This window comes from Schistocerca piceifrons, chromosome 2, assembly GCF_021461385.2.
Source record: "Schistocerca piceifrons isolate TAMUIC-IGC-003096 chromosome 2, iqSchPice1.1, whole genome shotgun sequence".
Classification (NCBI taxonomy): domain Eukaryota; kingdom Metazoa; phylum Arthropoda; class Insecta; order Orthoptera; family Acrididae; genus Schistocerca; species Schistocerca piceifrons.
In genome coordinates this window covers 297,730,173-297,874,351 of record NC_060139.1, presented here as the reverse complement: position 1 = coordinate 297,874,351, position 144,179 = coordinate 297,730,173, and the positions used below count along the sequence as shown (strand labels likewise).

The 144,179-nt window shown below is 40.5% G+C and overlaps 1 protein-coding gene across 1 annotated transcript; it reads right to left on the bottom strand.

Moving 5' to 3' along the window:
* Positions 1 to 35,295: 35,295 nt before the first annotated feature.
* LOC124776271 (ankyrin-3-like) lies at positions 35,296 to 91,101 on the bottom strand. Its single transcript, XM_047251171.1, has 6 exons — positions 91,014 to 91,101; positions 83,181 to 83,347; positions 76,336 to 76,843; positions 63,806 to 63,922; positions 57,630 to 57,746; positions 35,296 to 35,867 (listed from the first exon to the last, which is right to left on the bottom strand). Exons 2-6 carry the CDS (start codon positions 83,266 to 83,268, stop codon positions 35,381 to 35,383), a joined length of 1,317 nt encoding a protein of 438 aa, XP_047107127.1. The 5' UTR covers positions 83,269 to 83,347; positions 91,014 to 91,101; the 3' UTR covers positions 35,296 to 35,380.
* Between the last annotated feature and the right edge of the window lie 53,078 nt (positions 91,102 to 144,179).

The window sequence follows — 144,179 nt, the reverse complement described above, 5'->3', positions numbered from 1 at the left end:
CACATAAACAATCTTCATATTATCAATCACTCCTTCTGCTGCAGCGTTATGGTAATTATTTCATAGTGGCTAACCTCTTTTCCCAGAATCTCTTTATATAGGCACATAATAGATAGGTATATTTCGACATACTTTTCCTCAAGTCTCTGCCTGGTGAATGCAGTTCTCTTACAAATATGGTAAAATGTTTACCCCACATTCAACATTGTCTGGGTTGTTAACGTTTTAGGAAATGTATTCATCACAAAAATAGTAGTATCTACAAATACTAGGGTGGTCAGACAGAAAAATATCAATATTAATGAAAATTTTCTTATCCTACAAACAGATAATTACATAAAAATGGCGTTACTTTGAAATACTTCAAGCCAGATTGCAAATTGAAATAATGAAATATAGGAATGAAAAATTTGCTGTACCTTTATGAAAAATGTAATTGTCTTGGCTTCTTCAATAAATAATATAGGAAATTCACCTACCCATGTTTTAAAATACTGATCAAATATATTTAACATATTTTTTCATCTAGCAAATTTCGACTAATGATTTAATATTGCAATGTGATTGCTGGTGTGGTAGAAACAATTGATACAGGATAAACTGAATTGTCACTTATCTTTCAATGTTTTGCTGGTGTCTCCAGAAATATGTATCTGGCTGTGTTGGAAGCAAACTTTAATATCACTGCTACATGATTAAATAATTACAGAAAGAAAAAAGCTATGAAATTTTATTCATCATCATAGCTGAATAATCAGTTATATAATTGAATGAAAATAGTACAACTATACAAATGACATAAAAATTTGTTTGTGAGTATCAAGAAAACAATAAAAAAATGCAAATCTAGAAATGAAAACAATGTATTGTACGCTGTTAACAACAAATGGAATAAATGTTAATTAATTTATATAACTGAAATAAGAAAAATTTGTCTTTAACTTTACTTCAAAGTATTTCACTCATGACTCTCAGTTTAAACATGACAATGCTTACATAATTCATATTAATACCTCGTAATATTACTATAAATGATGACTCATGCATCAACATGACTTGTGTTTTAGAAATGACGTGAATCATTTAATCAAAAAATGCTAGTATTATATTCCTATTTGAAATGAATGTATAGTTTGAAACATGAAAAAACCTAAAGTTTTGTCTTATTGTAGATATATTGAATAAATCAAAACATTTTTTTACACTATTTCTTATGTAACACTTTTTGTGAGAAGGGTATATGAAGTTACATTTTGTCAAAACAGAAAACGTTTGTTAGTTTGTTTCTACAGTTAGTGTTCACCTTCCAACTCTTGGTCTTTTCCTTTAGATCACATGTCCTATGTTTAGATGTGTTATTAAGCAATATAATAAAAACTTTAATAAAACTCATGGTGAAAGCCTTAAATGTTTAACTTTATATAAATGATTTATCTCTAAATACATGATTTATCTGCATTTGGAATTGATTGTAATAAACCATCTGCTTTAGTTCCTGAAGTAATTACAAAAATTAGCAAATTTTATTTTTCCACAAATCTAATAAATTATTTTCTACACAAATGGAGTCACCACCGATAGTGCCAAGGCCTTAGGACTATGCCTGAAAAAAAATCAAAATTTTGCAAATTTTGTAATACTGATAAGTCAACTGATAATTTTACATTACAGAAATACACAAAAGATGGTTACAGAAGGATGTGCTGACCTTGTGCGAATAAATATCATGTAAAAAATTACAATAAAACTTGAATTCCATGTGTATGTGGAAAAAATATTGCTACATTTTATTATAAAGAACATTTACAGCTGATTCCGACTGAAGAACATTCGGAAATACTACTGTCAAGGGAAAACGTTGAAAACCATGAAACTGACTCCTCTACAAATAAATGTAAAGGTTATCAAGAGATTAAAGATTTAAGTTGTTTTTATATAAATCTGTCACATGAAGATAAACATAACAATAAATGTTAGAAGTGTACTTATGAATATATGACGAATAAGAAAGTAAAATAACCTTGTTCTTCACTTTAAATAACACTTCAATAAGAAAGTAGAAGTGTTAAAATTTAGAAATCTAATTTTTTTTCAAAGCTAATACTTTTAATTCCTATAATTAGAAGGGCCAAATGGAGGGATTCACTTTGTGAGAGAAATAATTTAAGAGGGTATAGTCTATTAAAGAATGCTGAAGTAATTGTATTTTGTGGTAGACATCATACACAGAAAATGGATTCCATCCTACAGGCCAAATTTTGGAAAAAAATTATCTTATTATAACTTTGATAATGATGATGAAATTTTGGAAACTGAAGTGGATAAACCATTGAAAAAGATATTTCCATTATCTACCAATGTGTTTGAGAAACAGGAAACTAAAGATAAGCCAATGGGAAAATATTTCCATTTTCTAGTGATGTGTTGGCAAAACATAAAACTAGAATAAATGAAGAAAAACTATTCCCCTTTTACACTAATTTATTAGAGAAACCAAGGAAAACGGTTGGAGATTATGTAGTTGATACTGAATTTGTAAACAGATTACAAACAATAAATTTTGAAAATAACATAAACTCAGTGGAACCTTGTCATTTCTCAACTGCAGTAAAACCCAAAATAATAAAGATTTCAAAAGATAACCTAAGAATACATTGTGGATTTAAGATGAGTTTAAGACTTTGTTATGAGTATCAAATGCAAATGAATCGAAAAATTATGGAATATGGTTTCCAAACATAAAGCTTACGATCACAAATGAAAGAGAATTCATTTAAAACATTTAAACTTGGTAAACAAAATATTGTATCAGTAATGGGTGATTTTCAAGCACATGGATCTGGATGGGCATTACACAGAATTAGGGTTTTAACAAGTATATTCTATTGAGATGATCATCTTACACCATATTACCAGATGAAATAAATGATATAAAAACATGTGTTAATATGAAAACTGAAGATCAAAAGTGTTTTCTATGGGCTATAAAATCCGCATTATATCCAGTAGATTACAATTCATAAAGACTAACGAAATATAGCAATCCTATTCTTTACCTTGATCAGAAATTTCAAAATTTTGAAGTTCCTGTAGTGGTTGGCCATATTCCAAAAATTGAGAATAGAATTAATCTATCTATCAATGTCTATTCATTTGATAAAAAATATCAAATGTATCTATTAAAAATTACCTAAAGGAAGACAGAGAGAAACATGTGAATCTTCTTTATTTCAAGGAAGGTAGTAATTCACAGTATTATTACAATCAAATATTTATCTACGCTTGTTTTGTCAAATTACTAAACACAAAGAACCAAAATTTATTTGTGATATGTGTTTGCTTCACTTTACTAGTATGGCAAAACTCTGTGATCACACACCAAGTTGTTTGACGAACAAACGATTAAAAGTATAAATGCCAGACGAAGGGTCATATGTTAATTTTAAAAATTATCAACAGACACAGAAAGCTTCATTTATTATTTATGGTGATTGGGAAAGTTACACTGTTGAAGATGGATACCTGTCAACCAAATCCTGAAAACTCATATACAATGAATTATCAAAAACATGACCCAAGTGTGTTCTGTTATAATATCAAGTAAGTTAATGGACATTATAAAGATCCTGTTGTTTACAGAGAACCAAATTGTAATAAGAAATTTCCTGAATGCATAAAAAAGAGGTTGAAGAAATAGGAAGAATTTATACTAAAACTGAAGAAATGAGATCATTAACTCCTGAAGAACAACCAAGAAACAATAAATATGTAGTTTGTACACTGTGTTGATGTCATTATACAAGAAATAATGAGAAGGTTCAACATCAAGATAATTTAACTGGAAAATATAAGAATCCACTATGTAATAATTGTAATTTAAAGTAAATACATCTGAGCTTTGTACCAGTTTATTTACATAATATGATTCTCATTTGATTCTGAAAGAACATGGGTACTATAAGAAAGGAATAGATTTAATACCCAACAATGTGGACAAATATATTAGTTTTTGTAAAAAGACAAAATCTTCAGATGAGATTTATTGACACATTTAAATTTAAGTTTTCTTCACTGGACATGCTTTCATCGAATTTGAAGAGAGATCAAATGAAATATATTAAGAAGTTTTTCAAAGCAGAATTATTCCATTTAGTGATAAAGAAGGTGTATATACATATTATTACATCTATTCTTGTAAGAAGTTTTAAGAGACACAATTACCATCAAAAGAAGAATTCTACAACAAACTAAATGACTATCTAATAAGTGATGAACATTACAAACATGCAAAACTGGTTTGGAAGGAATTCAGTATTAACATTCATGGTGAACATCATGACATGTAAAAACGTATGTACTATTGTTAGCTGATGTTTTGAAAATTTTTAGAAAAACTCGGTATGCAAGCTTATGATGTAGATCCTTCTTGGCATTTTACTGCACCTGGTTTGTCTTGGGATGCAATGCTGAAAATGACCAAACAACCACTTCATTTCTTACATGTTGTAATGGTTGAAAAGGGAATAAGAGTAGGAATATCACAATGTTGCAAGAGATATGAAAAAGCAAATAACAAATAGTGGAGTGACTATTATGTGAATATGCTATCAAATTATTAGCTTATTTAGAAACAAATAATTTATATGGTCATGCTATGACTCAATAATTACTGTGTGGTGGATCTGAATGGGATGAAATAGATTCTTTTGATTCTACCAAAATAAGTGAAATGTCGGATACTGCTAAAAATGGATATATTTTTGAAGTAGATTTAGAATACCCAAAAGAATTACATGATTTGCATAAAGATTTACCACTTGCAGAAGGAACTAAAATTGTGCCCAACACTAAAAATAGAAGGTTGATGACTGCTCTGCTTGACAAGTGTAATAATGTAGTTCATTATAGAAACCTCAAACAGTACTTGTCTCTTGGAATGAAACTCACAAAAATACATAGGGTCTCAAAATTTAAGCAATCTGATTGCTTGAAGAAATATATAGATTTGAATACACAAATAAAAACTAAAGCCAAAAATGATTTTGAAAAAGATTTCTACAAACTTATGAACAATTCTATATTTGGTACAGTGATAGAAAATATAAGAAACATAGTAGAAATAAAATTACCTTCACTTGGAGAAAAATGTGATAAACTTATAGCAAAACCAAACTTTAAATAAAGAAGCAGTTTTAATGAAAATCTTGTGGTCATTAATGTGAACAAGGAAAAAATCATATTTAATAAGCACATCTATGTTGGAATGAGTATACATGATTTATCCAAATAACTGATATATGATTTTCACTATAGAATAACGAAACCGAAATATGGAGATAATATTGATTTGTGCTATCAAGATATAGACAGTTATATCTACAATCGACATACTAAAGATTTTTATGAAGACATAAAATCCATGATTGATTACTTTGATACAAGAGATTATCCAGAAGATAATATTTATGCTATTCCAAAAGTAAACAATAAAGTTTCAGGAAAAGTGAAAAAGAAATTCAATGGAGGAATTCTGCAGTTTAAGAGCAGAAATGTACCCCTTTAAATTTGGTGATAAAATAGAGAAATTTCTAAGAGAGTTAAGAAATGTGTTGTTAAAAACAGAATAATATTTGGAGATTACAAGGATTGTTTGTTTAATAATAGAAACACTATAGAAGAATCAATTTAATTCGAAGTGAAAGACCTGAAATTTACACAGTTGAAGAAAACAAGAAAGGATTCAGCCCTCATGATAATAAAAGATATGTTTTAAAAAATAAAATGGATACACCACCATATGGACATTACAGATCATAAAAAATCTAAATAAAACTTTTTCTGTATGAGTGGAAACTCTAATCAGGAAGCTCAACAATATAAATTCCCAAAAGAGGTTACAAATCTAAGTGAGCTAGAGGTAAGCGTTTTATATAGTGTTTCTGGATGTGAATATTTAAATACTATAAGTGTAGAAGAAGCTTGTATAGAGCTTAATAATGATTTTAAAATTTTTTTACCACATACATATTCTAAAATAATTACTGACATGGATGTAAAATATTTTCAAGATGGATAGATGAAATTCAGATGTAGGGAGATGAAGAAACTTAATCTTAAAGATAGTGAATCTCATGAACTGGAATTCATCATGTGAAATTTTTTCCTATTATATTTTATATTCTTTAAATGGATAATACTAAACAGCTAAAGCGGTGTGGTTTGTGTGTAGAGGAAAAGAATGGTAATGAATAAGATAAGCATCAAAATGATGGATATTGTTGGATTTGCTAAGAATGTAGTAAGTGCCTTAATAGGACGGAAATTAGATGTGAATGGAGAAGAACTGTAAATAAATCTCATCTCAAAAACGTAAAAATTTGTCAGTTCATAAAATCTTATAGCTGCTGAATAAGAAAGATTTAGGAAAATTTTAAGTAAGTTTATTTATTTTCTTATGTGCACCTTTTATAAAAAGCAGTAAGTTTGATTTTTCTTATGTGCACCTCTGTAAAAAAAAATGTTTTAAATGAAAATGTCGTTAGTTAGACCTGAAAATTTGGAGTGTAGTAGGAGCAAAAGGGGGATTGTGCATAACAGGCTCACTTTTTGACTCACCCAGATGGTGATGCCACTGTTGCTCCTACTTTGGGGAGACTTATATGCCAGAGAAAAAGTGATAAAAATAGAACTAAGAGTAACACAGAGGTGCGAGTTAGCACTCACAAACAGAAAAATATGTAAAACTAAATTATCTCGACGTGTCACAAAAATACATAATAGCTTAAAAGTTATTTTCGTCTTCAAAATGGTAAATTTATGGGAGTTAAAACGCTAATATCTCAGCAATGCTTTGACCGATTAATATGAACCAAGTGTCTACGGATGCAAGTAGTAGAGCTGCATTGAGCAAACATAGCTGATTTACCAGGACCTATGAGGGGACGGAATATTGGATTCGACTGAGAGAAACTGTATTTTTGTTAATCTCTGGGCCGCTCAATTAATCTGAGAGTAGCAAATGTATATATATTTTCGTGCCATATCACTTGGGGCTCGAGCCAAACTATTCAAACTTCCTTGTGTAGGGCCCAGTACTGTTATAATATGAGGTTTCTCGTCCAGGATTATCTGAACTGAACAGGCTCGGTAGGCAGTGAAGGACTGCATTTGGAAGTGTAAATGATTGGAAGAAATGCGTTGCCGAACGCCGAGCAGTATTCGTAGTCCGACGTTGAATCTCTCGCCCAGCAAATAGTCCTAAGCTACTGGAAAAAATCGAAAGTGACTCCAGCATATACGTTGGGGTTAATAAACAAAAGTACAGACCAATATCCCTCCAGACTTTTTGTGCATGTTTTACATTTGAAAATTTTGAATTTCCTTGAAACAAGGAACCTTATGTCCACAAATCAGCACGGATTTAGAAATGATTGCTGGTGAAACGTTCAGCATGCCCTTTTATCCCCACATATCCCGCGAGATCTGGACGAACAGTAAGAGGCAGACCTTAAACTCTAAGGTTTCTGGAGAGCATCTGATATTGTGGTCCACTGCTGACTGTTAATGGTAGTCTGAACATATGGAATAGGTTGCTATTGTAACATCACAATAGGTGTCGTTACATGATTAAAAATTAGTGCCAAAACAAATCTTCATACTATCTGATATACAAAAATCAAAATTAAGTCGACGTTTTATGCAACTAACAACTCTTAGCCCCAACAACCACATGCCTGTAGAAACAATATGGGTCGACATATTTCTTTCTTTTTTCATTCTTATGTGCACGTCCTGTGTCATTTCCGTTTTTCACCCTTCCTGAAAGTGTGTGGTCAAGTGTGATTGATTTGAATGTAGTAGCAGATGAACCAGAGAAGTGGTGGGTTTCTTAACCTTATACCAACCTTAACGGTGTCAGTGGAAGGCAGAGAGCAGGAACAGGAGGGTTTGGCCAAAGATTTGTAGCGCAAAACGTTTTCCTGGCAAGGTAGGTCATGGGCCTTCCCGATCATCTTTGGCGGTTTGGAGAGAGCTCCGCGCGACGGTTACAGAGTGAGTTGTTCTGAAGACAGGTAAGTGACCAGAAATTCCCTCAGAGCGTCTGTGTCGAACAAGGGACAAAAGGTATTTAAATATGTTATTAGTTAGTTAAGCTCAACAATCTCTTCTCGTAGCATTTTTGCAATGACCATTAGGTACTGGTTATAATTTTTGCTTCAGTTAAGCGGTTGCCTTCTTATTTTTATTTGTGGTGAACATTTTAAATTATAAAAGAAACTGTTTCGAGTGTGTATTTGGCAAGATGAGTCGATTTGTTTTCAAGCACTTCACGTAAAGATATGCCGCCACCAAATCCTGCTCGATGCCAGCCACGAGGTGCATACAATTCTTCTTACTAAAAATGCTGACGAGATTATGCTTGCCGTGTGGATTTAGTGCATGTGAATGTCTGTGTTTCAAAATTGAAACGTGACTACATGGTCCCAAGATCTGCCCACCCCACAGGACTCTGCAGATTAAGGCCAACGTGGCTTGTAATTCTCGAATGAGAAAGACATAGGATCGTTTATATAAATGTATCATGAATGTTTTGTACATCTGTTACATATAAAAAGATTATTGTTAACATGCGAAAGGTTTGTCAAAATAAAGATGTTTTCACTTGAAGCTAACTTCCGTTATCGTTAATTTATTTCTCGACATGTCGGAAAAGAGTGTTATATTAGTAGCATTTGATGAATATGCTCCGCAAATCTAAAGTTCTTGGCACAAGATTAGTTCATAGCACGTGGTTTTCTCTGACTGCCCCAAAGAATAGCACTGCATGGTTCGTTGCGACCTTAATAAATTCAATCAGTAAGGGGATTGGTCTGAAAATGAAGGTGGGCCTAAACCTTAATCAAATAACGGGCAAAATAATCAGAGAAGGTTACGTCGCCAAAGAAAATCAAGAATGTGCTCAAGATATTCTATCAAAGCAAGCTGAAGCAAAATGAAATAATAAAAAAAGAAGTTCCTGCTTGCGAAAGTAACCAACCCTACATAGCCTGCCAAGAGCAAAAGTAACAGGCAAGAAATTGAATTACACCACATATGTGAGAGGCCCGGAAAATTCATCGAAAATACTGTTTGGGATGGGAATTGTTCATCAGAGACGAAAGTATTTTTAGGGGTACTACAGAGGAGAGTAACAGGACCGCTGTTGTCGTTTACATATGTATATGGGCTGACAGACAAGGCAGGCAGCAGTCTGCATCTCGCGGCTGATGGTGCTGTAATCCACTGGGAAGTGTCGTCGTTGGATGACTGTGGGAGCAGTCACGGTGGGCGAGACGGAATTCCTGCCTGCTACGATCAATGGTCACATATTCTCGATGTAGAAGAATGATATTTAATGCAGAAGGAGAGGAAGAAATCCAGTGTGCACTCCGTGTGCATTCCGGGTGGAGTCATTCCTGATGCGGAAAGGGTTCTTCTGGATTGCCATGAAGAGCACAGGGTGCAGCCCGCTGCAGGTGGTGGCACATGTCGGCACTAATGACGTGTGTCACTTTGGACCTGAGGAAATTCTCTCTGGACTCCAGCGGTTATCTGATTTGGTGAAGGCTGCCGGTCTTGCTTACGAGATGAAGGCAGAGCTCACCATCTGCAGCATCGTTGACAGAACCGACTGCAGACCTTTGGTGCATAGCCGGGTGGAGGGTCTGAATCAGAGGCTCAGACGGTTTTGCGACCGTGTTGGCTGCAGATTCCTTGACTTGCGCCATAGGATGGTGGGGTTTCGGGTTCCGCTGAATAGCTCAGGAGTTCACTACACTCAGCTGGTGGCTACACGGGTAGCAGAGGCTGTGTGGCGTGGACTGGGCGGTTTTTTAGGTTAAGAGGCCTCGGGAAAGTACGGGGTGGGCTGCAATCTCAAAGGGTACATGACAAATACAGGACGTACTTGGATCAAGGAACAGTCGAAATTGTAGTTCTAAATTGTTGTAGTTGTGCTGGGAAAGTCCCTGAGCTTCTAGCGCTAATAGAAATCACAGAAGCTGAATTCGTTATAGGTACAGTAAGCTGGCTAAATCCTGAAATAAGTTCTGCAGCATTTTTTACGAAGTCTCAGACGGTGTTCAGGAAAGATAGATTTGGCAGAATTGGTGGTGGAGTGTTTGTGTCTGTCAGTAGTGGTTTATCTTGTAGTGAAGTCGAAGTAGATACTCCGTGCGAATTGGTATGGGTGGAGGTTATACATAAGAGCCGAACTAAGTTAACAATTGGCTCCTTCTACCGACCCCCAGACTCCGATGATATAGTTGCTGAACAGTCCAGAGAAAATTTGAGTCTCGTAACAAATAAATACCCCACTCATACGGTTATAGTTGGTGGGGACTTCAACCTTCCCTCGGTATGTTGGCAAAAATACTTATTCAAAACCGGTGGTAGGCAGAAAACATCTTCCGATATTGTCCTAAATGCTTTCTCCGAAAACTGTTTCGAGCAGTTAGTCCACGAACCCACGCGAATTGTAAATGGTTGCGAAAACACACTTGACCTCTTAGCCACAAACACCGAGCGAGGTGGCGCAGTGGTTAGACACTGGACTCGCATTCGGGAGGACGACGGTTCAATCCCGCGTTCGGCCATCCTGATTTAGGTTGTCGGTGATTTCCCTAAAAAGCTCCAGGCAAATGCCAGGATGGTTCTTTGAAAGGGCACGGCTGACTTCCTTCCCCGTCCTTCCCGAATCCAATGAGACCGATGACCTCGCTGTCTGGTCTCCTTCCCCAAACAACCCCCCCACCCCCTCTTAGCCTCAAACAATCCAGAGCTAATAGAGAGCATCATGACTGATACAGGGATTAGTGATCACAAGGTCGTTGTAGCTAGGCTCAATACCGTTTCTTCCAAATCCACCAGAAACAAACGCAAATAATTTAATTTAAAAAAACTGATAAAGGTCACTAGAAAACCTCCTAAGAGACAATCTCCATTCCTTCCGAATTGACTATGCAAATGTAGACGCGATGTTGCTCAAATTCAAAGATATAGTAGCAACAGCAATTGAGAGAGTCATTCCTCATAAATTGGTAAGAGATGGAACTGATCCCCCATGGTACACAAAACAGGTCCGAACGCTGTTGCAGAGGCAACGGAAAAAGCATGCGAAGTTCAGAAGAACGCGAAATCCCCAAGATTGGCTAAAATTTACAGATGCGCGAAGTTTGGCACGGACTTCAATGCGAGATGCCTTTAATTGGTTCCACAACGAAACATTGTCTCGAAATTTGGCAGAAAATCCTAAAAAGTTCTGGTAGTATGTAAAGTACACAAGCGGCAAGACGCAGTCAATACCTTCGCTGCGCAGTGCCGATGGTACTGTTACCGACGACTGTGCCGCTAAAGCGGAGTTGTTGAACACAGTTTCCCAACATTCCTTCACCAGGGAGACGAATGGAATATTCCAGAATTTGAAAGACGAACAGCTGCTAGCATGAGTTTCTTAGAAGTAGATACCTTAGGGGTTGCAAAACAACTCAAATAACTTGATACGGGCAAGTCTTCAGGTCCAGATTGTATACCGATTAGGTTCCTTTCAGATTACGCTGATACAATAACTCCCTACTTAACAATCATATACAAAAGCTCTCTCACCGATAGATCTGTACCTACAGATTTGAAAATTGTGCAGGTCGCACCAGTGTTTAAGAAGGGTAGTAGGAGTAATCCATCAAGCTATAGACATATATCATTGACGTCGGTTTGCAGTAGGGTTTTGGAGCATATACTGTATTGAAACATTATGAATCACCTCGAAGGGAACGATCTATTGATACGTAATCAGCATGGTTTCAGAAAACATCGTTCTTGTGCAACGCAGCTAGCTCTTTATTCGCACGAAGTAATGGCCGCTATCGACAGGGGGTCTCAAGTTGATTCGTGATTTCCTGTCAGGAAGGTCGCAGTTCGTAGTAATAGACGGCAAATCATCGAGTAAAACTGAAGTGATATCAGGTGTTCACCAGGGAAGCGTCCTGGGACCTCTGCTGTTCCTGATCTATATAAATGACCTGGGTGACAATCTCAGCAGTTCTCTTAGGTTGTTCGCAGATGATGCTGTAATTTACCGTCTAGTAAGGTCATCCGAAGACCAGTATCAGTTGCAAAGCGATTTAGAAAAGATTGCTGTATGGTGTGGCAGGTGGCAGTTGACGCTAAATAACGAAAAGTGTTAGGTGATCCACATGAGTTCCAAAAGAAATCCGTTGGAATTCGATTACTCGATTAATAGTACAATTCCCAAGGCTGTCAATTCAACTAAGTAGCTGGGTGTAAAAATTACGATCAACTTCAGTTGGAAGGACCACATAGATAATACTGTGGGGAAGGCGAGCCACAGGTTGCGTTTCATTGGCAGGACACTTTGAAGATGCAACAAGTCCATTAAAGAGACAGTTTACACTACACTCGTTCGTCCTCTGTTAGAATATTGCTGCTTGGTGTGGGATCATTACCAAGTGGGATTGCAGGGGGACATCGAAAGGGTGCAAAAAAGGGCAGCTCGTTTTGTATTATCACGTAAGAGGGGAGAGCATGTGGCAGATATGATACGCGAGTTGGGATGGAAGTCATTAAAGCAAAGCCGTTTTTCGTCACGGCGAGATCTATTTACAAAATTTCAGTTACCAACTTTCTCTTCCGAATCCGAAAATATTTTGTTGAGCCCAACCTACATAGGTAGGAATGATCATCAAAATAAAACAAGAGAAATCAGAGCTCGAACAGAAAGGTTTAGGTGTTCGTTTTTCCCGCGCTTTTCGGGAGTGGAATGGTAGAGAGATAGTATGATTGTGGTTCGATGAACCCTCTGCCAAGCACTTAAATGCGAATTGCAGAGTAATCATGTAGATGTAGATGTGGAAGTGTAGGTAAAACTATCCTGTGAAATTAAAATATAATATTAGTTATACGCTGCCTCACACAGTCACATCGTTTATACATCTGCGTATAAAGCTGTAAAGCGACATGAAATGGAGTGAAGACCGGTTGTTGGGGAGACGAATAGTTAACGTGGTTCTACTGAGAGACTTTTGGAACGTGTAGCTTACCTATCAAGGAGTTCGCGTGTGCAACACTAGTACGACTCTTTCCTGGGTACTACGGGTAGTCCAGCAGCAGTCAGTAGCAATTGCAGGAAATGCAACAAGTTACTAGATGACAGGCAATAAACTGATTTAGCGAGAAGATATCTTCTGCTATGACAAGACTGTAAACGATAATGTAACGTGCGTCCTTAGCCCCCAATAGGAATAATAACAGAGAATGACCCAGGTTCATGTTGTTAATTACAGTTCTGTCATTTATTCCTGATATTTCTGTTTAATCATTTCATGTGATGCTGCCGCTAACTGATGGGTGATGTTCCTACAAGCTACACCCTTTGCTGCCATCGTAGGGGTCATGTGATGTTCCGACACACACTCCCTCGCCTGGAACAAGAGAATGCTTCACGCATGACGAATCCAGATGGTGCCAAGAACAGCAACTACAACAGCAACTTAATTTTCTTAGTCAAGCTATCCAACGAAATTCCTTTGTAAAACCAACTATATCGCCACAAAAAGCTAATGAAATAACATAACATATCTAGAATTTTATATGTCTCCACATGCAACATGATTAATAAAATTGTGAATCTAGAAGACAGTTCATCAAGTTATTTACAAAGTATAATAAATATGTAATCCGAGTTTTAATGCAAACCACAAACGTTCTTCTGTTAACGATAGATTTGTATTCAAATCTTTTCAATACATTGTGTGTAAAATAAGTGTATTGAAACCTTTTGAATGTACATAACAGCTATTCAATGTATCTAAAGCAAAAAGCAAATACTTGATTTAATTAAAGTATTTTTGCCGGGTTTTCCTTGAAAGCAGACCAAGTGGTAAGGCATAGTTAAAGTTGATCCACGATGCATGAGAAATACGACCTTAAGGACTGTAAAAACATGCTGAGATAGATAGACAGTGCAATGCAATATGGACGATAATACGGAAATAAACCAACATTTATGAGAGGGAACATTCTGTGATATTTATTAAACGATGTATATTGTGAAATCCAATGTGCATGAAATTGTGTCCAAATAAGTAAAACTATGACCATACGCCTCTTTCAGCTAACAACAACCAAAGTTTCTAGGTAATTAAAAGAAAATAATTGACTTGTCGCTATATCAAAGGAAATGAAATAAATAACATAACGTAAGAGATCAGTGACTGATGGTGGAATGGCGGCAGCCCTGTTTGTTTCATTGCCCCACTGGGGGCAATGTCATTAATACGAGCTGTATTTAATTTTATCAGAGCCTTGCATGGAAGCTAGAAGTGCTACATATGAATGGCTTAAAAAAATATAAGAGCCATTAAGGTAGCTTTAACTTCCCACTTCTGCACTTCTATAACAGCTCACCCATGAGACCCACTAATTTAAAAGGCACTTGCATTTACTACTACAGAAATAAAAGCTATGGGTGTGTTAACGTTATATGAGCGTACAGCGTTCTCATTACATTCCTTCAGTTACAATGTCAAAGAAAGAATTTAAATGCCCAGTACCCGTCAGATTTTTCAATTTGTAGTCTGCTGCATTTTTCTGTTCCTCTCAGGAAAGGCAATTCCAAGAGACAATCCATGATCCAATTAACCATGGAAGAGGAACCAACGTACAGCCTTATATTTCATTTAGAGATTACCTTTAAAAAAACTTACGAATAAACTATTTTCCCTGTTTGCCGTGTGTCACCACATGGGCCAGGAAATTATAATATCAGTCATTTTGCCTGCTAAATACGTATGCACGCTGTAGAGGACAGTTCCACAATCAAAGGGCAAGCGACTGTCCTGAATCTCTGGCTGCTCATCCGACCTCTTTGATAGGGCTGCTGGCAGAAAGAGGGTGACTTCTTATGCTGGCAGTCTTCAGCCTCCATTGCTGATGAGTTTTTAGCCAAAAATTAAGCAGTGACTGGTTTCGAACCTGAGACGTTTGACTATAATTTTAGACGCTACCCCTGGACGACAGGTCCCCATCAATACTAGGCTACAGCACGCTGAAGGTAATAATGTGTCTTGCAATGGTGGGTAGCAAAATGAATCATCGATGGTTGAAGCAGGGAGGATATTAATTGCAGACAGACTATAGCAAGGAAACGTTAGTGTAAAAGAGGAATTTGCTTACTTCCAACACAAATTTAAGTGCTAGTAGGTCTTTTGTGAAACTATTTGGAGTGTAGCTCTGTATGAAAATAAATCGAGGCAATAAGCACTTCAGAAAAGAAGAGTAGTTTTTGACTTGTGGAGCCTTAGAAAAATACTGAAAATTCGATGAGTATAGAACGAATAACTAATGAGGAGATACTTAAACGAATTACGGGAAAAATTATGGCATTGTAATTACTCAACTGTGAAGGTTTGCCGAAAAAGGAAATTGTTTTTGTATGAATAATAGAGAACATTAAGCACAAGACGACGTATTCCGGCACATGTGGCAGCAGACAGACCCAAACGCCCTATACAGAGGCCGCAGACCGACAAGCAGCAGCAGAGCTGCGTCCCGTCATCACCTCGGTTGATCAACAGCCGGCAGCAGTAATTGTCTGAGTGAGAACTATATTCAGTTACGCTTTTGCACTAAAATGGACGTTAATCCCCTCTGAGTGTGCCTCTGGACTATGATTAATGGCTTTCTTTTTCAATAGACCTTATGTTCTTATATCTGTTTGGAACTTCCATTACGACCTGAAACTGAAACTCGGGACTCCATTAGACCAATGGAAAATGACTTCTTTCGTGACTTGTGGTCTGGCGTATCATAGTTAGACGTTACTGTGTGTTCATTATTCCTAATGGAGCTATAGGCCGCTGCAGCCCTTCGTTATAAAAACTGAACCTAGCAAGTGCTTCTAGTGGACTTCGTCTATGTCGTACATGTCGTGTTGCGACAATGAAAAAAGACCCACGGCTTTGAGAAAGGACGAAAAATCCAGTAATACAAATCTGGAGGGCACCGTGGGTCCCCCCCCCCACCCCCCCCCCCGCAAACAGTTTTATCTGATGCAATTCAGTTAATTCCTAGAGCTTTTAAAGTGCCTGAAGATAAACTTACAGTATTGGTAGAAAAGTATGACTTGGCACTCAAAGTAAATACGCTGTTACAGAAGTGGTTTAAAACTAAGATCCTGGGAGCAACAAGAAGTGAGCTACTCCTGCAAGAGAAGACCTCCACTCGGGAAAATGTGACGGGAATTCATTTTGGTAACTACGAGTCATAAAAGATTATGGATTAGCAAGCATATATATGATTCTCTAGCGGCGGAAGTATGGCCAAATTAGCAAGACGCGTTGACACATTTAAACTTTAATTTCGAGAATCCGTCTAGGTAACAATGAGGGAGTCAGACATTCCAGAGCACCGAGCCCTAATTGCGAAGATGGCATGAGCAGAACCGACGCTGGGAATCGAAGCTGACAGTACTATAACAGCTGTGTGAGTAAGAGGAAGGGACATAACGCCAGCTCAGGTGGTTGATCTAGCATTAACAAAAGAAACCTCAGTCGCTTCTTGTAGGCAAGAGTTCGGCGAATCCGGCAGCCCGAACGATTACTGTTCTGAATGTGAGACAGGAGGGCATCAAAAGAAGATTTCCACTACGTCAGGAAAATAGACACCATGCAGTTGTAGCGAAGCAGAAAGAACGTACTCCATCTTCTGTCACCGACGAGAATGACAATAAACACTATATAGAGGCCATCACAGGTAAATTTGAAGCACGCGGATGGCTGTGTGCGGTCGATAATATCTTGAGTGGCATTCAGGGCCAAGTAATAAGGCGAGATCCGAAATATGTTGTTTCTGTAAGGTGCTGGGACATTTAGTCCGACGGTATAATGCCAATACTAGGCTAACATATATGAAGATGCAGAAACCGTGAAACGAAAGAACAGCGTGAGTACGCAGTCGACAAGTGGTGCAAGGATGTACTCAGTAGACTGCAAGGGAACACAAGTTTCGTATTAAACGGTGCCGCTCAGGTTGGCGTAAGAAAGAAACCAGTACTGGAGAGTACAAAGGGCCATTACACCAAGTAGAGAGGAACACTTAGAGGGATCACTGTAGATGTAATGCAGACTTGTGGAGCTGCCATGTTAACGCTGAGGATAGACGACGATGTACGTGTTACACTTGTTTCTCATTGTGAAAGACGAGTTAGATCCCCCATACAAAATATTATTAGCGAAAGATTTCTGCAAGAGCTGAAGAGTTGTCGTAGATTAAACAACAAAGACATTACAGATCAAGGGCACAGAAATACAGTTACAGATAGAATAGCAGCTGATCTGTAAAATCCTGCAGACAGGGTAGATACGGTAAGACAGGTCCAGTGGCTCATAGAATGGACATTGTTCAGTCACGTGCAACGGGTCGTGAGCGCAAATGCAACGCCAAAACAACCAGTAGGAATCATGGTAGGATTGGAAATGTACCAAGAAGAGAAGAGAGATCTTCAAAGAGAGGAACCAGAAGAAATAAGTAGCGATATGGTGCCGGATCTACAGGAAATATGTAACAAAGTTGAACAGCAGATGGAAAGCAAAGAGCGTGTGCGACTTTAAACAAATAAAACTATGAGTATATTTACGGGAGATCTGACTTAAAAAGCGTATTGGATTAAAAATTCTAGGTTATAAACCAAGATTCTAACTTCGCAGAATCCCAGAGTCAAAAATATATCTATACCTGAAAAGGTGAGGCTCATTTAAAATTGTTAAACATAATAAATTTTAATCCATATAAGTAACAGCCATCAAAACTCATCTGCCTATACCAAAAAACCATTTAAAATTTACAAATCTAATAAATTTTATACTTTATGAATCATAGTCACCAAACCTCATATGTCTATAATGAAAACACCAAATTCTGATTTATTCAAAAGGTAACAGTCTAACAATTTTTTCTCTTTATAAATAAGATCTGTCAAACCTTCCCTATCCATACCATCAATTAAAATTTAAATTAAAATACTCAAATGTACATTTTAATGATAAATGTTCTACAATATGTACATTAAAATTTCTTTCTATGTAAATACAACCAAGACAAAATGGACAACAAAGTAGAGGTATTTCGACACTTAGAAACTCCTTGTAAAGGAATATACGGATTGAGTTGTAGAGATTTAGAAAATTGTTGTAAAGAATGTGGTTATTCAAATGTAACTAGACAAGATATGATGCAATTTATCAATTATTTTATTAAAAAGGGAATTGGGAAAGGAATGACGATGAGGGAACTAAAATACAAAAATATAAAGGAACTTCATTCAGTTTGTAAAATATAAAATTTAAAGTATTATTCCAAACTTAATAAACAAAAATTAATCGATTGTATTATAGATTCTATCAACAACAATAATAACAAAGGTAATGATGATGAACTGAATAAAAAATCTTTAAAGTATCTTATTAAAATCTCCAGAATGAATAAAATAAAAAATGTTCTAAACTTAGAAAAAGAGAATTAATCGCTCTTGTCAAGAGATATGAAGGTGAAATGAATAATAAGGATAACGATTTAAGTAAAATGTCTTTAAATGCCAACTATGAAATGGGACATGTGATGACAAGAGCGGTAAACCATGGTTTTCATCACAAGGTATGCTACAACAAATTATTTTATGAATGCAACTTTTGCCAATATTAATGTTGAATCCTGAGATAATATGGTGCAAAAATACAAAGAGCATTGGTTTTATAAGGTTTAGCATATTTATCTCTAAAATTTTCTAAAATAGCCACTAAAATTAAAACAGCTGATTTATTATATTATTATGTATATTCCTGTAAACTTTTAATATCGACTTTTTTCCAAACTTCTTTTTCTCATTTATAAACTTCATCAGAAATATTATCCATATCAAGTCTTGAATAAAAACATTGTGTTTTCGGAAATTCAATTTCTCGAGATTTATCTATGGAATCCCTATATTCATAAGGAAACACTGCTTTTTTTCTTGTTTAATGTAATTGTTCATGTTCAAAATACTTTGCTATTTCTCTAAATTGCTCTATTGTAAGATTAGAAGAGAATATATGAATACTTGCTAACATACATTAAACTGTGTATAAAAATCGTAATGTCAATCCATCTTCAGCATTTTACTAAAAGGAATATGTTTTTATTCACTATTTGGAATAACATCAATATCTATGTTATCATTTGCTAATTCCTTGATAAACAAATGAATGTCATAATCTGTTAAATTATGATTATAAACTGGAATATATTTAAGATTTTGGTAGTTAAAATTACTATTTTCATGAGCAGCTCCACGATATTTTTCTGTTAAATGACAATGATCACTTGCTTTCTTTTCACCAAAAGTAAGTTCTTTATCACAAATAAAACAAGTTTCTTAATTTATGAAATTTATTTTAACTTGTTTAGCCATTATCATTGGAATAATATTTCGTCCATATATTTTAGCGATATCTCTAGATTCTTCTTTTAACATTTCAATGAAGTTTTTGCTGAATCCTTGCCAGTATATGTAACAGGATCTCTATAAGATCCATTGGAAAATTTAACATAATAACTGAATGAAACTGTTAAACGTTTACGGTATTTTTTGGTATTTGTTAATATAAGATTTCCCAGGATTTGGTTGACAAGTGTTAATATCTTTAATAAACTTTCGAAATGTTTGTAAACTAAAAATGGCAGCATTAATGAATGATTATAATTTTCAAATTCGGTTTTTTGTCCTTTAACAGACATATCTAATTTTATGTCTTTATGTTCTCTGCAATCATTTTCATATTTGTCTAATTTCTCTTGCGGATGAAATATCTTAAACATAGAACACAAACATAAATTCTTCTATTGTGCTTGCCTGTTTGTGTACTAAGTGATCTACATATTTTTTATCCAACAGTAATATCAATTACTTTCACCTTTAATTAAAAGTAGACTAAGATGTTGTCTTCTTTATTTTGAGTATAGTAAAGAGGATGTACAGTAATTCTGTCTTCTTCTTCATTGCTTTCAAATGCATAAACATTCACTGAAATATTTGATTTCGTTTCAGATTAAGAGTGTCTGTTAAGTGAAATGTTAAATTAATTTTCTCTTTTGCAAAAATTTCATTTAATTCTAATTAAATAATTTTAAAAATATTAACTCTCCCTTAATTTTTGTCACTGAGGTATACTGCAGATTTTATGTCACTCAGAATTTTTTTTATGTTAACTACAGCTTTTGTATCTTTGATTACTGAATTGTTAGTAAATCGATGTAAGAAGAATGATAAATTGGATTATGTCTATTAATACTACTATCTAAAATAAAGACCACTCAGATGTTCTGCTCTGCATTTGCTTCCATTTCAGTTAGTACTTTATTCACTGATTTTTTTGATGGTTATCATCTAATTCAGTGTCCATTATAAAACTTTTTAAGTTCTTGTAATTCATCTTGTCTTTAAATTTATAATAAAATTTCATGTTAACCGTAATTGCTCTTCTTTGAATTGAAATATGTTTAATTTGGTAATTATTTCTTCTTTTAATTTAATTAAACAGCTCTTATGGCTCAACAATACTATCATTGTTGTTAAATACTAACTACATAAAATATAGTCCAACCAGATTTTCTCCTTTGCATTTATTCTATTTCAGTTAACTATCTATTCATTGATTTTTTGACAATAACCTTCTAAATGAGATATTCTTTAAAAAAATTATTGGCTGGTTTAAAATTAAATTCTTGTATAGCATCTTCTATTTTAAAATTACAATATAATTTCATGTTAACTTAAAATATTCTTCTTTGAATTAAATATGCTTCAATTTGGTGGTTATATCTTCTTTAATTTGAATAAAAGTTCTTGTGGCTCAACAATACTATCATTATTGATATTTCCACCCATTATTATTCTTTATGTAAACGCAGAAGCTATCTAGTAATTCATTTAGAAGATTTAAGGAAATCTTTATCATCTACAAAATTGAAATCAGGTAAATTTTTCTGTTAATATTTTTCGTATTTTCCTGATTTTTATCTACTAGAAGCTTTCCAAAATAATTCCCATTATCGTTATTATTAAATTTAACTTCATACCTATTGATGAGTCCGATTAATGTTGTATATTAAGTCTAGAAATTTTTTAATTTTTTCGTTTATAGATTTTATGAAAACCTTTCAAGGATTTTTACATAAATCGTTATCTTTGTTGTTAATTTTACCTGCAGATCTTTCGATAAAAGCGGTTAATTCTCGATTTCTATATTTAGTTATATTTTATTTTTTGATATGACAGACTTTAATGAGATGTTATTCATATTTTTCATTCAATTCATTATCATTGCCTTTGTTATTAATATTGTCACTAGGATTAGCAATATGAGCAATTAATTTCGGTTTTTTATGTTTTGTATAATTATTTAAATATCTTGTTTTCTAATTGAACGAAGTACTTTATATTTTAGATTACTCTTCTTCATTTCTTATTCCATTTCTTTGTTATTAAAATAATCGATAAATTCGATTGAATCTCGTTTAGCTGCTTTTGAATAACGATTCTCTTTAGCATTTAAATCTCTATAACTCAATCCATATTTTCTGGTACTAAGAATTTCTAAGTTTTGAAATAGATCAGCTTAGTTGTTCATTTTGTCTTGGTTGTGTTTATGTAGAAAGAAATTTGAATTTACAAATTTAGAACGTTTATGGTTAGAATGTACCCTTGAGATTTTTAATAAAAATTTCAATTTATTGTATGGATAGGCAAAGTTTGACAGATATTATTTATACACAGAAAAGTATATTAGATAGTTGTATTTTAAACAATTCAGAATTTGGATTTTTCAGTATAGGCAAGTGAGGTTTTAGGCTCTTATTTATAAAGAATAAAATTTATTAGATTTTTTTAATTTTTAATGAAAAAGTGAGTATTTGGTCTTTACAGTATAAGCAGATGAGGTTAGATGGCTCTTATTTATAAAGAATAAAATTTGTTTGATTAATCAATTTTAAATGAGCATTTCGTCTTGTAGATGTACATAAATTTCTTGCTCAGGGATAAATGCTTGAATGATTAAGGTACCTAGCTGTTGGAATAACGGAGAAGTAGCAGTTCACAAGGAGTGCAGATTTACCTCCATCTTTGGTGACTATGGAAAGAAGCGTTTTTATCACGAGTATTTCTAATATCACAGAAGAAGACGTCATACTGGATTGTCCCAAAATGAATGTATGCACATTACCTGTCATGGGACAAGGTGAGGAAAGACACATATGTAGTATAGTTACAGTTGACAAGTTTGCGAATTGGCAGATTAAAGGAATGGCTCAAGTGAACCACTTAAACAAAGAAGGAAGGACGATGATTATTGATCTATGTTACACATCATTGTGTAATTCATCTGCCCATAGGTAGATTAACATACACTGAGATGGTGAAGCATGTGATTAAGTAGAAACATAAGGTTCAAGGAAAAGTGGTAAATGACAAGCTGTACCCATTACCAGAGGCATGAAATAAAGTCCTCCAAAACGAGATAGATGGTATGTTAAAGGGAAGATACCATAGTTCTGAGCCCAAAAGGGTCAAATTTACCCTTACTGATGACTTCAAAGACGATGAGTGTTCCAGGGAAGTGGGAGTGGAGAGTAGTTGTGCATCATTAGACGATAAATGGCTGTTGTTCTGGTGCTGTATTTCTGCTACCCAGTATTGATGAGATCTAGGTGACATAGCAAAGGTAAAATACTTCGTCACTCTATACTGTGCAAGGCGTCTCTATCAGATACTCTCGAATGAGGACAACTTTACAGGTACAAGAGGTTACCGATGGTAATAACAGATAGTGAGCCCCCTTTTCAGAGCTCGATGAACACTATTCCAACTGAACATCAAGACCACATGATTGTCATATATCCAGATGATATGGTCATTTTTGGAGCTACATTACAGCACAGTAATGCCAGAGTTTGAGAACTGTTTCAGAGTCCAGACTGCGCTATTCAAAATTATAAGTTGACAGGTATGAGTTCCTACACAAAGAAGTATCTTGCTTAGTACATCCAATTACGAGAGAAATTAATAAAGATGAGTCCACAGAAGATGAAGGCTGTAAGAGTATGTCAAAGACCCAGTACTATGAAGCAGGTGAAGAGTTTTCTAGGGATCGTGTCACTTCATTGTTGTTTCATCAAGGACTGCAGTTGAATGCTAAACCCCTACATAAATTTCTGAGGAAGGGCAGATAGTAATTGTGGTCGACACAGCAGGAAGCAGTTTTCCTATGATTAAATAGTTAGCCTCATGTTCTTAAAGTACCATGATTTTACGAAGCTGTTTGTTACCATAACAGATGATAACAGAATATCGACTGGTTTCTTACTAAGTCAAGAAGAATTAACACATACCTGACCAGTATCCTTTTAGCCAGAAAGCTGACCTTGGCAAAAGAGACCACAGAATGACTGAATGACAGTTCTTAGCCACAGTTTTGGCAGTGAAACACTGCCAATTTTATGTGTACAGAAGTAAGTTAATCATATGTACTGATCTCAAACCTGTATAGTGGTTAGAGCATATAAGTGATCAGTCATCAAAAGAGGCTTACGAGGAATTTCTAGAAGAGGAAAAACGAGCTATTTTGCTGCAATTTCACGATTCTCCAACATGTGGACAGGAAGGAGTTAGCTGCGCATAAGACGATACACATCATGGAGAGCTATGAAGAAAGATGTATTGGAGTACATTCGACTTTATGACAGTCGTCAGAAAAACCAAATTACGCAGGATAAGGTCAACAGTACCTTAGTGCTAACTGAAGTACATAAACAGGTATTCGCCATTGAGATGTGGAAGTGGATGGTCCACTTCCGATAATGGAGAAAGAGAATGGATAGATTCTAATGCTTCAGGATGCCCACACGAAATTCGTTGTAGGAGGGTCCATAGCCCAACAGGATACTGAAAGAAAACCCTAGTCTTAGTACAGGAAATAATTTGCATTATGGAAAACTGTCACTTTTATTGAGTGACCAAGGAACAAACTACCTAAGTAACATCTAAAGCAGAGTTTGTCATTTACTGAAGATAAAGAAGATTCAGCCTTTCATGTACCATCTGCAAACGAGTGCAGCACTCTAAACAATGCATCGAAAGCTAACAATATATATGTCATTATGGAAGAACAAAGCAGAAACAGTGATAAATGGTTGCATTTTGCCACTTTAGTGTGACATACCACCCTCATCAACTGGCTTACTCGATTCCAATTATTTTTCGGGAGAGTACACCATATTCCTGAGTTGCAACAGCATGATCCTGGCAAAGTCGAATACAACTATGAAGATTCCATAGCAGACATTAAGGATGGGCTGCACCACATGCATCAGATGGTGAGGTGTTTTAGTAAGAAGCGTAAGGAGAAGAAAAACGAAGGATGGGCTGCTCCACATGCATCTGATGCCAAGGAGTTTAGTAAGAAGTGTAAGGAGAAGTAAACCGAATACTATGATCACACTCAAAACCCAAAAGAGTTTAAGGCATGACACAGACTATTATTACGTAACAAATGTATGAGAGGAGGGTGGTCAAAGAGGTCCATGAAGGGGAGCTTCCTGTGTTGTAAGGCCTAATGAATCGAATGTAATGCTGCAATTAACGAATAAGAAGACAAAAGCAGTGCATGCGAATAGATGAAAGGAGTTCTTTTAACTTTCGTCAAGTGACGTTATTCTAAATTAATAAAGAGAAGTAAAAGGCTAAATCCTATTTTGAAATTATTTAAAGGAGGTCTTGCAAATAGGTGAACTAGAGGTGTAGGTGACCAACCCATTGAGATTGGTGTTCTGAGTCAGGTTGACACCCAGTCACTTTGCTGTCCTAGTCTAAATCTGGCATCAGTAATCACAGGAATGATTCCTAGACATATCAAACGAGGGATGCTACATGAAGAGGAGTGTGTGACCATGTGAATGTGAATTGTGAATCAGCTGGTGGTGACATCTCACGAAAAATGCAACCCCTAAATGAAATTATTCATAATCCCACTCTGCACCACCAGATCCAGAGGATCACAAATAAAGGATGGAAAAGATGTGATTATGTGTTGTACATACTTCTGTTTCAGGCCCATACTAATTATTTCAATGGAAAGATTTATGTATGATTGTTCAAATGTTGAAACAAAAGGGAAAATCATGTATTTGTGTATGCATAACTGCACACATAAGTAACTCATATAAGGAAGAAGTGTAAAATTAATGTCTAAGATTTGAGGAGAAATCTTCTCCCTGTGTGGTAGATGTAATGACTGAATCCTGAAATGGTTAACGATTTGCTTCGTCGTTTGTACATTTCTCTACAGATACCTGTATGTGGTTGTTATTTCCTTGTGGCATGCAACTAAATGTAAGGGTTCGTTTAGAGCAATAGAATGTGACCCTTCGATAATTTCAGGACTGTAGTACCAAATGTTATGAGCTGGTGTGGCCATTTGTTCTGGAAACTGATTGGGGAATCCCGTAAGTTTCATCTGCGTTTTACACCTACTGAAGTTATAAACCAGTATTTGTGCTCTACAGCATCTTTATTATAAACACGTGAAGATGCAAACCAGTAAGTCAACCCAGAGACTCATTTCCTTACCTTACCATGTCTTCCTCCTTAGCCAGACATGCGATTCATTTTGTCCATGTTTACAGTCACAAACACCTGAAAAATCTCAGCTTGATCGCATCGCCTTCTCACTATCACATTCCAAGATATGGATGATCTTAAATGCTGTGTCACCCCTCTTCTGAGTAAGTACATTGCGACCCACATCAGTTTACCACAGAACCCTCGTCGTTAATCTGCAGGAGTATTCGGTCTCAGGCTGGCATACCTCTTTGAAACCCAGAAACTGCTTGCTAATATTCACTGTGTATCTAGATCGGGCAGTCAGAGAAATTGTACGATTTCCATTCTTAACATTATCAACAATTCAGTCAGTTAACGTAACACTGTCTGAAGGGAGAATTATTTACTTGATTTATAGGCCAAAGGAGATAATTTTACTTCTTGTACTTTTATTATTTTAATTAGCATGGCAATTACGCCATTCTCCCTAATCAATGGCATACTTTGTCTGGTGAAATATGTGTTACAGTCTTGGGCTCATAGATGAGAATCTATCTTGTGTCGGAAGTGAAACTTCAGTTCTTTCGATGGATGCAGTTTGATGACGAAAAGTTTACAAGACAATGAGTAGACAAAATTGATTAATTTTTTTCATTTATGACAGTGTTACTGCATCTGACTGTTGCTTTAGCTTTTTTTAATGTAGACAAAATGGATCATTGGTACACATTTATTTCGGGTTGAGTTTGCTTGTGCTTGACTGTCTTAAACTTGGTTACATTACATTGATATTATATAACAGTTTTTAAGATAGGCTGTAGCTACTACCTGGTAGTCGGTGGGAAGACATTGCCTGAAAAGTGACACGATTCGCCATAATCTTTCACTACTCATATCATTAAATTGTGAATTTCTATGTATCTGTGTTAGAAAATTTTTTTATGTTACAAGCAGTACTGGTTTTCAGCCCGTTGCAGTGGAGTAGTATTCATGCAGTATATTACATGCTCAGTTCTCTAACTGGATTGCCTACCCAAATTCTCATTCAGCTTTACAGTTTCTGTGCATCATACGTCTGCAGCTACCAGTGGGGGCTATGGGGGGTCTGTTGGTAGTGGCTGTACGGTGTGCTGTGTGATGACCCCTGCAGGTGGTATGCTGATTTGAAGCCAGGCTGAGTGAACTTAACTTAAAATAAATGTATAGAAAATGTAAAGAGAGGGAAATTTCCTGAAGGCCACTGTATTGTGTCAGTGAATATATACTTACCTTCATACATCGTTTTATGTCTTGAAACAGCAGCATTAGAGTTATTTGAGGAATATATTATTGGAAGTTGCTATACAGTTGTTATTAATAGATAATAAACAGGTATTATGATTTTAGATGATAAGCATGTACCACTGTGGGAATACTGCTAGCAATGGCAATTTGAAATGAAATACAGTAGCTATTAATGCAGCAGTACTGAAGACACCTGAGTAAATTCTGTCTGGGATCAGAACTAGTGTCCTGTGAATATTTTCTAATAATGTCACACTGTACTTACAGATAGGAAATCATTGCACCATCAGCACGATGGACACAGAAGTAAATAATCTTATATGTGACATCCAGTTTGAGTCTAGCGACAGAGATTGTGTGACAGTGATCTGGTAATGGTGATATTTATTGTAATTTGTAATAGGAGCAAAAATGCTTCCACCAAGTACTTTTTAATAATCCAATACTGTAGGAAACTGGTGTTTATTAGTACTGCACTATTTTTCGAATATTGTTGCGCTTTCACGAAAAGAAGCATGCCTCTTATTACATACATTAGTTTATATATATCTCCTACTCTTTTGTTGTGATGCCACTAGACTATTTTTTATATATTTATTGTTCCATGGGACCAAATTAAGGAGAAGTCTCCATGGTCATGGAACGAGTCAATACATGAAATCATAACACGATAGGAGAAATAGATAAAATCAAATATAAGAAATATATTCAGGCGACAAATCGTAAGTTTAAATAAAGAAAATCATTAATGGAACACTGGAATTTGCTTCATTTTTCAGCTCTTCCAGAAGTTCCTCGACAGAAGGAGTGAGCCATGAAGAAAATATTCAGTTTAGACTTAAAAGTGCTTGGGCTACTGGTAAGATTTTTGAGTTTTTGTGGTAGTTATTGAAAATGGATACAGCGGAATACTGCACTCCTTTCTGCACAAGAGTCAAAGCACTGCATACCACATGCAGATTTGATTTCTGCCTAGTATTAACTGAGAATAAGTTGCTAACTCTTGGAAATAAGCTAATATTGCTAACAACAAACGACATTAAAGAAAATATATACTGTGAGGGCAACGTCAGAATTCCCAGACTATTGAAGAGGGGTCGACAAGAAGTTCTTGAACTTACACCACATATAGCTCGAACAGCCCAGTTTTGAGCCAAAAATACCCTTTTTGAATCAGAAGAGTTACCCCAAAAAATAATACCATACGACATAAGCGTATGAAAACGTGCAAAGTAGACTACTTTTCGTGCTGAACTGCCACTTATTTCAGATACTGTTCTAATGGTAAACAAAGCAGCATTTAGTTTCTGAACAAGATCCTGAACATGGGCTTTCCACAACAGCTTACTATCTATCCGAACGCCTAGGTACTTGAACTATTCTGTCTCGCTTATTATATGCTCATTCTGGCTGACCAAAATATCGGCTCTTGTTGAATTGTGAGTTAGAAACTGTAAAAACTGAGTCTTACTGTGATTTAGCATAAAGTTATTTTCCACAAGCCACAAACTTAGTTCATGAACTACATTATTTGATACTGTTTCAATATTACACACAAGATCCTTCACTACCAAGCTGGTGTCATCAGCAAACATAAATATTTTAGAATCACCTGTAGTACTAGAAGGCATATCATTTATATAAATGAGAAACAGCAGTGGCCCCAGCATTGACCCTTGGGGAACGACCCACTTAACAGTGCTCCATTGGGACTGAACAACAGTACCACTCTCAATATTTCAGAGAATTACCTTCAGCTTTCTGTTCTTAAAGTAAGAGGCGAACCAATTGTAAACTACTCTCCTTACTCCATAATGGTCCAACTTCTGCAGTAATATTTTGTGGTCAACACAGTCAAAAGCCTTCGTTAAATCAGAGAAAACAACTACCGTTTGCAACCTTTTATTTAATCCGTCCAAAATCTCACAGAGAAAAGAGAATTTAGCATTTTCAGTTATTAAACCATTTCTAAAACCAAATTGTACATTTGACAGCAAATTATGAGAATTTAAATGCTCCAGTAACCACGTATATAGAACCTTCTCGATAACTTTAGCAAACACCGATGGCATAGAAATAGGTCTAAAATTGTCAACATTATCCTTATCTCCCTTTTTGTAAAGGGGCTTCACTACTGAGTACTTTAATTGGTCCGGAAACCGACTACTCCTAAAGGAAAAGTTACAGATATGGCTAAGTACCGGGCTAACATACATAGAACAATACTTCAGTATTCTGCTAGATACCCCGCCATATCCAGGAGAGTTCTTGGTCTGTAGTGATTTAATTATTATCTCAATCTCCCTCTTGTCAGTATCATGGAAGAGCATTTCAGATAACAGTCTTTGAACACTTTTTTCTAAGAGCGCTATAAGATTCCCTGTTGAGACTAGGCTACAGTTTAGTTCACCTGCTATATTCACAAAGTGTACATATATGCGACTTATCAGTAACATGGAAATTCCCACTACATACTGATTCTATATCCTCGACCTGTCTCTGCAGACCAGCCACTTCCTTTACGACTGACCATATGGTTTTAATTTTATCCTGAGACTTAGCTATTCTATATGCATACCACATACTTTTTGCCTTCCTAATAACATTTTTAAGCACCTTAAAATACTGTTTGTAATGGGCTGCTGCATTTATATTTTGACTGTTTCTTACGTTTTGATATAACTACCACTTTGTTCTCCTAGATATTCTTATCCCTCTAGTCAGCCACCCAGGCTCCCTGTTTGTGCTAGTACCCTGTTTTGAACGTTCTAACGGAAAGCAACTTTCAAAAAGCACGAGAAAAGTCTTGAGGAAAGCATTATGTTTATCATCTACTGTGTCAGCACTATAAATATTTTGCCACTTGTTTCTTGATAAGGGTTACAAAGGTCTCTACAGCAACTAGATCAGCTTTCCCAAACAGTTGATAACTACATTTAACATGTGTTGCAGCACAAAAATCTTTTACAGACAAAATTTGTGCATCATGATATGAAAGGCCATTCACCATTTTGCTAACAGAATGCCCTTCTTGTAATCAGGAATGAACAAAAATGTTGTCTATGGTTGTTCTACTGTTCCCTTGCACTCTCGTTGGAAAGAATACGGTTTGCATAAGAGTATATGAATTAAAGAGGTCTATCAGCATCCTTTTCCTTGCACAATCATTTATACAATTAATATTGAAGTCACCCCGTATAACTAACTTTTTGTATTTCCTATAAAATGAACCAAGAACGTCCTCTAGCTTTAGCAAAAATTTTGTGATATCGGAGTGTAGGAATCTATAAATAACAATGGTTAGAAGTTAAGCTCCATTAAATTTTACCACACCTGCACAACATTCAAACACCTTTTCAGTGCAGTACTTTGAAACATCAATTAACACAAATGGGATGGAGTTTTTCACCACACCGCAAAGAGCTCCTAGAAATGCTGCTAGCCAACCTGTATCCTGGTAAAGGAAACCTCTGAATTATCTCCTTATTTAAGAAGTGTTCAGATATACCAACAATTTCAGAGTCAACGTCTATAAGCAGTTTGTAATGTCTCTTGCAGCGGTCTCTCCGCGATATTTTCAGAAATTTTATAAATTATATAACTCAGTACATATCTCGAAATATCTCTTCTTATCTTACCGATTCCTAAACTTTATTATACGATGATTATCAATGCAAAGTAGTTTCAAGCCCTATTATTCCTTGGAACGTCTATTTACTCCATGGAATAGCTTCTCTGCTATCTATGTTTTCTCTTATGAAAAGAATGAAGAATGCTTGCCGATTAGCCGTGAAAGAAGGAGGATGTATATGTATGTATTGTTGACCTATTCGTCATCTTGATGAGATTCTGTATGAGAAGGAATTTAATACATGAACTAAACTAAAGTAAGTGTGTTCGCGTATTATTTAACTGATTATTATTGACAGTGTCTGCTTACTATGGTGTGTTGTACGGGATCAGTGGGGAACATCTGATTTACACTGGACGAACTTGCCGTTTTTGTATGCTCAAGATATCAAGTTACTTCAAATAAATATGCTAACACAGTCTTACCAGCAGATCTCCGGTCTTCCCCATGTGATCACCGAAAGTTAATAATTATTACAAATGTTTTCAGGAGATCGACTGACAATTTTCGTCGCACTGAGACTTCGAAATTGCTTCAATGCCTTATGGAATTTAAGTCAAGCTCAATTTAATCAGGATAGAACAGTATTGAACTGTGTGAATGTGATAAGCCTGTTTGTATATGAAAATTCCCTTATCATACCCATGTTTTTGCTATTCTGATCAGTGAAGCTAAATCAGGCTGGTGTGAGAGAGGTTTTTAAATTTTAGATCCTACAAAAAAAAATATTATAAGTTAACTAACTTTAGCTCTAATACTTTGTATATTTTGATGGAATATACTAATTCCCCCATTACTCGGATACCTAAGCTTTGTCGAAAGTGGTTCCTCTGTTAGAGACACTTCCCTTAAGCAGAAATACCTATCAGCTGACTTCAATCTAAAAAAGGTTCAGCTCTAACACCCACTACTACCGGAATTTTCCCATGAGTGATCCCACCACCCCCACCTATGCTGTCACCTATAAGCTTTGCCAACCTCCCCTTCCCATACCTGTTGAGGTGCAGGCCATGTCTAGTGAAACCCGTCTACATCTACATCTACATCCATACTCCGCAAGCCACCTGACGGTGTGTGGCGGAGGGTACCTTGAGTACCTCTATAAGTTCTCCCTTCTATTCCAGTCTCGTATTGTTCGTGGAAAGAAGGATTGTCGGTATGCTTCTGTGTGGGCTCTAACCTCTCTGATTTTATCCCCATGGTCTCTTCGCGAGATATACGTAGGAGGGAGCAATATACTGCTTGACTCTTCGGTGAAGCTGTGTTCTCGAAACTTTAACAAAAGCCCGTGTCGAGCTACTGAGCGTCTCCCCTGCAGAGTCTTCCACTGGAGTTTATCTATCATCTCCATAACGGTTTCACGATTACTAAATGATCCTGTAACGAAGCGCGCTGCTCTCCGTTGGATCTTCTCTATCTCTTCTACAAACCCAACCTCTGTCGGATCCTACACTGCTGAGCAGTATTCAAGCAGTGGGCGAACAAGCGTACTGTAACCTACTTCCTTTGTTTTCGGATTGCATTTCCTTAGGATTCTTCCAATGAATCTCAGTCTGGCATCTGCTTTACCAACGATCAACTTTATATTATCATTCAATTTTAAATCACTCCTAATGCGTACTGCCAGATAATTTATGGAATTAACTGCCTCCAGTTGCTGACCTGCTATTTTGTAGCCAAATGATAAGGGATCTATCTTTCTATGTATTCGCAGCACATTACACTTGTCTACATTGAGATTCAATTGCCATTCCATGCACCATGCGTCAATTTGCTGCAGATCCTCCGGCATTTCAGTACAGTTTTCCATTGTTACAACCTCTCGATACACCACAGCATCATCTGCAAAACGCCTCAGTGAATTTCCGATGTCATTCACAAGGTCATTTATGTATATTTTGAATAGCAACGGTCCTATGACACTCCCCTGCGGCACACCTGAAATCACTTTTACTTCGGAAGACATCTCTCCACTGAGAATGACATGCAGCGTTCTGTTATCTAGGAACTCTTCAGTCCAATCACACAATTGGTCTGATAGTCCATATGCTCCTACTTTGTTCATTAAACGACTGTGGGGAACTGTACCGAACGCCTTGTGGAAGTCAAGCAGCACGGCATCTACCTGGGAACCCGTGTCTATGGCCCTCTGAGTCTCGTGGACAAATATCGCGAGCTGGGTTTCACACGACCGTCTTTTTCGAAACCCATGCCGATTCCTACAGAGTAGATTTCTAGTCTCCAGATAAGTCATTATACTCGAACATAATACGTGTTCCAAAATGCTACAACTGATCGACGTTAGAGATATAGGTCTATAGCTCTACACATCTGTTCGACGTCCCTTCTTGAAAACGGGGATGATCTGTGTAGTTTTCCAATCCTTTGGAACGCTACGCTCTTCTAGAGACCTACGGTACACCGCTGCAAGAAGGGGGGCAAGTTCCTTCGCGTACTCTGTGTAAAATCGAACTGGTATCCCATCGGACCCAGCGGCCTTTTCTCTTTTGAGTGATTTTTATTGTTTCTCTATCTGTCTGTCCTCTATTTCGATATCTACCATTCTATCATTTGTACCATAATCTAGAGACGGAACTACAGTGCAGTCTTCCTCCGGGAAACAACTTTGGAAAAAGACATTTAGAATTTCGGCCTTTAGTCTGTCATCCTCTGTTTCAGTACCATTTTGGTCACAGAGTGTCTGGACATTTTGTTTTGATCCACCTACCGCTTTGACATAAGACCAAAATTTCTTAGGATTTTCTGCCAAGTCTATACATAGAACTTTACTTTCGAATACATTGAACGCCGCTCGCATAGCTCTCATCACACTACATTTCGCTTCGCGTAATTTTTTTTGTCTGCAAGGCTTTGGCTATGTTTATGATTGCTGTGAAGTTCCCTTTGCTTCTGCAGCAGTTTTCTAACTCGGTTGTTGTACCACGGTGGCTCTTTTCCATCTCTTACGATCTTGCTTGGCACATACTCATCTAACGCATATTGTACGATGTTCTGAACTTTGTCCACTGATCCTCAACACTATCTGTACTTGAGACAAAACTTTTGTGTTGAACCGTCAGGTACTCTGTATTCTGCTTTTTGTCACTTTTGCAAAACCGAAAAATCTTCCTACCTTTTTTAATATCTCTATTTACGGCTGAAATCCTGCTGATAGACTCCACAGACGCCACTGAAATTTGATCCATGCCTTCTGTCATCAGCGCACCACCAAGTCTCTGACGGCTGTATTAAGATGAGGTCGATCGTGACGCTGAATCAGTCCCACGAAATGCACATTCGTGTTGCCAGTCTGAGTGGCTATCTTTCCCAGGTCACCATCTATGTCATAGTCCCCATCCCTATCAATACTGTTACCAGCCCCACCCATAATCACTACGGATCCTCTTCAGTAAAATCCCTACATAACCCCCCAACCCCCCCTATGTTAACACTCACCTGAGCCAATCCTGCATTAGGCTTCACAGTGCTGGTGACTGGGTACTCACTCCCCAACACTTCCTGCAACTGCTGGCCTACACCTCTGCCATGAGAACTACCTAACAGCAGAACCTCCTTCTTTCTCTTCGACTTTGCAACTGCCCTAGCCACCGTAACTGCTGTGGTCTGCTGCATACTTTCTACATATACAGCTACTAGAGATTCCTCTCCACTATACTCTGACAGTTGGTCATATCTATTGCAAACACCAATAGTAAAACTATCTGAAAACCTCCTTCTCCTAGCAGATCTCTTGCCAACATCCATCTCCCATTCCGCAAGCCCCTTCTCCCTCCTCATCCTATCTAGCTCCTCCTGTGCGTTTTTCAACTGCACCTGAAGGGCACAGACCTTACGTTCCTGCTGCTCTATCAACTTACTTTTGCTACATACACTGCAGGTCCAGGAGAGGATCTCACCAGAATGCCCACTGGCTTCCCCACTGCATTCCCCCCAGTGAAAATACTTCGAACAAGTCTCACACCGCAATCCATTACTCACGAACCTACGGCAAATCCCACACTTCTCACTCATGGTAAAATTTAACACTTATTGAAACACGAAAACTACTTTATGTAATTTCCGCTACTACAATAAGAAGATGTTAAAAAACTGACTACAATAATCACAAACTTACTCTGCAAGGGAAATAACTACTATTATTAACAGTATTAATCAACAACAAATGAGAAAATAACAAAAGTCTAAGACAGAACAAAAATCAAACGTCTGATGACTCAGTAACGAAACTGAAAACAGTTCCCAAAACGCTCTTCTGAAATTATTTCACCAGAAAACACCAGGAACACCGGTTGAAGACTACTAAAGTTCCTAAATAAACCACTATACACAAACAATTTATTAGTACTTAGCTTTAGATGCGCCGCTACAGCTGCACTTGGTCATCGCGGACTGTAAACACAGGTAAGAGGTTAAGTTGCTCGATACGAAACACTCACAAATATCAGATCACAACACAAGAAAGGCAGAGGAGAATGAAGAAACCACTAATAAGCCACTTATATAGTAAATATTATTACAAAAACCGTTAAAATATGTGTCTGAAAACCAAAAGTATATAAAAACTTAGAGAGCGATCTCACACGCAATCACGCGCTTATGACGTCACACCACTAGTTACAAGTACTACATAAATATGGGCACAGTATGGGTACAAAGAATGAGTAGAGGGTTAATCTTTTTATATTCTTTATTTTAAAAGTAGCGAAAACTCCTGTGTCGGATGCCTTTTGGTTCCACAAACTTTTGTTTGACCGCTAATCTCGTGTTAGTACGTCTGCCACCTCCTGTTGGTTCCTGGACCTGGCGATGTCCAATGGGGTTAGCCCGGTGTTTTCCCTGGCCCCACTGTCGGCTCCGATGTCGAGCAGTGCTTGCGCCGCCTCGGGCTGGCCTTCGCGTGCCGCCAAGTGCAGTGGCGCCCACCCCCACACATCCCTGGCGTTGGGATCGGCAGAGGAGTCCGCCAGCAACCGCACCACAGCCGCGCTGCCGCCTAAGGCAGCCATGTGCAGAGGCGTGTACTCCTCGTTGTCCCTAGCGCTCACGTCTGCTCCAGCATCGAGAAGAGTCCTCACCGCTTCGGCGTGCCTGTTCCATGCCGCAGTGTGCAGTGCAGTCCTCCCGTAGATGTCCTTTCCGTCTATGTCTGCCCCTGCCACCAGCAGAGCCCTCAGCTCTTCCACTCGCCCGTGCTTGGCTGCTTCGATCAGCTTCATGCATTTGTCATGTCCTGAAAGGCTCCTGCACAAAACAGATAAATCTCACTCTTTACTACAGACACCGACCCACACACCCACCCACCCACCCACTCACTCTTATACACACACACACACACACACACACACACACACACACACACACACGCACACACGCACTGTCTACCTAAATTCCTGTACCTGTAATTTGTCTGAAGGCATACGGAGTAAATACATGCTTCATGAACTTGTCTCGATTTCTGTTCTAAAAGCTGCTCTAAGTCCATCTTTACTTTCTCGAAGACACTACAGACCATGTGCTGATCATGTACATACTGAGAAATGTAACAAACTCGCTGCAAGTACTCAAATAGATAAGACTTACATTTTGGTACTACAACGTGAGTGTTGCAGGTCCTCCGGTGTTAAGATAAAGGCAGGACAGACACCACACATCTCTTCATATTAATTTTAATCGATATTAAACACTTACATTGCGATAAATTTAGGCAACTTTGGTGGTTTGAACATTGTACATCGTTACAGAAATCATCGTATTACAAAGAACGTTACAGCAAAGGAACATTTTTATGATGTACAATGGCTTGTAAATTTCAAAAAAATATATTAAATGCCAAGCAAAATGCTGCAGAAGGGAGGAACAGATGGAAAATTAGAAAAGACACTGAAAATGACATTCAATTTGATTTTTGTATTTAAAGTTTATTTCTAAATCATCCACACAAGCAACACATGTTCCCATAGAGGGTGGCTGATTCATGAAGCCATCCCACACATTGAATCCAACGAGAGGTAGACGACGTTTCTTGATTAAGTTCAAGGCACTCTACACATTCGATTTCCTCAAAATTTATATCATCTGAGGAAATATTGAGTAGGGAAATACCATCATCATCTCCTTCTGAAACTGTGTCTTCAAACTGGCGCTTCTTTGATGCTCTTTTTCCTCTGGGTTTGAGGATTAGATTTTAATAACTGCTACATTTTTTATGCACAGGCTTTTCCTTTCTTCTTTCCTTCAGTGATTTTTCCATCTTAACATCGCTATAAAGTCGTCGCATGTTAGATTCATTGCTGACTGTTTTCTTTTGGATTTATTTCTCTGAGGTAGTGTAGAACATGTGAAATCTGTTCCTGCAAATTCATCGAGTTTCTCCAAGAGGAGTCATTAAATTCTTATTGAAACAGCACTTTCCATGTGCAGCTGATCGAACAGTACGAATTTATGAAATGTTTGCAAGTAAAAGGGTGTCCTGTTAACAAATTTGTTTCAGACGTTAGCGTCGATGGCTGATTTGGAGTTAAATCAATAGAGACAGATTTTGTAGTTGGGAATTCTCTCTCAGTATTATTAATGTCTGAAACAAATGTCATGCTTAGAAATTGCTGCTCTCTCAAGCCGTATTGTTTCAGTAGCTCGAAATCTGGATATGCCAGTCTGAACAGACGCAGAAAGAGTCTATGCTTTGAAGAGCAACTCTCCAAACCGCTGGCTTCTAAGTCTTTGCATGCAATTATTGGCAATCCATGTATGTCAAGTCTCTTTAAAGTATGATTTTAGCGGCTTGAGAAACGATCAGTCTAGTGGCTATAAGAAGTGTGTCATATGGCTAGGCACACGATCTATCGACACTTCGTTTCCAACAGCTAGAACCAAGAAGGTGACAGGATTCGTATGAGAGGCATAACCCTCTAGCAGAAACAGAGCAGGGCCAGGTGGCTTCCTAGAAGGAAATCGTTTTTGAAACAATCCATGAAAATATCAGTGTTGAGATAAGCGGTTCCTCCTCTCATAACAACAACTGATCCTGGAGGCATGTTGTCTTCAGCCTCTAGTTCTTTGTTTGACCCTTTGTAAAAGCTGTGAGGTGGTAAGAAATTTCCTTCAGCATTGCAGCAGGCCTCTCCACCCGAAGCAGAAGTAATAACATGGACATCTCTGCCGCCTTTTGCCGCCACATTCTTCTCACGGACATTGCTTAATTGTAGATCAGTTTTTGTCTACGTTGTAGATACTACCTGTATTATCCAAAAGCCTATTTTCTGTCAACGTTTCTTTCACTAGATCGAAGAAACGATTAGCTTCATTTCTATTCATTCCAATCGCTCTGGCAACAGAAAGTTCTCGCGGTTTCCTGATGCTTAAGTCTGCACTGAGTTCTAAAAGCGAAAGAAGCCAATCCTTCCATGTACTTTTCTTTTCGTGATTGAATTTATTTTTCAATCAAATCTGATCAACAAAACTGAAAGCCGTTTGCTTGAGGTCTGATGGCTTGGGAGCAAAGAGACGTGCTTGGAATTTATTTACATGGGTAACTAATTTCCTTTCTGTATCTTCATCCACGTATGAATATGGTCCACACCCTGTTTTCTTGAAACAGCTTGTAGCAGATCTTCTCCTTAATGTTCATTCTGGAATATTTTTCAGTCGGGCTGCTTTCCATTTTGCATTACCTTACTCTTTGAATGGTTTCATGGCCTCAATCAAATCTTCTGCAGTCCATTTTTCCCTGTCTGTTGTCCTAATGTATTTTCTCGGCATTTTCCTGTAAAACAGAATTGTATGCACTCCTGTTAGGATTGCAAGAATTGCGGCATCTGTCTCACAGTAAGGGCATGTCAACTGTCCAACTGTCCGTTTTCATTGAGACAGATGCCTTGCCGCTATTTTCACCAAACGTGCTAGCGAGAGAAGCCGTTACTAGACCCATATAATCTACCACGTATCTGTGTTGTGTGATGTCCTTAGGTTCGTTAGGTTTAAGTAGTTCTAAGTTCTAGGGGACTGATGACCATAGATGTTAAGTCCCATAGTGCTCAGAACCATTTGAACCATTTCTACCACGTATCTATTGGACGATCTAATTACTAGGCCCTTATCTATTAGTGCATACTATTAAAAAGAAATCGTGAAAAATTTCCTTGACTAACTTTGGTCTCGGAATTCTAATTTCTTAAATTTCTCCTTTATTTTTCATTACTGAAGTACAAAAACTTGCAAATAAATTGATCTCACCAGCGCTTACAACAACAATGAGCGTCGCATGCACAACGATGTCCACCAAGGAACTTCGAGGACGTGCGCCGTCAGTCACCCAAGTCTTTTACTTTAACTGTTCCTTGTTGTTTATAAAAGAAGGCCATTAGGAACAAGTTTATTTCACTATTATCCAAATTGTAATACTCATAAATCCAACAACCACCAATGAATCAAAAACTAACTTCCTGCTTCTCCAAGGAAGCAGCTGATTGATCTGAACGTCATACACTTCATACCCTCAAAATGGATCTTACTGTTATTATAACTGTGTCAAAAGGTTTTTGATCTTTTCTGTGTAATGATGACGCATAAAAATCGAATTCTGAACGCCTGTACAGTGGACAACAGCATGGCTGTCTCTTTGTGTCCCATAGTGCTGTCCTAGGCATGGCCCTATTGAAGGTGTTGCGCCTTTTCCCTTCTCTACAGTTTGCACCGCTTCTCACAGACCAACAGTCGGATTTAAGATTACTAGCGATGTTGCCACTTATTTTAGATCACGCAGAGCACTGAAAAAGGTCAAGGTCACAGACAAAGATTCAAAACAATCCTACAAAGTCGAGTCAGATCCTCAGCTATGGATCTTGGCAATTTGGTTTGGTGCAACCAAGCTGGATGACATAGACAGCTGCCGATGTAAAGGCAAGCAGATGCGAACTGATTAGGTTCAATGATGTTGCAAGACCTTTATCCTACCACTTTATGTCATTATTACTGTGCATTTTCTGTAACCTGCTCTTTAATTAGGAACTACTTGCCTCATCAGTACTTCTACTACAAGAAGCCCTCTGCTCAAGTCGACTGGTGTTCTGGATTGCCGAGTTACCGGATGTCTGTACTCTGTTAGGACAATCATATGCATACTACCGTGCCTCAGTGTTTTTGTCTGTTGGAGCTGAACTCCTTACTCTAAATCTGCAGTTTAAGCTCCTCCAGAAGTCACCTACAGTAGCGGGATATAGCGTTTTGTATTCGAGTGGTCACAGGAGCAGGGAGTAACGTCAGCCTGTAGCAGTGTGCCTGAGCTGCGAACCAAGGACATCCTCTCCTTGCACTCAAGTTAGTTGAAGACGGTGCATCAGACAGTTTGATGTAAGGCGATTCAGGCACTGATTTTGGTGGGTATAATAAACGACTTGTAGACCACAACTAGAATGGTAATTTCATTCTTACAATGAACAGTCAGCTTAACCTTCTTTTTTAACAATTCAATGTTTGTCGAATTCACTTAGTCTACTTCTGCTGTATGCGCTTTTCATTCTTCGAATATCTTTCGTTATTGGTTTTTGGACAATGTGGAAATCCTAGCATGTTTCTGTGGTTCTGTTTCTGCTACACTGCTTCTATGCTGGCATTCATCATTCAGTGGCCTGTTCACAAGTTGTGTTCCACCAACTATTGCATTTCCTTGAACATTGTCTTCAATGCATTAACGCAATACCTTCTTAACTACCTTCTCATGGTCTGTTCTACTTTTTGTTGTATTTTCTTTAATTTCTACAATATTTTTTTGATTTTGGTTATTTTCAGCTTTTCTGTTTCTGGTATTATAATTTTGTTGTGTGTTAACTTGCTGTTTCTTGATACTGGCACCGTGTTTTCTTATAGCAGGTGATGATCAAAATCTAAAAATACTTTCATGTTCCAGAGTTAGAAATTTCTCTTGTAGTTTTTTTTGTCATGACTACATAGTCTATTTGGAATTCTCCCCATTAGGGCGTTTTGCAGGTTGTGGGAGCTCGTCTTGGACCTTGATTCCGTTGTAGTAATATAAAAGTAAATATTTTGACACAAATGTCTGAGATGTTCCCCTTTCTTGATTGTGCGTTAGTGCACTGTGTGAGGGCTTAAGATTTGCTTTTACTCTTTACCTCTATCTTGTTGTGCGTTAACGTCACCTAATATAATTGTAAAATACCTTTCTGTTATTTTGTTTGTTATTTTTGTTATTTCTTCGATGTCTGAAAAAGTCTTTGAATTCTTGTGGTTTCTTTTTATTGGAACACTTTGTCATTACACGTACATTGATGACCGTACAACTTTTGTTTCCATATTTGAAGCCAGTTCTGAAGATCTTGTGTGATATTAAACTGGAATGAAATGTTTTGCCTGTCACTGTTTTGTGTACTGCAATATTGTCGGTACTCCCCTCCGAACAGCGGGTTTTGCTGTGTATTTCATATTGTTTTCCATTTTGAATGGTTTTTGTCTGTGATACTCGTCTCTTGTTTTCTGAGGAATATAATGTGAAATTTTTCTGGCTCGTTCGTAAGCTGCTTAATTTTACCAAGTTCGAAAAATTATTTTCGTTCAATGTGTCACTATAGACTTTGTGAAGATCCTTCGAGAATCTACGACTCTGCACCCTCTGATGTTATTCCAGTTCTCCCAGAAGTACAGCACACTCACTAGGGCCAAGGACAGAGGATATCTTTCCTGTTTATCTATCACATTTGTTTCAAATTGAAGGTGGTTATGGTGATGTCTGTTGGAGATCACAGTTACTTAAGACATCATTTTTGAGACCAAGACATATTTGTCATATCATCACAAGCTTGGTGAACGGACTCTCACCACTAGCTAAGGGATGCCAGGACAGAAATTAATGGGTTTAGGCCTGTCTTAGTATTTGGTCTGCCTTGGGTATTTGATTACCGCATTACCACACACATCTGGGTGGCTTTCCCTTCTCCGTCAAGTGGACAGGGGGGGGGGGGGGGAAATCCCAACGGAGGATACTACTGTCGTAGGCTGTTTTATAAGGTATTAGTACATTGAGATGCAGGTACATAAAAGTAATGCTGGACTTCTAGACCTCGTTTCGAATCACACAAATACAGTGGTCCTCAAACGAGTGTGGCTGGGCACACAAATTAACAATCTGTTCTCTGAAGGAACTGTTTCTGTTTATTCTACTTTCATCGTCAGAGAGTGTAAAAATATTCAGTACAACAGATCCTGCAGCCATACCACCGAGTATCTTCCATCTTCTAAAACTGTGGATGTCTTACAGTTCCCTCAACCTCCAAGTAAAATTGCTTTGCCACCATGTCACCTACAATACATACTGTATTTACTTTTCATTGGTCTGTATTTGTAAGAGAATATATATGCTGTGTGATTGTGATCTTTGAGTGTTTGTTATTTTAGTTAAGACTGCAAGCAATTTACGTTTAAAGCAATTGTTTGCAGCCTCACATGACCTGTGACTTCTTTATGTAAAGTATTTTGTTCGTACCATCAACTGCCTATTGCCCATCAATGATGGAGGTCTTCAATTTGTTCACTCTTCAATTTCTTCACCTTGAACATAATTATTGTTATTAGGACCAAGCTAGTTATTCTTTCTCATTGTTCTACTCTACACCCTTGATTTTTTATTCTCTTTACCAAGTAGCCTTTTGCTTTCTTTTCCAAGTGTTGTCCTGGTAACTTTTGTCTTACTTTGATCTCATCGTCAGATTTTGGACTTATCTCGATTTTCACTGGGGCTTTTGTGCTGTTAGTTCTTATGTTTCTGTGTCTTGTTTCTAAATCCAGAATTCTAATTTGTTTTATGTGCCATTCTCTTCTGAGATTCTGCTAATTTCGATTTCAGTATGTGCTACACAGTTTAAAGTCAGCATGACTGCCCGGATTTCCCAGTTATAGCGAGTGGAATCCTTAACTGCAGCACGCCTGCACAACTAGCTTCTGCTTCCACTGTGACTGATGTCTCCACGAATTATTTCCAAACACTACCTACCACCAGAGGATTTCATATACATCTATCATACAGCACAAAATTACAATCCTCTACACATCATGTACAATCACTAATAGTGATGTCGTCATAGTAATAATGACAATAACTGTGACATTAATTACAATAATGGAAATCTCGTGTGGTTAGATCCTCCTGTCAGGTAAACCGTTCGCGTGGTGCGGGTCTTTCGAGTTGACGCCACTTCGGCGACTTGCGTGTCGATGGGGATGAAAGGCTGACAACACAACACTCAGTCCCTGAGCGGAGAAAATCTCCGACCAAACCGAGAATGGAACACGAGTCATTAGGCATGACTTTCCGCCGCGCGACCACTCAGTTACCAGGGGCGGACACAGTAATGATATAAGAAGAATTCCTTTCTGTATTGCATACGATCAACTTTATATTATCATTCCATTTTAAATCACTCCTAATGCGTACTCCCAGATAATTTATCGAATTAACTGCCTCCAGCTGCTGACCTGCTATTTTGTAGCTAAATGATGAGGGATCTATCTTTCTATGTATTCGCAGCACATTACACTTGTCTACATTGAGATTCAATTGTCATTCCCTGCACCATGCGTCAATTTGCTGCAGATCCTCCTGCATTTCAGTACAGTTTTCCATTGTTACAAGCTCTCGATACACCACAGAATCATCTGCAAAAAGCCTCAGTGAATTTCCGATGTCATTCACAAGGTCATTTATGTATATTTTGAATAGCTACGGTCCTATGACACTCCCCTGCGGCACACCTGAAATCACTTTTACTTCGGAAGACATCTCTCCACTGAAAATGACATGATGCGTTCTGTTATCTAGGAACTCTTCAGTCTGCGACCGAACCACCGAATCTTTCCATCAGTAAATGGGGTATGTTCTCAACTGACTCGGTTGTTTTAACCCCTCCACTGACGGAATGACCCGCTTCCTACTTCCGTATGTATAAAGCCAATACGGACATGTAGCTGTCACACCTTTGCGCTTACTGCTACGTATTTTAACCGTAAATAGCTCAGGCCTAATGGTAAGAGGTAGTAGTGAATTCACGTTATTAATCTTTGGAGACAGCACAGCTGCCACAAGCTCAGCTCACTTTTACTCCACTCCTACCCTCGCCATTGCACCACATTAACTGGGTGCTACATGGACCTTGCTAAATTCACTTGCGTATACATTTTTGACCGTTACTCGCCTGTATTTACCTAATGATTAGTACGCTCCTAACTGGACTATTTCCCAAAGAGCTGTGATGATTGAACGGGTTCGATCCACGGCCTACAGTGCCCTACAGTTCACACGGTAACACTGCCTACCTGACCCACTTAACTTGGTAGTGAGCTTATGTATCCAATCACCACTGCTAGCAGCAGTGGGTAATCCTATCAGCACGACGAGAGCAGCAGACTTACCGTCGAATCCTCCTGAAAATACTTATAACTACGGTCGCCAGCTCTGAAGGAGCAAAAGAATAAATCAGTTTTTTGGCTCGTTTCAAAGTGAAACGGCTTGAGTTGAATTTAAACTTAATTCTGAATATTACTATTTCTGATCATTCTACAAAGCAAATACTCTCTCAATTTCTGTGAGTTGGCTTGGTAATTACCACGAAGACAACTTATGCAACTTAGGTTAACAAAATTCTATCCTTCAACTTATTTAATGATTTTGGATATTACTCTTTGGACAATTGATATAGAATTAGTTAAGTGACTTTACTTGAAAGGTTACTCAGAAAAATTTAAGTAACCATAAATAGGCGACTCATTCTGGTGTGACCATTGCTCTTTTCAACATTCTTATACGCTAAAGTATTCTACACCCAAAAGAATTGTAAATGAAAGAGGCGATGGTGGCCTCAGTCTGATTTCACTATACTATGTTTCAGGTTACTACACTTTACAATGAACAACATGCGTCGTAATTTTACTCATTACTATATTCTGTCTTCTGCACTTGCACAAAAGAAAACTGGTATTCTCCTTTTACATGTATACAAAGTTCGACTTAACAATTGCAAGCAGTCTTGCCTTGGGTAGACGTGTCGGTGCTGGTGGTGAGATGCATGTGGCTAACGCAGCTCTTCACGCCTCATGCCCTCAATGGCGGCTGGAACTACGAGCTGTAGCACTCGTATAAGCTACTGCACGTCCGCCATAAAATCTGGGAGCAGGAACTCTTACAATCAGCCCCAGTGGCATAGAGACGGCTTCGACAACCATTCGTCGCGTTCTACTCCACAAACGGCGACGATATTCGCCTCTTCGCTGTTGCACAATCGCTTTTGCGTGAGCACAGTTACGCACGTCCGGTCACGTCAACACTCCCCAGGCCATTCCATTGTTCAGTCCCTGTGTCTCCAGCTACCTCTAGCTATGCTCGTATCACCAAGAGTGGGGGCGTTCCCCTACCACCTTTTCACCGAAATCATTTAGTATTTAAGAATATTTATATTTAGTACCCTGGAGTTCATACCAGTCATAATAATTTACTACTAGCGCTTTATAACATTAAATCATACAGTAATAACTTATAATTACCAAGAAAAAGAATACATTTGACTCCGAGAGCTTAGTGCATTGCCTGAGAGGCAGCGCTAATTCCCAGTTTCGCCAATAGATGGCATCAGGGTGCACTCCCTGGCAGTCTCACACCAGCGCGCCCGTTTCCGACGCGCGGGCTCCAAATTACTGTCAGCCCACCATCATTTCAGTTCCGTTACACATGCCCCACTTCTTATTGAAGTATCTAACAGTGATAATTCAATAAGAAGTCTCTCCTATAATGGATCTGAAATTTTCGTTAAGCTTTTTACCAAGGGTTTTCCCTTTCTTACTGATACACCTCGGTACTTATATTACTTATTTAAAATTAAACACCAATTCTTTCTATCTTTCCTGCTAAACATTACATAAATGATTTACATATTTTCTTTCCAATTTTCTTACTTCTAAACACAGTACACTTTAAACATCTTTTTTACAAAAATTTTAAATACACTTCTTTTATCTCAGGCAAGTAAAACACACGTTATGCGCCTATTACTTTAGAGCCCGTCCTTTTCACTTTACCTCCTCACTTTTCTACCTCTTCCACAACACTGATTTACACATCTATTAAGGCTCTCTTAGAAGCTCAGTCTTTCCCAGTCTGTTTAGTCTCTACTTAAACTAGAAGTTTCATTAGAATACTGCAACATATTTTAGTGAACATTTACCTTTCACATAGAACAAAAGAAACAAAACTATTTACATATTGGTTTACTTTAATATTTATTTATATATTTATTTTCAATCTGGTAGAATTCGTGGTTCATACCTTTTGAGATCCACTATGTTTCTTACTCCCAGGCGTTTGCCTGTTAATGGGTACTCTAAATAATAAGCATTCACATTGGGTATGGACACTATTTTAAATGGTTCATTATATATATATTTAAATTTGCTGATCTTGTTATTAATTTCACTTGACTTTTCATGTGTTTTTACAAGAACGAGATCACCTATTTTGAATTTAGGATTCCTTACTTTTTCGTCATGACGACGAATTCTCGCATCTGCTTGTTTTCTCATCTTGTCTTTTACTAAGTTCTTTTTACTATCATAATCTAATTCAACTCTATCTGGAAATTCTAGTAGGTCTTCTACTAGACTTTTACTTCTCGTCTTTTTCAGGATTTCTTCTGGAGTAAATCCAGTGCTCTCGTTTGTTAATGAATTCATGATTTCTTCGAATTCACTCACATACATGCCCCACTTCTTGTGGTTGCTATGGCAGTACGTCCTAAATAACCGATCTATCTCACGCATATATCTTTCTGCCGGATTGCTTGATGGGTGATAAGCTGAGATATGTACCACTTCTACCTGATTCTCGGTTATCCCATCCTTCCACATTTTTGAGCAAAACTGAACACCATTATCTGATAGTATTCTCTTTGGCTTCCCTACTTTCACAAAATAATCACACACCATTTTATCATACACAGCTCTGGCAGTAGCTTTTCTCAAGGGATATAGCTTTATATACTTTGAGAAAAGTTCAACTGCTACAAATATGTACACAAAACCCCCCATGGTTTTCGGTAATGGTCCAAAGATATCTACTGCTACTATTTCTAATACTTCATCAGGTTTTATTGATTGCATGGGCCCTTGATTAGATGCATTTGTTACTTTCGCCTTTTGGCATAGATCACAAGATCTAATCCTCTGTGCTACCCTTCGTGCGATGTTGTTAAAGGTAATGCATTCATCTAACTTATCGGTACACTTCCGTGCACCACAATGCCCCTATGCCAAGTGAACATAATCCATCAGCACTTCAGTGTGTTGTTCCGGCCAACATACTCTCCACCTCCCTGGCTTAGTTAATCTATAATTACTTTCTGTTTTATTAACCAGTCAATGCCTAAAATGATCTCGGCACTGAGCTCTGGAACTACTAAAATGCATTCGAAAATAACTTGTTTTTTATCTTAAATTCCATCATCACTTGATGTTTAACAGGTTTACTACATTTCCCTGTCGCCCCTATCACTTTAACACCTGTTACTGGCATCATGACTACTCCTCGTTGCTCTTTGATCATCTCAAAAAATGCGTGCGAAATAGCACTTATTTGAGCACCCGTATCCAACAATACATATAAATCGTACCCACATACATTAATGAGCAGGATTGTTTGCATCCTATTGTCCTCTTTCATACTTTCTTTATCTTCCCATAATAAATCCTTTTCCACCGCCAAGTCTTGCCATATTATTTTTCCGGTTTTTATACTGACCATTCCATCTGGAGGTTTCTTTCTCCTTTTCATCCTAAATTCTTTCACCGCTTTTTCCAATAGTCCTTCGTCTAGGCTCTTTAATGTCACCTCGTTCTCATTCGAATCTGTCATGCCTGAACTCTCGGTTGCGGAATCGGAAACTTCCTCTACTTCTTTTTCTCCCTGGATGCTTTCTGATGATTCTGACGATAATTCCTCCTCCTTAGAAATATGACCTTCTTCGGATTCAAATAATTCTCGCAAATTATAATCCATTTCTCTACTTTCCCTTTGTTGGATAGTGCATTCGCCACTCTTACTTTCATTATTTTCCCCTACTAATGGAATTCCAGTCTCACTCAACTCATTTGCTTCAGTACTACAGGGATCACAACACTCTTTCTCTTGGTTAGATACACTTTCTCTAATTTCTTTAAAAGAATCTTCATCACAGTCATGTACTCTTGCTGTCACTAGGTACACATCATAATCGGTATGGCTCTCTAACACTGTCATATTCGGGTCCAAAATAATCACTTGAGTGGAAGATCTTTCTAATTGTGCTGGCTGGCTTTTGAGCTGATGTACATATTCTGCATACGAGGTAATTTCTGAATCGGCATGCGTCTCTGCACTATGCCCCTTTTTCTTATCCACCCTTTCCTCTTTAATTACTTCTCGATGCGATTCGTCGACTATTCGTACGAACCTTTTACCATAAGTCACATCACTCCTACCTTGCCCCTGCCTCTCTGCACAGTTGCCATCCCTACCGACAAACAACGCCTTCTCTGACTCTTCCTTCATCAATTCGTCACTCTGACCTCGAATTGTACTTATTTCATTCACGTGAGCCTTCACATCCGACCGATATTCTTTTCCTACTTCATTTCCCTTAATAATTCCTCTCTGCTCTCTCTCCTCTGTTTGTATCCCTGCATTATACTTCGCAAAGTTTCGTTTATGTAACTGCTCTTCAGGCGAACGACGCACTATCCTACTATAGTACTGACTACTCCGATCTTCCCTATATTTGGGCCATTTCTTTCTTTCCGCGCGCGTTAGGCCCTTGACCTGCGCGGTATTTAGTTTTCCTGATTTTGATAATGCATCCCGTTTCCCTGATAGTGTCCTCTCCCTCGCTGAGAGTTACCTCCTCGACCTCTTCCTCTCATCATGTTAATTTGCGGTTCATTCCTACCACCTTTTACTATTCCATTCTGATTTCTGAAACCTCGAAACTCTAGTTTCACGCCACCTATCTTCATTCTCGATTTTTTCTAAAAATTCATCGAATGTTCGATGAGTGCCTCCTACATAACGCTTTGAATCGTCAGGTAGCTTTTTCCACAACTCCCACACTATCTCCGATTCTGATCTACGATCTTTAAGATACTCCAAACGCTTGAACCACCCTTCACAGTATTCTTTCATGAGCCCACGCCCATGTTCTGGCATTCTAGCGACAACGAATTCTCTCCACAACCTATCTCTCTGTTGTGTGCTCCAGAATTCCTCAAGGAACTTTTCTTTGAAGTCTGTAAACTTCAAATTGTCGATATCCAAATTCAATCCCCAACGTTTAGCATGACCTGCTAAAGCGTCTATTACTAAATTAATTTTTTCTTTATCCGACATGTCTGTTGGTAAGACACGTTCACAATTTTTTATAAAATCCATTGGATGCCATCCACCTTGTTTCTTTTGAGGATCGTATTTTTCCTCCCTACTCAGTATTTCCGATTTTTGCATTACCAATGGGATACCACTACAGTTAAGAAACGTCTGATTCTGAACTTGCTGACTTAACAATTTTATCTCATTACGCAGTGTATTTTCCTGCTCCTGCACACATGCATCAAAACTCAACATGGTATTGCGCAGTGTTTCAATATCAGCTGCCGTTTCTTTAACAATCTCTTTCTTTACAACTGGTACTATCACCTGTAATTTACTTTCAATTATCGGTTCTAATTTTTCACTAACCAAAGGTTCCACTGATTTCTCTATTCTCTGAATTTCGGTATCAAATCTTTTCTCTATTTCTGTGACTTTTCTCTGAACATTTGTTATTTCAGCCCTAATGCTATTTACTGATTTGTTTACCTCTGTGATACGCTGGCTTTGCGTATTCAAAATATCTAAATTGCCTTTTATTTTACCAGATAGGTTTTCATCCAATTGGGATATATGACTAGCCATTTCTGCTTTCAAACTAGCATTCCCTTCTCGAATTTGTGCCATCATACTATTTAACAAACTTGTTAATTCCATATCCTCTCCCTTGTGACTTGCATCCACAGATACATTGGGTTCACTTTTCACTACCTTTGGTTTCACTTCCCGTTCCTCCTGTTTTGTGGGTGTGGATTCATCTATAAGATTTTCCAACCCTACAACAGTATCTATGGTCCCTAATTCTGGGTCTGACCTTGTAATGTTTTCGTCTTGCTTGTTACTATTCGACTCCATCTTATGCTGCTGTATTTCGTGCCTAATAGAAATGTTTATTAAACCAAGTATTACTTGTTTAACTCCTACTATTGGACTTTCTTTTGCTGCTTTGCAGGTTGTCGTCTTGAACTTACCAACTGTGGTATATTTGTCTACAACAGAATTTTAAATTTAAAATTTTCTTGAAACCACAAGTTTATATAAAACACTTTTATTGCAGCCATTATTCTACAAACTTGGTAAGTCCTGTCACGGTCGCCACATGCGACCAAACCGCCGAATCTTTCCATCAGTAAATGGGGTATGTTCTCAACTGACTCGGTTGTTTTAACCCCTCCACTGACGGAATGACCCGCTTCCTACTTCCGTATGTATAAAGCCAATACGGACTTGTAGCTGTCACGCCTTTGTGCTTACTGCTACGTATTTTAACGGTAAATAGCTCAGCCCTAATGGTAAGAGGTAGTAGTGAATTCACGTTATTAATCTTTGGAGACAGCACAGCTGCCACAAGCTCAGCTCACTTTTACTCCACTCCTACCCTCGCCATTGCACCACATTAACTAGGTGCTACATGGACCTTGCTAAATTCACTTGCGTATACATTTTTGACCGTTACTCGCCTGTATTTACCTAATGATTAGTACGCTCCTAACCGGACTATTTCCCAAAGAGCTGTGATGATTGAACGGGTTCGATCCACGGCCTACAGTGCCCTACAGTTCACACGGTAACACTGCCTACCTGACCCACTTAACTTGGTAGTGAGCTTATGTATCCAATCACCACTGCTAGCAGCAGTGGGTAATCTTATCAGCACGACGAGAGCAGCAGACTTACCGTCGAATCCTCCTGAAAATACTTATAACTACGGTCGCCAGCTCTGAAGGAGCAAAAGAATAAATCAGTTTTTTGGCTCGTTTCAAAGTGAAACGGCTTGAGTTGAATTTAAACTTAATTCTGAATATTACTATTTCTGATCATTCTACAAAGCAAATACTCTCTCAATTTCTGTGAGTTGGCTTGGTAATTACCACGAAGACAACTTATGAAACTTAGGTTAACAAAATTCTATCCTTCAACTTATTTAATGATTTTGGATATTACTCTTTGGACAATTGATATAGAATTAGTTAAGTGACTTTACTTGAAAGGTTACTCAGAAAAATTTAAGTAACCATAAATAGGCGACTCATTCTGGTGTGACCATTGCTCTTTTCAACATTCTTATACGCTAAAGTATTCTACACCCAAAAGAATTGTAAATGAAAGAGGCGATGGTGGCCTCAGTCTGATTTCACTATACTATGTTTCAGGTTACTACACTTTACAATGAACAACATGCGTCGTAATTTTACTCATTACTATATTCTGTCTTCTGCACTTGCACAAAAGAAAACTGGTATTCTCCTTTTACATGTATACAAAGTTCGACTTAACAATTGCAAGCAGTCTTGCCTTGGGTAGACGTGTCGGTGCTGGTGGTGAGATGCATGTGGCTAACGCAGCTCTTCACGCCTCATGCCCTCAATGGCGGCTGGAACTACGAGCTGTAGCACTCGTATAAGCTACTGCACGTCCGCCATAAAATCTGGGAGCAGGAACTCTTACAATCAGCCCCAGTGGCATAGAGATGGCTCGACAACCATTCGTCACGTTCTACTCCACAAACGGCGACGATATTCGCCTCTTCGCTGTTGCACAATCACTTTTGCGTGAGCACAGTTACGCACGTCCGGTCACGTCAACACTCCCCAGGCCATTCCATTGTTCAGCCCCTGTGTCTCCAGCTACCTCTAGCTATGCTCGTATCACCAAGAGTGGGGGCGTTCCCCTACCACCTTTTCACCGAAATCATTTAGTATTTTAGAATATTTATATTTAGTACCCTGGAGTTCATACCAGTCATAATAATTTACTACTAGCGCTTTATAACATTAAATCATACAGTAATAACTTATAATTACCAAGAAAAAGAATACATTTGACTCCGAGAGCTTAGTGCATTGCCTGAGAGGCGGCGCTAATTCCCAGTTTCGCCAATAGATGGCATCAGGGTGCACTCCCTGGCAGTCTCACACCAGCGCGCCCGTTTCCGACGCGCGGGCTCCAAATTACTGTCAGCCCACCATGATTTCAGTTCCGTTACAAGTCCAATCACACAATTGGTCTGATAGTCCATATGCCCCTACTTTGTTCATTAAACGACTGTGGGGAACTGTATCGAACGCCTTGCGGAAGTCAAGCAACACGGCATCTACCTGTGAACCCTTGTCTATGGCCCTCTGAGTCTCGTGGACGAATAGCGCGAGCTGGGTTTCACACGACCGTCTTTTTCGAAACCCATGCTGATTCCAACAGAGTAGATTTCTAGTCTCCAGATAAGTCATTATACTCGAACATAATACGTCTTCCAAAATGCTAAAACTGATCGACGTTAGAGATATAGGTCTATAGCTCTACACATCTGTTCGACGACCCTTCCTGAAAACGGGGATGACCTGTGCCGTTGTCCAATCCTTTGGAACGCTACGCTCTTCTAGAGACCTACGGTACACCGCTGCAAGAAGGGGGGCAAGTTCCTTCGCGTACTCTGCGTAAAATCAAACTGGTATCCCATCAGGTCCAGTGGCCTTCCCTTTTTTGAGCGATTTTAATTGTTTCTCTACCCCTCTGTCGTCTATTTCGATATCTACCATTTTGTTATCTGTGCGACAATCTAGAGAAGGAACTACAGTGCAGTCTTCCTCTGTGAAACAGCTTTGGAAAAAGACATTTAGAATTTCGGCCTTTAGTCTGTCATCCTCTGTTTCAGTACCATTTTGGTCACAGAGTGTCTGGACATTTTGTTTTGATCCACCTACCGCTTTGACATAAGACCATAATTTCTGGCTTCTGCTTCCACTGTGACTGATGTCTCCACGAATTATTTCCAAACTCGGCCTACCACCACCTCCCCCCATGAACCATGGACCTTGCCGTTGGTGGGGAGGCTTGTGTGCCTCAGCGACACAGATAGCTGTACCGTAGGTGCAACCACAACGGAGGGGTATCTGTTGAGAGGCCAGACAAACGTGTGATTCCTGAAAAGGGGCAGCAGTCTTTTCAGTAGTTGGAAGGGCAACAGTCTGGATGATTGACTGATCTGGCCTTGTAACAATAACCAAAAGGGCCTTGCTGTGCTGGTACTTCGAACGGCTGAAAGCAAGAGGAAACTATGGACGTAATTTTTCCCGAGGGCATGCAGCTTTACTGTATGATTAAATGATGATGGTGTCCTCTTGGGTAAAATATTCCGGAGGTAAAATAGTCCCCCATTAGGATCTCCAGGCGGGGACTACTCAAGAAGATGTCGTTATCAGGAGAAAGAAAACTGGCGTTCTACGGATCAGAGCGTGGAATCTCAGATCACTTAATCGGGCAGGTAGGTTAGAAAATTTAAAAAGGATAGGTTAAAGTTAGATATAGTGGGAATCAGTGAAGTTCGGTGGCAGGAGGAACAAGACATCTGGTCAGGTGCCTACAGGGTTATAAACACAAAATCATATAGGGGTAATGCAGGAGTAGGTTTAATAATGAATAGGAAAATAGGAATGCGGGTAAGCTACTACAAACAGCATAGTGAACGCATTATTGTGGCCAAGATAGATACGAAGCCCACACCTACTACAGTAGTACAAGTTTATATGCCAACCAGTTCTGCAGATGACGAAGAAATTGAAGAAATGTATGATGAAATAAAAGAAATTTTTCAGATAGTGAAAGGTGACGAACATTTAATAGTCATAGGTGACTGGAATTCGGTAGTAGGAAAAGGGAGAGAAGGAAACGTAGTAGGTGAATATGGATTGGGGCTAAGAAATGAAAGAGGAAGCCGCCTGGTAGAATTTTGCACAGAGCACAACTTAATCATAGCTAACACTTGGTTTAAGAATCATGAAAGAAGGTTGTATACATGGAAGAACCCTGGAGATACTAAAAGGTATCAGATAGATTATATAATGGTAAGACAGAGATTTAGGAACCAGGTTTTAAATTGTAAGACATTTTCAGGGGCAGACGTGGACTCTGACCACAATCTGTTGGTTATGACCTGTAGATTAAAACTGAAGAAAATGCAAAAAGGTGGGAATTTAAGGAGATGGGACCTGGATAAACTGACTAAACCAGAGGCTGTGCAGAGTTTCAGGGAGAGCGTAAGGGAACAATTGACAGGAATGAAGGAAAGAAATACAGTAGAAGAAGAATGGGTAGCTTTGAGGGATGAAGTAGTGAAGGCAGCAGAGGATCTAGTAGGAAAAAAGACGAGAGCTAGAAGAAATCCTTGGGTAACAGAAGAAATATTGAATTTAATTGATGAAAGGAGAAAATATAAAAATGCAGTAAATGAAGCAGGCAAAAAGAAATACAAACGTCTCAAAAATGAGATCGACAGGAAGTTCAAAATGGCTAAGCAGGTATGGCTAGAGGACAAATGTAAGGATGTAGAGGCTTATCTCACTAGGGGTAAGATAGATACTGCCTACAGGAAAATTAAAGAGACCTTTGGAGATAAGAGAACCACTCGTATGAACATCAAGAGCTCAGATGGAAACACAGTTCTAAGCAAAGAAGGGAAAGCAGAAAGGTGGAAGGAGTATATAGAGGGTCTATACAAGGGCGATGTACTTGAGGACAATATTATGGAAATGGAAGAGGATGTAGATGAAGATGAAATGGGAGGAAAGATACTGCGTCAAGAGTTTGACAGAGCACTGAAAGACCAGAGTCGAAATAAGGCCCCCGGAGTAGACAACATTCCATTGGAACTACTGACGGCCTTGGGAGAGCCAGTCCTGACAAAACTCTACCATCTGGTGAGCAAGATGTGTGAAACTGGCGAAATACCCTCAGACTTCAAGAAGAATATAATAATTCCAATCCCAAAGAAAGCAGGTGTTGACAGATGTGAAAATTACCGAAAAATCAGTTTAATAAGCCACAGCTGCAAAATACTAACACGAATTCTTTACAGACCGATGGAAAAACTAGTAGAAACCGACCTCGGGGAAGATCAGTTTGGATTCCGTAGAAGTACTGGAACACGTGAGGCAATACTGACCTTACGACTTATCTTAGAAGAAAGATTAAGGAAAGGTAAACCTACGTTTCTAGCATTTGTAGACTTAGAGAAAGCTTTTGACAGTGTTGACTGGAATACTCTCTTTCAAATTCTAAAGGTGGCAGGGGTAAAATATAGAGAGCGAAAGGCTATTTATATTTTGTACAGAAACCAGATGGCAGTTATAAGAGTCGAGGGACATGAAAGGGAAGCAGTTGTTGGAAAAGGAGTAAGACAGGGTTGTAGCCTCTCCCCGATGTTATTCAATCACTATATTGAGTAGGCAGTAAAGGAAACAAAAGAAAAATTCGGAGTAGGTATTAAAATCCATGGAGAAGAAATAAAAACTTTGAGGTTCGCGGATGACATTGTAATTCTGTCAGAGACAGCAAAGGACTTGGAAGAGCAGTTGAATGGAATGGATAGCGTCTTGAAAGGAGGATACAAGATGAACATCAACAAAAGCAAAACAAGGATAATAGAATGTAGTCGAATTAAGTCGGATGATGCTGAGGGAATTAGATTAGGAAATGAGACACTTAAAGTAGTAAAGGAGTTTTGCTATTTGAGGAGCAAAATAACTGATGATGGTCGAAGTAGAGAGGATATAAAATGTAGACTGGCAATGGCAAGAAAAGCGTTTCTGAAGAAGAGAAATTTGTTAACATCAAGTATAGATTTAAGTGTCAGGAAGTCATTTCTCAAAGTATTTGTATGTAGTGTAGCCAGTTATGGAAGTGAAACATGAACGATAAATAGTTTAGACAAGAAGAGAATAGAAAATTTCGAAATGTGGTGCTACAGAAGAATACTGAAGATTAGATGGGTAGATCACATAACTAATGAGGAAGTGTAGAATAGGATTGGGGAGAAGAGAAGTTTGTGGCACAACTTGACCAGAAGAAGAGATCGGTTGGTAGGACATGTTCTGAGGCATCAAGGGATCACCAATTTAGTATTGGTGGGCAGTGTGGAGGGTAAAAGTCGTAGAGGGAGACCAAGAGATGAATACACTAAGAAGATTCAAAAGGATGTAGGTTGCAGTAGGTACTGGGAGATGAAGAAGCTTGAACAGGATAGAGTAGCATGGAGAGCTGCATCAAACCAGTCTCAGGACTGAAGACCACAACAACAACAACAACCTACCACCAGAGGATTTCATATACATCTATCATATAGCACTAAACTATAATTCCTTACACATTATGTACAATCACTAATAATGTCGTCATAGTAATAATGACAATAACTGTTACATTAATTACAATAATGGAAATCTCGTGTGGCTAGATCCTCCTTTAGGGTAAACAGTTCGCCTGGTGCGGGTCTTTCGAGTTGACGCAGCTATGGCGACTTGCGTGTCGATGGGGATGAAAGGGTGACAACACAACACACAGTCCCTGAGCGGAGAAAATCTCTGACCAAGCGGAGAATCGAACACGAGTCGTTAGGCATGACTTTCCGCCGCGCTCAGTTACCAGGGGCGGACACAATAATGATATAAGAAGAATTTCTTTCTGTACTGCATGGATGTTTCATAATATAGTGAGTTCTGCGGAAAAGAAATTTAAGTGGTCTGCATCGACTAAGATTATTGGACAGGAGTCAGCAGCTCGTGGTCTTGCGGTAGCGTTCTCGCTTCCCGAGCACGGGGTCCCGGGTTCAATTCCCGGCGGGGTCAGGGATTTTCTCTGCCTCGTGATGACTGGGTGTTTCGTGTTCTCCATCATCATTTCATCATCATTGACTCGTAAGTCACCGAAGTGACGTCAACTAATAAGGACTTGCAATACGGCGGCCGAACTTCCCGCATGGGGCCTCCCGGCCAACAATGCCACACGATCATTTCATTGGGCCGGAGGTAGGAAAGAGGGCTGTAAAACTTCAACGAGTGCGTATAGTGGCAATGGTAATCTCATTTTTGCCTCAGTAAATATGTGGTTATCTGTCTTCTGATGGTGGCGATGTTATTTACTTGATTTAGTAATGCGGGAGGCTGTTCCAAATTCAGGTTCCTGGTGCTAAGCTGGACTCCAAGAAGATGGCTGGCTGATGAAATGGGACAGCAACGATTTTGATCTGTTTGAAACAGGTGTTTCTACCATGCAGTTCAGACAAGCTCGTTGACATTGAAGACAGATACGAGGAACAGTGTTTGTTGGTAAGACAGTACAGAAGACAGAGCATATGGATATCTCTTTGCTTGTCTGCATACAGCCAGTAAATATGTGGATATGATGGTGAAATGTGATCGGAGAGTCAAACGTCATAGATATAACGAACACACCGATTCATAGCTAGTCACAAGTACCATGAGCTTTCTCAGAAAAATCTGGCAGAATAACAGCAATGTAATCAATAATTCGGTCAAGTAGGAAGACCTTTTATGTTTTTGTACGGCATGAAGAGAATGCTTTCTTGCACATTGGAGTCATGTGCTCAGGTCACTTGAGATGTTCATCTGTTATTACGCGTAGACTCTTTGTTGAAGGAGAGAATTTCAGATTTACCACATTTAGGATATTTTGGGCGAATCGGCCAAGAGTGTCCAACCTACACTGCATGGCTTTTGGATGGGTTGAGCTCTAGATCTGCTTATTGATTGTAACACATGGATAGCGGTCCCTTTAGTCATACTGTGAATGTGGAAAGTGACATGTGTACCGGTGGAACTCACCGGTATGGAGAGACATCGCTGACGTCGGCTGGGTCGGCGCCATCGTCATCTAGGAGGGGCGTCTGGTCGTGGTCGTTGGGCCAATGAGCGGTGCTTCCCTCTGTGGAGGCTGGCATGCTGCACAGAGAGGCATCAGGTGATGTGTGAGAATGGCCACTCTCGTTGGAGGCCTGAGTCCTCCCTAACGTATGGGCGTGTGTGTTGTTCTTAGCATAAGTTAGTTTAAGTAGTGGACAAGTCTAGGGACTGATGACCTCAGCAGATTGGTCTCTTAGAAATTCATACACATTTTGACAATTTTGATGTGCAAGGAGGGCGAGGTCAGATGGAAGCCAGGGGCTACTTGCTTCCCAGAGTGCTGCCCATGCACAAACGATTCAGTACACCCTGCTGATGATAGTAGAGCGGCTTTTGACACAAGCGACTTACCATCGACCTAATCGGTTTATGAACTGCTTCTCCTGGGTTTCACCCTCTCGCCCCCCACCAGTAGCTGAGCATATGAAACTACAGCTCCATTTAATTTCAAGTGTGCAGCTGAGGAAGTTTAGCTTATGCTTCTAATATTTCGGCTGTATATCATTCAGCCACCTTCAGAGTGAGCTGAGAGACTGGGCTCAAGTTCCAATTTCTTTTTTGAAATTTCATTCTCCGGCTAGGCAGAGGAGGGCTGGCAGTGGAACAAATGGTTCAAATGGCTCTGAGCACTATGTGACTTAACTTCTGAGGTCATCAGTCGCCTAGAACGTAGAACCAATGAAACCTAACTAACCTAAGGACACCACACACTTCCATGCTGAAGGCAGGATTCGGACCTGCGACCGTCGCGGTCACGCGGTTCCAGACTGAAGCGCCTAGAACAGCATGGCCACCTCGGCGGGCTGCCAGTGGCACAATCCACCGCTCTTCTATCAAGTGATACACTTAATAAAAAGATGGAAATGGGACACATAAAAAGAACCAAAAGGAGGGACATAAAAACATAAAAAAGGGAAACAGTAGGGATTAAAATATACATTTACATGGAGACATTCACTGTGGTACAGTTAAAAAAATCGACATAATGATAAAATAACATAGTTGTCGATTAATCTAACGTGTAAACTAGACTAAAGTCACACACACAGGCTAAAAGTTGGCCACATTATTAAAGCACTCAAGAATGGAGACACTTTAAAATCACTGTAGTAGCTGGAGCACACATGGCAAAGAATAAAAGCTTTCAGGAGGGACCTACCTCGGTAGGGGAAGCCTGAGAGGAGGGGAAAAGAGAGGCGAGGAAGGGGCAGTGGTGGAGGGGGGGGTTCAGAGGGGCTTGGATGAAAACCAAAGGAGGTCAGGGAGCGCACCAAGGGGCAGGATATGGCAGGGTGGGAGAGGGAGAGGGAAGTTAGGAGGAAGCTTAGAGACACAGGAGTGGTGCACTGGAAAGGGTGGGGGGGGGGGCGGTTGAGCAAGAAAAAACTGCTCAGGGGAAGGGAAGAGGAAGGGAGAGAGAGCACTGAGGAGTGGGAGTGGGGAAGGCAGGGTTACAGTTGGTAGTAGGTTCAAATGGTTCAAATGGCTCTGAGCACTATGGGACTTAACAGCTCAGGTCATCAGTCCCCTAGAATTATATAACTCAGTACATATCTCGAAATATCTTTTCTTATCTGACCGATTCCTAAATTTTAATATACGATGATTATGAATGCAAAGTAGTTTCAAGCCCTATTATTCCATGGAGCGTCTATTTACTCCACGGAATAGCTTCTCTGCTATCTATGTTTTCTTTTATGAAAAGAATGAAGAATGCTTGCTGATTAGCCGTGAAAGAAGGAGGATGTATATGTTTGTATTGTTGAGTTGGTCGCCATCTTGATGAAATTCTGTATGAGAAGGAATTTAATACATGAACTAAACTAAAGTAAGTGTGTTCACGTATTATTTAACTGATTATTATTGACAGTGTCTGCTTACTACGCTGTGTTGTATGGGATCAGTGGGGAACGTCTGATTTACACTGGACGAACCTGCCGTTTATGTATGCTCAAGATATCCTGTTACTTCAAATAAATAGGCTAACACGGCCTTACCAGCAGATCTCCGGTCTTCCCCATGTGATCACCGAAAGTTAATAATTATTACAAATGTTTTCAGGAGATCGACTGACAATTTTCGTCGCACTGAAACTTCGAAATTGCTTCACTGCCTTATGGAATTTAAGTTAAGCTCAATTTAATCAGGATAGAACAGTATTGAACTGTGTGAATGTGATAAGCCTCCATTGTGAATGAAAATTCCTTTAACATACTCACGTTTTTACTATCCTGATCAGTGAAGCTAAATCAGGCCGGTGTGAGAGAGGTGTTTAAATTTTAGATCGCACAAAACAAATATTAAAAGTTCACTAATTTTATCTCTAATACTTTGTATATTTTGATGAAATATACTAATTCCCTCATTACACGGATACCTAAGCTTTGTCGAAAGTGGTTCCTCTGTTAGAAAGACTTCTCTTAAGCAGAAATACATATCAGTTGACTTCACTCTAAAATGGTTCAGCTCTAACACCCACTACTACCGGAATTTTCCCATGAGTGATCCCACCCCCCCCCCCCCCCCCCCACCTATGCTGACACCCATAAGCTTTGCCAACCTCCTCTTCCCATACCTGTTGAGGTGCAGGCCATGTCTAGTGAAACCCGTCTACATCTACATCTACATCTACATCCATACTCCGCAAGCCACCTGACGGTGTGTGGCGGAGGGTACCTTGAGTACCTCTATCAGTTCTCCCTTCTATTCCAGTCTCGTATTGTTTGTGGAAAGAAGGTTTGTCGGTATGCTTCTGTGTGGGCTCTAACCTCTCTGATTTTATCCCCATGGTCTCTTCGCGAGATATACGTAGGAGGGAGCAATATACTGCTTGACTCTTCGGTGAAGGTATGTTCTCGAAACTTTAACAAAAGCCCGTGTCGAGCTACTGAGCGTCTCCCCTGCAGAGTCTTCCACTGGAGTTTATCTATCATCTCCATAACGGTTTCGCGATTACTAAATGATTCTGTAACGAAGCGCGCTGCTCTCCATTGGATCTTCTCTATCTCTTCTACCAACCCTATCTGGTACGGATCCTACACTGCTGAGCAGTATTCAAGCAGTGGGCGAACAAGCGTACTGTAACCTACTTCCTTTGTTTTCGGATTGCATTTCCTTAGGATTTCTCCAATGAATCTCAGTCTGGCATCTGCTTTACCAACGATCAACTTTATATTATCATTCAATTTTAAATCACTCCTAATGCGTACTCCCAGATAATTTATGGAATTAACTGCCTCCAGTTGCTGACCTGGTATTTTGTAGCTAAATGATAAGGGATCTATCTTTCTATGTATTCGCAGTACATTACACTTGTCTACATTGAGATTCAATTGCCGTTCCCTGCACCATGCGTCAATTTGCTGCAGATCCTCCTGCATTTCAGTACAATTTTCCAATGTTACAACATCTCGATACACCACAGCATCATCTGCAAAAAGCCTCAGTGAATTTCCGATGTCATCCACAAGGTCATTTATGTATATTGTGAAAAGCAACGGTCCTGTGACACTCCCCTGCGGCACACCTGAAATCACTTTTACTTTGGAAGACTTCTCTCCATTGAGAATGACATGCTGCGTCCTGTTATCTAGGAACTCTTCAGTCCAATCACACAATTGGTCTGATAGTCCATATGCTCCTACTTTGTTCATTAAACGACAGTGGGGAACTGTATCGAACGCCTTGCGGAAGTCAAGCAACACGGCGACTACCTGTGAACCCTTGTCTATGGCCCTCTGAGTCTCGTGGACGAATAGCGCGAGCTGGGTTTCACACGACCGTCTTTTACGAAACCCATGCTGATTCCTACAGAGTAGATTTCTAGTCTCCAGGTAAGTCATTATACTCGAACATAATACGTGTTCCAAAATGCTAAAACTGATCGACGTTAGAGATATAGGTCTATAGCTCTACACATCTGTTCGACGTCCCTTCTTGAAAACGGGGATGACCTGTGCCGTTGTCCAATCCCTTGGAACGCTACGCTCTTCTAGAGACCTACGGTACACCGCTGCAAGAAGGGGGGGCAAGTTCCTTCGCGTACTCTGTGAAAAATCGAATTGGTATCCCATCAGGCCCAGCGGCCTTTTCTCTTTTGAGTGATTTTTATTGTTTCTCTATCTGTCTGTCCTCTATTTCGATATCTACCATTCTATCATCTGTACCACAATCTAGAGACGGAACTACAGTGCAGTCTTCCTCTGTGAAACAGCTTTGGAAAAAGACATTTAGAATTTCGGCCTTTAGTCTGTCATCCTCTGTTTCAGTACCATTTTGGTCACAGAGTGTCTGGACATTTTGTTTTGATCCATCTACCTCTTTGACATAAAACCATAATTTCTGGCTTCTGCTTCCACTGTGACTGATGTCTCCACGAAATATTTCCAAACTCTACCGACCACCAGAGGATTTCATATACATCTATTATACAGCACTTAATTATAATCCTCTACACATTATGTACAATCACTAATAGTGATATCGTCATAGCAATAATGACAATAACAGTTATATTAATTACAATAATGGAAATCTCGCGTGGCTAGTTCCTCCTTTAGGGTAAACTGTTCGCCAGGTGCGCGTCTTTCGAGTTGACGCCACTTCGGCGACTTGCGTGTCGATGGGGATTAAAGGGTGTCAACACAACACTCAGTCCCTGAGCGGAGAAAATCTCCGACCAAGCCAGGAATCGAACACGAGTCGTTAGGCACGACTTTCCGCCGCGCTGACCACTCAGTTACCAGGGGCGGACACAATAATGATATAAGAAGAATTTCTTTCTGTACTGCATGGATGTTTCATAATATAGTGAGTTCTGCGGAAAAGAAATTTAAATGGTCTGCATCGACTAAGATTATTGGACAGGAGTCAGCAGCTCGTGGTCTTGCGGTAGCGTTCTCGCTTCCCGAGCACGGGGTCCCTGGTTCAATTCCCGGCGGGGTCAGGGATTTTCTCTGCCTCGTGATGACTGGGTGTTTCGTGTTCTCCATCATCATTTCATCATCATTGACTCGCAAGTCACCGAAGTGACGTCAACTAATAAGGACTTGCAATACGGCGGCCGAACTTCCCCGCATGGGGCCTCCCGGCCAACAATGCCACACGATCATTTCATTGGGCCGAAGGTAGGAAAGAGGGCTGTAAAACGGCAACGAGTGCGTATAGTGACAATGGTAATCTCATTTTTGCCTCAGTAAATATGTGGTTATCTGTCTTCTGATGGTTGTTGTTGTTGTGGTCTTCAGTCCTGAGACTGGTTTGATGCAGCTCTCCATGCTACTCTATCCTGTGCAAGCTTTTTCATCTCCCAGTACCTACTGCAACCTACATCCTTCTGAATCTGCATAGTGGTCTCTTGGTCTCCCTCTACTTCTGATGGTGGCGGTGTTATTTACTTGATTTAGTAATGCGGGAGGCTGTTCCAAATTCAGGTTCCTGGTGCTAAGCTGGACTCCAAGAAGATGGCTGGCTGATTAAATGGGACAGCAACGATTTTGATCTGTTTGAAACAGGTGTTTCTACCATGCAGTTCAGACAAGCTCGTTGACATTGAAGACAGATACGAGGAACAGTGTTTGTTGGTAAGACAGTACAGAAGACAGAGCATATGGAAATCTCTTTGCTTGTCTGCATACAGCCAGTAAATATGTGGATATGATGGTGAAATGTGATCGGAGAGTCAAACGTCATAGATATAACGAACACACCGATTCATAGCTAGTCACAAGTACCATGAGCTTTCTCAGAAAAATCTGGCAGAATAACAGCAATGTAATCAATAATTCGGTCAAGTATGAAGACCTTTTATGTTTTTGTACGGCATGAAGAGAATGCTTTCTTGCACATTGGAGTCATGTGCTCAGGTCACTTGAGATGTTCATCTGTTATTACGCGTAGACTCTTTGTTCAAGGAGAGAATTTCAGATTTACCACATTTAGGATATTTTGGGCGAATCGGCCAAGAGTGTCCAACCTATACTGCATGGCTTTTGGATGGGTTGAGCTCTAGATCTGCTTATTGATCGTAACACGTGGATAGCGCTCCCTTTAGTCATACTGTAAATGTGGTAAGTGACGTGTGTACCGGCGGAACTCACCGGTATGGAGAGACATCGCTGACGTCGGCTGGGTCGGCGCCATCGTCATCTAGGAGGGGCGTCTGGTCGTGGTCGTTGGGCCAATGAGCGGTGCTTCCCTCTGTGGAGGCTGGCATGCTGCACAGAGAGGCATAAGGTGATGTGAGAGAATGGCCACTCCCGTTTGAGGCCTGAGTCCTCCCTAACGTATGGGCGTGTGTGTTGTTCCTAGCGTAAGTTAGTTTAAGAAGTGGACAAGTCTAGGGACTGATGACCTCAGCAGATTGGTCTCTTAGAAATTCATACATATATTTTAACATTTTTGATGTGCAGGCAGGGCGAGGTCAGATGGCAGCCAGGGCTACTTGCTTCCCAAAGTGCTGCCCATGCACAAACGATGCAGTACACCCTGCTGATGATAGTAGAATGGCTTTTGACACAAGCGACTTACCATCGATCTAATCGGTTTATGCGCTGCTTCTCCTGGGTTCCACGCTCTCGCCCCCCACCAGTAGCTGAACATATGAAATTACAGCTCCAATAAATTTCAAGTGTGCAGCTGAGTAAGTTTAGCTTATGCTTCTAATATTTCGGCTGTATATCATTCAGCCACCTTCAGAGTGAGCTGAGAGACTGGGCTCAAGTTCCAATTTCTTTTTTGTAATTTCATTCTCCGGCTAGGCAGAGGAGGGCTGGCAGTGGAACAAATGGTTCAAATGGCTCTGAGCACTATGCAACTTAACTTCTGAGGTCATCAGTCGCCTAGAACTTAGAACTAATTAAACCTAACTAACCTAAGGACACCACACACATCCATGCCGAAGGCAGGATTCGAACCTGCGATCGTAGCGGTCACGTGGTTCCAAACTGAAGCGCCCAGAACCGCATGGCCACAGGCTGGCAGTGGCACAATCCACCGCTCTTCTATCAAGTGATACACTTAATAAAAAAATGGAAATGGGACACATAAAAAGAACCAAAAGGAGGGACATAAAAACATAAAAAAGGGAAACAGCAGGGATTAAAATATACATTTACATGGAGACATTCACTGTGGTACAGTTAAAAAAATCGACATAGATAAAAAAACATAGTTGAAGAATAAAGCTTTCAGGAGGGACCTTCCTCGGTAGGGGAAGCCTGAGAGGAGGGGAAAAGAGAGGCGAGGAAGGGGGAGTGGCGGAGGGGGGTCAGAGGGGCTAGGATGAAAACCAAAGGAGGTTTTCTTTTTTAATTTCTTCTGCAACAGCGATCTGACCTGTTTTGTGTACCATGGCGGATCAGTACCATCACTTATTAATGTATGTGGTACATATATCTCAACTGCTGTGGATACTATCTCTTTGAAATCATTCCACAACTTCTCTACGCTTACATGATCACATCGGAAGGACTGGGTTCATGAACTAACTGTTCAAAATAATTTTCTGAGAAAGCATTCAGTACAATTTCGGATGAAGTTTCATGCCTACCGCCGGCTTTAAAACTATAATTTTTCCAGCATATCGAGGGTAGATTAAAGTCACCACCGGCTATAACTGTATGAGTGGGGTACCTATTTGAAACGAGAATCAATTTTATTTAACTGTTCAGGTCAAGTATAACCTCTCCCACACTATTTCGCAGGAACTATCTACTTCAGTTTCAACACAATGCAAACTACGTCTGACAGCAATAAATACCACCACCAATTGTATTTAATCTATCCTTTTTGAACACTCTTAGATCGTTAGAAAAAATTTCGGCTGAACTTATTTACGGCTTTAGCCAGCTTTCTGTACCTATAACTTTTGAGATTCAGTGCTTTCTATTAGTCCTTGGAGTTCTGGTTCTTTCCAAACACAGTTACGACGTTTTACAACTACAATACCGATTGTTTCTACAGCCAACTTGCTGTGTTTTACCTGCCCTTTTTAAACGGATGCCCTTTCTATGGTTCCCTGAGGCCGTCTAACCTAACAAACCGACCAGTCCCTTTCACACAGCCCCCACTACCCGTGTAGCCGCTTCCTGTCTGTAGCGAACTCCTCACCTACTAAGAGGAACACTGAAACACTCCGCCCGATGGCGCAAGTCAAGCAGTCTGCAGCCTACATGGCCGCAGAACCGCCTGAACCTCTGATTCAGACCGTCCACTCGGCTCTGCATCGAAGGACCACAGTCGGTTCTATCGACGATGCTGCAGATGGTGAGCTCCGCCTTAACCTCGCAAACAAGACTGGCAGTCTACCGTTTCCGCTAGCCGCCAAAAACCAGAGATAATCTCCTCTGATCGAAAGCGATATACGTCATTGGTACCGATGTGAGCCATCACCTGCAGTTGGCTGCTCCCTGTACTCTTCATGGCATCCGGAAGCAGATTTTCCACTTCCGAAATGACTTCCCCCGGTATGCACACGGAGTGCACACTGGCTTCCTTCCCCTCCTTGGCAACCATGTTTCTAAGGGGCCCCATTACTTGCCTAACGTTGGGGCTCCCAGCTACGAGAGGTTACATTTTATCGTGAAATGGGGTAATAAAAGAATTATGTACCACAGTTTTCGGATGTTTCGTCTACCACGCAAATGAACTACACTAAAGAGTCTAAAACACTGTTACAACGTCTTCATATCGTGTACGATCCTTGCGAGAACGCAGAAGTGGCGCAACACGACGTGGATGTCTGAAGCAGTGCTGGAGGGAACTGACACCACAAATCCTGGAGGGCTGTCCATGAAACCATACATAACCGTAATAGTACGAGGGGTGGAGTCTATTCTGAACAGCACGTTGCAAGGCATCCCAGATAAGCTCAATAATGTTCATGTCTGGGGAGTTTGGTGGCCAGCCGAAATGTTAAAACTCAGAAGAGTATTCCTGGAGAAACTCTGTCAAATTCTGGACGTGTGGAGTGTCGCATTGTTCTTCTGGAATTGCCCACGTCCGCCGGAATGCACAATGGACATGAATGGATGCAGGTGATCAGACAGGATGCTTACGTACGTATCACCTGCCAAGGTGTTATCTCGATGTTTCACGGGTCCCTCATCACGCCAACTGCACACGCCCCACACCCTTATAGAGACTCCACCAGCTTGAACAGTCCCATGCCGACGTGCTGGGTCCATGAATTCATGGGGTTGTCTCCATATCGGTACACCTCCCTCCGCTCGATACAATCTGAAATGAGACTCGTTTGACCAGGTAATATGTTTCCAGTCATCAACAGTCAAATTTCAGTGTTGACGGGCCCAGGGCAGGCATAAAGCTTTGTGTCGTGCATTGTCATCAAGGGTACAGGAGTGGGCCTTCGGCTCCGAAACACCATATCGATGATGTTTCGTTGAATGGTTGGCACGCTGACATTTGTTAATGGCTCAGTACTGAAATCTGTAGCAATTTGGGGAAGGGCTGCACTTCTGTCACGTTGAACGATTATCTTCAGTCGTTGTTAGTGCCGTTCTTGCAGGATCTTTTTCCGGCCGCAGTGATGTTGGAGATTTGATGTTTTACCGAATTCCTGATATTCATTGTACATTCGGGTATGGCCGTACAAGAAAACTCCCACTTCACCGCTATCTGGGAGATGCTATGTCCCATCTCTCATGCGCCGACTATAACACCACGTTCAAATTCACTTAAATCGATATAACCTGTCATTGTAGCAGCACTAACCGATCTAACAAATGCGCCAGACACTTATCGTCCTATAAAGGCGTTGCCGACAGGAGCGCCGTTTTCTGCCTGTTTACATATCTCTGTATTTGAATACACATACCTATACCAATTTCTCTGGCGCTTCAGTTTATGATGCCCATCATGTATACGTGCAACGGGATCATCACCAGATGACTTCGCAAAGTTTACAAAATTGTCAAACTCGTCTGTAAACGTAAGCGTCCGAATCCCGCTTCTAGGGCGGCTAACTGAAGTTATCCTAATACGAGATAGTGTGTCCCAATATGCGATGATGCAGCGTATTAATATACCTATGGGGTCACATATTCGGAATAAGCCATGCTGCGCTAGAAACCTGGACTCGTAGTTATTCTGCGTGGCTTGAACGACAATTCGTTATACACTTTTAAAATCAATTACTCCTTATAATGTCCAGCTCCTAATGGTCTTAGGGTCACTGATCTGCGCCTCTGGCGGTATGAGAATCGAAGTTCTGGTACTTCCCAACAAAGATGAGCTCCTACTTTAGTCAGGATACAGCTGCATCACACTAGCGATGTCTCCCGTAACAGGCACCTTCCCTTCAAATTCAAAATAATTTTAGATAATGATGGTATTCTTTTGTTAAATTAAAAACAATGTCAGGTCAGAACATAATCAGGCCATTTCTCGAACTGAACTCTGTGACTGCATTCTAACATCTGACACCTGTAATTCACACCTGCAGACCTTACACATTATTGAGTTATATTTTTCTTCTAACTTAGAGGAAAACGAAAGGTAGTTTTCGTTGGAAAACCATATTCTATGCTTTCCTTGTCATTTGGAAGGTCGTCGAATTTCTTTTGGATAACTGTACACGTCCAATGAAATATTAATAAATATTTTCTGACACAGTGTGAATGTCTTGTTCAGACCCGTAGCGCTGAACAGTTGAAGTTATTTTTCCCAGCGTGTTTGTAATTTTACTCTGGGATCAAAAATTTTGAGCTCATCACTAAACATCTATTTCCTATTACTCGATATCATGTTAATGATAGTTTCTGCTGCATCTGCTTTCTCGTTCTGTCTGCAACATCCGCAAATAATTTTCTAAATGCAGACAAAACTTTCTCTTCCGTAACTCAATTTGGACCACACTGTTCTCGAAATTGATAGTTCTAGTGCTCCTTAGTAAAAGTGGAAAAGTAATGCTGTTGAGCCGGGCACTTATATTTCAATGGGTAATATGAAAGAAAAGTATATCATTACCAGTTTCACTCATGCCAAAAACTTAATAATTACTCGTTTAGTTACTCTCTCTTATGTTTGAAATAGTACCTTTGTACAAAATAAAATTTTACTCTACGTCTGAATGATCTAAAAATACCTACTCCTCTGAATGATAATATTTTCTCATCCTATAAAGCAAATCCCGCCAAAATAATTTCTCAGTATTCTGTTTAATATTCTGTGAGTTCTGTGACACATTTCTTATTAGCTCTTACAATAATAATCCCCTTATACACAACAAATTATACGCACCAGTGTTTTACTCATCCAAACAAGAGATGCCACCACAGAAACGCAGTTGGCATCTACCACAATGAGGACGTACTGGCAACGTGGCGCAACCGAACGAATGATTATCTGGGTCTTTGGCTGTGAACGTCTCACACAACTTCTTACGAACTGGATCTACTGTAGTGCTGCTGGTTAAACCACTACATACTTCGCGACCGCTGTCGACATCATATCCTCCCGTGGATAATGTTTAATTCGTTTTAATTTCTAATGTTGCTTATACTAGGTCAGGCTGGTCAGATAATATGTTTCTGCTGTAGCCCATTATAGGCAGTAATGGGGCGAAAGGACTGCCAAAATTCGTGACGTGGCTGTACACCCCATGAATGAGTGACGTGGGACTTAGTCAATTGCCGTGCCAAAAGTTTCGTTTTGTCGACTGTAAATACCTGAACAAGTGTCAATCGCTAAGCAGGACCCATACGAGATCTTTTTGGACAACATAGTTTAAATACATAACAGCAACCATCACACAGAACTCGGAATGGCGATTACGATTTTTCTATTTAATGTAGCACTATAATTAGTAGAATGTGTACGTAGCTCGTGTGTCAGGGATGAGGCTGTGGGAGATACAGATGATAAGGGAATAGCAGGTTTTAGTTGGGTGGGGATGAAATTCATAGGAGCAAGGCGTAATAATACATCTGTATGTTGATAATGAGGAGGGAAAGTGTCATAAGATATTGTTATGTCAGTTTTATTATTTATTTCTCGTAAGAACTGTAGAAAAACAAATTAAATTTATCGATATTAGCGTAACAGCAGACATCATCAACTGCAATAAAGAGGCGCTCTCCAACGCCGAGTATTCTGATCTGTTATTGGGATGAGGAGAAGAGGAGTAACCGAAATTGTAGCTTCGATCTTCAGCTGATGGCGAGAATAAACGTCGAGGGGCACATGGAAATTTTCCTGCCACTGTGTTATTGCTTTAAACACAAAAGTTAAGTGCTAAGGCTTATAAAAGTCCGTTTAAGAGTAATAAAATGTTATTAAAGACTACAAGAACACTACATAAATAAAAGTTTGTGAATAGATGAGCTATTTTTCGTTCCTAACGAACGGTATTGGAATGTGTCAGTGTTCACATGTACATGCATAGACAGTCGTATCCATTATGAATATATGCGTGTTCGAGACTGCGCACAGTCCACTTCCCTCGGAATAGGTCTCCTTATACAGGAACTGTTTTAATTGTATTAGTAATTTTCCCTCAGTCTGATGTCAGCATTCGAGAATCATGTGCGTGTACTACTGCACTTAACACGTTGTGACGTCTGTCCATAGCGAAGCTGCGTAAGTACCGACCGTTTCAGAGAACGACGGAATCTGGCAGCATCAGCGGCCTGGAGCAGAAGAGGGCTGCAGCGTTCCAGCACAATTCTCTTTCAGATCTCGGCGATAGCGAAAACTCTAGTACTGCAGGAATGCTTCCAAAACTTGCTAGGTAAACTCTGTCGTGATAAAGGGTACTGAGGGATTCAACAGGCTTCACGGACTTTTTAGTATTACACATTCCATATAGCAAAAGTATTTTAAACCTTAATAATTGATGAGTAGTAAAGAAATATACAAACATTAAAAAGAGACAAAGATTTTGTGATATTTTGAAACAGTTCCAGTAAAACTTCTAAAAGCCTTTATAATTATGGCCCCAGAAACTGAAACATTTACGTGTAAGTATATTTGAATCATAATGGTCGACAAGTACTTCACTGATGTGATGGATATTGAGTATCATATGACTGCAAAGCTGAATGGGTGAGAGAGGAAGATCATTATAGTAAGCAGAGACAATGAAACTTCCTGACGGATCAAAACTGTATGCCGGACCGAGACTCGAACTCGGGACCTTTGCCACACAGGTTTTGCACACAGTTTTAATCCGCCAGGAAGTTTCATATCAGCGCACATTCCGCTGCAGGGTGAAAATCTCATTCTGGAAGCAGAGACAATATTTATACACACATTTACGCCTGACAACTGATCAGATGTTGTTACTACAATGAAATAAATTCCTTTTCATAGTTGTGTTCAGTGAAACTGTAACCATCAGACCGTGATTAGACGATTTCCTTGAGAATGAAAGGGTCAATATGATTGTAATTAATGAGAAAGGGGTTACATTAGAGAAAGGGTATAGTACAGACTCAGGGCTACTTGACCGTACAGAGAAAGAGGTAAACTGCTGTGACTTCTGTCAGTGACCTGAAGATACAGGCTAATGTCTGTAAACTGACATTTCAAAAGCCCCTGTTCCCTTCCACCTAAACTGTAAATAATCCATTTCTCACTATTAGACTTTACTTTCACTTTCATACATGGCTACACTCCAGAGAAATACCTTTAGAAAAGATTCGAGCGCGCACGGAGGCTTTCCGGCAGTCGTTCTTCCCGCGAACCATACGCGACTGTAACAGGAAGGGGAGGTAATGACAGTGGCGCGTAAAGTGCCCTCTGCCACACACCGTTGGGTGGCTTGCGGAGTATAAATGTAGATGTAGATGTAGATCTGTTATGTGTGTTTGTTTATATATGTGTGTGTGTGGGTCGGGTGTGGTTGTTGTTGTTGTTGCTGTTGTTATTGTTGTGGTCTTCCGTCTGATGTCTCGTTTGATACATCTCTCAACACTGTTCCATCGTATGCTAGCCTCATCATCTCCTAGTAACTACCGCAACCTACATTTTTCTGAATCTCCTTACTGTATTCATCTCTTAGTCTCCCTCTACGATTTTTTACTCCCTACACTTCCCTCCAGTACTAAACTGATGATCCATTGAGGTCTCAGAATATGCCCTGTCAATCGATTCCTTCTTTTGGTCAAGGTGCGCCACAAATTTCTTGTCTCCCTAATTCTGTTCAGTACCTCCTTATTAGCTAGGTGCTAGACCCATCTAGTGTTCAACATTCTTGCATCACATTTCAAAAGCCCCTGTTCCCTTTTACCTAAACTGTAAATAATCCATTTCTCACTTTTAGATTTTAGTTTCACTTTCATACATGGCTACACTCCAGAGAAATACTTTTAGAAAAGACTTCCTAACACTTAAATCTGAATTCATAGTTAACAAATTTCTCTTCTTCACAAATGCTTTTCTTGGCATTATCAGCCTAAATTGTACGTCCTTTCTACTTTGGCCATCATCAGTTACTTTTCTGGCCGGACAGCAAAACTCATCCACTACTTCAATTGTCTAGTGATGAATTAGTAATTCAAACAGATAAGATGCGAAGATCCTGGAGTAAGGAACCACTGCAGAGCCCACTTGATGACATTTAGTAACACCACAGAGAAATTCAAATAAGACAGACTGGTGGAGACTGGAGGGTAGCTCTTGCGAGAAGCAAGTGCAACGATTTGCCCAGTGAAACCCCCTCCCTCTGTGTGTTGTAGCAGGTAGTGGACCACAGGGTGGCGCACATACTGTGGCTCAACTGAACAGAAAGGGGAGGGAAGTGTGAAGCAGAGGCTCGGCGTCACGTGGAACTGACCCAGGCTGCCGTATTGTTGTGAAGACTGCATGTGTACTTATGCCACCTTCTTTGCTGGGTGTCATCTACACTTTCTTCAGTTGAGAACAACAGTCTTCTATTTGGAACCTAGTGCACTTCTTAGAGGTTATCCCCAGTTCAGTGCTAGTTGGTGAGAATTTACGAATTCTGTTACGGAAATTGTGGGCATATAAGACAAATGTACCTAGAAAGTGAAAGAGAAATTTGTAACACACCGTAGTAATCATCGGCGTTACTACGTGTAATTTATGAACAGGTCAGGATTTACAGCATGGCAACATAAAAAAATGGATAGCTTTAAATGGGACAAACTTGTTCCTCATCTTTATCTTCGCTTTATGCAGCGCGACGCCATTTACGGGCACGTCACTGTCGGTAGCAGCACAGACAGCAAACAACAACGTAGGCTACTTTTGCATAAACAAGTTAACAGTGATTTAAAAATGGACGTAAACAGTCTCAACCCGAAGGCAAAAACTATTTATTTTCAGGTTTCCGGTTTCGGTCAGTTGTTGAAGATCTTTAGGTCCTCATACTATGATGGCAGGTGGTGTGGTCAATGGAGCGGGTCTTATAACTCCACGAATGTGAAGCACTGTGTTTACTTTTAAATTTTTATCTGTTGGTGGAGACGTAACACCCTCTCCATTGACCACCACTGCCACCTACCATGATGGTATGAGAGTCTGAAGATGATCAGAAACTGACCGAAACCGATTACCACAGAATACCAGGCGTGTTTTTTTAAGTAAGTAGTGCTTTGAAATTAAAAAAAAGACGTGCTAACATATCTCACTAATTTTATTTTTACGTGAAAGCCTGTACCTTAATGTACTTTTATACATAATTTCCGTCAATACTGGGGCACTTGTCATGACATTGCACCAGTTTTTGAACACCCCCCTCGTAGAAGTCTGCCGCCTGACTTGTTAACCACTGCATCACCACCGTTTTGACTTCGTCATCGTCTTGAAGACGCAGATCGCCTAGGTGTTTCTTCAAGTGCAGGAACAGATAGTAGTCACTGGGCCCAAGATCGGGGCTATACGGAGGATGATCTAGAGTTTCCCATCGAAAAGATGTGATGAGATCTTTGGTCTAATGCGCCACATGCGGACGAGCATTGTCTTGCAGCAAAACTATGCCCTTGCTCAACTTGCATGGACTGCTGCTTTGATTCGGGTGTGACGTAGGCCACCCGTGTTTCATCGTGCGTAACAATTTGGCTTAAGAAATCATTACCGTCGTTGTGGTACCGCTCAAAAAAAGTCAATGCTCTGTCTAAACGTTTGGTTTTGTGCACATTCGTCAACATTTTCGGTGCCCAACCTGCGCACAATTTTCGGTAATTCAAGTGCTCGGTCACAATGCCATACAAAACACTACGAGAAACATTAGGAAAGTCATTCCGCAAGGAGGAAATCGTAAAGCGTCTGTTTTCTCTCACCCTATTGTCCACTTTCTGCACCAAACTTTCATTAACGACCGAAGGACGCCCACTCCGTTGTTCATCATCCACATTTGTGCGGTCATCTTTAAATGTTATCACCCACTTTTTTACCATTCCATCACTCCTAATGTTTTCACCGTAAACTGCACAGATTTCACGATGAATATCGATCGTTTTTAGGCCTGTAGCACTAAGAAATCTTATAAGAGCCCGTACTTCTCAGTCGGTGGGACTCACGATTATCGGAGGCATCTTAAACACTCAGTACACAACGTAAACAAGGAAGAATCAGACTGTAATGGCGTCGGTGCGTAGATTAAGGTACAGGCTTTCATGTAAAAATAAAATTATTGAGATATCTTAGCACGTCTTTTTTTAATTTCAAAACGCCACTTACTTAAAAAACACACCTAGTAAACGCTTTTTTTGCGGTCGAGACTGTATGTACTCATTTTGAAGTATTTTTTGGGAGATCACTGTACTCCACGGGAAACGATCTCAAAACATAATTGGTTTACAGTGATCTGAGTTCACCGGCAGACATAACAAATCCTGCACATCCGTGTGACCTGCCTGCAAAGCGTGTGTATTACTGTATCTGCTCTGTATGTGTCCTCGGCATCACATCACTGGGTCCACAGCTGGAAAGCGCCCACAGCTTTTGCTCGGAGGCATGGTGCCAGAACCTAAATAACAGTTTGTGGCACGTATGCAATTTAACAGAACCACTGATGATAAATACAGACGAAACAGGCCGGCCGGCGTGGCCGTGCGGTTCTAGGCGCGTCAGTCTGGAGCCGCGTGACCGCTACGGTCGCAGGTTCGAATCCTGCCTCGGGCATGGATGTGTGTGATGTCCTTAGGGTTGGTTAGGTTTAAGTAGTTCTAAGTTCTAGGGGACTGATGACCACAGATGTTGAGTCCCATAATGCTCAGAGCCATTTTTTGAACAGACGAAACAATTTATGAGCTTATGAAAAACAGGGGCTTTCCAAGATTTTTGTTATCTATTATCTCCTAATAAATACAGTTAAATTGCTAGTTTCAATGAAGCTGTTATGGTTCAAATGGCTCTGAGCACTATGGGACTTAACTTCCGAGGTCATCAGTCCCCTAGACCAACACCGACTCAAAGTAAGGCCTCGGCGCTTGTTCGTGACGTCACGTCAGCTAGGCACGGTGAACTTCAGGACTGTTGCAGGCATACTCATAATGGTGGTGTCTCCCTCTCCGACACAGGAAAATGTGAAACTATTGGCGGTAGTTGACCAACACACATTGTTCTGAGAGATTTCTGCAATCAATTAATTGTGCAATTCATTACACTTCTTAACAAATAGTGTCCTCCTGAACTTAAGTTTACACCTGTTTTAAGGATTGATATACAAAAACGTCTTCATGGTCCAGCAGCAACAGAATTCGTGCTTCTTTACCTTATTTGTAAATCTGAGGAAGTTACGTTTGTACTGGGTTGCTTTTACAAGAAACTGTGAACGTATTGGTGCTCTTCTTTAGGTATCTTGGTTGACTATGGGGTGATGAGCACTGAATGTTAATGAAATGTCTTGCGATTGTACACGTTGGGGGAGGGGGTGGGGGACCGAAGAAGAGGGAAAAGAGAGATACTTGTTTTATCAAATAATTTTTTTTATATTATAAAGTTTCTCCTTTCAGTACGAAGAGGGGAATATTTATCTTTTCTAATGTGCGTGTTTAAAAAAGTTTAAGCTCAGCAGTATTTTCAATGTATGAAGCTATTTTGTTTCCTGTTTAGAATTTCTTTCGTTGAAAACGACTGTAATCTAATGACTGGCAACAGTTGGACATTTACACATGTAAATTAGTTCACATTTCCAGTGACGATGTCAAACAAAAATAAATAAATAAATAAATAAATAAAAGAAACGAGTTCATTGTAAGGGGGTTGGGGTAAGTTTCGATAGCAAAATGGATCAAGTAAATATAGTTACTGGAATGTAAAATTTCCGAAGCTGGCAATGGGGCAAAGCATCTTCTCATATTGATCTACGTTTGTTTCGACAGGATTCAGTAATACAGAATAATGATCTTCATTTGTAGCTTTATGATAGTAAGAAAATCTTTCATCTAAATAAAACTGCAGAATCCAAAACAATACCAAACATTTTGTCCAAAAAATAAGAGATTTATAGTGATAAGCACGCCCAGGCGTTTCTGCCTGCAACAGGCCTGGCGTTCGCCATGCCTAGCTGACGTGACGTCACCAACAAGCACCGAGGTCCTCGTTTGAGTCGGTGTTGCCTAGACTCAGTGGCAAGCGCAGTAGTCTTGGAAATATGCACCCAGGTAGAACTGGGCAGCAGAGATGCTGGTGCTGTGCTTACCTGTTTTCTGCGGTTGGCTCAGACAGCAGTTGACTCACTTTGATGAGGTCTTCTGTGTAAGTGCGCATTACGTCGGCCCAGCCCTGCGAGGCCATCACGTCAAAGATGTGAGCCTTGATGAAGGCGAGGGCAGCGTCCCTGAGGTCAGTACAGGAGTACCTGACAGCAAGGACGGCCGCGGCGGCCGCACTCTCAACAGAGAGTTGCTGGGTAGCCTGCAGGGCGCAATCTGCCGACGAGTCGTACTGGGGAGCCGCACTGGGCACGCGGGGGGCCTGCAGGGTGCGGTGGGCGGCCAGCAGTCTGCGCAGCTCCCGGCCGTCCACGTCCAGGAGGGTGACCCGCGGACTGCCGAGGTCCGGCGCGCCGGGGCGGAGCGCGGAGGCCCCGGCGCCGCCCACCACCAGGCTCGCGCTCGCCGACAGCCGCGACACCATGGAGCCGTCCGCAGCGCCCGGCACCGCCGCCCACTCCCTCACCTCCTGCACTGACTCCACCACGAACGGTTCTGAAACAAGCAGCCACTGATACGACTTCTGCCCTTACGCGGCACTCTCTGTACTTCTAAAAGCCACGGGCAGATCTACACTGAAGAGCCGGAGGAACAGGTACATCTGCCTAATATCGTGTAGGGACCCCGCGAGCACGCAGAGGTGCTGCTACACGACTTGGCATGGGGTCGACTAAAGTCTGAAGTACTGTTGGACGGAGTTGACACCATGAATCCTGCAGGTTCAAATGGTTCAAATGGCTGTGAGCACTATGGGACTTAACTTCTGAGGTCATCAGTCCCCTAGAACTTAGAACTACTTAAACATAACTAACCTAAGGACATCACACACATCCATGCCCAAGGCAGGATTCGAACCAGCGACCGTAGCGGTCATGCGGTTCCCGACTGTAGCGCCTAGAACCGCTCGGCCACCCCTGCCGCCAATCCTGCAGGACTGTCCATAAAACCGTGATAGTACTAGGGGGTGGCTATCTCTTATGAGCAGCACGTTGCAAGGCACCCCAGTTATGCCCAATAATGTTCGTGTCTGGGGAATTTGGTGGCAAGTGAAATTGTTTAAGCTCAGAAGAGAGTTCCTGGAGCCACTCTGTAGCAATTCTGGATGTATGGGGTGTCGTGTTGTCCTGCTAGAATTGCCCAAATCCGTCGGAACGCACAATGCACGCGAATGGATGGAGATGATGAGACAGGGCGCTTACGTACGTGTCACCTGCAAGATTCGTATCTAGGCGTATCAGGGCTCCCATTTGACTTCAACTGCAAACGCCCCACACCATTACAGAGCCTCTACCAGTTTGAACAGTCCCCTGCTGACATGCTGGTTCCCATGGATTTATGAGGTTGTCTCCATACACGTATACCTCCATCCGTTCGATACAATTTGAAACGGGACTCGCTTGACGAGGTAACAAGTTTCCAGTCATAAACAGTCCAATGTCAGTTTTGACGGGCCCAGGCGAAACGTAAAGCTTTCTGTCGTGCAGTAATCAAGGGCACACGAGTCGTACTTCAGCTGCGAAAGCCCATATCGGTGATGTTTGCACGTTGACACTTGCCGATGGCCCGGAATTGAAATTCCCATCAATTTGCGGAGGGGTTGCACCTCTGTCACATGGAAAGATTCTCTTCAGTAGTCGTTAGTCCCGTTCATGCGATATCTTTTTCCGGCCGCAGTGATGTTGGAGATCCTGGCATTCACTTTACACCTGGTACGGAGAAATCCCCACTTCATGACTACCTCGAAGATGCTGTATCCGATGGCTCATGCTCCGACCTTAGCACCACATTCAGACTCTAAATCTATATAACCTGGCATTGTAGCAGCAGTAATCGATCTAACAACTGCGCCAGACACTTGTTGACGTATATAGGCATTGCGCCGAACTCAGCGACGTATTCTGCCTGTTTACATATCTCCGTACTGGAATACGTGTGCCTATACCATTTTTTTTTTTTGCTTCAGTGTATATTGAACCTTATTGGTAAAAGTTATACATCACGAATCACTTACAATAATGACAATGATATCCTTTGTGTGTCAAATTGACGCCACCTTTTAACGCTGACAATAACAACCTAGCGGAAGGGGAATTTATACTCGTCTTATGAAAATAGCACTGGCTTTATATTTTAGTATTCTGACAAACATATTTATTGTATTAATGAAAAGTTTTACCAGATTCCATACGTGTTTGGAATTTTTCAGTTAAAATTAACACAAGAATGAATGAATGTTGTGTTCTCTACTTCCAGGTTCACGACCTCAACATATGTTTAAAAATATGTTAGAGTAAAGGTCAACATTACTGAAGAAAATGATCAATTAAACTTTTATTTGTGGTGATCATATAATCGGTAGCAGAAATTATTGAAAGTGTGTTGATATTCCCAAGAGAGTGCTAAAACATATTTTGGTTCAGGAACCTTGTAACACATCTGCACCTCTTTAATAAGTACAATATAACTCAACAACAGTTAATAAATTTGGGTTTTTCTATCTTTTTAGGTTAGGAATAAAGTACCTGGTCGTTTGTTATGAGTGTTATGGTAAAATCTTGGTGCTGTTGGGGTAATAGCTGGAAAACTATAATAAAGTCACTTCTAGAATTTCCTTTTTGTTTCTTAACATTTCCTTTGCACAAGAAGCCGCCGAATAGGTGCAGAATGTTTCCTTAATTAGTTTCTGCAGTTATGTGCTTCACACTGCCAATAGGCAGTTCGATGTGTTTTCGTTTTTTAACGAATTTCTCTCGTTATTGACAAGAGAGTCATAAAGTTACATTCAATCCATTATATGTCACATAACTAATTTCTAGTAGAACCCTCCTCTTAATTACCTAAATAAAGAGTGATTCGACGTCAAGAAAGAGTGATTCGACACTTTTGTTGCTACAAATTGCCTAGAAAATAGTGAATACTTACCGCTGCTTCTGAAGTAATTGTTTTCTTCAAATTTTAAACCTTTATTGGCTGTAATTCAACAACCGTACGCTATTTAATTACAGAACGTATATACAGCCATTTCGGTTGTACAAAATTTTGTTGGCAATTGACCACTGTTCCGATTACACTAAGGCAGTTTTCATAGTACGATTACATGTACCCCATATAACTTTATGTTTCGACGAAGATTACGCTAGTGCAATAGAAACCGTGGTCAATTGATAAAATGTTATGCTACGGAAGTGGCTGTATTTACTTTCTGTAAGTAATTGTTTTCTTCATGTTCTATGCGATATATGACAGCAGTTCTTGACGCGACCCACAATTGAACGGGATTAATAAATTTGCCATTGGCTGAAGGATATTTTAGAAGTTATGCTCTAAGTTCCAACCCACTCCCTAGTGGACTTAAATGTAGAAGCCATTTTCTAAACACAGTCCTTGCAAAATTTATTCCAGTCCGTTGTGGCGCGGTTGAACGGTAACCTTCTTTACTGATTAATATTAAAAGACAGTCCTAGGTTGCAGAATCTTTATTAGGTCCAAACCGACGAGTTTCACTGGCTTAGGGATCCGTCAGGCTACCTCATGAGACACCGGTCATCAATGTCACTCTGCGCTGCTATGACTGATGGCCCACATCGCTCGAGATAGCTTGACCGTGCCCCACCCGCGTGACGGGCAACGTTTTTGAGCCAGTAAAGAGTTTTCTGCAACCGAGTACTGCTTATTAGTATTAGCAAGCCTTATAGTTTCTGTTCGATACATCTTTCTTCTCTCCAAAGTAGAGTTAAGGGCGTGGGCTTTGTAGGGAAGTTACCGGAGCTCCAAGCGATAACAGAAGGCACCGAAAGCTGGCTAAACTCAACTCGGGAAGAGATTTTTCAGACAGGCCAAAATGCGTTCAGAAAGGATAGGCTAAATGCAGTTGGTGGTGGCGTGGTTGTTGCTGTTAGTAGAAGTTTACCATGTAGCGAAATTAAAGTAGATAGTTCTTGTGCGTTAGTCGTCCTTGGAAAACGGAATAAAATAATAACTGGACATTCTTACCGACCTCCGAACGCAGAAGTACAATTGTTGAAATGTACAAAGAAAACTTGATTCTAATTTCAGGCACGTACCCGACTCGTAAAATTGCAGTTGGTGGTGACTTGAATCTACCCTCGATATGATGGCGAAAATACATCTTCATATCCGGAGGTACGCATAAAACATCATCCGAAATTATGCTAAACGCATTCTCTGAAAATTATTTCGAGCAATTAGTCCATGAGCCACTCGCGTAGGAAACGGTTGTGAAAACACACCTGACCTCTTAGCAAGAAATAATCCTGAGCTAACAAGGAGCATCAAAAGTGATACATGGATTAGTGAACACAGGGTTGTCGTAGCAAGACTGAATACCATAGCCCCCAAATACTCCAAGAAAAAACGAAAGATATAATCATGAAGAGGTCACATACTCCGAGGAGCGTATGGGGACGATGCGGGAGATCCGCACCGCCGACTGGGCAAGGTCCTCGCGGAGGTGGTTTGCCATTGCCTTCCTCCGACCGTAATGGTGATGAATGATGATGATGAAGATGACACAACAACACCCAGTCATCTCGGCGCAGGGAAAATCCCTGACCCCGCCTTGAATCTAACCGGGGACCCCGTGCGCGGGATGCGAAAACGCTATCGCAGGACCACGAACTGCGAGCAACTGATAAAAATTCGCTTGACGACTTGCTCAGAGACGGTCTTCAATCCTTGCAAATTAACAATGTAAGTGTAGACCAGATGCGGCTTGGACTAGAAGATATATGTCGACAGTAACTCAGAGCTTCACACCAAATAAATTGATAAAGTACGGATATGATGCCCATGGCACACAGAACAGGTCAGAACACTGCTGCAGGAACAACGGAAAAAGCGTGCTACATTTAAGCGAACGCCAAATCCCGAAGATTGGCGATCTTTTACAGGAGCTCGAAATATAGCGCGGCATTGAACTAAACTTTATCTCGAAACATAGGAGAAAATCTAAAAAGAATCTTGTCGTATGTAAATTATGCTCGCTGCAGGACATAGTCAATGTCTCTTCTGAGCGACAGCAATGAAAACACAATCAATGACAGTGCAAACTCCTTCACCAAAGAAGACGAAGTAAATGTTCCAGAATTCAAATCAAGGACAGCTACCTACTTGAGTAACTTAGAAGCAAATATCGTCGGATTAGTTATGAAACTTAAATCACTTAATAAAAAATAGGGTTTGCGCTCCAGACTGCATACCATCTACGTTCCTTTCAGAGCATGCTGAGGCAAGAGCTCCATCATTAGAAATCATATACAACCTCTCACACTACGAAAGAGCCCTACCAAAAGACTGGAAAGTTGTACAGATCACTCCGGTATTCAAGGAAGCTAATAGGAGTAATCCACTAAATCACAGGCTCATATTATTAACGTCAATATCCAGCAGGAATTTGCAACATATATTGCAGCAGCTTGTAATGATTTGACAGTTGTCAGGGAGAATTCCAGCTGCTCACGAATGTCAACCGATTCATCCACAGCGTTGACAGTGGAACAAAATTTTGGCTGGCATAATGTTTCACGAAACAGTAAACAAATAATGATAATATAAGCCTGCTAACTTCTTCATTGATCACGACACTAGTTGAAGTATGATCGTCCCCAAGCACGATCCAGTGTAGGATTCACTCCTAAATCACTAAAGCTAAAAGTGTTACTAGTTACCGTTAAGGTCTGAGGCTATTAGTACGTAAATTATGATTTCTATTAGCGCAGCAGGGAAAAAGTTGCTAATTTCCTGAATTTTTTTTGAGATTATAGTCACTAAAAATTCCAAAACAGTGTTAATCTACGACACAAGGAGATAAATTGCACTCCTGTTGAGATGGAAAGATAATTATAACCCAGTTTGTTAGTTATAGTGTGTCTTACAGAACCAAAATCACAGAAACAAACTTGCTGCGAAATATTTTATGAAAGACACTCGCAACTTACTTAAAATTCTCAAAAGCTAACTTTCACTAGTGTTTATGTACACAGAAATCCGGGATAAACGATTCTTTGAACGAAGATACTGTACTTAAAAACGTGTAAACTACAAATATTGATTGCAACTGATGCTATAAGACAAAATACGTTTTCCGCAGTACGAAGCGTATGAAAATACGGAATGTATCACGACAAAAGCACAAGGTTTGATACAATTACCAAGAGAAGCAGTTTCAAATATTTTGTTTTTTGAATCTACGTTTCAGGGGCGAATTTATATGACAACAAGTTTTACCAGAACACAAAGGAAATAACGGAAGTCGGTCTGTACACGTAGCTATAAGAATATAAATGCACGAATTTTTCTGATTTTGCAGTTACTTGGTTTCGTGTCACCTTTTACACTAGGGTTCCAAAGCTGAACATTACTATATCCCACAAGTACGACGCCAAATGTGGGGCACATCACAGCACGTATTCGGTTTTGGGTAGCTAACAGTGTGTTAGTAAATCTTTTCGAAAATTCTACGGCCCAACACTCAGGCTACTATTAACAATCTAATGATCTATACATCTAACAGGTAAATGAACAGCATTCTAACTAGTACACTCTGTAATACCAAAAGCAGTGATATACTGAAACTCAATAATGTTCCAAAGTTCATCCACTACAATCACATGCTTTCAGTACGACTCAAAACAGTTATTAAATCACGGAATAGCACAGTGATATACGTTAGCATCAAATGAATTCCTTGGACCATGAAAACGAGAAAAAAATTCTTATCTAAATTGTCCGTTATTACCTTCATTACTTATTAAAAAAATTTATTGCTTATCCTGCACAGATTCATACCAAATAAAAAAAGTAAAAGTCTTACCTCTAATCGACACTACGTCGCTGTAGTCAGTAGCTGTCACTACAGCCACAAAAATGCAGATGAGCCAACTGATGCTACTGCACGACATAATGGAAGGATGTAGATGTTTCGCTAAGTAAAAGTCTTTCTCTCAAAATATCTTCGACTCTTGCACAGCGTTGAACAACCTGCAATTTTGTGAATAAATACAGTTACGAAACTAATTTTCTTTCAAGAAGCTATGTAGGAAATTACGAAATATACATTTATATATCAATCTAACATGGATTACATCAGTTTTCAGGGTGAAGTATCATTTCATTCTTCCAATTCATAGTGGATGGTTCAGCTAAGCGATGTCCATCAAAACTTTAGGAGACCATTGAATATACCATAACACTATTTGAATATGATTAATTATGCGGAAATGAGGTCTTTCGTCGTACGTATATTAACTGCACTCATACCCTATCAACTTTTATTTTTTTTTAAATACTAACAACACAAAGGAGTTGTGCGACGTAAACGGAAGCTGGTAGTCGTGTTTCTGCATCTAAAACATAATATCCGTTCATATTTTCAAATTTGGCCCCAGTCGCGTAAGAGTGGTGCAAGTAGCTTCACTATGAGGATGGAGATCAGGTTTGCTTTGAATAAACTCTGTAACGGTGGTGTGCGTTAGGGACCTTTGAGATTGGAGACGGCGATTTAATGTCAGTCAAGAATGCTTTTAAGGCGACAAAGGCGCTATTATCAACATCTCAAGAGTATGAACAAGGTCGAGTCAAGCGAAAGCCGGTTGAGGGCAGGATGGAGGTCTGTTGGATTTTCTGTTGGAAAGTGTTTCTGCCTTGGTGCCAGTGATGGCCGTGTGGCTGAAGACCTGCATTCAACCAGTCTGCGTGCTAGACGCACTGGACCTAGACCGAGAGCTACAGTGTGGGTTGCAATTTCGTCTGAGAGCTGTACCACTCTCCTCATTATCTCACGCACGCTGACTGCAGTATGTACAGTTTGCACAATGTGAATCTGGTGATTCGACCTGTTGTGCTACCACTAATCAATGGCATTCAATAGGGTGTCTCCCGACAGGATGCCGCTGGCCCACATACCGTTGTTGTAACCCAACATGTTCTTCTGAGTGTCGACATGTTGCCTTGGCCTGACAGATCAGCGGCTCTGTCTCCAGTCGATCGCATATGGGACATCATCGGACGACAATTGCAGGGTCATCCACGAACAGCATTAACCGTCCATGAACCGACCGACCAAGTGGAACAGGCTTGGTTCTCCATCCCACAAAACGAAATCCACCACTTCTGCAATACAAGAGATGTATGACTGCATCCTTGCACGCAACATTTTCGAGTATCTTCTGGTTATTACTGTACCAACATTTCGCATTTAGAATGGCTTATATCGGACTTACATTAATCCTTTCGTGGTTCATGGGTCATATATGTCCCACTAACTTTGAGCGCCAGTTCGAGTGTCGGGACGTATGTTACCCAGCTCTGCACGGTGCTGACATCTAGGGACGACTGTACTGAACCTAAGAAAAAAATCGGGACTGCACTGCAAAGGCAATAGAGAAGCGGTGACTACTTTTGTTGACTGGCGTGTATATATGGCCGCTGCAACGCCACTTATTTGTGTCATTCTTCAGTTTTCATCATTTCTCACTTTCCAGCGACGTCTGAAGTAAGTAATTCATCTTATTACTAACTTAATAATCATTTTTAGTACAAATACAGTGTGGAATATACTTCTCAGCGACTGTACTATCTTATAATCGAAATAAAATTAGTGGGACACATGTGTCCAAGCAGACATTATTTGTAAAGATTAGCAAGACAATTGATTAATGGGTATTCATCCAGGAGAAAGAGGGGATCAATGCCCACTTTCTTCCCAGCAAAGAGAGGAGTCTCTAGTGTGCCAGAAGACGTCCGGCTCGTGAACGTAGGCAAACATGTACCGAAAGACAGTGGTACTAGGAAGCGATGCAGATTGTGCAGCACAAACTTTAAAGAGAAGAGAACAAAAGTTGTTTTCACTGCTTAGATTAGATGCATGTATAATTTGTAGTTATTTTATTCCCTGCAAAATCCTGTTTATGGCTAAAAAAATTAAATTACAAAATCAGTGAGTCAGGAGAAAAGGTATCTTGCGTTGGTTCATGGGACATGTGTGTCCCACTTCCTGTTGTGAAAAAATGGAGAACTTAAAAAATATTTTGGTGGTGAAAATATAATAATGGGACTGAAAAGAAACTGTTATCACCTTAATATTTTAAAAATCTGTAAAAAATGAGTTTTATCCATGAAAGGGTTAAGCTGTAATCTTGCAATGTTAATCACTTAAAAACATTACCTATTGAATTATATTCCAGAAATTTCATTACTCTATTAATTATTTTTTGGCAATGCGATTTTTTTCCGTCAAATTGTGATGTTACGAGGTGACGAGAGGGATGGAGCAGCCTTAGCAGCGGCATTAGCTGGCTAAGTGAGCCTTAGGCAGCTAACAACAGGCCAGAGGGTACTTTCCAGCGTGGTGGTGGGAGGAAACTACTGCCTGACGACTGTAATGGCTGACAATGAGTGCTGGCTCGAATATGGGTGTTACAGTCTCCTGAACACGCTACAATGAAACCAAAGACGCTGCTAAAAACTTGGCCATGAGACGAGATCATTGCAACACCGATCATAATTTCGCGATAATTATTGCAACAGTTGTCGAATGTATGCGATTATGAATATTGCAATAGACAGTAGGAAACTAATAACCACCGAACATTCTGAGCTGTCAAAGGATATGAGCTACGAAATGAAGTCTAAGGATATCTGTAAGCACTGCACAATTCTCACTTCCTTTATTTTATTTGCTCTAAGAGTTGCAGCCTATTTTATAAGAATTTGAGTGTGTTGATGTGCGATTACTCTGAGCTTTGCTACAGCTGTACGTAATATGTAGGCAGCGTGAGCTACCCAGTTCCGTTCCCGATCAGCCGAGTTAATGAATGTTTAAGGTTTGATAGTTATCTGTTAGTTTGCTGATCGTGGAATTGGGCATTAGTAAAGCTGCTAAATAAAAAACAAACGTTGTACGTTATGTAAAATCTAAATGCAGAAATGAACATAGGACAGGAGGACACATCTATTAGGTTGGATACATTCATTCCTATAAATTTACTCAGCGTACCATTTTGGGGTGTATACGTAACCGTACGTGATAAAACTTTAGATCTTTACTAGTATCTTACGTAGTGTTTTATAGATTGTGTCATGAGAAGCCATAACATCACCGCGATGAATGTAAGATTACTTTAATGTAATGTGTGTGTGTGTAAGAATAGACTTAGTTCTGAATGTTTCTCAATACTAAACTTGAATTCAGTACGATTAGTGCAGGTTAACTGAGCTCAGGTTTTACTTTAACTTTATGTGGGGCTTGGTATATTCTCGTCGCACGAGACCCCGAAGGTGGCCGCTGTATCCGTGGCCGAAACGTTGGTTTCTCCGCTCTTTTAAAAACATTTTTAGATAATTTTCGTGGTACGACTCGACTCAGGTTGCAGAAGCAAACGTAATTATATTATGATCACAATATCAGTGATTGATTTTCGAGAATTGTTCGAGCTTTAATTTTGTGCTTGTGGAGATCGACGCAGCTGAAGTTCATGGTTGCGCATTTTAAAGAGTAATGAACAATATTTCAGTTCGTGTTTGATGAAGGTACAATACCTCTGGATAGTGAATGTTTTCACATAGGTCTTCGTAGTTGTTGCTTTGAGAAACTGTTAATCGTTTAAGCATCACTGTCGTACTATACTCACGATTATTTGTTAATAACTTTGATTTGCATCCGCACTGGTGTGACGCCAACGTTAACTAATATTCGAGCAATGACCGATGGTTCATTCCATACGTGTATGCAAGAGCATTAAAGCGCGGTATGCAAGCAAACCATACGATACACAGACGCGAGGTGAGGAGTCTGACACGCTCTCTTCCCCAGGCCTCTCCACGTCAGCCACCGCTGCCAGAGGAGAGGGCGGTGGTGTGTTTACAAACAATATTTCATGCTTAGGTGTTACGTGTTTCTGACATCAAATCGAGTGCTTTTTTATTTGTTAATTTGTGACTTTGCTGGAAAACAAGGAAATATGATAGCTTCTACTGTGCCAGTACAGAGCTGAATAGTCAGAAAAAGATATTTTTCGTATCAGGAGAAATTCAGTACTCTAGTGCTCTACTTCTTTAAGAGACCTTTGGAGAAAGGAGAAACAGCTTTATGTATCAAAGAATTCGACGAGTTTGAAAGTAAAATTGTATCTACTGACTCGTCAGAAGATCCTAAGGAGACTTAATCTTGTGTTCAATGTGTAAAAGGGATCGAAGCCGCCTGTCCGGACTCTATGTTACCAAAATGGCTACACAGAGTGAGCTGAAATGCTAAACCTTTTCTTCCCAAAATTGATTGAGGAGGATCATCCTGTGGTCTATTGTTTCAACCGTCGCATTAACGTGTAAATGATAGATACCGAAATAAGCGACCTCGGGATATCAGCTGCAATTGCTCGAGACGAAATTTCACTAGGCCGGACGGGATACCAGTAAGATTATATGTAGATTACCAGACTGAAGTTGCTTTTCTTCTAGAGGCAGTTTACTGTAGGTGAACGCAAGAGAGAAGCGTTTGTAATTAATGGAATACGTACTTTAAAATTCCGATGACGTTAGGGAAGAAAATAAGAGAGAGAGGTTATCTACAAATTATACAGAAACGAGACTGCAGCTATAACTGTCAGAAGTCATGAAAGGGAAGGAGTGACTGAGATGGAAGTTAGACAGAGTTGCAGCCTTTCCCAGATGCTGTTCAATATGTATACGAAAAACACTGACACATAGAAGGAAGAGGATGACGCCACATCTGTTACGACACCAAGGGAATAACTGCGATGGTACTAGGCGAAGCTGTAGAGATTAAAAACTGTAGAGAAAGGCAGAGACTGCAATACCAGCGACAAATAACTGCGCAAGTTGGATGGAAATGTTAGTCAATGACGAAGAGGCTGGCACTCTGATGTTTGTCTATTACGTTTTCATTACGTCAGAGACAGCGAAAGACTCGGAAGATCAGTTGAACGGAATAGATACCGTCTTCAAAAGAGATTATAAGGTGAATCACCAAAAGTAAAACAGTGTTACTGGAATTTATGAGAATTATTTCAACCGGCGCTTGAGGAATCAGTCTAGGACATGAGACACTGAAAGCAACAGACAAGACTTAGCAATTTGTGCAACAAGTAACTGATGATGAGCGATACAGAAAGCATGTAGAATGCAGACTGGTGACAGCAAGAGAAGCGTTCTTGAAACTGACAATCGAATATAAATGTAAAATGTTAAGACCTTTCTCTTAGGCGTTTTCCTGCAATGTATCATTGTTCTGAAGCAAAAAGTGGACAACAAAGAGATCAGAGAAGAAGAGAATGAAACGTTTTGAAATGTGACGCTGCATAAGAATTCTGAAGACCAGACGTGTGTATCGGATAACTGGTGAGGAGGTGGGTGAGGCGGAGTGCTGTCTTGCAGCCTCTGCCACGGGAGTTCACTGAGCACCTTCGGTTCGCTTTCACGCTTACTGGGTAAACCTCTAACGAAACGTGCTCCACTTCTTTGGATCTTCTGTATTTACTCTATCAGTCGTACCTGGCAGGAATCCCAGACTGACGATCAATATTCAAGTATTGCTCGAACGGGTGTTTTGAAAGCTAATTCTTTTTTTTTTGCTGCAGTACATTTCCTGAGAATTTCTCTAGTGTGTCTCAGTCTACCATATGCCTTTCCAGCGAATAATTTTATGTGGTCGTTTCATATTTTTCATATTTTTCTGTAGGCACACTTCTAGATATTTTATGGATGTAACTGCTTCCAGTGAATGTTCTGCAATCTCGCAGTCATACAATGAAGGGGTCCTTCTGTTTATGAATTCGCAGTACGTTACACCTTTTTATGATGAGGGAGAATTGCTAGTCCCTGCGTGAAGCGTCGATACTATTCAGGACTTCTCCACTTCTCTAGAAGTTTCTAGCGTTGCGACTTAACTGTATACAACCTTATCATCCGCGAAAAGCGTGATGCAACTTCCCACCTTATCTACTAGGTCGTTTATATATATTGTAATACGTAATAGTCCTATAAGGATCCCTTGGAAAACACCCAAAAACCACCTTTACATGTGAAGACTTCTCTCCGTTTAGAATGACATGCTGTGTTCTCTTTGAAAGAAACCCTTGAGTCATGTCACACATTTAGCCTGATATTCCGTACTCTCGTATTTTCTTCATTGGACGGATATATATAACTGTACTCTACCCCTTCCGAATGTCGAGGAACATGGCATCTGCTGGTTTTCTGTGTCCCGTAGGCACATATAACGACACGGGTTTGACACGACCATTGTTTTGGAAGCCATGGTAATTCCTGCAGGGGAACCTGTTGATCTCCAGAAATGTCATAATACATGGTCCAAAAATCTACAACAGACCGATGTCAGGGATATAGTCCTACAGCTTTTTGCGTCTGTATGACGACCTCCCTTGGAAATGTGAACCACCTTTGCCTTCTACCAATCACTGAGAACGCTTCACTCCTGTAGAGACCGACGGTGCACTGCTGCCAAAAGAGGAGAAAATTCTTTGGCATACTCCATGTACGATGGAATTGGTATATCGACAGGTCAGCAGACTTTCCTGTGTTTAGCGATTTCGGTTGTTTCTCTGTCCCTAGGAAACATATATCGGAATTTGTAATCTTGACACTCGTGCCACGGTTTGTGGGAAGAATCACGGAGCGACCTTCGCCTGTGAAGCAGTTTTCGAAAACGACGCTTAGTATTTCGGTCTTTCCTGGGTCATCATCAGTATCAATGCCATTATGATCATACAGCACAAATGGACTTGCGCTCATGTTGTTTACGAGTGTATAGGCCGGTTACATACGCTGATGCGGATGCTGGTTCGCTTATGGATGGTATTTTGTCTGGTAACATAACCTCGATAACGGCGTTGCCGCAGTGGTAACTCCGATTCACATCAGATCACCAAAGTTAAGGGCTTGGGGCTTGGCCACCACTTGGGTGAGTAATCGACTGGATCTGTCCGGTGCTGTTGACAGAAGCCTATGTGAGGCCAACTGAGAAGCTACTTGACTGGGAAGTAGCGGCTCTGGTCACGAGAACCGACAAGGTCCGGCAGAGCGATGTGCTGACCATTTGCCCCTCCAAATCGGCAGTCAGTGACGCCTGTGGGCTGAGTGTGAGACAGTGGCTGGTCGGTACCGTTGGGCGTTTCGAGGCCTGTTCGTGCGTTGTGCATCATGGAGAGATTTACTATTGAAATTATGGGACAGCACTTTTCAGGAGGAGTCGTACAACGTATTACTTCCACCCACATACATCTCGCATGTTAACCACGAGGAGAAAATTCGAGAAATCAGAGCGAATACAGAGGTTTACTGACAATCATTCTTCCCACGCACTATTCGAGACTGGAACGGGGTTGGATGAATCAGATAGTGGTACCGAAAGTACCCTCCGCCACACATTATTAGCTCGCTAGCGGAGTATGATGTAGGTGTAGAGTACACTCCGGCACACGCCATTATGTGGCTTGCGGAGTATGATGTAGATAAAAAAGAACTCGATTCTACCTTTAGTTTCCCTCGTCTTCACAGCTACAAGTTTTATGAATGAGTAACAGCTGGAGCAGGATACTGTCAAGTTGGGCTGAGTGATACACAGAGCACGCAGCACGGTGACGGAAAAAACACGTAGAGACCGACTTACCCGTGTCCTCTCGCACCCGCAGCGGTGTGGCTTGTGCGCTGGCGGTTCGCTGGCGCCGCCATTTATCGTCCTGCTGGCTTAGACAGGCCACAGATGAGTAATGAGACGGGGCCCCCCGCGCCACCCCTTTGCCCGCGATCTCCCACTGGCCCCCTCCCCTCGCCACTGATCCAGCCCTCCCTCCCTCCGCACTGCCACCGCAACGATAACCTATGGACACGACTGATGTTCGAAGTGTTCCGGCAAAACGTCACACACCACTGACCCTATGTGTGCGCGATAACTGCGGCGACTGCCCTGGTGGTCGCTGTCAGCTGGCGACATTAACCGGCTCGATCCCCCAGCAGGGACGTTCTCGACCGCCGCGAGCTGTTCATCCGAGAGCCCTTTCTCTACCCTCCCGTGAAACACCGAAACCGCACGTGGAACTAGTCAGTGTCAGTAGTCATCACGCACATACAATCCACACGGTCTGCTGCCTCGACAGTGATGGTATTTTGGCGTCGAAGAGTGTCCTCGGCTTTCTTCAAGCATGCGGTGGAAATCGAGACCAGATCTACATCTACATCTACATCTACATTTATACTCTGCAAGTCACCCAACGGTGTGTGGCGGAGGGCACTTTACGTGCCACTGTCATTACCTCCCTTTCCTGTTCCAGTCGCGTATGGTTCGCGGGAAAAACGACTGCCGGAAAGCGTCAGCGCGCTCTCAAATCTCTCTAATTTTACATTCGTGATCTCCACGGGATGTATAAGTAGGGGGCAAGCAATATATTCGATACCTCATCCAGAAAGGCACCCTCTCGAAACCTGGACAGCAAGCTACACCGCGATGCAGAGCGCCTCTCTTGCAGAGTCTGCCACTTGGGTTTGCTAAACATCTCCGTAACGCTATCACGCTGTGACAAAACGCGCCGCTCTTCTTTGGATCTTCTCTATCTCCTCCGTCAACCCGACCCGGTACGGATTCCACACTGATGAGCAATACTCAAGTATAGGTCGAACGAGTGTTTTGTAAGCCGCCTCCTTTGTTGATGGACTACATTTTCTAAGGACTCTCGCAACGAATCTCAACCTGGCACCCGCCTTACCAACAACTAATTTTATATGATCATTCCACTTCAAATCGTTCCGCACGCACACTCCCAGATATTTTACAGAAGTAATTGCTACCAGCGTTTGTTCCGCTATCATATAATCATATAATAAAGGACGCTTCTTTTTATGTATCCGCAATACATTACATTTGCCTATGTTAAGGGTCAGTTGCACTCCCTGAACCAAGTGCCTATCCGCTGCAGATCTTCCTGCATTTGGCTGCAATTTTCTAGTGCTGCAACTTCTCTGTATACTACAGCATTATCCGCGATAAGCCGCATGGAACTTCCGACACTATCTACTAGGTCAATTACATATATTGTGAAAAGCAATGGTCCCATAACACTCCCCTGTGCACGCCAGAGGTTACTAATATTTTCTGGGTCTCATGAACAAATAAAGCGAGTTGGGTCTCACACGATCGCTGTTTCCAGAAACGACATGATACGCGAGCATAAAACATGTTCTAAAATTCTACAACAGGTCGACATCAGAGATATCGGCCTATAGTTTTGCGCATCTGCTCGACGACCCTTCTTGAAGACTGAACTAACTGTGCTCTTTTCCAATGATTTGGAACGTTCCGTTCCTCTAGATACTTGCGGTACACGGCTGTTAGAAGGGGGGCAAGTTCTTTCGCGTACTTTGTGTAGAATCGAAATGGTATCCCGTCAAGTCCAGTGGACTTTCCTCTGTTGAGTGATTTCAGTTGCTTTTCTATTCCTTGGACAGTTATTTCGATGTCAGCCATTTTTTCGTTCCTGCGAGGATTTAGAGAAGGAACTGCAGTGCGGTCTTCCTCTGTGAAACAGCTTTGGAAAAGAGTGTTTAGTATTTCAGCTTTACACGTGTCATCCTCATCTGTAGACCTACTAAGCTCTGCGGCGGCCCTAACAGTCCCAGCGGTTTACTATGGAACTAACATCTATCTATATAGTGGGGTAGTCAAAGTACGATTCCGTGCCTGATTGTACTCCAAGTCTCCAAATGGCAGAGGTACGGCTAAGGACAGTGCACATGGCACTTCCCATCCTGGGAGACTGGAATGTCCATGGCATAATAATCACGAATATACGGAACAAAGAGCAATGCTTGCAAAAGAATAATGCTAAGATAAACCTCGCTGTTCAATTTTGTGTAACCTGAATGAATGGGCCCAACTACGAGAATCGCCCACAAATACCACAGACCCAACTCCATAATGAACAACATCACCCATGCGTTGAGCACCCCATTTCGCCGTTGGTGCTCTCGGCTAATCATAACATTGGATAAGAGGCGAATCTATGACACATCGTGCGCACTACAAGCCTACAGCCAACTACAGGCCACTTTCAGTGTTTGCGGTCCACCTCAAAAGGTGAAGTCTTACTTGGTGCTGTAATTTTTGTTACGTGCCTGACGAGAAATGCATGTTACATTCAGTTCCCTTCTCAGTATTGACATGTGCGTGTATTCGGTGAGGGTAGCAATTCCTGCTGATTTTGAAATCGACTCTCATTGACGAGGTGGGCACTTTTCTTCAAACACTGACGCTTAGGGCCGGCCGCTGTGGCCTAGCGGTTCTAGGTGCTCCAGTCCGGAACCGCGCTACTGCTACGGTCGCAGGTTCGAATCCTGCCTCGGGCATGGATGTGTGTCATGTCCTTAGGTTAGTTAGGCTGAAGACGTTCTAAGTCTAGGGGACTGATGACCTCAAATGTTAAGTCCCATAGTGCTAAGAGCCATTTGAACCATTTTTGACTCTTAGGATATATTTATGACCAGTGTCCACAAATCACGTTATATGACTTCAAGTGGCACACCATTCCTTGTGGACATGTTGGAGAGTCCAGACTGATTCAAGTAGCAATCGAACAGCTTCACTCAAGCTGTAGTCAGAGACGCGACCAAACCAGAAAATACATTTGTTCTAATTTATTACCACTCTTACTGTGGTGAACATATAAAAAATATGGCGCCTACAAACCACTTAACTGCTTTTACTGACGTCTACTGTGAAGGTTCACATGACCACCTTGCACGAATTCCGCACCATCTACCAGTACCTTTATCTTCGAATCCTCATAGAATTTCCTTTGATAGTCCTTCTTGAGGTCCTCAGTCCGAAGACTGGTTGGATGTAGCTCTCAAGGGTAGTCCATCTCGCACTAGCCTCTCCATCTGCCGCAAGCTACATCTATTTGGATCTGATTACTGTATTCTCTGCTACTTTATCCCCCACCCTCACTTCCTTAACTCACCAAACCAACTACTTCTTGATGCTTAAGGACATGTCTTATGAACCGAACCCCTTCTTTTTGTCGAGTTGCACCATAATTTTCCCTTTTCTCTGATAAATTCTACTCTTTCCTCATTATTTACTCGATCTACCCATTAAGTCTTCCGCATTCTTCTATGCTATCATTTTCCAAAATCTCCCATTCTCTTCTGTTCTGAAATGTTTATCATCCACGATTCACTTCCGCGCTGGAATACACGACAAACAAATACATTCACAGCAGCCTTTCCAACACTGAAACTGATATTTCATGTTAACGAACTGCTCATTTCAGAAATGTTTCCTTGCTATTTCCATTGGGTATTTCATGTCTCGACTATTTCATCAACCATCGGTTAGTTTGCTACCACAGTAGTAAAACTAATCAACAACGTTCGTCTTTGTTTTCCTCATCTAATTACCTCAGCATCAACTGATTTAATTCAGCTACAATCCATTACCTTCGTTTTACTTACGTTGATGCTTTTCTTATATCTTATTTCGAGACACTATCCATTGAATTTAACGGCACTTTCGAGTACTTCGCTGTCTCTGACAGAATTTCAACGTCATCGATAAACTTCAGGAATTTTAGTATCCTCCTAGGACTTTAATCCCAATTCCAAATCTCTCCTTGGTATCCTTCTTAGCTTGCTCAACATACTGAGTGAACAACATCAGGGTTAGGTCTCAAACCCGTAATATAACCCCATATATTTGCACTCTGGTTTCTGTACAAACTTCAATCAGAATTTCGCTCAGTGTATTTTATCCTTGCTACTTCACTGAACGTCGTGGAAAGCTTACTCTAAATGTTTAGAAGCAGTAACTGTTGCTTTGCCTTTCTTCAATCTATCTTTCAGGAGACGTCCTGAGGTCAGTATTGCCTCCCTTGTTTCTACGTTTCTCGAGATCATGAACTGATCTTCTTTCAAGACGGCTTCTATCAATTTTAGAATCTTCTGTAACTAGTAGTGTCAGTGCCTTGCAAACATGCCCTATTAAAACTGATAGTTCGGTAGTACTTACGTGTATCAAGACCTGCCTTATTTGGAATCTGAGGTATGTCATTCTTCCTGAAGGCTGAGAGTATTTCACTTCTGTCGTATAGTATCTTGTAAACTAAGTGGAATAATTATGTCATGGATGGGTCTCCCAGTGACTGAAATAAGTGTGAGTGAGTGTCATCCACTCCATGACATATTTTCCACTTAGGCCTTTCATTACTCTGTCAATTTTTTCGGCAGTACCATATTATCAACATGATCTTCACATACTTTCTAATGACCGTAGCAGCTTTGTGCCCTAAAGCCATAACAATAACATACTTTCTATTGTCTTTTTATAATACTGCGCTCAATTTTTCTCTTATTTTCCTTTGATTATCTCGACGTGTTCACACTGCTACGTGTTAGTCCCATGTGCATTACATCCTCGGTTCAGTCGCAGTTTCATTTTCCACTCAAGCCTGTTCTCGGACGCATTTTCTTGGTTCCTGTGCTTCCCTACCTCAATCACTCCATTGCTGCCTGAATAACCTAGGCATATTTTTTGATGTAACTAAGGCATTTGATTGTGCTGACCACAAAATATTGCTCCAGAAGTTGGACCATTACAGAATACAGGGAGTAGCTTACAGTTGAATCACCTCTTACTTTAACAACAGATAGCAAAAGGTCATTATTCACAGTGTTGAAAATGGTTCTGATGTGGCGTCTGAGTATGCTACGGTAGAAGGAAGAGGGCTGTCCCAGGGATCGGTGTTGGGGCCACCCATGTTCCTTATTTATATAAATTCTATGCCCTCTAGTATTATGGGTAACTAGAAAATAATTCTGTTTGTTGATGACACAAGCTTGGTAGTAAAGGAAGTTGTGTGCAACATTGGCTCGGTTTCAAATAGTGCAGTTCATTGATGAATTCTTCTCGGGTTATAAGCCGAGTGGTGGGGCGTCTTGTCGCAACGTTTCAATGATTTTCATACCCATCATCTTCTGGCGACGTTGCAACGCCACCACTCAGTTGATAAGCCGAGAAGAATTCATCAGTGGAATACGCCAGGAAAGACTGAAATCCTAAAGTTCAGTTCATGACATAAATTCACGGCTTGTAGAAAATGAACTTCATCACAGTAAGACTAAGTTTTTACAGTTTCTAACACACAATTCCACAAAACTCGAGGTTTTACTTTCACATACGGGAAACATGATTAGTGAAACTGAGCAGTTCAAATATCTAGGTGTTCAGATAGATAGTAAACTGTCATGGAAAGCCCCCGTTCGGGATCTTGCTCAAACTCGTGATGCTGTATTTGAACGGTATCTGAAGTAAGTCATCGTTCGACACGAAAATTAGTCTATTGTGCTTCTTTTATTTCTCTTATGTCATATGGTATTATAATTTGGGCTATTTCTTCCCATTCTAAAACGATATGTTTAGCTCAGAAACAGGCGGCTGAAGCAGTACGTTGTGTCTGTTAGTGGCCCTCTTGTCGACCCGTGTTCACTAGTCTAGGTATTTTGACATTGGCCTCTCAAAATACATATTTTGTACTGTCGTTTCTTATTAACAATATCAGCTTATTCCCAAGAATAAGCAGCTTTCACTCAAATAGTACTCGGCAGAAAACCAATCCACATTTGGATCGGACTTACCTAACTCTTGTGCAGAAAGGTATGGAGTATACTGCTGCATCCATTTTCAATAAGCTACCACAAGAATTCAAAAATATTAGCAGTAATTCACGCCCTTTCAAGTCGAAACTGAAGAGTTTTCTCGTGGTTCGCTCCTTCTGTTCAAAAAAATGGCTCTGAGCACTATGCGACTTAACTTCTGAGGTCATCAGTTGCCTAGAACTTAGAACTAATTAAACCTAACTAACATAAGGACGTCACACACATCAATGTACGAGGCAGGATTCGAACCTGCGACCGTAGCGGACGCTCGGTTCCAGACTGTAACGCCTAGACCCGCACGGCCACTCCGGCCGGCCTCCTTCTATTCTATTCTTATGTTACGTTGTTCACTGCATTTACTTCGAAAGATGACTTCATTTCCTTGGGTCCATAAACATTTTATTTTTATTTGCCATTACTTTTATGCTGTAATTTGATGTACTGACACGTTCCATGACCTTGGATATATGATCCTCAATTTAACATCGGTTTTTCATGATTTTCACATGAAAAGGCTGTGTGTCACTGCCACAACTGAGAAGCGGCTATGCGTAAATTACACAATGTATATCAAGTTTCTCCGTGACATCACTGTTAATTAACACAGTTTCTCATTTGGATGTATTCATTATCTCCTACAAATTGAATTTGGTTTTCAGATCACCATTCAGATTCACTCTAAAAGCGTTTCCATTTATTGATGACGGTCAGTTGCACTAGAGGCAATGAGCAAGCCTAGGAAGTCTGCAGCAAAATGAGGGTTGGGTAGGTACGTTCCTTCGACACGCATCACTTACTTGTCGTTTTTTTCATTGTAATGACCTGACAGGGTCCACTGGGGCTGCTGAGAACATTTCGGATTATATGGATTGCTCCTTCCCTGCCAGTTCTCACTACATCTGCGTTTCTCATTGTTCTGATTAAACGCTATACAAACTGTGGCGTCGTATACTCCCTAGTAAACCACAACAGGCTGAATCAATTCCTTCTTCTCAAGGGCACTCAGTACAGGTTCTGCTGAAACGAAGTCTAATGCATTCGTAAAAATTTGTGAAAGCCAGAAACTCGTTTCACTCCTGTGTTCCAAAGTTACATCAGCGACTTGCCAGTGTTCCATCACCCTGTATCCCCTACTAAAGTCAGCTTGATTTTTGGCCTTTTTTTTAAAAAAAAAAAGAAAAAACAGTGTTCTTCTTCTCCTTCTGCATGTTGATTATAATATGTCCTGCACATAAGGGAGAGATAACTGATAAGTGAATAATTGTTTATGTGCTGACTGCCTCCTATCTTGTGAAGTAAATCAGTTACAACGTTGTCACAGTATTTGGAAAGTGTTATACATCAGTGAAATTCTGCACATGCCTCCTCTAGTGTTTGTTACTGTCTTGTGATTTCTGTTGGAACTCCATCATTTCCTAGGGTCTTTTCTTTCTCCACGCTAGGAATGTACTTATCTAGAGCATCTGGCATCACTTTCACAAAGGAAGTACAATCATTGTACGTTCTTACATATTTTCTGGATAGTTACCTTTACATTGACATATGCTCTTAGGTTCCTGTATCCGTTTGCTTGATATTCTGTCCTTTAAGTTAACAAAAGGCTTATGAAATAATTTCTTCTTATCAAGTTACTTTTACTAATATTTCTTTAGCATGATGCGTTTTAGAAGCACGCTGTCATCATAACATGCAGTACAGTTACACGTACTTTGGAAGTGTGACTAGGTTCATTTGCTGCATGTACCATTGAGGTGATGTATCATAATACACCCTGTATAGAAAGATACATTTATTTTTTGGCGTACATTAGTGTCTTTACCTACATTTTTGTGGAGATTTCGTTGTCTGGCAGTCAGAGCACAGTAACAAACACATCACAGCTTCACTATCCCAGGTTTTTGGTAGTCTACACCATTCCCGTTACGCCATTCTCTATACACCATTCTAAACATTCTTAGCTGCAAAGAAAAGGTACTGTCAATTGCCAAGACGTTAATATACAGTCAACATGGAAGCTTTCCTATAAAGATGTATTTGTCTATGGCAAATATTATGTAATCTGATTAGATGGTAAAAAGTTTCTTTTTTGTTAAAGCCAAAGTTTTTCATTAAAATAAACATTCGATATTAGAGAAGTTTTTGAAGAAATTAATATTTACGACCGCTGCTGCTATTTATTAAAAATATATAGACAATAATACGGTTCTGGTGCTCGCGTTTCCGAACCAAATTAGGCGTAAATACTTTTAAACAGAGTGTTTTCCATCTTCATTATATATTAATGTCCTATCAATTGAAATTAGGTTTGCTTTGCAGTTAAGAATGTTTAATAAGTAAACATCTGACTACTAAAACTCAGGTTACCTTCCATTCGGAAAGTGGGTGCACTCCGTGACTCTTATGTGGCATATATAGTGCAGAAATCCGATGAATTTTTTCAGATTTTATTACGCAATTACAGATTTCGGCTAGTAGCTAGCCATTCTGAATGCACTATTTTCTATTCTCTAAGCACGTAAGTCCCTATTGTTCAGGCGTCAGTCACAATTCTTTGAGTATTCAAAGAACTGTGACTGACGCCCGAACAACAGGGACTTACGTGCATTGAGAATAGAAAACAGGGACTTATATGCATTGAGAATAGAAAATAGTGCATTGAGAATGGCTACCGAATGGCCGAAATCTGTAGTTGCGTAATAAAACATAAAAAAGGACGACTGATTGCTGTACTCTATAATGTATAAATACTAAAATTGTTAAGTTGTTATATATTTGTGCTCTGTGTGCCACGCAACTAAATTTCAAGCAAAAATGTAAGTAATTACAATAATTATACGAGGTAAAATTGCAAATCACGTAATGTATGCACTAAAATAAATATATATTTCTGTACAAGCACATACAGCAAATAAAGCTAATCACATTTTAGATCGATATGATGAATGTGTAATTGTAAGCACCTAATGATAGCAAATGTTGCGAAAGAGCATCGTTCTACTAACTTATTCATAAAAAGTGACTGAACAGTAGAAATTATTTTGTAAATGTACGATACACTCACCGTCCTCAAAACATTCCGTATAACATGGATAAATTTAAAAGTAGTCTTGTTGCAGTGTATATTTTATTACCATTTACCATTTTTATATTTTCTACATCTTCTATTCTTTGGCTAAATATGTTTAATAAGTAACTTCCCATTTCGTTTGTGTCTGTATAACCGTTATTTTCCAAAACGAGGAGCCGTGTCATTGTCACTTTCCAATCCTACCAAACTTGCAGCTTAAATGAACGTGTTACAAGTTGAAGCATTCTTTGCATAAAATCGTATTTGTAGAGTTGAAAACTTTTGTAATTTTGCGGTAAAAGCTTTACATTTAGTACTACTGATAGCTGAACTTTGCAACTCCTGGATGCATTTTCATGTAAAATGCGTAAAATAGCCTTAGCACACAAGATTTGTGTCAAATAAATTAAATTTTCTGAAAGTAATCGACTTAACAGAATGCATGTGATGAAATACGGTAATGTGAAATAATACAGACGTAGTAAATATAGCATCTAAAATATATATATAGTGCTTTGTGTCGTTGTTCCCCCCCTCCCCCCCCCCCCCCCCCCCCGCACTGAGCTCATTTAGTAGAAGTCCGCAGCTCGTGGTCGTGCGGTAGCGTTCTCGCTTCCCACGCCCGGGTTCCTGGGTTCGATTCAGGGCGGGGTCAGGGATTTTCTCTGCCTCGTGATCACTGGGTGTTGTGTGATGTCCTTAGGTTAGTTAGGTTTAAGTAGATCTAAGTCCTAGGGGACTGATGACGATAGGTGTTATGTCCCATAGTGCTCAGAGCCATTTGAACCATTTAGTAGAAGAAAAGTAACCTAATTATTTAGCCGCAGTATCTGAGTTCGTTGGAGAGATGCCGTGGTGAGTGATTCTCTATGAGGAAAGGATGAAGACGCCGGCTGACGGGGTCACGAGGCGAGGACACTGGGTCTTCTGCGATACGGCGAACCTCAGCAGAGCCGCGGCGACGACTGACTCATCGGACGCGTTCACGGCGCGTCTGGAGGCAGGCCGGACTAGACCCGTGGGAAGCGTGACCGCAGTCCCCTCGATTGTACTGCATTCCTTTCTTCTATAACTTTTGTCTTTCTGTGGTCATCAGTTTCGTGTAATATTTTGTGCATAATTTCGACGCTAGGTACCTCTTTATACAATTAAATAGAGCGTCCTTTATCGTGCCACAAGGGTTTTAACTTTATATACATACCGAGAAAAAAAAGCACGACGCACAACGGAGGACTTACCCGAATGGAACAGAAATCGGTAAATGTGGTGTGTCTGTAAAGACGAACAAATGAATTCAGTTTCGGCAAAAATTGGAAGATTCTTTCAAGACAAATTTAACAAATGAGTAACTCACTGGACAATTTTTGGTCCTTACTCAAGCAGTTATACGGCTTGAAATTGATTGATAGAGTTTTTGGATGTCGTCTCTACGAATAATTTGCCAAGTTCTGCCAATTATCTCGTTAAGTCCTCAAAATTCTGAGCTTGTGGGACGACCCTCCCATTAATGGTCCAAATGTTCTTCAAGGAGGACTGATCCAGCGACTCATCTGTCCAAGGTAGGGTTTGACAAGCACGACCACAAGCAGCAGAAACTCCTGCCTTGCGCAGGTGGACGGTATTTCGCTAAAATGTAAGTTCAAAAATGGTTCAAATGGCTCTGAGCACTATGGGACTCAACTTCTGAGGTCATTAGTCCCCTAGAACTTAGAACTAGTTAAACCTAACTAACCTACGGACATCACACACATCCATGCCCGAGGCAGGATTCGAACCTGCGACCGTAGCGGTTGCGCGGTTCCAGACTGCAGCGCCTAGAACCGCACGGCCACTTCGGCCGGCTTAAAATGTAAGCTCAGAATCGCTTGAGATGAAGGGGAACAAAACGGGGCGTAGAATATCGTCGACAGACAGCAATACTGTACGGGTGCAGCGGATGACAACCAAAGGGGTCCTGCTACAAAATGATATGGCACTCTTGGCTGCCGGGAACGAATTGCGTGTGACAGTCAGGCTGTTCCCTGTGTGCTCGGGCATCAGTTCGACATGTCACTCCTCACTAAAGACAATTCTACTGCAGTGAATGGGTTTCCAGGCCACGACGACCTGATGTACCCAACAGGGATGGGGTAGTAACTTTACTGTCGGCTGCCATACTGCTTGACAAGCAGAAGTGATGGTCTGGGGTACGATTTAGTTTTATAGTAGGTCGCCTTAGGTTGTCATCCGTGGCACCCTTACAGCACAGCGATACGTCGACGATATTCTACACCCCATTTTGTTACCCTTCGTGGCAAGCCATTCTGGGCTTATATTTAAGCAAGATAATGCCCTCCCACACACAACGAGAGCATCTGCTGCTTGTCTTCGTGCTTGCCAAACCCTACCTTCACCAGAAAGTTTGCCGCATCTCTCCACAGCTGAGAATGTTTGGAGCAGTATCGGCAGGATTATCCAATGATCTCGGGATTTTGACAATCTAACGCACCAACTGGACAGAATTTTCCTCAGGAGTATATCCAACAACTATCAATCAATTCCAAGCTGAGTAACTGCTTGCATGTGGGTTGGAGGCGGACCAGCACGTTATTGACTTGCTCATTTTGTGAAGCTCTTTCTCTTGACTAAATCACACAATTTTTAATGAAATTGTAACCATTTTTCAGTCCCCAAGTGTACATCACAGTGTACATCACGTCTACCGATTCCCTTCCCGTTCAGAGAATTCCGTTGTGGTGTTTTCCTTTTCTCTTGTCTTAGAGTGTATTAACAGGTATCGTCCATGGCAACATTTATGGACTCTCGTCTACCAGTGTCGTTGTTCTGAGTTCAAAGCTGTTCCTCTCATTAGCACAGGACTGGGAATGTGGACAGTCCTTTACTTCAAGCTATGTTTTGAAACATAACGAAATGACAGGTAAACAAATGATCATAGTGTTAGCGCTACGAACACCACAATTCGAATGACAGGAAGGAGAATACCAACTCTAAAACCAAAACTACAACACTTGCAGAGGAGCAGTCACAAAGTTTGCCACTGAAGACTGCTTTCAAAATCGAATACCAAAATTCCTTACTTCTGTTTCACTCAAACAATGCCTAATGCTCTCTATGAAAATACCCATGTTCAGTGGGGGTTTGATTTTATCGTGGTCTCACATACGAAAATTCGCACCGTCTTGCCATTTCTTCAGTTTTAATCTGCAAATATAAAACAATACTATGGCATTACTGTCCAGAATATCTCCTCTGGGGTTATTCGCTTATCTCATTCAGGTATTTCTGTACGACGGTTCTTCGGCGAATTGCGCGTCTTTGTGATAAAGATGAAATGAAATGATTAAGACAATACAAACACCCAGTCGTCGAACGGAGAATGAACTCGGGACGCCGCGTTTCAGGAACAGCGACTCTAACCACCATTGTTGTTTTGGTTGTTTTACACATTCACCCCTTACAGCTTGCCGTTATTCGCCTTCCATGACGTGGGTTTCATCTTCCATGAGAAAAACCGAATTATATTGTGTAAATGCGCCAATTGCTGATAATAGTACTCATTTCACTTAAATCGAAACAAAGCTAATTTCCTTTTATGGCCTTGACGCCGTTTGGTAACAAAGTAAGGCTTTTCTCTCTATGTTGACATTAAACACTTAAAGTTTCCACTGGGAAGTATACCGTTAAGTTCTCTTCTTTATGTTCGAGAAACGCTTAGAGAAAACCATCCTCGGCGTAGAACAAAACAGTTTTCTCCGCCTATTTTTAAAAGGCCACTAGATCACGAACTATAGTTCATAACCGACAAAATATGGCCCCCAGCGCATATGGCACGAAAATGTTTTGTGGGTTTTAACCTGTTCTCTATACTACTTTCTAATGATTATTTAACCTGTCTGAAACATTCTGGTGACCTCGGGTCTCTTTCACAGATACGCCTACAGCCTTCTTTCAAAGCACTTCGTTAGTTACCAATGGAGATCCGAATGGGGAGCTATTTAGCTTCCATCATATTTTACCAGAGATGATGTTATCATCTTGTAGTGTAACATTAGAACTGCATGTCCTCAGGAAAAATAACGGCTGCAGGTTCCCCTTGCTCTGAACCGTTCGCAGTACTAACGTAACGAGTCCACGTTTAGTAATGTAACAAGGTCAGATAAACAATATTGCACTCTAAGTGCAAACCATTTACTTCACATGCATAGTTTGGATTCCAGGAAAGTCACTTAACTGAGAATGGTATTTGTACATTCACTCATCAAATTGTACAAGCCTAAAATAATAGCATATCGCCAGTTGGTATTCTTTGTGATTTTGCCAAAGTGTTTGTTCTATGGATGATCATACTCCCAAAGAAACACTCAAGTTTGTGAAACTGGTGGCTTTAAATATAGCTCATTTGAATCAAACTTGTGAAACAGAATGGAAAAGTTGTACTGAATAATTCAGATGATGTCGGAAAATCAGAAAAAAAATTTAGTGACTGGGGGAAAAAAAGATCGGAGATGGCGTCCCACAGGGTTAAATTCTGAGACCACACATATGTCTTGTATTACGTGAAAGACATTTCACTTAACATTCATTGGCTCTTTCAGTGAAATATACTAGTGTTCTAATAAATCTCTCTAGAGGGGCAGCAACGGAGGAATTGTTAACAGATATTTTGCATAGGATTATTAAGTGCTTCTCTGAAAACGGACTCTCTCTAAATTTTGAGAAAAAAGCACTACATTCATTTTGGTACAACAAACAGAGTCATATCAACAACTGACGTACCTCATGAGCAGGAATCAGTAAGTAGGGTAGAATGTTCCAATTGTTTCAGTGCACATATTGACAAAAACTTGAACTGGAAGAAGCATATTGCTGAACTTCTCAAACAGTTAAGTTCAGCTTCTTTTGCTCTTCGTATAATTGCTAATCTTGGAAAAAACGTATCGGCTTTCTGACATTTATGCATATTTCCACTCAAGAATGTCTTACCAAATAATTTTATGAGGTAATTCATCCCTTAGAAAGAAAGTATCGATTGCTCAAAAGGAAGAAATAAGAGTAATATGTAGCTTTCGCCCACAGACGTCAAATAATTACCTCTTCAAGAATCTATCCATTTTAACTGCACTGTCACAATACATGTACTCGCAAATGAAATTCGTAATAAATAATCCATCACAATTTGAGGGGATTAGTGATTCCCATACCTCACAATTTGAGAAGAACAGTGATTTCCCTACCTACAACACTAGAGGGATGAATGACCCTTATTACTCAATGTTAAAACTGTCATTGGCTCAGAGAGGAGTCTAAATGCAGCAACAAAAAGTTATTGACCTTTGCCCAATAAAGTAAAATGTCAGGCAGGCAGCGAAGCAAGTTCTAAATCTAATTTAAAGTCATTGTCCTGGAGAGCTTCTCCTACTCCACTAACCAGTTTCTGATTAAAAAATGGTAGCCAGTAAAGAGAAAAAAATCGTATTTGCATGTGTAGGACTAAAAATAGTCGTGTTCACTTATGTTAACGTTCATCATGTATGCATATTTTGTAAACTGATCGTTCAGAGGACCTATGAAACATGTAACTAATTAACTAAGTTAGTCATCTACATTGTTCCATACGCAGCCACCCCTATATATATATATATATATATATATATATATATATATATATATATACACTCAGTTGCTTATACTCAGTTTTCATCTGTTAGGATTCTCAATGCTACAAAGGAAAACTTTTAGTAACATTGCGAAATATCTTTTTTTTTTTTGGCTTTCCAGTGTAACTGATACAATAGGCACTTTAGTTAACTGCCTGATGTATCTAGTAACTTCGTCACTATCAGTACAAGATTCATATTTACTAATCTGGCAAAGCTCTTCGGTATTTCATAAGCATTGACTAAACCCCTACAACGAACGTAGTGATTTTTATCCGAGTGATCGCCGACGATGTAAATTGATTGTGGTGGAGCAAATTTAATACTTCTGCCTCTTTTCTCTTTATAAAAGACTAGAGGAGCTTACAATGCTACTGGTAACAGGGATTTTCAGTTCTAAAGTAATGCATGCCCACAGAATGAATTATATATATATATATATATATATATATATATATATATATATATATATATATATATACTTCGATCTAACTATTGCTATTGCAGAGATACGCAACGCACTCAACGTCGCTATAATATCATACCTATGGGTAATAACTATTGTCTAGTTAAGTGATATTCTTCCCAGTGTTGTGTCAATCTACAGCAGTGTATTTATCGAAGCGTAAGGTGTGACATATCTTGCTGGGAAAAAGTACGTATTATTGCTGTACCTTGGGCGCAGTTTTAATTAAGCTACATTTACAATTAAGCTAAATTTATAGTGAAGCAGGTCCAAGTTACTGATAACAAATGGGGTTCATGTGTCTCGTTCCAGAAAGAGAGAGCTTTATCAGATTCAGTGGGCCTGCTTTATAGCTGAAAAACTGTTATCAGTAGTTTTGTTAGCTCTTTTATAAAGATAAAAGAGGCAGAAGTATTAGATTTGCTCTACCAAAAACAATTTACACCATCGGCAATCAGTAGTATAAAAATCACTAGGTTCATTTTATAGGTTTACGCAATGTTTTTGAAATACCGAAGAGTTTTGTCAGATCAATGAACATGATTTTCGTAGTGGTTGTGACGAAGTTCGAACTAGATAGGTCAGGCAGTTACCTTAAGTGCCTATTGTATCAGTTACTTTAGAAAGGCAAAAGAAAGATGTTTCGCATTGTTACTAAAAGTTTTTATATGTAGAATTGAGAATCCTAACAGTCAAAAACTGAGTCTAAGGAACGAAGCTGCAGATGGTACGCACTCTAGCGACGTCAGAACAATAGAAAACGAACGATCCCGTAATGTCGTGACGTAAAGTGGCTGTGGCACGCTAACTTCCGACCGACAACGGATCCCCATGAACATCTCAAGGCAGTATGTGGCAGTGTTTGACTCCAGCATACAGGAGATTTTGCTTCACACCAGACAGAACAAGGCCTTCGATGTGTGCCAAAGGAGCCAAAAACCATTTTATCAGTTGACGGTTATAGGTAAATTTATTTCGTTGCAGGCCACTGATTTATTTTTGTTAGGTTTTTAGTGAACATTACTGCTTAATCTTAACCCTATACTGCGAAATTTGTTCTTAAGCAACTTCCAAACGTCAATTTTTTTTTTCTGCTACGATTTTCCAATTTTCGTCCTTGTATGGGCTACGATGCTTTCAGACAACGTTTATACGGTCTTATCCAGCCTGTAACACCATAGATCTAAGGCTCTACTGATTTATTTTGTTTTTGTTTTATTTAATGTTACATCGTTGAGCTTCTGTAAATCTTGTTTGATTGAATCGATAACACTAAACTGTATACTCCTTCCTTTGTTAAAACTTTGATGTCCCAGTTTGATTCTATGCAGTGTAATATATCTGTCATTAAATTCTTTGTCCCATTTGTAGGGAACAAAACTTACTGTACACAAGTGTAATTTTGTTTAAATAATTTTAATAGAAATGTCGATATGTGCAAAGGTTCTGTTATATTTGAAATATTTGTTTGCTGTCATGTAAACTGCTGACCTTCACTTAGAATTCTTACTTATCTTGCGTGTAAGAGATAGTGTGGTTCCCCTTGGGAACGGAACTTATAACACTACCGTCTGCTACTGCTGTACCATAACCTTAAAGTTGTAGGCAGGTCGTGAAATAAAACTATCCTGTTAAAGCAATTATGGTATAAAGTAACAAAGCAGTGTTACCCTCTGAGAGGAATTTTGTTATGTTGACCGTGTTGTACCTAACGGAGGTGGCTTATCGGAAATGAAAGTCAGAATTACGTAAATATTTGAACAGTAACAAACAAAATTTTGCCTATCTGCACTATTTAAATGATAAAGAAAACGGTCGCCAGCCTAACTGGGCAAGAGAATGATTAACATTCTCGTTCAAGAAAATAGTTATTAGTAACTTTAATGGATAAACACAACCTATACTTTGTCACGCGGGAGTGCAGTGAACTCTGACACATACATATGTTTACGGTAAGATTGAAACTAACAGTTAGAGCAGCACAAACTATTTGCAAAATTATAACAGATACCGAAACACACTATTACTTTCAGGGCTTATACAAACTGAATGGTCTTTATAACGTTATTATTACTATTCACTGCAGAATCATTAATTGGATATAGGTTAAGTCTCTCTCAGTTAAATACTTTACTATTTAAAATGAAAGTTAATTGGAATCCACTAACAGGTTGCTTCTCACTATCATTTGAATAAAGAAATTATGGTTTTCATAATTAGTGGTCTTTCCATTACTTGTTACCTAGCATTGACACAATAGACAAACTGTGGATACTGTTATATTATTAATATGCACTTCCAATACACAAGAGAGCAAATACTTAGCAAACATGAGTACATAACATTTCACAACTGCAATTTTCCACTTTTACTACACTGAGAGAGAAAATTAACATATATGTAAGATACTGACTCACCTTCTGCGATTTACAACAGGCAGTAATGTGATCATTTACTAAGCAAAACTTTATAAGCCTCAGTCTTAAGAACTTTTAATTTGAAGTTGGCAACAACACATTAATAAGCAGTTTTACTAGGAAAATTATTTTCAGCAAGCATCATTAGCTTTAACTTTCTTTTTACTATGTTCAAGAGGCATTAATTAACAAAAACATTGGTCTTTAATGTTCTTTCAGTAGGGACACTCGGTTATCACTTTAGTTCAAACGGAGAGGAACCTGAGAGGTGTTATGATAAGGAAAAAAATCAAGTTAGGTACATAAATCCAGTTATAAGTTACCTTATATTTGTGCACACTAAAACATCCAATGAGCTGATCCTTCACTGTACGTTATTATAGCATTCCGATACAGTGATTGCGCAATGTGGTGGCAACTGCATGTTGGTAGGTGGATTTGCAGACTGAATTGCTGGACTTTGGCCCTTCTTGGTGACGAGGATGAATACCAATTCCAGAATCGTTCCAGCTATTAATCCATCCATCCGAGGCATTGGAAAGTAGCAGAAAAAGCCTCTCTCGGAACCAGCACAATATGCATCTTTTACATGGCAATGCACAGTTTCGTAGCTCGTCCCCGACTCGTAGCTCGTCCCCGACTGACTCTTGTTCCACCTTTTCCACCTAGGCCAACCATAATTTGCGCGCGCTACTCAGTTCCGTTCCCGAGGGGAACCACTACACCTTTTACATACAAACTAACTAAGGACCCTAAGTGAGGATCAGCAGTTTACATAACAGCAACCAAATTCATTCAATAAAACAGAACATTTGCACATATCGACATTTCTACAAAAAATTATTCACACAGAAATCACACTTATATATAGTAAGTTTTGTTCCCTCCAAATGGGACAAAGAATTTAAATGACTACTTTGCATAGAACCAAACCATGACATCAAAGTTTTAACGAAGAAAGGAATAAACAATTTTGTGTTTTCGATTCAATTAAAAACATTTACAGTAGCTTTTTTAACGATGTAATACTAAATGAAAGAAAAGCAAAATAAATCAATAGATTACTAGAGCCATGGTGTTACAAACTGTGCAGCGCGCGCAAATTGTGGTTGGCCTAGGTAGGAAAGGTGGAACCAAGAGTCAGTCGGGGACGAGCTACCAAACTGTGCACTGCCACATTAAAACTGCATATTGTGCTGGTCCAGAGAGAGTCTTTTTCTGTCATTTTCCAATGCCTCGGATGGATGGATTAATAGCTGGAACGATTCTGGAATTGGTATCCATTATCACCACCAAGAAGGGACAGAGTTCAGCAATTCTGCCTACAAATCCACCTACCAACATGCAGTTGCCACCACATTGTGCAATCACTGTAAAAGAGTACTATAATAATGTACAGTGAAGGATCAGCTTATTGGATGTGTTAGTGTGCACAAATACAAGGTAACTAATAATTGAATTCATGCACCTATCTTGATTTTTCCCTATCACAACACCTTTCAGGTCCTCTCCATTTAAACTATGATTACCGAGTGTCCTAGTTTGTGGAAAATATGAAAGCCTCAGAACATTACATAATGTTGTTTGCTCTTTGATAAGAAGGGAATACTCAGATTTACTGTGGATTGAGTGGAATTGTGGGAGGCAGAAAATGTAGTTTTGTGAAGTTTCAAAGTCACCTATTTAATCATTTACTTGAAAGTAGCAGACTGTGGTAATAAAAAACAATTTTTTTATATAAATTAAAGTTCTTAAAATTGAGGCTTATAAAGTTTTGCTTTGTTAATGATCACAGTGCTGCCTGTAGTAAATTTTACAAGGTGAGTCAGTTTCTTGTTAATTTGTCAACATCGTGTCTCACTGTAGTAAAAGTCGTGAACTGCATTTATGGAAAGTTATATACTCATGCTTGCTAAGCACTTGTTTCTTTTGGGTATTGAAAGTGCATACTAATAGTGTAATAAAATCCACAGGTTATCCTTTACCACTGTTTATGAAAACAATAATTTCTTTATTCAAAAGACAGTATAAAATAACCTGTTAATGAATTCCACATAACTTTCATTCTAAACAGAATACTATTTAGTTGAGAGATACTTAACCTGTGACCAGTTGATAATTTTGCAGTGAACTACATTTATAATTTCATGCCAGCTAGGAAAATGTTTGAACAATAATACTGAACCTATGTCCAATTAATGATCCTGCAGTGAATGTTAATAGTAATGTTATAAAGACCATTCAGTCTGAACAAGCCCTGAAAGTAATAGTGTGTTTCGGTATCTGTTACATTTTTGCAAATAGTTTGTGCTGCTCCAGCTGTTAGCTTCAATCTTAAAACATATGTATGTGTCAGAGTTCATTGCACTCGCGTTTGGCCAAGTCTAGTTTGTGTTTGTCCGTTATAGTTACTTTCTTAAACGAGAACGGTAATCTTCCTCTTGCCCAGTTAGGCTGGCGACCGTTTTCCTTATTCTTTAAACAGTATAGCTAGGTAAAAATATTGTTTGTTACTGTTCGAATATTTACGTAATTCTGACCTTCATTTTCCGATTAGCCACCTCCGTTAGGTACAACACGGTTAACATAACAAAATTCCTCCCGTAGGGTAACACTGCTCTGTTGCGTTGTACCATAATTGCTTTAATAAAATAGTTTTATTACACAACCAGCTTCCAGCTTTAAGGTTATGGTACAGCAACAGCAGACAGAAGTGTTATAAGCCGTACTCTGTTCTATCTGCCGTATAGTTTCTGAACAGTACACATCTGCAGCAGTTGGCATGCTAGGTTACGTGAGCATTTGTTACTGATGTAGTGGTTTCATTCGATTCTGAGGCGTTGTTTTCTCTTGTGCAACAAAAACTGTACATGAACGAAAAGGGAGATCTTGAAGATGATTTAGTACACAAATGTGTTAGCAAACTTTTCCTGAGATTTATGTAAATGAAGGTTGAAGAAAAGTTGCCTGTAGGGAACTTCGCCCCTATGCCGAAATTTGTAAACGCGTCTGTAATATTACTGTTACTGGTACGATTACTCACTTACAGCACATTGGCAAATTTTTGGAAGACGTAGTGCGCCCACTATTCTTGTACTGGTAGAAGGCCCTTGTCTGTCTGTTGTGATGGTGACGGCATGTAACACAGCAACTACGTTACATAGTAATGTATGAATGTCTCCTGCTCTATCTTCCATCTTACTTGCATTAAAAGCCACAAGTACTTACTTTAATAATTATAATACAAGGAATTCATGAAATTCATAGAGATGAATTTGACACCTCCCATGAGGCGACGTATGTAAACTACTTACCTTGCATTTCAATTAACGTTAGACGGAGCACTTGACAGAAGATAGTTGGACGCCTAGACACTGTGTGTTCGAGGTATCGCAAAAGCCGTAAAATATTTCCTGGAGTTCTGAACTCTTCAGCTTAAGAACTATTTATTTCAATAGTACTCTACAGAAGGTAACGGAAGACAGTAATGAGTTAGGTTGGTATGTTACAGCTCGTAGGCTTTCAGTCATTTTCGGTAACGGATAAAACTATTGTGACTCACGAGCCTGGAAACGTACGTTCAGAGGAGGCGGTGCCAGCTGAGCTGGCATAGATGCAGGACTCATAGATGAATGCATGGCAAAAATGATCGTTTCGATGTAAAGTATAACTTTTGGAGGACTAACGTTTTTCGGACACTGCTCCGCATGTCTGAAACATATGTGCAGCGACAAGTTATTGCGAAATTATTAGACGCAACTATTGTGCACGAAGTATTGTGTAGGAAGAGACTGAATGCCTGTGAAAGTACCATTTTCAGCTGCGACGATCCTCAGAACAACGGTATATCTCGTTCTACACAAACTATGCTATCGCAGCATAGTGGGTGAGTTGTTTTGACGCAAGACTTTGCACTTGTGAGAATTTCTGAAGTTTTGTCTTCAAGATTTAATAACGCAGAAGTCGGATCCTTCGTGTATTTGAAGGGTTGAATCCTGATCACTTGTTCAGTGTTATTATGCGCAGAGGAGCTCCAGTATATTTTAGATTCATTATGAAAAGGCTCCTGTGGCAGTGACATTTTAATTGCTGGTAGTGCAATTTCAGTGACATAATTATCGTTTTTCCGTTTATACCTATTTTAAATTTCAAAGTGCATGATGCAGATTTTGGTGTTTTAGGACTGGGTGACGTGTCTAATGTTTGTTCTTGTAGTGAGTACCTGATTTGTTATAAGGATTACATTGAATATTATTGACGGATGTGACTAGAGGGGCGAAGGGAAATCCTTTCGTGTGCTCTCGTCTTAAACAATAGGTGCCAAATACAACTATAAGCCGGCCGGTGTGGCCGAGCAGTTCTAGGCGTTTCAGTCTGGAACCGAGCGACCGCAACGGTCGCAGGTTCGAATCCTGCCTCGGGCGTAGTTGTGTGTCATGTCCTTAGGTTTAAGTACTTCTAAGTTCTAGGGAACTGATGACCTCCGATGTTAAGTCCCATAGTGCTCGAAGCCATTTGAACTATTTTTTTTTCTTACAACTACAACTACCAGTCGTTACTAGTGTAAGGTGCCGATTGTGCAAGCGTTGTACAGAGAGTAATGTACGCCATTTTTTTCTTCAACAGTTCTTTATTGAACATGCTGAGAATGGTGTTTTATCTACATACCCTATTTTTCCACGTGATCTCTGTCCCGTTCTATGGTCTTCTTCCAGCGTTAAACGAGAGCTTTTATGCCCTGTCAGTGCTTATTCTTGTCCTCTTGGCGGGGCCAGTGCCTCACTTTGTGAATCAATTCCTCATCATCCTCAAAATGTCTTCCACGAATGGCATCCTTTAATGAATGACAGCATCAGCTCCCTGCAATATGTCAGGTGTGACAGCCGTGGATGGTCTCCCCGGCCGCATCAAATTTTGGAGCTCCACGGAACCGCCTGCTGATGGCCATACTCTCCGTGCCCAGCGACTAACTGTGCTTGTGTCGACACCAGATGCTCCATACGCTTTGCACAAGCGTTTGTGAACATTCCCCACAGTCTCTTTCTCTGCAGTGAGAGATTCAATGACGGCACGTCGCTAGTAACGTACTACACCTACAGACGCCATTTTGAAACTGTCTTGTAGCTACCCTGTCTGTCGAAAGTGGCGGAAACTTGGCCCGATCACTCAGGAGACTTCAAATAACACATACGTAACGTTTCGCATTTGTAGCATTGCTGTCGTGTGAGAAAAAGAATGCTGTGCATTGCTTCTGGCCGGCTGGAGTGGCCGAGTGGTTCTAGGCGCTACAGTCTAGAACCACGCGACCACTACGGTCGCAGGTTCGAATCCTGCCTCGGGCGTGGATGTGTGTGATGTCCTTAGGTTAGTTAGGTTTAAGTAGTTCCAAGTTCTAGGGGGCTGATGACCTCAGAAGGTAAATCCCATAGTGATGAGAGCCATTTGAACCATTATTTCTGGGCAATCTTCGTAAGAAGAGAATGCACCTCTCAGTTATATTACATGGTTCATTGCAGTTATTAGTTATTATTTAAGGCTAACCAAGCCTACTTTCCAACCCACCTCCAGTTATTACAATAATCCTTGAATCATTCATTACTAACTGTAGCTACGAGTGATGCAAAAGCAGGGCTATCTCTGAGTCCCAGTTTAACAAACTGTAAGATATCGGAGTTAGTGACGGTTGTGGCAGTCTACAGGCGTGTGAGGCACCTACGGACGCCATTAACTGGCCACTGACATCCAACCGATACAATTCTGCCAAATTTATGTTTACGTTTGGTTGATATAATAGCATTCCTCCAGTTAAAGTGGTATTCAGATGGAAATCCGATCCACTAACGTCCTTGATCAGTTCTGAATGTGAGCAGCCGGTTGGGAAACAGTTTCAAGACTGTGAAATTGCCTCTAAAATCACTCCTCATAGCTGCGGGAAAAGTGTAGTGGTAACATCTCAAATGTGATGCCGTATAGACCTTGAATTACATACGTTGTGTGGACTCCCTTTTATAGGAGAAAACCAGGTACGGAAAATACAGTTTAACGTTAGCCAAGAAAATGTAATTTAGAATTTTCGGGAATTAATGAAGACGAACAACAGTATTTCGCAGTGCGAATGTCCGCAAACTCATTCACAAAGAAATTCTTCATTCATATAGCCATAGTGTCCGTAGTTGCCTTACAGTTCTTGACGGTATTTTTGTTCTGTCATTGTAACTACAAGAACATGATAGATCAAGCAATATTGAAACAGATATAAATATCATAAAAATCAGTAAAGATAGACACCTCCTCCCTTTTCAAGAAAATTTCCACATATAAAAGGCATTCACACAAAATAAACAGTTGCTCAGTGATCAAATAAGTATTGGAATCCAGACTCTACACAGAGTAATTGATGAAATTGCTTGAAAAAGAGAAGAGCCTTTTCCACCCTTCACCTTCCTCACTCCCCTACAACCCCCCATCCCCCACTCACAGTTTCATTTCACTTGTTGCCCCTCACCTTCTCCTGTGACTCACACTCCGTCACACTGCTGTATACGTATGTCCATTCATCATGGTTTCTCCCTCCCCTATACGGAAAAAAATCCTCCATCACAACTCCATATCTACTCTTACACAGTATTTAAATACACAGAATATAATGAAATAGAATCACACACATACAATAATAAATAAATTAAAAATGTTGTGGGTCAAAGACAGAGTAGTGGAAAAGTTATGTTGGCGGCACTACAAAACATAACCATAACACATACTTAGAAATAAGAAAACAACCGAATACAGTGGAGCCCATAAATGTGTGTTGTGAAAAACATAAGAAATGCATAGAGCTGCAGAACAACTAAATATTAGACCAAAATTATGAGTGTCTAACGCAGAAAAGCAACGACGTGCTAGCAGACGGCATTTCCCCATGTAATCGAGAAATCAAGTGAAAATCACTGTAAGTAGAAATCAACGTATTCTTAATGAACTGTTTTTCGATCTAAAAGCAAATCAAACTCAATATATTAATTACTAATTACAGACCACTGATGATGGTTTACGTTCAATAAAGCGAAACGCGTCTGGTGTTAAAAAAAAAAAAAAAAACCATCTTTGTAGTTGCAATCACAGAACAAAAATACCCTCAAGAATCATTATCCAATAGTCTGTCAAAACATCGATCAGTAACCGTCAAAGGAAAGTGCTGATCGAGCACGGGAGCGAAGAACACCGGCACCCAGCAGGTCGCCCAGCAGGTCCTCGCCACCCGTGCAGCCAAACAGCCAGCTGGCCAGCCTAGTCGTGGAGTACCTCAGGTGGGCCGAGCGGCAACTGACACTGCACTACGAGGACCAGCAGGCCACTGCAGCGCATCACTGTGAGCCGACGCTACAGAAAGTCAAGCGACCGAAAATTGTTTGGTTTTGTGAGAAGTGTACTAGTCATTAGTAACCATATGACTGAGCAAGCAGACAATCCTCTTGATGAATCACGTGAACAATGGAATAGAGATTGTATGTTGTTGACCCCAGTATGTAAATTAACGGGAAAGTAAATGAGGAGTAGACAATAAATGGTTCAGACCATTATCATGTTAAAAGTATTAGGATTTTGGAAGATCCAGAACAACCTACGTCCCACGCCCTAGTTCCCGAGTTCGATTCCCGGCGAGGTCGGGGATTTTCTCTGCCTCGTGATGGCTGGGTGATGTCCTTAGGTTAGTTAGGTTTAAGTAGTTCTAAGTTCTAGGGGACTGATGACCACAGATGTTAAGTCCCATAGTGCTCAGAGCTATTTTTGAACAACCTACGTCTTCTGAAAAAATACTTGCTGGAAATGAAAATAGCCTGCTTGTGACAGTCCTGAGTACATGGAGCACTCAAATAACTGGCGTAAGTACATCTACATCTACATCTACATTGATACTCCGCAAGCCACCCAACGGTGTGTGGCGGAGGGCACTTTACGTGCCACTGTCATTACCTCCCTTTCCTGTTCCAGTCGCGTATGGTTCGCGGGAAGAACGACTGTCTGAAAGCCTCCGTGCGCGCTCTAATCTCTCTAATTTTACATTCGTGATCTCCTCGGGAAGTATAAGTAGGGGGAAGCAATATATTCGATACCTCATCCAGAAACGCACCCTCTCGAAACCTGGCGAGCAAGCTACACCGCGATGCAGAGCGCCTCTCTTGCAGAGTCTGCCACTTGAGTTTATTAAACATCTCCGTAACGCTATCACGGTTACCAAATAACCCAGTGACGAAACGCGCCGCTCTTCGTACCACACTGAGGTGGCAAAAGTAATGGGATACCTCCTATTACCGCGTCAGACGTCCCTCTGCCCGGCGTAATGCAGCACGTCGACGTGGCATGAACTCAGCAGGCTGGTGTACGTCCCCTGCAGAAGTACTGAGCCATCCTACCTCCACAGCCGTCCATAATTGCGAAGTTGTTGCCTGTACAGGATTCTGTGCACAAACTGACCTCTCGGTTATGTACCATAAATGTTGGACATGATCTGCGCGGCAAATCTTCTTCTCGAACTGTCCAGAATGTTCTTCAATCCTATTACGAACAATTGTGATCTGGTGACATGGTACACTCCCATTCACAAAAATTCCATCATTGTTTGGGAACAAAGAGTTCATGAATAGCTGCAAATGGTCTCCAAATAGCCACCACAAACTTGTATGGTGCCTTATTGACAACCTGTGTCAATGGATTGCGAACGGCCTTGCCGTAGTGGTCCTCGCCACCCGTGCAGCCAAACAGCCAGCTGGCCAGCCTAGTCGTGGAGTACCTCAGGTGGGCCGAGCGGCAACTGACACTGCACTCCGAGGACCAGCAGGCCACTGCAGCGCATCACTGTAGTGGTCATAGTATTTTATAAAGTCATCCATAAATCACCACAGCTTGGGCTGAAGTCACGTCACAACACAGACGTACATACGGATAATATTCCTCTGTGCTTGAATGGATATGACATCATCAGTGGTCTGTTCAAATGGCTCTGAGCACTATGGGACTTAACTTCTAAGGTCATCAGTCCCCTAGAACTTAGAACTACTTAAACCTAACTAACCTAAGGACATCACACACATCCATGCCCGAGGCAGGACTCGAACCTGCGACCGTTGCGGTCGCGCGGTTCCAGACTGTAGCGCCTTTAACCGCTTGGCCACACCGGCCGGCCAGTGGTCTGTAATTAGTAATTAATATATTGAGTTTAATTTGCTTTTAGATCGAAAAACAGTTCATTAAGAATATGTTGATTTCTACTTACAGTGATTTTCACTTGATTTCTCGATTACATGGGGAAATGCCGTCTGCTAGCACGTCGTTGCTTTTCTGCGTTAGACACTCATAATTTTGGTCTAATATTTAGTTGTTCTGCAGCACTATGCATTTCTTATGTTTTTCTCAACACGCATTTATGGGCACCACTGTATTCGGTTGTTACCGTCAGACTACCAAAGTTAAGCGCTGTCGGGCAGGGCTACCATTAGGATGGGTGACCGTCCAGTCTCTCGAGTGCTGTTGGCAAGCATGGTGCACTGACACCTTGTGAGACAATCTGAGGAGCTACATGACTGAGGAGTAGTAGCTCTGGTCATGAAAAGTGACAACGGCCGGCAGAGTGGTGTGCTGACAACATGCCCCTCCGTATCCGCATCCAGTAACGTTCCGGGACTGAGAGGATAACACGTCGGCTGGCCGGTGCCGTTTTTACTTCCAAAGCCTGTTCGGATGAAGTTTAGTTTCAGTTTTTCTGTCTTTGGTTCCTTTGGGTCTGCAATAGACTCGAACTCCAACATCAGCTCTTACCACCTGAAATCGGAGTCATCTCATCAGGCCACGGTTCTCCAGTCGTCCACGGTCCAATTGATATGGTCACGAGCCCAAGAGAGGCGCTGCAGGCGATGTCGTCCTGTCGGAAATGGTATTGTAGTTGACCGCGTATTTTCGCAGCACATTAACACCAAATATCGTTGTACTGTCCTAACGGATATGTTCGTCGTATGTCACACATTGATTTCTGTCGCTGTTTCGTGCAGTTATTGCATTCAGTTTAAAACCTCAGAAAACTGCTTCCCAGGTTCTGATGCACAATTTAGTCTTCTTATAACACAGTGGATACTTCACAGAACACAGCTACAGAGTCCACACAGAAGCGTGTATAACATAGAATGCATCACAAATACTTGTTCTTAGTGTGACAAATACCTAGCAGCACCATGCCGTTGCAGATAGCAGTTTAATGATATGCTTCTTTGGTCATAGTATTTTATAAAGTCATCCATAAACCACCACCGCTTGGGCTGAAGTCACGTCACAACACAGACGTACATACGGATAATATTCCTCTGTGCTTGAATGGATATGACAGAACTGTTGTGAGAGCTACACTACGTGATCAAAAGTAACCAGACACCTGGCTGAAAATGACTTACAAGTTCGTGGCGCTCTCCATTGGTAATGCTGGAATTCAGTATGGTATTAGCCAACCTTTAGCCTTGATGACAGCTTCCACTCTCGCTGGCAAACGTTCAACCTGGTGCTGGAAGATTTCTTGGGGAATGGCAGTCCATTCTTCGCGGAGTGCGGCACTGAGGACAGGTATCGATGTCGTCTTCACCGAATGCTGCACTGAGGAGAGGTTTCGATGTCGGTCGGTGAGGCCTGGCACGAAGTCAACGTTCCAAAACATCCCAAAGGTGTTCTGTAGGATTCAGGTCAGGACTCAGTCTAGGGCAGTCGATTACAGGGATGTTATTTTCGTTTAACCGCTTCACCACAGGCCGTGCAATATGAACAGGTGCTCGATCGTGTTGAAAGATGGAATCGGCATCCCCGAATTACTGTTCAACAATGGGAAGCAAAAAGGTGCTTAAAAATCACTATAGGCCTATGCTGTGATAGTGTCACGCAAGGCAACAAGGGGGGCAAGCCCCCTGCTTGAAATCATGAGGCTGGTCCCGGCGGAGGTTTGAGTCCTCAATCGGGCATGGGTGTGTGTGTTTGTCCTTGGGATAATTTAGGTTAAGTGGTGTGTAAGATTAGGGACTGATGACCTTATCAGTTAAGTCCCATAAGATTTCACACACATTTGAACATTTGAAAACATGGCCACATCATAACACCATCGCCTTCGCATTTTACTGTTGGCACTAGACACGCTGGCGGATGACGTCCACCGGGCATTCGCCATACCCACACCATGCCATCGGATCGCAACATTGTGTACCGTGATTCGTCCACACAACGTTTTACCACCGTTCATTCGTCCAATGTTTACGCTCCTTACACAAGCGAGGCGTCGTTTGTCATTTACCGGCGTGATGTGTGGATTATGAGCAGCCGCTCGACCATGAAATCCAAGTTTTCTCATCTCCCGTCCAACTGTCATAGTACATGCAGTAGATCCTGATGCGGTTTGGGACTCCTGTGTGATGGTCTGGGTAGATATTTGCCTATTACACATGACGACCCTCTTCAACTGTCGGCGGTCTGTGTCAGTTAACAGACGAGGTCGGCCTGTACGCTTTTGTGCTGTACGTGTCCCTTCATGTTTCTACTTCACTTTCACATCGGAAACAGTGGTCCACACACTCCTTCGGTGAATGACAGTGTTATTCCCTAATCAACGATGATTTTTGCTGTAGTGTGATCAAAATTTGACATTAATAAAGAGGAAACATTAAACTCCAACCACCCTTCCTATAAACAATACGTGATCTACTCTCTGGGCTAGCATAGCTATTTTAAGTGATTCTCCACACCAATTATAAATCTTTTACGTAGTGCATAAGACATCTAAGGTTTCCAACAGATTTCTATCCACCGCTCACCTGTAGCGTCCATGATTAGTAGCCATTAATGATATATTTGCCAACTTGGTCGCCCTGATACAATACTCGATTGGGCTGGTGGAACCTACAGACTGCGAAGTAGCATAATAAAGTATGGAACGCTCATGTGGTGCTGCGAGTGCTGACAGTGTTGATGGCGATGATGGAAGCTGTAGTTTGGTGGGCATTTTGCCACATTCAATGTGTACTTCGTTGGCCATTCTGACAGATTTTGGAGACATTTTGATAAACTTTTTTGCTGTAACATGCATCAGGTGAAGTTTTATGTAGTCTACACTGACAAAACGTCCAAACTTCATTTGAAATATTTCATAAAAGGAAGCATTCACTGTGAATTTTTAGCATGTTATTCAACTGTGACACTCCAACACGGTAAACCATTGAAGATGGTATCGCTATGTCAGTGAAGTCTCCTTATGAGCACAAAACTTCATGGTTCTATGTTTAGAGTACAAGGTGGCGATCAATGACCTCTTTAATAATGCCAGAATCCAAGATGGCTGACTTCGGGTTATGACTGCAGGCCTAAATAGTTATTTCAGTTCCCGTAACGCTGTGGTCATCATCTCCCACTAGTCATTCTCAGCGCTCAGTCTTACAAGCCATCAAACGAACTCATCACTTGTGCCCCATATTCCACAGCAAAAGTTTGGTCAAGCAACGCCAGGGATATAGCACCTCAAGGAAGAATACTGACAAACGTCCGTTCCTTTCAGTAAGCCTGTCAGTGAGTCTCCAGGTCTCAGCTGATACAGAACTGCAGAGCGGCGGGTTAAGTGTTCATATTTTCCTGTCTTCTCCTCATAGTATATTTATTAAAATTGGTGAGTGTTTCCGTTTAAGAGGTGCAAGCTCGAATTTCGTAAGTGTAAATTGAGGCAGTCTTTAGCACAGTTTTCTTCTCTTCTGGCCGGCCGCGGTGGTCTCGCGGTTCTAGGCGCGCAGTCCGGAACCGCGCGACTGCTACGGTCGCAGGTTCGAATCCTGCCTCGGGCATGGATGTGTGTGATGTCCTTAGGTTAGTTAGGTTTAAGTAGTTCTAAGTTCTAGGGGACTGATGACCACAGCTGTGAAGTCCCATAGTGCTCAGAGCCATTTGAACCATTTTTCTCTTCTGGACAGAGAGCTATATACCTCACTGAAGCATCAGCGTCCATTGATGACACATCAGGAGGATGGCAAGTTCCACGTTTACGACTTTGACTGCTGTTTACTTCTTCAGTTAGACCTGTTGGTACTGGTAGGGTGTGTGCATGCTGTGTGCAGATGCAGGAGGATCTGGGCAAAGTTCGCGAACAGCTGAAGGCACTTTTGGTTGCGGTCAGTCACGTTCAGGCTGTTGCCTCTGGTGGCGCGTCACATGGGACACCTCAGTCGTCGTTAATTTCGCCCATGGGCTCTGCTACCGAGGCACCTCCTAGACTATCCGACACAGTGGCTTCACCTTGACATCAGAATGAGTGGTGGCTGCTAACACGATCGCGTCACTCGAGGCGAAGGGTCAATGTGCAGACTGGTCGTCCAGCCTCCCCCAATCACTCTGTGAGTGGACAGGTGACAGCTACTTCAGCAGGGTCAGAACTGTTACACGGGGGGTAGTGTTTGCTAGTTATCAGGAGCTCCAATGTTAGGTGCGTTATCCAGTTCCTTATGCAGATAGTGTTCAGGATGCAAAGAAAGCCGATGTGAGCGTGCTATGTCTGCTGGGGAACCTCATACGAGATGTGGAGGTGGCCTACATGCGGCTATCGATCATGCAGACTGCTGTCATCTGCAAGTTGTGGCTCACGTCGGCAACGATGACGTCTGTCTGTCTCATGGGTCCTGAGGCCACCCTCAGTTCATGTATGCGGCTGGCGTAAGTGGTGAAGGCTGCTGGCCTCATACATGGGGTGCAAGCAGAGCTTGCAATTTGCAGAATTGTTCCCAGAGTTGATGGGGGCCTTTTGGTTTGAAGCTGGCTGGAGGGTCTCAACCAAATTATTCTTCTACTCTATGACGGCGCTGACTAGATTTCTAGATTTGATTGTTGGTTGGGGATTTGCAGGACTATCCTTGATAAGTCAGGGGTGCACTACAAAAACAAAACGGCTGCTCCGGTAGCAGGGTATTTGTGGAGTGCACTTGATTGCTTTTTAGGCGAGGCGAAAATACATGTTTAAATCTGGAGGTACCAATAAAACATCATCCGAAATTGTGTTAAAGGCATTATCTGAAAATTATTTCGAGCAATTACTTTATAAGCCCGGTTGCGAAAACACACTTAAAAACTTTGCAGCAAATAATCCTGAGCTAATAAGGAACATCAAAACGGATACAGGGGCTAGTGAACACACGGTTGTCGCAGCGAGACTGAATACTGTAACTTCCAAATCCTCCAAAAATAAACGAAAAGGATTATGTATTGAGAAAAGGAGATAAAAATTGTCTTGACGCCTTCCTGAGAGACAGCCTCTACTCGTTCCAAATTAACAATGTATCTGTAGAGCAAATGTGGCTTGAATTTATAGAAATATTATCGAGAGATTTATACCAAATAAACTGACAGATAAAAGAGTTGATCCCACTTGGTACATACAAGACATCAGAGCATCTTGCAGAAATAACGTAAAAAATCATACCAAATTGAAACGAACGCTGAATCTCCAAGATTGGCGATCTTTTATAAGAGCTCGAAATTTAGCGCGGAGTTTAGTGCGAGATGCTTATAACAGTTTTCACAACGAAATTTTGTATCAAAAACTGGCAGAAATTTCCAAAGAGATTCTGGTCGTATGAAAAGTTTGCTAGCGGCAAGACACGGTCAGTGCCTTCTCTGCATTATAACAATGGAAATACTATTGACTAAATACTGCTAAAGCATGGTTACTTAAAACAGCCTTCCCAAATTCCTCCACCAAAGAAGACGAAGTAAATGTTCCGCAATTCGAATCAAGAACAGCTGCCAACGTGAGTAACTTGGAAGCAGATATCCTCGGGGTGTAGAAGTAACATACATCACTTAAAAGCAAATCTTACAGCCCCACCGTATAAAAACTAGTTTCTTTAGGAATATGCTGATGCAATACCTCGATACTTAACGGTCGTGCGCAACCGCAACAACTTGCAAAACTACTTCGAAAAGCTATCTGTATGGTGTGAAAAGGGAAAGTTCAAAGGAGCGCTACACATTCTGTATCGTCGGGAAATAAGGGGAGAGAGTTTCATGTACGTAACACAGGATTAGGGGTGGTCATCATTAAGATAAAGGCGTTAAGCGGCGGGCCGGCCGGTGTAGCCTAGCGGTTCTAGGCGCTTCAGTCTGGAACGGCGCGACTGCTCTGGTCGCAGGTTCGAATCCTGCCTCGGGTATGGATGTGTGTGATGTCCTTAGGTTGGTTAGGTTTAAGTAGTTCTAAGTTCTAGGGGACTGATGACCTCAGATGTTAAGTCCCATAGTGCTCAGAGCCATTTGCACCTTTTTTTTTTTTTTTTTTTTTTTTTTTTTTTTTTTTTTTTTTTTTTTTTTTTTTTTTTTTTTAATCAGAGCTCGCACGTAAAGACACAAGTGTTCGATTTTTGCGAATGGAGTAATAGAGATTTTTTTGTGAAGGTGGTTGTGGTGAACCCTCTGCAATTCACGTAAGAGTGACCTGCTGAGTATCACTGTAGGTGTAAATGTAGATGAGGCTACAGTTTGAAGTACTCTGAACACCCGCCAGTCGATACGCAACATGGAAAGTCAGACCACGCTCAGAGTAAAGCACTCCGACTTTCAAAATTTTTGTTAGTAAATTGTCTAAGTGTTCTGAACAAAGTTCCGGAATTTACTGAATTTAGTGATTCAGGTGGTGTATATCCGAAAGACACATTTACGTCGAGGCCATAGGATGGGGAGTTTTCATTGGAGTTGACGAAAATAACAGATGTAGGAGAAACCAAGATAAATGTTGTATGTTTTTACCGGCCACCTGAGTCTGTGACGACTCTACAGTCATTCAACGAAAGTCTACGGTCAGCAGCAGATAAATATCCAGATCATGTATTAGTAGCTGGAGGCGTCCTTAGCCTACCGAGTAGAAAATGGGGTGTGTATGGTTCAATGCAGGAGCTACAGACAGTCATGCGAAGTTATTTTGAACACGTCTTCTGAAAACTGACTCGAGCAACTAGTTCGACAGTCCGCATGCCATGGAGATATGTTAGATTCTGTAGCTATAAACGGACATTATCGATAACTTCAGTATACAAACGGGAATTTGCGATTATGGTGTCATAGCAAATATTATTACGAAAGTTAATGCACCATTTAAGAAGGCTAGGAGAGTGTTGCTGCTGGAAAGAGCAGCTATGCAGTTTTTTGCATCTCACTTAGACAGTGAATTGACATCACTTAGGTCCAGTAAGATAGACTTAGAGGAATTATGGGAAAAGTTTAAGCAGATTGTAATCATGGTTCAAATGGCTCTGAGCACTATGGGACTTAACATCCGTGGTCATCAGTCCCCTACAACTTAGAACTACTTAAACCTAACTAACCTAAGGACGTCACACACATCCATGCCCGAGGCAGGATTCGAACCTGCGACCGTAGCAGTCGCGCGGTTCCGGACTGCGCGCCTGAACCATCAGACCACCGCGGCCGGCTGTAATCATGATCTGGAGAATTATATGCCTAGTAAGTTGATTAAGAAAGCAAAGCACCCACAATGCTTTAATAATGAGCTTCGGGAAATGCTGAAGAATCAGAGGCTGTTGCACTCTCGGTTCAAAAGAGAAAACGCAAATGGGACAAGCAAAAGTTCGTAGAGATTAGTGCCGAACATTTTCAAAGATAGAGGAAAACACCGGTGTTATCTTTTCTTGCAGGATTACCTCTGCTCGTGGCATACGTGGAATGGAGTACTTTTTCTCTCCCTTTCACTAAATTACCAGGAGTGTGAGAGGTAGAGTGTATAGGAAGATTATTCACTATTTCTTCGACACACACCTAGAAATTATACCCATTTGGTCTGTTTATGAGGCATATAGGTCCTCATAAAACTATTGAATTGCAAGTCCAGCATTTGTTTCATCTCCTCAGCTTTCGAGAATTCCGTCCATTTAAACAAGTGAAATTGTATGTATTGTCACGTAAACTTGATTCATACTTTCCTACCATAGGAATATAGTTTTGGCTAAATCCACAGCGACTTCCTTCTCAACAACACGAAGATATCATTTACACAACTCGAAGTCAATTATGACACACTTCTCACTTAAGAACTCATTACCAAAAATACACCTTTGCATCAAATCTTCCATTAATAAAAAGATGTATTCCTTGGCTGTGCCTCTTACTATCACATTAAAATGGGTTTGGATTGTCGCTGGTTTCGACATATAAAGCACTGCAAGTAGGATCCTATAATTTCGAACTGGGTACGTTGACGGCTTTGGGTTTTACTTGTTTCATCAAATAATACTCCAGCCTTAACACTGATCATTTCCCAAGAGTCGAGAAAGATAATAGTTGGGATAGTTTCTGTACTACCTTGGATAGATGCTTGCACCGTTTCCCTTCACCCTTCAACACACATGTGAAAATTGTCCTCCAATTCATCTCTCAGATCTAAATCTTCACTATACCTTAACAAACGACTGCATAAATGAGTTTCACACATACTCCATTCTACGGTCAACATTGGGGGGTTAATTGTCGCCAACATTAGTTTGTTAAACTAGCCACTACAGGACGAATCTCATTTGCAACTTCGACAATATTCACTGTGGGATTTTGATTACACCGACATGTGTCAGCTTCATGATTTACTTCAGGATTCGGTTTCGGGTAAGCATTAATATTTTCATTAAAGGGTAGCAGATTCTACTGACTGGTGGTTGTTTGAATTACTTTGTGTTGTACTGAACTGTGATGTGTTTGAAGCGCCGGCGGTGGGACGACATATCCGAAGAGAGTGTCAGCTGATCGTTCGTTACTTTTGTGGCGCTTCCTGATTCATTACATTCCATTTCCTGTGATTATTTGCAGTACTACTGGCCCTTGCATCTTCATTTATTAAATCAGTAATGTCCAGTACAGATAATAACTATTCCAATGTGGATTCAGTTACCTGTAATAATTTTTCTGTAATGTGAAACGGCAACTTGCCTTTCAGTATATGTGCATATTTATGTGACATAGGTTCATTCTAGACATGAGTGTTTAACTATGTCTCAATACACTTTCTTAATCTTGCTTGTCTAGGACTATACAATTCTGGATTAAAGACTTTCTTTCACAATTTTTCTCGGACGCATTTGTCCAATACCTTGCCAAAAAGGAATTTTAGAATTTAGCTTCCATCATTATCGCAGATTTTCAAATTCTTCAAGCGAATGACCACATTCTGCAGTTTCGGTAGCCCATAGGGCAGCCTCGTCTTGGACAAACACTGTGACGAACTGCATCTTTTGTGGGTCAGACCACGTTTTAAGCAATACATTTATAAAAAAAAAATTATTCAAATAACAGGATCTGCAGTTTGGTTCTGTGGTGTGAACACGTCAGACTGTTTATGTTTCAGGAAACTTCTCACCAATAACACCGAAATAGCCGGCCGGTATAGCCGTGCGGTCCCAGGTTCGAATCCTGCCTCGGGCATGGATGTGTGTGATGTCCTTAGGTTAGTTAGGTTCAAAAAATGGCTCTGAGCACTACGGGACTCAACTGCTGTGGTCATCAGTCCCCTAGAACTTAGAACTACTTAAACCTAACTAACCTAAGGACATCACACACATCCGTGCCCGAGGCAGGATTCGAACTTGCGACCGTAGCAATCAAACGGTTCCGGACTGCGCGCCTAGAACCGCGAGACCACCGCGGCCGGCTTAGTTAGATTTAAATAGTTCTAGGTTCTAAGGGACTGATGACAATAGATGTTAAGTCCCATAGTGCTCAGAGCCATTTGAACCATTTAGACCGAAATAAAGGTGTATCCCGCCACTAAACTGCTAGTGGTACGGTTTTGTGACAATTTGTGTACTTGAACATACTTCATCAACACAGGCATCGTTTTGCAGTATCTGACAATGACAGTGGCCACTGGCTCCATTCACTTGAGCTAATGTGATGTGTTATCATCAATTTGCCTTAATTTCCTTTCCACACGATCAGTTTGACCAATTAACTTAACCTGAACTTCTTGTTGTTTGAGCAGATCCTGAGTCGACATTTCCCTCAAGAAACCACGTTCGCTTTTGACAGATTGCACTATGATGCGCCGTTCAGCACGTACCCCTGTGAAAGTCTGATCTGTCGCTTGCCTTAGTTCTGCTTCAAATTTTTCAGTAATTTGAATACCCTTTTCTTTTATAAATTCCTCTATTTTGCTTTCTGGTTCAGCAGATAGATTTTCTACCAACGAAACTGTTTGTTTCACTGCGAGCTTCAGATTAACTTACTCTAGTTGCAAAGTACCAAAACTTTTCAACAAATATTTCAAATTTTCAAGAAAGGATTTAATGATATTTCGGTATTTATGTGATCCGGGTCTTAACACGTCTGTTTAGTGGTTAACCACTTCTACTTTCAACTGTACACAATGATTCATACCTTGTTCGCTGACGTCCCGCACTTGCTGTTTCAAAGTAGAAGAGTCATTAGACATAGTGTCTTGCTTATTAACTGTGTCGTTTTTTCTTTGACTCATAGATGATACGTTACTCTTCACTGTGTCTTGGTTTTGATTTAATGTTGATAAGTCAGCAGACAAGCTTTCTAATTATTGCAAAGTCAGTGAATTAGAATCTTGCGCTGTAGTAAGAGAGTTAGTCATCAGGGCGGATGTTACATTACTTACTACGATAATACGATTAGAAATCGTTACATCTGGATCAATTACGGGACTTAAACTCATAGTATTAACCTTAGCAGTAGAGATGGAGCTCATACTGCTGGATTCTGTATACGCGTCAGTTTCAGCTGGCGACATACCAGTGCTCGCCGCACCTGAACTGGCACTTATGTTTACATCAGCGAACTCGTCGTTAACTGTATGAATATTCTCATTTAAAGTATTAATCTGCGCAGTTTTCAGCAATTACTGGTAAGTTATCACCGTAACAAGGAATAGTAACTTTCTAAAATGTTATCACTCTTACTTAATACAACTAAAGGTGTCGCAGAGGCTACGCTTGTTGCTCGGTAATGCATGTGGCAAGAAATAGTTTTAGTAACACATGCTCATCACACTAATGAATGGCACGCACATAACAACGGTTACCTGTCGTCTGGCGCAATTTATACATAACGTAATTTTAACCACCAAAACTGTAAAGAGTCTAACTAAAAATAAAAAAAAAAACAAGTCTCAACTCCAAGGAAATTTATTTCTACTCAAGTGGGTGTATTTAATTTAAAAGCATTAACTGAATCTCTTCTCTTTACCTGGTGCTGTACACGCAAACAATCGTTGTTGTTATTGTTGTTGTTGTTTTCTTCAATCCAGGGACTGGTTTGATGCAGCTCTCCATGCTACTCTATCCTGTGCAAGGTTCTCCATCTCCCAGTACCTACTGCAACCTACTTCCTTCTGAATCTTCTTACTGTATTCATCTATTGGTATTCATCTACGATTTTTACCCTCCACGCTACCCTCCAGTAATAAATTGTTGATCCCTTGATGCCTCAGAATATGCCCTACCAACCGATCCCTTCTTCTAGTCAAGTTGTGCCACAAATTTCTCTTCTCTCCAATTCTATTCAACACCTCCTTATTAGTTATGTGATCTACCCATCTAATCTTCAGTATTCTTCTGTAGCACCACATTTTGAAAGCTTCTATTCTCTTCTTGTCTAAACTATTTATCGGCCACATTTCACTTCCATACAGGGCTACACTCAATACAAATACTTTCAGAAACGACTTCCTGACACTTACATCTATACTCGATGTTAACAAATTTCTCTTCATCAGAAACGCTTTCCTTGCCATTGCCAGACAGAATTACAATGTCATCGGCAAACCTCAAAGTTTTTATTTCGTCTCCATGGATTTTAATTCCTACTCCGAATTTTTCTTCTGTTTCGTTTACTGCTTGCTCAATACACAGATTGAATAACATCTGGGATAGGCTACAACCTTGTCTCACTCCCTTCCCAACAGTTGTTTCCCTTTCATGCCACTCTACTCTTATAACTGCCATAGCGTATCCATTTCCCTTTTTAAGTTTTCTAACCTACCTGCCCGATTAAGGGATCTGACATTACACAATCCGATCCTAAGAAAGCTAGTTTTCTTTCTCCTGATAACAACGTCCTCCTGAGTAGTCCCCCACAGAGATCGGAATGGGTGACTATTTAACATCCGGAATATTTTACCCAAGAGGACGCCATCATCATTTAACCAAACAGTAAAGCTGAATGCCCTCGGTAAAAAATTACGGCTGTAGTTCCCCTTTGCTTTCAGCCGTTCGCAGTACCAGCACAGCAAGGCCGTTTTGGTTAGTGTTACAAGGCCAGATCAGTCAATCATCCAGACTGTTGCCCCTGCAACTACTGAAAAGGCTGCTGCCCCTCTTCAGGAGCCACACGTTTGTCTCGCCTCTCACAGATACCCCTCCGTTGTAGTTGTACCCATAACTCCTTGATTTCAGGTTCTTTTCCTTCCCGATTTTCTTCATTTTTACGGAATTCAGCACGCTTTCTCATCTCTTTCTGGTCAGGTCTCAATTTTTTGTGCATATGATTAATGGCTCGTTGATCTCGTTCGTCATCCATTCTCATGGATCGTCGCATGTAAGAGAAAAGAACTAAACTGGTAAAAAGTACACAGCGTAATATTCAAGTCTTTCTTACGAAGGCAACAGTTTAACATGCCGTCTCCTACCGAGAAGAAATTACGAGTACATTGGGGAAAAAATTATTTATATTTTGAGGATGAAAATACGGGCTCCCAAATTCTAATCTGCGATCGCGTGAAGATTATTATCACATGCGCGCCAACTTTATTTGTAATGAAATTCTAGCTGTAGGCTCTAGAAGGGTTTGTTACCGTTAGTAGCGATCACCATGAAATGTAGAAAATGGCTGGTAATTGTTCATCGACAAAGCAATACTCCGAAAGCGTTACAAGTTGTTGCAGGCACACAAACATCTCGGCTGTCACCTATGAAAATGGTGGCAATTACTCCTACAGTAAATACACGTACACCATTCTCAGTTGATGAAATTATTATTATCTAATATTCAGAAATGTTTACACAAGGAATGGCTAGGGCAGGAGGGAGTAGGCTAGCAGAAGAAGAAGACAAAACAGGGAATTTCTTAATGAAAAGTGACGAACAACTTACGATAATTCAGATATAATATTTTGTTGATTTTCATCGCAATAACAGATATATGCTTCAAGTTTACCTCCTTTGGACATCTGCATGAAAGGTCATTCAATTACAGATATTGAACAGCATTTATGATACGACATATAAACAGCTTTAAGAATCATTAGGCACAGACAGGTAAAGAAGTCGATGTATCGTTACAGAGTCCAGTGTGCATACACACGTAGTTTAACTTAGGAGAAACAGATATAGATGGACGCTATCGGGTAGAATGGACAGAGGCTATACTTACAAACCAAAATAGTTAATATTAGGTTCCCTTCATCGACCTCTCGCCCCCTCCCCCCCGTCCACGACTCAGATGATGTTGTTACAGACAGTTCCGCAAACAGCTTCAATCGCATTTCAAATAGGCACACTACTCGTACAACTAAAGTCCGTGGTGACTTCAATCTACTGTAGATATGCTGAAAAAAATATGTATTTCAATTCTGGGATCAACATAAAACATAGTCCGAAATTGTATTAAATGCTTTCGGCGAAAATTATTTTGAACAATTAGTTCAGTAGCCCAACACATATCTAAATTGGTATACTCATTTGAAGCTTGAAGGGGGCGATCTATTGTAAGGACTTAGTAAAGAAGACCTTCTTGGCCGAGAGCGCTATAAAAACTTTATTGTACACTACTGGACATTAAAATTGCTACACCAAGAAGAAATTCAGATGATAAAAGGGTATTCATTGGAGAAATATATTATACTAGAACTGACATGTGATTACATTTTCACACAATTTGGCTGCATAGATCCTAAGAAATCAGATCCCAGAATAACCACCTCCGCCCATAATAACGGTCTTGATACGCCTGGGCATTCAACCAGAGCTTGGATGGCGTGTACAGGTACAGCTGCCCATGCAGCTTCAACACGATACCACAGTTCATCAAGAGTAGTGACTGGCGTATTGTCACGAGGCAGTTGCTCGGCCACCATTGACCAGATGTTTTCAGTTGATGAGATATGTGGAGAATGTGCTGGCCAGGGCAGCAGTCGAACATTTTCTATATCCAGAAAGGCCCGTACAGGACCTGCAACATGCGGTCGTGCATTATCCTGCTGAAATGTAAGATTTCGCAGGGATCGAATGAAGGGTAGAGCCACGGGTCAACCCACATCTGAAATGTAACTTCCACTGTTCAAAGTGCCGTCAATATGAACAAGAGGTGACCGAGACGTGTAATCAATGGCACCCCATACCATCACGCCGGGTGATATGCCAGTATGGCGATGACGAATACATGCTTCCAACGTGCGTTCACCGCAATGTCGCCAAACACGGATGCGAACTTCATGGTTGTTGTCTTGCAAACGTCCCCATCTGTTGACCCAGGGATCGAGACGTGGCTGCACGATCCGTTACAGCCATGCGGATAAGATGCCTGTCATCTCGACTGCTAGTGACACGAGGCCGTTGGGATCCAGCACAGCGTTCTGTATTACCCTCCTGAACCCACCGATTCCATATTCTGCTAACAGTCATTGGATCTCGACCAACGCGAGCAGCAATTTCGCGATACGATAAACCGCAATAGCGATAGGCTAAAATCAGACCTTTATCAAAGTCGGAAACGTGGTGGTACGCAATAAACCTCCTTACACGAGGCATCACAACAACGTTTCACCAGGCAACGCCGGACAACCGCTGTTTGTGTATGAGAAATCGGTTGGAAACGTTCCTCATGTCAGCACGTTGTAGGTGTCGCCACCGGCGCCAACCTTGTGTGAATGCTCTGAAAAGCTAATCATTTGCATATCACAGCATCTTCTTCCTGTCGGTTAAATTTCGCCTCTGCAGCGCGTCATCTTCGTGGTGTAGCAATTTTAATGGCCAGTAGTGTATATACCCAGTTTCGGTAAAACTGATTTACCATCTTCAAATCTTCATGAAGGTTATTACAGAAATGTTGTAGCTGGAACACGGTGTTTATAATAACCTTTATGAAGATGTGAAGATGGTAACTTAGATTTACAGAAACCAGCTATCCATAACAAAGTTTCTTATAGCTATCTGTGCTAAGAAGTTATTCTTGCCCTGATATTTGTAAATGGTTACAATAATATACTTGACGTTTTAACTATAAATAATCCTACGCAGATATTAAGGATCAAGCATGTGTATGACGGGGTATCGTCTTTTATGATGGCAAGTTTAAGTGAATAACGTGCAGCTATGAAATTTTGATTTCTGCTCAATGAAAATGCTGTTGAAACTGTTTCAAATTTGAAAACAGCTTACCAAGATGGCGCTATGGCAGAAACTCAAATATACGAGTGCTTTTCTCGATTTAAAAATGGCGGCATGTCGATTGATGACAGACCTCGTTCTGGACGTCCATTAAGTGTCCGAATCAACGAAAATATTGAAAAAATCGGTAACTTGTGCTCACAGACCGTCGACAGACAATTGATCAGCTGTCAGACATTAGTCAGAGATTGCGCAACAGTGTTCATCAAACAATACCCGTTTGTGGCAGATAGGAGGCTGATTCTTCGACCACGACAACGTACCTGAGCACACAGCCATATCTGTTAGAGAGTTTTCGGCAAAACAGTGGCACGGTTCCACTGCTACACGCATCTTACTCGCCTGACCTCGCTCTGTGCGACTTTTCCTTATTTCCACGCATGGAAAAGGGCATGAAAGGACACCGATTTGACAGCTCTGAAGATGTTAAGAAAAAAACGAGGGAGGAGCTGTCAGCCATTTCTAATGATAACTACAAAAACTGTTTCGAACAGTTGAGGTAACGGTGGGACAAATGCATTAGTTGTGATGGAGAGTATTTTGAAGGGTATAAGGTTGTTTCGTAAACTGTCTGAAAATACATAGCTTCAAAAAATACTTCCGGTCTCTTTGGGTAGAGTCTTGCTATCTGGACGGGAAAGCATCTGACAATGGCAGGTGTGGAAGTGATATAAAACACATACTGACAAATTGTAAGAGAAATGTGTTACAGCCTAAGGTAATATTTAATTCTTTGGAAGTCTTTTCTGAGAGCGTTTGCACTGAGTACAGCTCGTCGATGACGATAAATAGTTCACACAAGAGGGAATGCGAACTTCGTGAAACGCAATACAGAGAAATAACTCAGAAGATACTGCAGAAAAATGTACATTATATGGGTAGATGGCGTAACTAATGAAGTGGAACTGAATTGAATTATGGATAAAAGAGTTTTGTGAAACGACTTCACTAACACAAAAATTAGTTTGACGGACACATTCTGAAGCATCAAGAAATAGGTAATTTAATGACGCACGAAGTATATTAATTTAGGTATGCAAAATGGGAGACTTGTACATATGCCGACCTGACAAAGCTTCAAATTACTCACGGCAAATTAGAGGGCTAACGCCATCGACAAGCGCCTGTATGCTGACAGCAGAAGGGCCTGAAATCTTTTTTTTCTTTTTTCTTTTGAGTCATCAGTCTTGAGACTGGTTTCAGTCTTGAGACCGGTTTATGCAGCGCACCACGAATTCCTCTCCTGTGCCAACCTCTTCGTCTCAGAGCAGCACTTGCAACCTACGTCCTCATTTATTTACTGTATGTATTCCAATCTCTCCCTTCTTCTACAGTTTGTGCCTTCTACAGTTCCCTCTGCATACCATGGAAGTCATTCCCTAATGTTACAACAGATGTCCATTCTCCTTGTAAGTGTTTTGCACAAATTCCTTTCCTCTTCGATTCTGCGTAGACCCTCATCACTCCTTACCTTATCCCCCTAATTTTCAACATTCGTCCATAACACCACAACTCAAATGCTTCGATTCTCCCCTGTTCCGGTTTACCCACAATCCTTGTTTCACTACCATACAATACTGGGGTCCAAACGTACATTATCAGAAATTTCTTCCTCAAATTAAGGCCTATGTTTGAAACTAGTAGACTTCTCTTGGACAGGAAAGCTTTTTTACCGGTGTTTGTCTGCTTCTGGTATCCTCGTTGTTCCGTCCGTCATTGGTCGTAATCCCACTTCTGAACCTTTCTTTTATTCGCATCACTGCTTGTTCGATGATATGATTTAACATTAGGGGCGAAAGACCTTTTTTAATCGAAGCACAAGTTTCTTGGTCATCCACTCCTATTATCCCCTCTTGGCTCTTGCACATATTGGATATTACCCGCCCCTCCTTACAGTTTACTCCAATTTTTCTCAGAATTTCGAACTTCTTGAACCATTCTACATTGTCGAAACGCTTTACCATTATCAAAGTCAGGCCTACATTTCCTAAAGCCTAACTGATCGTATAACACATCCTCAATTTCCTTTTCCATTATTCCATATGTTATTCTTGCCAGCAACTTGGATGTGTGGGCTGTTAGCTAGGTTGTGCGATAAATCTTCCACTCGTCAGGTCGTGCAATCCTCGGAATTGTGTGCATGATATTTGTCCGAAAGTCAGATGGTATGTCACCAGACATGTACATTCGACACACCAACGCGAATAGTCGTTTTGTTGCCATTTCCCGCAATGATTTTAGAAATTCTGATAGAATAGTATCCATCCCTTCTGCCGTATTTGATCGTAAGTCCTCCAAAGCTCTCTTAAATTGTGAGAGTCCAATAGAGATGACAGGTGGCTAACTTAAGCCGTCGGCTGAAAGTGGTGCGCCAACCAGGCAATCTAAAGGCGGGCTGTCTCGGTGGCCGTGCGGTTCTAGGCGCTGCAGTCCGGAACGATCTCCAACTTCCGTCCAGTAGATTATTTACAGTGAGCTAGCATGCCCTTCTGTCTCTCACAGCTACTTTTAGACGCTCGAGATCCGTGGGACACGGTACGTTGTGTGGCCAGTCAGCTGACGCTTCTCTGGATGAATATTTTCGCGGCACTGGACGCTGTGTCTTACCGCCGAAACTGCTGGTAACGTCAATGCATGGTTTCTGACGAAGCGCCACGTTCAAGATTCCTTGATACCTCAGGAAGTAGCCTTCGATTTGGGCACCACCGAGGTGAGTATAGAGTCAATAAAACATGATCCGAAGGTGGGCTATACAGAGGGTGGGAGCGACGAGCGGTGATTGAAATATTAAAGTGGACACAGTGATCAATAGTGCTGCCCGTGTGAGGTTGCTTCCAGGTAAATTAAATAAGGTGCAGCTACAGGATCTTTTTAAGAAGACACATACAGAAAGCTGTTCTGTCTTAATATCGACGTATAAAATGTTTTTGCCACATTCTTCGTAGTAAGGGTTACGCAGCGTAAGAAATGTTGCTGAGGGACATGTGCGGTTTTCCTGTGGCACGTTTATGCTGCGGTGGGATGGTCCTGTTTTCAAACTTAGATTTTTCTCTTTTTAGTATTCCTCAGTCTGGTGTCGGTGCGCCGGCCGAAGTGGCCGTGCGGTTAAAGGCGCTGCAGTCTGGAACCGCAAGACCGCTACGGTCGCAGGTTCGAATCCTGCCTCGGGCATATATGTTTGTGATGTCCTTAGGTTAGTTAGGTTTAACTAGTTCTAAGTTCTAGGGGACTAATGATCTCAGCAGTTGAGTCCCATAGTGCTCAGACCCATTTGAACCCATTTTTTTTTGTGTCGGTGCCCAAAACTTGAGTTGAGTGCAATATGGGCTCAGCAGGTAAAGTAGAAGGGGCACTCTCGGCAGCTACAATTGAAAACATGATTCGAAGAATCACATGAAATCTTATTTATCTCAAAAGCCAGTGTTCATAAATACCTTGTTAGCCAGTAAATTTAATACTTCCACATTATATTCAACACAGTACCGACATTTTCTATCCGTTCCCAGATTCATCAAAAACTATAATATTAGCTAGTAAAATAATTTCAATCGCAGTATAAATAAAGTCTTGAAAATATGTATCAGAAAATATCAAGCTCATTGATAGAACCACGTAGATATCTCACGGTTCTCGCTGAGGTGACGACAGAAATCTACCCTTAGAAGATAATCATATCATTTAGTCAAAGACATGGCTAGGCACAATAGCTGATAATTGATGGCTCACTTGGTCCTACCATCTACAAGCCACAAGGCCTTTATAAGCAGCACCTGGCAGCTCCAATGACGTATCGTTCGCCGAGTGCAGGCTGTCCACGACAATCTGACTGCCCTCCACGGGAAAGGACTGCGGACTGCTATAAAGCTTGCTGCGCTGGAAACGTCTCTCGCCCACACAGACCCAGCTCATTGTGATTTCTAGAATACTAACGTTGTTCTGGGGTGTCTCGTTGTGAACCGCTGTGAACGTTGGTACACACGCCACACACAAGCCTGTATGCACAGTTTTTCCGATCACAGTTTAAGGTCCCAGCATGCATTCAGTGAAAGAAAACATTTACTCAGAGTGTCTTGTAATCACGCATCGGAAATTCACGTTGTAAAGGCAAATATATCAACAGCAATAACAATATCACCAACAGCAACTTCCGTCTACTAATTCTATATTGTTCTATTTGTTTCGCAAATTTAACGACTTACTACAGTCAGAAGCTACGAGCAGTGTAATGTGATCGGAGGAAAAACAGAGTTATTTCTGCGTCACCAAAGGTCTGATTAGTCATACGCTGCATGGACAGTTGAACATGAACGCCTTCCCTATAAATGCCGTTTTCCGCGTAGTAACTCCAATCAACCGTATGGATGAGATATAACGGTTCGTTCGCTCCAAACAAGAGCCTCTGTTTGCAATAACTACAGTTCCACACTCCTACACTCCAAGTTGTTTCCAGCATACTGAAGTTTACCGATCTTCATGTCGGGCACAACGCTCGTTTTAGGAACACGGTGTCTCTCTATCGATAGTTCATTCTGATCTGAAAGAAAATTACGCAGCCAGATGTCAGAGTGATCAACGTGTAGAAGCGACAGCTCTGTGTTTCCCGTTCAGGGTTCATCCTGTTTCCACACTGAACCCTCGAAATCTGATTCGAACCGCCTTCGCAGAGTCGGCAGACCAAGCAGGCTCTGCATTCTGCTCCGCGCCTCGCCTCGCACAGTGCATTCGCGCGAGCGGCTTCCCGCCTCACACTCAGTGCGGCCCCGAGGTCATCCCCGCAGGGTTATCGCATTCAGCTCCGTCAGCTGCGACTTTTTAAAAGCGCCCGCTCCACGGAAAATCGCAAGGTCAGCCGCATCCTCTTGCGCCCCGGAGTCGGCGTAAACAAACTGACGTCACCCTGCGGCAGTTAGATCCTATTCCAGTGCAACCGCAGAAGCTCTGAACCACATTCACCATTTCCGATCGCCCTGTTATGTTTACTCGGGTATGCACTTCATCACAAACTAAACTAGAATAGCAAATTAAGACGTTTCTTTAAGAGGCAGGTGATGCATTAATGCAGATTACACAGAAACAGACATAAAGGACAATTATTTCACAAGCACACAGCAAAAGGTGTTCCAAGTGGGCAGAAGATAAGTGGCTTGAACATCTTCAATTTAAAAAGTATTTGTTAAAAAGAAACAGTTTGAAGTAAACGATAGGGGGGTACAAAGGAATAATCTAAATAGAACAAAACTGTTCTAGAATAGTTGAAATGTTATATGATAAATAATTGAAAGAATATAAGTGTAACAAAAACAAAATAGAAACTTCTTATAGTCAAATATAACGTCGTGTATTTTAAAACAGCCAGTGGAATGTAACTATCAATAGAGACACAAATACACAATTTTTGTCAGATTTCCTTAAATGTTTCTACAATTCAAGTCACGAGTCAGTAACAACCGTTGTTTTACATGGTGAAGTGTACACAGTCATCAGAGGTATTATGATGTAAATAGCAGCAGGGGATAATTCAGTTTCAACAGAAAATATTTGATTCGTGTGAAAATTAATGCCAAATGAACTCGCATCTTTTTTCAAAATACAATAATTTTCATACACTCGAACAAATCTATAATTACTTCATGCTAGAAGAATTACACACAAGATAAATGAAATATATATGGTTGTGAGTCTGCTCTCCATAATATTCACTAAAATTATCAGTAGTGTCACAGGAAGCTGTATTTTGAATAATTTTACAAAGCGACGCAGCACCGTGGCAAGTCGACAATAGTGTTATGAGTGTGAGGTGGCACTCTGAGTGGGATGCGTGAAATTCGCTAAACCTGTGACGAAAAAAACGCTTGAAAAATGAGTTATTTACTCAGCCTGTCTTATTATTCCGAATGATATTAGACTTCAGACGGAAATCGGTTTGCTGCACAACTCTAGAACGTGTTCTGAATTCGAATGTAGTAAATTTTCATTGAGATAGGAAAGCTTATGTCCGAGAATCAGCACGGATATAGAATGTATTTTTCGTGCGAAACTCACCTTGGTGTTTTCTCACATGATTGCGTGTGAACTAAGAATGAACGGCAACAGACAGATTCCATATTTCTAGGTTTTCGAAAAGTATTTGACACGACGCCCCGCTATAGATTGTTAACGGAGCTGTGAGTGTACAGAATAGGTTGACAGGTATGTCAGTATCTCGAACACTCCTTTAGTAGTAGGGCCAGTAGTTGTCTTCGACGGCGAGTGTTCATGAGCTACAAGAATATCGTCAGGAGCTCCATAGAAGTGTGATTCGACTGCTCTTATACTCTAAAGACATAAATGATCTGATGGACAGAGTGAACACCTGTTGTACTGGATGGTGTCGTGTTTGAATGACTGCACTAGGATACAAAATTGCGTAGACAAAATTCCCAGTTGAATGACAGCTAGCTGTAAAGGTAGAAATATGTAAGTTAATCTGTATGAGTAGGCAAAACAATCCTGCAATATTCCAGTACATTACAATTAGTGTCATGCTTGACACATCGATGAAATACCTAGGCGTAGCGTTGAAAGCGATATGAAATGGAACGAGTGTGTTAGGATTAATAAAGGGAAGGCAAATGACTGACTTGAGTTTGGTGGGTATATTTTAGAAATGTGTGGTTCATCTGTAAAGAAGACAACATATACGAAACTAATGAAACCAATTCTTGAGCACTGCTCAGTTTTTTGGGGTCCACACCGAGTCGGATTAAAGGCAGACGTCGGAGAAACTCAATGGCGGGCTCCTAGATTTGTTACCAGCAGATTCGAACAAGACGCAAGCATTAGGGAGATGCTTCGGAAACACAAATGGGAACTCAAGTAGGGAAGATGACGTTCGTGCGTCGAACACTATTGAGAAAGTTTAGGAGCCGATTGCAGGACGATCCTGCTGCCGCCAAAGTATACACCGCGTTTGGACCAAGAAGATATGAGAAATTAGGGCTCGTACGCAGGCTTATAGACCAACTTATTTTCCTCGCTCTGTTTGCGTGTGGAACAGGAAAGGAGATGACTAGTTGTGGTATGGGGTATCTCCCGTCACTATCATTTACTGCCTTGCGGGCAATGTATATGGGTGTTGATGTTGTGTGACAGTCAATGATCAGTTTTAAATCTCAAAAATACTACATCTACATCTACATCACACTGCACAAGCCACTAATGGTGTGTGTAGGACGGTATTTTCGGTAGCACTATCTGATCCCTCCAACCCTGTTCCACTTGCGAATAGTGCGTGGGAAGAATGATCGTCGGTAAGCCTCTGTATTGGCTCTGATTTCTCGAATTTTCTCCTCGAGGTCGATACGCCAGTTGTATGTGGGGGAAAGTGATATGTTCCCTGAATCCTCCTGAAAAGTGTTGTGCCGTAATTTCAGTAGCAAACCTCTTCGTGATGTACAACGTGTCCCTTGTAACGTCAGCCAGTGGAGTTTGTTTAGCATCTCCGTAACGCTCTTTCCCCAGTAAAACGATCCCGCGGCGAAACGCGCCGCTCTTCGTTGGATCTTCTCTGTCTCCCCTATCAGTCCTACCTGATGGGGATCCCAGATAGATGAACAGTATTCAAGAATCGGGCGAACAAGCGCCGTATAAGCCTCTTCCTTCGAGGGTGAGTTGCATTTCCTTAAGATTCTTCCGATGAATCTGAGTCTTGTGTCTGCTTTTCCCACTATTTTATATGGTCATTCCACTTAAGGTCGCTCTGGATAGTTACAGCTAGATGTTTTACGGCAGATGCTGTCTCCAGCTGATGACATGGTGTAACCCAACGCCACCGTTAGCGTCTGTCCTCGGTTCCACGAAAACTCTGCCTCGTCGCGGCAGACTAGGACGGCATGGCGGTCCGCATGGCGGAAGGAAATTCACAGCGTCCACTGCCGCTTCGCAGCTGTTTTTCTTTTTTGGTCATCAGTCTACTGACTGGTTTGATGCGGCCCGCCACGAATTCCTTTCCTGTGGTAACCTCTTCATCTCAGTGTAGCACTTGCAACCTACGTCCTCAATTACTTGCTTGACGTATTCCAACCTCTGTCTTCCTCTACAGTTTTTGCCTTCTACAGCTCCCTCTAGTACCATGGAAGTCATTCCCTCGTGTCTTAGCAGATGTCCTATCATCCTGTCCCCTCTCCTTATCAGTGTTTTCCACATATTCCTTTCCTCTCCGATTCTGCGTAGAACCTCCTCATTCATCTTATCAGACCACCTAATTTTCAATATTCATCTATAGCACCACATCTCAAATGCTTCGATTCTCTTCTGTTGCGGTTTTCCCACAGTCCATGTTTCACTACCATACAATGCTGTACTCCAGACGTACATCCTCAGAAATTTCTTCCTCAAATTAAGGCCGGTATTTGATATTAGTAGACTTCTCTTGGCCAGAAATGCCTTTTCTGCCATAGCGAGTCTGCTTTTGATGTCCTCCTTCCTCCGTCCGTCATTGATTATTTTACTGCCTAGGTAGCAGAATTCCTTAACTTCATTGACTTCGTGACCATCAATCCTGATGTTAAGTTGCTCGCTGTTCTCATTTCTACTACTTCTCATTACCTTCGTCTTTCTCCGATTTACTCTCAAACCATACTGTGTACTCATTAGACTGTTCATTCCGTTCAGCAGATCATTTAATTCTTCTTCACTTTCACTCAGAATAGCAATGTCATCAGCGAATCGTATCATTGATATCCTTTCACCTTGTATTTTAATTTCACTCCTGAACCTTTCTTTTATTTCCATCATTGCTTCCTCGATGTACAGATTCAAGAGTAGGGGCGAAAGGCTACAGCCTTGCCTTACACCCTTCTTAATACGAGCACTTCGTTCTTGATCGTCCACTCTTATTATTCCCTCTTGGTTGTTGTACATATTGTATATGACCCGTCTCTCCCTATAGCTTACCCCTACTTTTTTCAGAATCTCGAACAGCTTGCACCATTTTATATTGTCGAACATGTAACCTCCCCGCCAAATTTTAAAAGTCAATAACAATTGAAATCGTAACCTCCCAGCAAAATATGAAAGTCAATGTTAAGTGAAAAATGTGCCATATGTTGTCTTCCCACAAAACTGAATAATTAAAAATGAGCCAAGTGTAACCTGCTTGCAAAATTAAGAATAACAATGGCTCAAATGTAAACTCCACACAAAAGTTAAAGAATAATAATTGACCATTAATCCCACAGTAATATTAATTAAATAATGATCTATGAACTGAATGTAACATCTCAATAGCAATAATTAAACCTGATGAATTTCATAAGGGCAGCGACGCTGACCTTCGGCCCTGTGAAATAATTAAACCTGAATAGAGAAACCAAAATTCTTACCTCAGTAAACTGCATCTATATCTGCTCTTATTTTTCGGCACAGTCAGTGCAATGCTGGCCCATATTTAATTTTGATTCTTGGAGGGAATGCATGGGAAATATTATTTAACTTGAAATGAATATTTTTGTTTAAAACAGTTACTTTAAAAGAAAATTATTATTGGGGCAATTCTTGAACAAATTAATTACAATTAACATATGTTATTAGCTGAGCGCAATGCTGCTTCATTACCTTCTGTTACAATATACCTCGTCCTGAATCGTGACCACGCAAGGAGAGCACGCCGCCGACCCATGTCGACTCCCGCTCAGTACAACCGTCCACTCGCTACTACTGCTGCCGACTGAGTGCCACTCGTAACTGACTACTCCCTCTGCCGAATCCACACACACTCAACTCTCGCGCGGTCAAGTGCAGACTAGCAACGATAAATAACTCTCTGGTCAGAGATTCTGTCATGCCTCGCCATCGCTGGTAATGAATACATACGTGTTTCATAACCCTCCACTGGGGGGGGGGGGGGGGGGAATTTGACAGCGATGGTGTATCATTTGGACTTACCATTAGCAACAAATTTTTTCTTAACTGACTAACTTTACAAACACAAAGTATAAGTATATAGGTGTAGAACATGAAGTAAATATAGTGCACATGCACCGAGTATGGAACATATTAGACAATAACAAAATGTGAGTACAAAACATATTAACAAATGACATAAGTGCACATGCACTGAAAAATTCTTCAAAGTTTTCACAACAAATAGACATAATGAGTACAAATCTCATTGACAAATGACATAAGTGCACATGTACTGAAGTAGTGAACATATCAGCAAATCAAAAAAAATGTACATACAATGAGTAGAAATCATGTTAGAAAAATGACAAAAGTGCACACGCACTATAATTCAGAATATATCAGCAAATCACAAAATGTATATACAATAAGTAGAAATCATGTTAGAAAAATGAAAAAAGTTCACACGCACTATAATTCAGAATATATCAGCAAATCAGAAAAATGTATTGGTCATGAATACAAATCATATTAGGAAAAAAATGATTTTCACTGTGTTACAAGAATTAGGATAGGAAAGGGAAGGATTGCATCATGGTTGTAGCACTTTAGATTGCACACAGCTGCACTGAAAGTCCATATCTCTCTACTGGAGCACAACACCAAGTGAAACAATCTGAAGTTCCTTTCCCAGATGTATTTATCAGCGTAGCCAAGACACTGAAATGTCGTAGTAATATTCTATGTTATCATTTTGGCAGTACATTAGGTACACCAAACACTGGGACCATAATAACATCTCCCTCGCTTACAGTGGTGGACAGCATGTCGTGTCAACACCACGTTCTTGTAAGGTACACCAACGTAGAATTAGTGCAAAATCCAAATATAGTGCTCCATGATCAAGAGGATATACAGGACAAACGGATATTGCAGTAATTCAAGGTAGTTAGGTCAGAAGGTGAAGGACGTTAAGTCACATACTAGTCTTCACTGAGAATTACATTAGTAGTTTGCGGCATTCATTGCCCAGTTATTGAACATTTCTGTACCATGTATGTAGTATTACAGAATAATGTTCATAGATTGGCGTTTTACATAGAACATTGGCAATCATTGCCTAATTATATTACATAATAATATTCATGTGGCGTATTACAGAGAATATTGGCACT

Bases quoted from the DNA above. Each gene is read 5' to 3' on its own strand.
- LOC124776271 (XM_047251171.1), bottom strand. From the start codon at position 83,268: ATGTCGTGCAGTAGCATCAGTTGGCTCATCTGCATTTTTGTGGCTGTA. The intron at 76,844-83,180 runs GTAAGACTTTTA...TGCTTGTTTCAG, and splicing joins CGACGTAGTGTCGATTAGAG to AACCGTTCGTGGTGGAGTCA. The intron at 35,868-57,629 runs GTGAGTTCCACC...TGTTTTGTGCAG, and splicing joins AGCGATGTCTCTCCATACCG to GAGCCTTTCAGGACATGACA.